The following is a 121,896-nucleotide window of genomic DNA, read 5'->3' as shown; positions in this document are numbered from 1 at the left end:
ACTTTTGCTGTGTACTTTGTGAGTAATCCTCTGAGTCCCCTCCATATAGGCTACATAATGCTTGTCTGCTATCTTTGATGAATGATAACAAATATAATTTTACCATTAGTTCTTAATGAAATTGATACTGTTTGACTTTGTATTAGTTAGCCTACTACTTACAATACATTGAAGTACTTTTACTGTGTATTGTTTGAGGAATAGGCCTACTCTGTCAATGTCCCCTGCTGAGAACAAAATCAACCCACTAAGTTTGATGAGGGAATTCTTTTTTGTTGCCATTAGTTATTCGTGAGATTGATCCTGTTGGACTCAGTACTACTGAAACTACCCCCACAAGTACTATGAAATACTTAATTATTGTGTACTTTTCCAACAATCCTCTGTCAATTGCCCCTTTCACACCAGCGCCTTTTCAGCTCCGGCTCGGAGCTAGAGCCTGAAAAGCGCCGGGTTTTCCTGTTCACACCGCAGCGGCGCCGGCTCTTAGCTCTTAGCTCGTGTGATTCTGTTTATTTGTACCTTACTTTGACCATCCGTTCACTGTTATCGATCATTGTGGAGAGAGGCAGACGTGTTGTTTTGTATTATAGCAGCTATCGGATGCAAGTAGTCAGTTTAGCTTCGGTTGCTATGCTAACATCACCCGTTTTATACCAGAGAAACTTTCATAACAGCGTTGTGATACCAAACAGTGTCAATTCAGACTGACACACATTCATTTAGGCTAAGGGAACTGGGGATATGCATCAGCTGCTTGTGTGAGTCGGACAGTGAATACTTTAGAGCGGCCGCTGCAGTGTGAGCTAACCGGAGAATACACTCCCGTGGAAGAGCAGCCAATACTGCAGCGGTCGGTAAATGCTGCAGAAACACATTAATAAACAATGAACCACGGCACTCTGGAGCATAAGGTTGGAGAAGTCGTTATTCAATTTATTCTGGCTTCGTGTGATTAAAAGCAACACGATCATCGACCCGACGCAGTTGTTGTTGTTGTGAGCTGCCGTTGGGGAGCAAATCAGCGATGTAAACGGTGACGTCATGACGCAGCAGGGGCAGCTCTGGGGCGCCAGTGGGCGGTGTGTACAGAGCGGGAGCTGAAAAGGGAAACCGGAGCTGAACCAGAAAAGCGCCCGCTCGGAGCTAGAAACTGAAAAGCGCTGGTGTGAAAGCCGCAAATGTCCCCTCCTGAGAACAAGAATGCATGTTTCTCTGCTATTTTGAATAAGCGTTAAAAAACCTTTCTTCATGAGACTGATATTGTTAGACAGAGTATTTTAAGAGGATGGTAGACTGCTGACACACTCTGTCACTCTTGTTGGCCTCTTATGATGCTGCTGTCTTTTAATATATGATTATTTCTCAGCCGCAAGTTCGTCAGAGATTCTTCAGTCTCATCAGCCTCATCCTTCCATCAGTCCCAGTCAACGCATCAGCCTCCAGCACACTTCCAGTGTCTGACTCCATATGATATTGTCCTGATGCTGTAAGGGTGATGCCCCATGTTCACAAAATGACCCAAGGAGACACCCATGAGTGCCAAGGACCTCATATTATGTCTGTCATTCATGTTACATCACCCATTATAACAATTTGCTTTTCTTTTTCTCTTGCCAGGGTGCTAGGGCTAGCCCTGTCTTTAAGTATAACAATGTAAGTCCTTTTCCTGCACCATTTGAAGGCTTCAAAACAGGCATTTTTACTGGATGTGTTTGGAGAAATGACACAATCAATGACCCAGAATTGTACTTTATAAACTCTGAATATTGTGGTGCTTGAAGAAATACACACTGGTTAAGCCGGCCAGGTTATATATGTCTTTTTTGGAGCCCTTTTTTGCAATATTTATTAAAATGTCAGTTATTTAAACAAGCCATCAATATTTGTATTAACTTCAACCAAAGTCAATTTAAATAGCGGGCAAAAATGGGTTAACTGCCATGCATGCATGTGGTGTTTGATATAGTTTACGTTCAATTGCAACTACTTTAGGCAGAAAAACGTCGATTCACTAAACCTTTTTTAATGATTTACTATAATTTAGAAAGGTTTTTGTGAGAAATCATTTCAAAAGTAAACTTATTTTTCATTTTATATTTAAATTTCAAATGTTTGCACACAACATTATTAATGTATACATTTGTATCAATTTTTTAATATTATTATTTAATATTATGAATCCTTTTATTGTATTTCCTTGAGGCTGGGGAAGATATCATGTAGTTCAACATGCAAATGTTCTAAGGCAAGTAAGTATAAGTATAACATGGAAAAGGAAATAAAATACGTTTCATAGGAGGATGTGGATTTATTTTCTCTCACCTTGTAATTACACAATCAAACAATCTATAATTTAGCTCTGGCCTTCACTCACAAAAAAACATTTAGTTGAATTGGACAAATTTTTCGAAGCTCTATTGACTGACATGCAATGACTGGGACTGATGGAAGAATCTGCGAGGAATGATGGAGCAGAGAAATAATCATATTTTAAAAGACAGCAGCTTCATAAGAGGCCAACCAGAGTGACAGAGTGTGTCAGTGTGCTGAAGGATATACCAGCTATCCAGGCCAGACTCTAAAGACTTTCCAAGGGGTAAACTGCTGCTGCTGGAGTACTGACTGGAAGTATTGCTGATATCATGTCCACCATATCCTCTTAAAATACTCTGTCCAACAATTTCAGTCTCATGAAGAAAGTTTTTTTTAACGCTTATTCAAAATAGCAGAGAAACATGCATGCTTGTTCTCAGGAGGGGACATTGACAGAGTACTGGAAAAGTACACAGTAAGTACTTCATCGTACTTGTGGGGGTAGTTTCACTAGTACTGAGTCCAACAGGATCAACCTCACAAAGAACTAATGGCAACGAATTCCCTCATCAAACTTAGCAGAAGTGGCTTGATTGTGTTCTCAGCAGGGGACTTTGACAGAGTATTTCTCAAACAATACACAGTAAAAGTACTTCAATGTATTGTAAGTAGTAGGCTCACTAATACAAAGTTAAACAGTATCAATTTCATTAAGAACTAATGGTACAATTATATTTTTATCATTCATCAAAGATAGCAGAAAAACATGCATTATGTACTATGGAGTGGACTGATAGAGGATTACTCACAAAGTAGCCTACACAGTAAAAGTACTTCATTTTATTTCTGGTAGAAGTCAAACTAGAACCGAGTCCAACAGAGTCAGTTTCCTTAAGAACTTGTGGTAAAACATATTTGTATCACTCGTCAAATATAGCAGGAATGAAGATCAGCTGATTTGAAAAAACAAACTCGAGAGACGGCTGAGTGACCGCAGTGCAGAATCGCTGTATAGTTTAAATCTCCTAACAATGTTGTCCATTTTAGACAGAGGGTTATATTTACAGCCCTTAATAACATCCATTTTCTGGGCTCAATGTGTGTCTTGGCCGTTTTCGTTGTGATCGCTAAATTCACCTTGTTTCCTTTGTTTATAATATTATCACCGCTTTTGTTTTGAAATCACTTCCGTGAGTTTCGCCCCGCCCCTCGCTCCAAGGACCATTAGACCATTTAGTAAGGTAAAAAGCAAAAAGGCCTCTCAAACGCTCTTCCGTTTACGTGTTTAATAAAGAAAAACAATTCGACGGTAGATACACGGATTATCTCTGAACGTTAGTCTAGTTATTTGCAATTGTTAGGAGGTGTTAAACATATGATTGGATTAACAGCTTTAGGTTGAAATGGCTTTATTTGAATATTTGAACAAAACAGAATTCATTTCTAAAATAGAGCATAGTTGTTTTTTATTCTTCTCTTTAAATAATTTAAAGGAATTGTCTTTCAGTCTCGCAGTTACACACTCCGGTACAGTAGGTGGCGCCATGCACCTTCACACGTTGGTTTGCAGACCGCCATAAATCAAGAGAAGAAAAAGAGAGGACGTGACGTAGCTGCAGTTGACGTAAAATGGCCACCATCGTGTGTTAGTCAAAACATAACGAAGGATCGCAAACAGACACAGAAAATCCCATTTTACGGGGAAATATCATCCACTTGGTGTTTGTTGTGTCCTAACAAGGTAAGCAAGTTATTGATTAAATTCAATAATTAAATATAAACAATCTCCTTCACTCTCAAGTCACTCATCTGGTAAACTAAGGTTAGCTAACGTGAGAGGGATAGCTTCGGTTTAACTTGTATTATTGTGGACAACATTCAATCACTGCTAGATGGGGCTTCACGACAACAAAGGGAAGTATATTAGTAAGATATTCAAATATGTACACAGATATGTATCTAATAAACCCCTCGCTGTGTCACACGGCTGTACTAAAGCAAGATGTGGAAGAAATACTCCGATATTATTCTTCAGTAGAACTACCAGAGTTCAGTTTAGGAGTAGTCTGTTACATGTAAAAGTCCTGCAATCAAACATGTTAGTCCTGTACAAGTGCAAAAGTATTAGCATCAAAATGTACCAAAAGTAAAGTGCAGATTGACGATTTTTCAGAATAATATGTATGATATTTTTTGATTATAATTATTGATGCATTAAAGTGTTTATCAAAGCTGGTAAAGGTGCAGCTAGTTTGAATGACTTTGTATGATGCACGTTAGCTGGTGAATTTACTCCTGGTGTAACTAAAGTATTTTTTAAGAGTTGATTATATTTCTCACCATAAATGCAAATCTGCAAAGTAACTAAAGGTAATAGATGTAGTGGAATAAAGTACACTATTTACCTCTGAATTGTAGTAGGACAACAAAGCAACACATTTAAATACTTGAATAAAGTCCCTCAACATTTTACTTAAATACAGTACTTGAGTAATGTACTTAGTTACTTACTGAAGCTTTATATGTCTGTTGGCAGGTTCAGCCATGGATGAGGAGGCGACGGTTGGTGTGAACCCGGAGGGGCTCGTGGCCCTGGATGAGCCCAAGAAGATGACCCGCGAGGACTGGAGGAAGAAGAAGGAGCTGGAGGAGCAGAGGAAGCTGGGAAATGCTCCGGCTGAGGTGGACGAGGAGGGAAAGTAAGTTCATGTCTGCCCAGAGAAAGGGTCCTCAGCAGAGGTGGAAGAAGTATTCTGATTATTTACACGAGTAAAAATACTCAAAGTCCTACATTCAAAATATTACTGAAGTAAAAGTACAAATGTATTGGAATCAAAATATACTTTAAGTACCAAAAGCAAAAATACTCATGGCTAGAATGGCCAATTTAAGCCCCCACATATATTATATTAGAATTATGTATTGTGTCCATCACTTCAATGTTGCACTTGATAAAAGTTGGGTTTATTTAAATCGCTTTATACACTACTGGTTAGCTTAACCTATAGTTATATATCATAATGTATTGGTTGATTTATATTTTGTACTGAAAAATCTAAATCTGTAAAATAAATATAGTGAGTAAAGGTCTAATGGGGAATTATCACCATTTCTCTAAAGAGCACTCGGTGATTTAGAACTGAACTTCCATTAAGTTCAGGAACTTGTGACTTAAAAAAACAAACATTGTTCAACAACTGACTTAACTCCCTAAAACCCTGGATACTACTTTTCATGACCTATCTATTTATGTGGTTCAGAAACATGATCACGTGGTATGAAGCACAAACGGAACAGATCACACAAAGTGAAAATTCAATGGCTTAATTATATCAATGTTGCACAAACAGAGCCAGGACATTCTTTAAAAGAGCACCTAGTTTACAGATAACTTTTGTTTATTTCATTTGATTTAAACATAGGTCTGCAGTTTGACTTATTTACGATACTACTGTTGTAATTGGACTAACCTGTGCTGCTTCCTTCTTTTCCAGGGACATCAATCCTCACATCCCGCAGTATATTTCATCGGTGCCATGGTACATCGACCCGTCCAAAAGGCCCACACTCAAGCATCAGAGACCACAGGAAGAAATTGCGGTGCAATTCTCAACCATTGGAGAGTGGTACAAGAGAGGAGTGAACGATGTAAGGGTTAATCAATCAGCTACTTTCATGTAGTCGTTACAAATGAACTTGAAAGGTGAAAGCATCCTTTTCTTTTGTCTTCCAAACAGTTGTCTGTCACCACAAAGTTTCGTAAGGGATCTTGTGAAAACTGTGGTGCCATGACACACAAGAAGAAGGAGTGCTTGGAGGTAAAATGGATAAAGCAATCTTGAATCTTCCACTAATTATAATCCTTCACATTAATATAATTATATCAGTCATAAATAACCTCTGACCTTCATCCTTGTCTCATTAGCGACCCAGAAAAGTTGGGGCAAAGTTTACAGGCACCAGCATAGCTCCAGATGAACACAGTCAGGTAGAGCTGGACTTGGACTATGACGGGAAGCGAGATCGCTGGAACGGGTATAACCCTGAGGACCACCATCGCATCGTGGAAGAGTACGCCAAAGTAGATGTGGTAAGCAGTCTAGTGGTGAATCAAGCTTCAAGTGTTAACCTTTGTGTCACCATAGTCATTCTAGCTGAGTTGTCTGCTTCCTGTTTACCACTGGGATCTCACTTTGTATTTCCTTCTGCTTCACAGGCCAAAAGGACCCTGAAGGCCCAGAAGCTTCAGGATGAGTTGGCCTCTGGAAAACTGGACCAAGGTGTAAGTGAGCGGTCAAGATCGCAGTAGCAATGTTGTTGTCTAATGTAAAGCGATAAAAGGCAATCTCTTGTCTAGAAGACTAACTTTCTTTTTCTTTGAATAATTTCTCTGCAGCAGCGGGAACACGACAGTGAGGATGAGGATGAAGATAAATATGCAGATGACATCGACATGCCTGGTCAGAACTTTGACTCCAAGAGAAGAATCACTGTCAGGAACCTGCGTATCAGAGAAGACACAGCTAAAGTACGGAAAGCATCTGGAGACTCAGGCCAATCTGCTGAACTACTGTGATACCTCCGAGGTCAACTGTTTCAACTGTTTATGTAACTCCGAGACAACTACTAATATCAACTTCTCATGTCTGTTTCTTGCAGTATTTGAGGAATTTGGATCCAGATTCGGCATATTATGATCCAAAGACTCGAGCTATGAGAGAGAACCCATACTCCAACACCGGCATGAACCCCGACGAGTAAGTTGTCGATACTGTATTTCCAAATAGGTAAAACATTTGAATTGTTTTATATTGATGACAATTTTTGAAATGTTTTTTGTCTGACAGGGTTGGGTATGCTGGAGACAACTTTGCTCGTTACAGTGGGGCCACCATCAACATGGCTCAAACACAATGTAGGCCCCCAATTCCACTCTAAGATCTGTGATTTGTCTGACATTGCAAAAACAGAGTTTACTTCTGAGGAGGATTAACCCCCAGCTAGCAGACGGAGCTCAATTAAAACATGATTTGGGGGGGATTTCTTACCCCTCCCCCCTCAAAGCATATCCACTCTTCTGATTTGACATGAGATGGGACACAAACGGTATCGGGGCCTTTTTTTGTAGATAGTTGAAATAGCGTTTTAGGAAGAACTTTAAAATGGCATTATAATTTTGTTATGAAAAAAAAGATACTGGAAATATATATCATAATAATATATTATAACAAGTGCTACTCACAGAAGCATATACATTCAAAATTAGCAAAAACGTTTATATTCTAGCAGCAGATCTGTGCACACTTCAACATTTTGTATTTTTTTTTAAAATCACATATAAGTATAACAATATTCATATAATCCCTTGCCTTATATCATGCAGACCTAATCCCTTAAACCCTAACGATAAGATAGACATACAAATGACATTCCCTCTCCCACTTGTAGCTGTTGTCTGTACTGTACCTCGTAAATAACTGAAATTGCTTCATCTTGTGACAGTGTTTGCCTGGGAGGCCTATGAGAGGGGCTCGGAGGTGCATCTGCAGGCCGACCCCACCAAGCTGGAGCTGCTCCACAAGTCCTTCAAGGTCAAGAAGGAGGACTTCAAGGAGAAACAGAGGGACAGCATTCTAGAGAAGGTAAGAGGTCAACCCTCAGCCAACATTTACGGTAATTGAATTCCTCCAGATTGGAGACTTCACTGCTGATGTTTCTGCGTTTGTGTGCGACTCTCAGTACGGCGGTGAAGAGCACTTGGATGCCCCGCCACGGGAGCTGCTCTTGGCCCAGACGGAAGACTACGTGGAGTACTCTCGGCACGGGGCAGTGCTGAAGGGGCAGGACAAGGCCGTGGCTCGCTCCAAGTATGAGGAGGACGTGGTCATCAACAACCACAATGTAAGGACAGCAGAACACACCGGAGAAACGTCCCGCTGAGTTGTATCACATTTTGTTGTATTCTAAAATCGTTCTCCTGTCTTTAGTGTATTTGGGGCTCCTTCTGGAACGACGGCTACTGGGGATACAAGTGCTGTCACTCCATGGTCAAGATGAGTTACTGCACAGGAGATGCTGGACTTAGAGTGGTAAGGAGATCAAGTGTCCGAAGGCTCTGTGGGATTCACACATCAGTTTTTATAACTTTAGCTCTGTGACTTATTTTGTGTTTTTACTTTTTTCATAACCTGAAGAACCACACAGACTGTGTTCCATTTGAGCAGGGACTGATGGATGACGAGGATGAAGAACCGCCCAAGACTCTGCTGGAAGTAAGTGGCGCTGAGACGCGTTTATGTTCATTTTTCCTCCTTAATTGTGTCATTTGGGGGTTTGTACAAAGGTTTGAAATTTACTTTTTGTTTTCAAAGTTAGGGATGTGCTTGAAATATATATGAAATCCTTTAAAAAAGGCCTTATTCCCAAACGTATCTCGTTTTTTACAGTTATATAGTTGTTTTATTTTGTATACTCACCATTTTGATTGCTTTGACTAGAAATGAATTAAACTCATGATCAAAACATACCGTCAAATGCAAAACGTATATTAACCACTAAGATATCTTTAAAATGTTCAGTATACATTTAATAGCTTCCGATATAGAGAAATCGTGTAAACTATACATTTATTAATTGCTTTAATACTAACAATTAAGATGTGATGGTAAGCGTGTGTGAATCTTATTGTTGTACCTTTTTAAGTTGAATGTATTCTTAAAAAGCTCTACCACCCCTGGATTAGTAAGTTAACCGTGTCCATGTCCCCAGATGCATCGAGATAAGATGATGAAAGAAAAGAAGAAGAAAAAGAAGAGCAAGAAGAACAAGAAGCACAACTCTGACGGCAGCGATTCAGATGACGCAGAGAAGAAAAAGGAGAAGCTGAAGAAGGTGAAATATTTTATGTTTCAGATTGCCAAAATGTTGTTCTGTGTTCGTCTCAGGTTTTGCTGATTTCCCTCCAACTTGTTTCTTCCTCCCAGGCACTAGAAGCAGAGGACAAGCGGGTGAAGCACATCGAGGCGATCATGCAGGTGGAGGAGAGGAAGAGGCCGTACAACAGCTTGCAGGAAGTGAAGGCGCCCACTGAGGAGGAGATGGAGGCCTTCCGCATGAAGCGCTGCCGGGAGGATGATCCCATGGCTTCCTTCCTCAGCTAGTGACCTGCTGACTCACCCAAACTCTCCCAAGGACTCTCACCAGAGCTGCTGCTCGGTCAAAAATAATCAGACTCCAAAAGTTCAGCAAATGTTTGGTTACAAACTCGACAAAACGTGTACAGTAATGTGTTCATTTCTTTTTGGAATACTTTTGTTTTTGAGGCCACAGGTTGACAGACCATAGGACAATACTGATATATGCTTAAGTTCCATGTGAGAGAATGGAAGTGCTGTTTTTAGATGACCGAGCCTCCCTCATGTCTCAATAGTAGCACATCCAACTACTTTTTATTCGGATTATTGCATAATTTTTATAATAAAATGTATGTTTGCCTGAATTCTTGTGTGAATAGTTTTTTTTATTTGTTATGCATATTGGTATCATTGCAATATGAAATGTAGCTCATGTCTTCAGTGGTTCTTAATGATGGACAGTAATTCAATTAAAATGTTTTTCGACCGATTCTAACAACTTCTCTTTGGACATGCAAAGAGTAGAGCTTTGACAGCAGTGGATTCAAGCATTTTACACTACCACATAAATATTGGAATTAGATTGAATGCACAACTTTTGAGATCACTATCTTTTATTATTGATTTGTTCCCAAATGTAATTGTATTCCTTTTATTAGTTAACAACTACATTTAAAACTACTAGATTACAGCATGTGCAGGTTTTCGAGAACTCTTTTTTTTTTTGTGACCACATGTTTTTGTGTGATCATTCTTTTAGTTGTGTTTCCTAAAAACCAGCAGTCATGTTATTTATGTTCCCATGGCTCCAGTTAAAGATCTCTAAACAAGGCACTGCCTCGCCCAGCAGCTGGGATATTGTATTGACCTTTTAGATCTGTACCACATATGTACACACATCTGGTCACATTACGTTTTATACACTTCTATACCGCAGACCATCTTGTTGTTCTGTTGGATTTTGCACTTGAACATCTTGTTAGGGAGTTATATGTAAAACGCACACAGTTGTAACTTTATCAAAATTGTAAACAGTATAACAAACCTTAAATGCTTTGTTCTAAACATGTTATATAACATCCTTTTCCCCAGAGTTTGACTGAACAAGCGATGCGTCACCACTTCAGCTCTGCACCCCTGCTGCACTGACTGGAGTTTAATGACGTCACTGTGAAAGTATGTGTTGGCCATGTACTTGCTAAACAGGGCGGATGTTAAAGACTGATTCACTGGGCTGCACTTTTCTCTGCAGCTCTTCTTGAAGAATGCTATCTCATCCGGTTATTGGAAAACATTGTAGGAAAGTGTGCCCTTGTGCAGAAAAAGGATGTAGAGCTGAAAGATGACTATGGGTCATACATTCTCAACTGGTGAGTTCTTTCTCTGATTAAGAAGCGTTTTATGCACTCCCTTGGCGAAAAACATGCTGTAGGCAGATTTGATTGATCTCATATTCATCAGTAAGACCTGAGTCAGAGCATGACAGTGACTAAAACATTATGATAATAATTGTTTTCCTCAGATTATAGCTGATACTATGCATTTAGTCACCACTTTCCATTCCAGTGTTTTTGACAGAATATTTTTTCGACTTACTCACAAAACTTGAACACATTTATTGGTGTAAACATTTACATTCCTTCATCTTCTTGTGGCTCCACAGTTACCATCATGCTCCAGATGTGTGTGATGTTGTGTTTGCGGTCAGTTGTCTTCTCCAAATCAACATATTCCTGGCCCCCGAGAGGTCGCAACATCACCATCCACTCCTCCCAGCTGCTCTGCAGTCTGCCAGGTCCAGAGGGGCTTGCCGGGCACCCCGGAGCCCCTGGGTCTCCCGAGGCCATGGGCCCTGAGGGGCCTCCAGGGAAGGATGGCCTGGACGGGAAGGATGGAGAGAAAGGTCAAAAGGGAGATGGAGGTAGTTACTGTCTGAATCTCTCCTATCGTAATGTGAATCGTTTGGGGTTGTAGAGACCCTCAACCCTTTACAAAGATGACATAACGCAACATCTTACCGGCTTGAACCTTAATGTTGATTTACGGTTTTCTGATGATTGGGTCGGATAAAAAAGTCTTCTACAGAGACACATTACTTCTGTATGGGGTCTCAGGGATAACAGCTCTAACAGCTGTAGCAGCTAAACATTTTTATTAAAATCTGCCCTACCTATGATTGGTGTTATCAATAGTTTTTTTAATGAGAAATGGAAAGGAATATATGCAGCACATACTTTGCGTTTAACCTATTCTAGTGTTAGGAGCAGTAGGTAGCTACTAGGCAGCAGCCGGGGAGCAGTGTGGGGGTTGGATGCCTTGCTTCAGGGTACCTCGGCAGTGCCCAGGAGCTGGACTGGCATCTCTCAAAGTGCCAGTCTATAATCTGTATTTAGTCCTTTAAATAACCTGAACGTGAAGATAAGTATTAAGTCAGACTTCTGAGTTTTGTTGATACATCATGTAGTCATTGTTGTAAGTTGTAAAAATACAAAAATGTCCTCATTTGTTAGGTGATCCAGGGAGGACAGGGAACCCAGGCAAGCCAGGTGTGAATGGGCGTGAAGGTGTCATCGGCAAGGCTGGACCTCGAGGACTGAAGGGGCTGCGAGGACCACCGGGGGGTTTGGGGAAACGGGGCCCTAAAGGAGAGCTGGGTGACGTGGGCCAGCAGGGAGCTCCAGGAGGATGTAACTGTGGCAGTGCAGCTCGATCAGCCTTCTCTGTGGCGGTGACAAAGAGCTACCCCAAAGAGCGATTGCCCATCCGCTTCAACCGGATTATGCTGAATGAAGGGAATCACTACAATGCCAGCAGTGGGAAGTTTGTCTGTGCTGTCCCCGGGGTCTATTACTTCACATATGATATCACTCTGGCAAACAAGCACCTGGGCATTGGGCTGCTACACAATGGACAGTATAAGATCAGAACATTTGATGCAAACACAGGGAACCATGATGTGGCGTCTGGTTCTACTGTCCTCCAGCTGCAGCAGTCTGACCAGGTGTGGCTGCAGATCTTCTACGCAGAGCAGAACGGACTCTTTGATCCTTTCTGGACAGACAGCACCTTCACTGGCTTTCTCCTCTATGCTGACCAGGAGTATCTTAATGAGGCTGATAGAAAAGCTAATGCTAAGGATGACAGTTAATCCGGAGATATCTTTATTCAGTTTGTAATACTTGCCTTCACTTAATTTCACATGTAATGAGAATGTGAAGGGATTAGTAAGCAATGGCATGCTTCAGTGAATTGCAGTTGTTCTGACACCAGGGGGCACACAAGGGAGGAAAAGTCAGCCACAGTTGGGGAACTCCTTTAAATTATATGGAATTTGAAGCCATGGGTTTTATCAGCAGTATCATTCATCATGATGGTATTAAAACGTTTTATATTTTCCAATACCATGTGTTTCCATTCCTCTGGTACTGTCTTACAGAGGAGCTGTAAGGTTTCCACATGTTTTTTTTTCTTTTTGCACAAAAAGACAAAAAACACTTGGAAGTGAAATCATACCAGAGTTGCTATAGTATTTATGCAGTATAATGTGTTTTAATGAGCAGATGTGATGTTATGATGTCTTACGGAAGAGGATTAAGGCCTCATCATGCAAAAAACGTGGGATGTGACCAAAAGTTAAAAAAATAATTGAATTCTGACTTTAATCTCTTTTCTGAGATAAAAGTCATAATTCGGAGAAAATATTTAAATGATTAATGCATAATATTGATACAAATACTTTGAATATTTATAGGAATTTGAAAAATATAGTAATAGTATTGTATATTTATATTTGGTGTAAATACTTGTTTTTATTCTTTTTAATGTTAAAACGTTTGTAAATTTGTTATAGTCGTTGTCTTTTTGACACTTTCTTACATCTTATTTTCTTATGTTTGTTGTACGTTTGCACTTCCATACCCCAACGCAAATTCCCTTGTATGTGTAAACGTACCTGGCAATAAACTCGATTCTGATGTGTGGGTGTTTGTAGTACTGACACTCAACTCTAAAGGACTACAACTCCCATGCAGGAGGAGGGCCCTTCACGTCGAACGCATGAGCCCACCGCAACAGCAGCAGCTGGTGCAGCCGAGGACGTTACTTTGTTACCACGGAGCTACCGGAGAGAAAACGGCGAAGCAAAACCTCACGGAAAAGTGTAAACAGAGGGGGGAAAACGGCGCTACCTGACGCCTGTTGCTGGAATTGATCGGTGGCAGCTATTTTATGAACTTGCCAGCGGATTCAACCGTTGTCTTGTCGCCGAAAAAGAGAGGTGTTTCTCAAAGTTGAGCCGAAGAGGAGTTCAGGATGTCGGACTGAGACAAAGGGGTCTGGGGGGCATTCCCGTCGTACTGGTAAGTGGCACATGGAATAACCTCCGAGATGTAAAGTTCATTAGGTTGCTGTCGTGTTCGGACAAATTCTCTGTGTTTGAGCCGAGATGTTTATTTTCATCGCAGTGTGATGTGTTTTAAACAATGCGAGTGTTTATGAGCAGTTAACTTGTGTAGCATCACTCGTGGTGCTCGTAGTGTCTGAATGATAACCATAGTGTGAGATGTGGTATTTATTTCTCGCTGGAAGTGTACCACCGTGTGAAAAATGGCATTATGGAAAGGCTGCTTTGATTCCTTTGACCTACAGCGTGGTCGAGCGGGCATTTAACTGAGCCTTTTAAATTCCCGAGCAGAGAAAATGGCCTATGCGGGGAAAGAGCCCACTGCTATCGGCTTAGCAAGGTGTTCACAAACCTCATCAAAACGAATGAATTTCTCAACAATTACTATTTATTTAATCGCCCTGTTTTAGATGTCGACACAATCACCTAGTTGTTTGCATGCGATAGTCAGATGTGGGAGAAGTACTGAGATCTTGTACTTTAGTAAAAGTATCTGTACCAGAGTGTAGGAATACTCTCTTACAAGTAGAAGTCCTGCATTCAAAAATGTTACTCGAGTAAAAGTACAAAAGTATTAGCGTCAACATACAAAGTACCAAGCAGTCATTATGCAGATTGGTCCATTTCAGAATAATTTATTATATATTTGTATTATAATTATTGATGCATTAAAGTGTTTATCAAAGCTGGTAAAGCTGCAGCTAGTTTGAATGACTTGTATGGTAGCTTGTGAATGTTACTCCAGGTGTAACTAAAGTCTTATTTAAGAGTTGATTACATTTTACATTATTAATCCGAATTTGCAAAGTAACTAAAGATATATATTAAATGTTGTGGAATCAAAGTAAACGATTTACCTCTGAATTGTAGTGGAGTAGAAGAAGAAAGTTCAACAATTAAATTACTTAATTTAATGTACTTACTGACTTAACCACTGCCTATAATGAAAACATGTGTAGAATAACTTTGATTAAACTTTCCTCTCATGTGTCTGATGGTTTTCTTAGTATATAGGCTATACAGTTAGAAAGTATTAAATATGTGTATCCCTGCCACTCTCAGCCCAGCACACAACTTTATTTTTTTACACGTTTGTCTCGGCAGGTTAAACTTGATTCTTGAAGTGTCCTCTGGATGGGAAAGATGGAGAGAGAGTTGCAATGGTGGAAAGGACAGCTAGCTGCAGATATCCATCAATCGCTCCGCATCAAGGTGAGTCTATTATCATTGAGCACTACTTTATTGACTTGTTTTGTTGACAGAAGGAGCCAAACGTGTGTTTAACAAAGCTAACCTTTTACAACCAGTAATCCCATTTAGTCTGTCTAGCTTTTTTCATCTCCATAAACCTGAGGATAACAGTGTTTTGTACACCTCTGTTTTTGACAATTTTCGACCTATCTCTAAACTTCCTCTTATGTCCAAAATTCTAGAAAAAGTGGTACTGAAGCAGTTTCTTGGCATTCTTGAGGTATTCCAGTCTGGGTTTAAACCCCTCCACAGCACTGAATCTGCTCTTTTTTTTAAAGTTTGTAATGACCTGTTTTTAGCTACTGACTCTGGGAACAGTGCTGTTCTTATACTTTTAGACCTTACAGCTGCCTCGACACTGTTGATCACAGTATTCTCATTTCTCGCCTGCAGCATTCTGTGGGAATCAGTGGTACTGCTCTAGACTGGTTTAAGTCGTATCTGTCTGAAAGAAGTTTTAATGTAAACCTTGATGAATTTACTTCCTCCTCTGCTCCTCTCCCGTACGGGGTACCCCAAGGCTCCATTCTTGGGCCGATGTTATTTTCCCTGTACCTGCTTCCCCTGGGTGCTATCATTAAAACATAAGGCGTCTCATTTCATTTGTATGCAGATGACTCGCAAATCTACATGCCCCTGAAAATAAATGACCCAAACCCTCTGCAACGTCTGTCTGATTGTCTGCAGGACATCAGAGCCTGGATGGCCTTGAACTTTTTGAAAATAAATGAAAAAAAGACCGAGGTGATAATGTTTGGACCCAGTGGTGGCCCCAATGCCCCGCCTGTGCTAGATTCTCTTGTCCCATATGTGAAACCCATTGTCACAAATCTGGGTGTACGGATTGATCATGATTTCAAACTCGACAAACAGATAAATTCTGTGGTAAAATCCAGCTTTTTTCAGCTAAGAATTTTAGCAAAGGTCAAGCCTTTCCTTTCTTTTAATGACTTTGAGAAAGTAATACATGGTTTTATATCCTCCAGGTTAGACTTGCTCCAACTCTGCCTGTTTTTAAATCTCGTTTAAAAACCCACTTCTTTTCCCTGGCATTTACAAACCAAGTGACACTTGGGCTTTTACATTTGGGCTTTTATCTTACTAGTGTTTTGTGTTGTTTTTACGTCATGTAGGAGAGTTTCTCAGTCTGTGGCTTTTGATCTGGTTTCATTGTCTCGTGTTTTACATTTGTTTCATGTCCTGTCTGTTCTTTATGAATTTATGCTCTGTTTTTATACTGTTGTTGATGTACAGCACTGTTTTGAAATGTGCTATAGAAATGAAGTGGATTGGATTTATATCTTCATTAAAACAACAGACGAATAACTAAAGCTAAACGTTTAGCAACTGAATCGGCATCAGTATTAAAATCAAATGATTTGTTTTAAGTACATTTCTTTTTTCAAAGGGTAAACATGAACTGCTTCACTCAAATGTGAATATTTTTCTGTTTCTCTCTATCCTAACAAATTAAATATTCTGAGTTGAGGTTTTTGACTGTTGGTCAGACAGTGATGACATTTCTTTCAACATTTTTTTGATTAATTAAGAATTGTATCTGTAGATTTATCAGTAATGAAAATTACTACAAGCCTTTTTTAACTAATTGATGAAAAGAACATCAAGAGAGTACTTGTATGTTCACAATTTTCAGAGAGCTTAGGTAATAAATTATCGATTGAAAGAATAAATCTAGCTTCTAGCTCTGTGTGTAGATTATCAGTCTAATTAACTTTTCTTCGATGATGAAAATAATAGTTTTGTAGCCCAACATGTATGAGCCAGCCGGCCTGTTCCGCAGCAGCATCCTAGACTTATAAACCGCACAATATATTGAAAGGTGTGAAGGAAATATACTTACGTGGTCATGTTTTCTATTTAAACCTGATCTAAATTAGATTACATGGAGGAGTTAAGGCTCATTAATTTAAAATGTCTTAATTAACCTCAAGCGTGATCATATTTCTCCCATGTGTCACATTAATGGAGACATCTGTCACTCGACTGGCATCTCTGAGCCGGCACGCTGCTGCCAGCTTCGAGCTAAGGCAGATTACTGCAGATCAGGTTTAGATATCGGGTGCCTGAAAGTACTAGAGATTACATTTATGCGTAGGGCTGTATCAGATTGTGGATAGGATGTTTGTGAGCCATATATATGATTCATTCTTATACACACAGTTTACTCATGCTGGGCACTTCTGACTCAGAGTGAGACGTCAATTAGACTGAAAATCTGCACACAGAGCTGGAAACTAAACAACACACCCACTCTTTTCTCATTCTGTAATGAGAGAGAGAGTGTCAGTCTAATGTTAGGTTTGATTGCCCCATATCAGCATTTTAGTGAAATCCCAAGCGACAGGCTCAGCACAGTATATACTGTATAATGCAATACCCTCGCAAATACTGCTGAATTGAGAAATGCTTGAGACTTAAACTATTAGAGTTGATTGCTTTGCGAAGTCACCTGTAGAAGACAACATGTCTAATTGTGTCTGTGTTTTGACAAACAGTAGGTATGTTTATTTCTGCTTCTTAAGGGCAGATTTGCTGCACTTCTCTCATATACATGATATAAATTGAATGTGTTTGAATGTTTATCTATTGGTGGAACACAAAAGTTAGCCTGGTTTTGTATAGGTCTCACTATCAATATTTTTTTTCTGGCTTAATGAATTCAAGTCAACCTGGACTCTTAATGTTTTTTCATTTGGGTTTATTTGATTATAAAGAAAGTTTGCAGGGTTCCAGTTTTCTTAATACATCGCCTATTTTCCAGCTACAGCCCTAATATTGTCCTGTTTTTAAGATATCCACATTGACAAGATTGCTTGTATGCTTTACAGTGTTCAGTAAGTTGTAAGACTGGATGTGTTCAGACGTTGGTTAGCTGAAAGCTCAGTAAAATGTGCACTGGTAATAAATGGTAGAGAGCTGTGTGTAAAAAGGCCTTCACAGAGTGTTCAGGTTTCCTGCATGGCGCCTGCTCCCCCCCAGCCTCCCCCAGCCTTAATGACGCTTGCTGCAGTGCTAATGCCCTGATGTGGGAGATAGCTGTGGTGTATAGCATGTGGCAAATTATCAGACGGAGGCAGCTGTGGAATCCTTAATTATGGTGCGGGTCCCCCACAAAGGCACCTTCTCCACCCCACACAGACCCCCCTCCCCCCCCGGAGCCCCTTCAGACTCCTGCTGCCCTTGTACCCCCAGACAGACAGATGGACCAGAGGCTGAAGCATTGGGAGGAGAGCAGAGTTTGGGAAGGACTGGGTGTTTGTGGCACATGCCGGGGGTGGAGTGGATTTGGGTGGGGGAACTGTTTATTTATAGATTTGAATTTAATTGTCAGTCTGAGGATCATTGTTGTTTCGGTTACGTTCAAAATAAGTTTACTTTGCACAAACCTGACAGTGTTGGTACATTTTAGGCCTCACAGCAAATTGCATTATTTTAAGTATTGACTGTAACGTGTTTTTCTTTTGAAATATGAAGATTTAAAGCCGCGTTGTGGGCTTTTATGACAGCCTTCAGTCAGGGATGTTCCTAAACAACAGTCCTGATATCGTGTGGATGTTTTCTGCATTTCTCCTCGTGGAAAGACCCCTCACGGTTTGAACCTAAGCAGATTATTCTGGCAATCCTCAATCTCTTATTAAATCAAATCCCTTGTTTTTACACGGTCACAGAACATTTAAAAAAAAAAAAAATAGTTTTTTAATGTAAGCAGCTTAAATCAAAGAAAGTATATGCTCGGAGTTTGTACATCCACTACTTAATGTTTATTGTTTTTAACTGTGAGGCAGATTTAGAAACTGGAGCCTTTTTGCTCTGCGGCTTTCTGTTGCTGATAGTGAAGATACCTGAGGCTGATTCAATGATAATGCCCCCGAGTGTCTTCCTTCCACTTTGAAACACATGCAACTAATTGAACATGAATAGGAGATATGCTAGGGGTGAAATCTAATCCTATCTACTCTTCAACCTCTACTGGAGAAACCATGCCCCCTCCTCCCTCACACACACACTCCCTCAGACCCCTGAACTGACCCAAATTAGCTCCTCTTCTCTTCAGCAATGGTGAATTACATGGAATTTAAATGAGGATGACGCATAATCAAGAATATCTGATGGTTAACAGAGTTTTATTCTTCGCGTATTTTACACACAGCAGTTAAACCCAGTCAGCAGGGAACATGCATGGCTCACTATTATGCATATTCTTTACAACCCCCATGACTCTCCACCGCTTCCTCCTGCCCACCCTGCTCCTCTCACCCCCCATAGTTTGCATCCCCCTTCATCTCTCTTCTTTTTCTTCTACAGGAGCTGAAGCTACCGGTCTACAGAGCTCACTCTCCACAGATTGGTATGCGGCGGTACTTTGCAGACCTGTTGGCCATCCTGAGTAACCGCTACCAGCTATGTCCCACAGCGCGACACCTAGCCGTCTACCTGCTGGACCTGTTCATGGACCACTACGATGTGGCCGTCAAGCAGCTCTATGTCATCGCCCTCTCCTGTCTGCTCCTTGCAAGTAGGTCCATTTTTAAACTTCCACCTTGTCTTTCAAATCCATTTTGAATGGTTTGTTGGTTGCTATTAAATAAATGCTGAATCAAAACTCAGACATGTGTTTGAGTTGATACTGGAAACTGTATGAATCTAAACCTAAGTCTACTTCAGAAGTCACTTAACTAAGGTCATGCTTTGTGTGTGTGATCTTGAGCATTCCATTTGGACTGTTCCTGTAAATGCAGAAGAGTCCCATTTTAAGTTTGCTGCGCTAAGAGAGTTACTGTGACTGTGGTTTATGCACAGATGGCACAAGGTGAAACACTTCCTGCAACAAGGCTAATTTGAGATACGCTCAAGAGACCGCTGCAGCTTTTTTTCCTTCCAGCTACACTTTTCAAACTGATCTGATAGCCTGCGTCGCCAGTTTACTGTAGCTGTTGGTTAAAAACAAACAACAAGGTTTCCATTGCAGTGGGATGAGTGTTTGAGGACAATAACATGCCTGCGGCAGCTGCTGTTACTCAAGCTGCCAGCTAGTCGGTTTGATATGAACTAGTATCACACCTGCCAAGGTCCTCTAATCAAAGGTGTGATTTATTTTTTCCTTTCGTCATTGTAAAATGTGATTTGTTGCAGAGAACCACCTATCCGCAATCCTCATATAAATGCATTTTTTTCCTTAGGCTGATTCTCTAATGAAACTTTAATTTGTATTCAGCCTTTTTTTCATACCTTAAGGATAAGTATTACTTGGTGGCAGTAATGAACAGGTATAGCCGAAGCCTGATGTAGCTATTTCCTCTGTCATACAGCCCTATTGTTGTACAAGAGCTACGATGACTGTGTAGCACAATATTACTGGATAAACGTGGGCTCTGTAGTTTATTTTGACTTATGACACATACACTCTGGCTTCCCCAAAAACCTGAACGCCTCATTTGAATTCATCTGGGACTTGATGTCATAGACAAATTAACAGTTTCTTCCTGTTTGAGTTATGTTTGTTTAAAACTACGGTAAGCTGTTTCAAAAGATGACGGCACCTTAAAGAAAAGGCTAGCAGTCTTCAGTTGTAACTAAATGTATTGAGCTGGAGGATAGGGAAGTATTTTTTAAGAAACCCGCATTATCATTCAAATGTCATACTTGTTGATTACACTGTTTCCGATTTAAAGCAATCCTTCCTTAGACTGTTAACCGGTTGATGTGAGACCTTTGCATGTCTCTTTCATTCTCAAGCGGCCCGTGTTTCTGCAGAAGTGATGCCAACATGCTTCTCTGCTGTGAAATGTAAAACTGTGTCTTTGTGTGTGTTTTGTGTAAAGCAGGCATGGTAATCATTCTCCCCCGCTGATGCGTGGTTCAGGTTGTGTGGTAGTTATTAGTGTCTCTGTGTCTGTCTTGTGATTAACAGACTGTGAGGTTTTCTGTACATTAGTGCAGCCCTTGGCATCATGGGTAATTAGACTAATGATGCCGTCAAAGTGGGAGTCTGGAAAAGGGCCCGCTCACTTGGGAGCGCTCAGTGTATGCGTGTGTGTGAAGTCGCACACAGGCCATCTTTGCAATCAGAGCAGTCTCTTTGGTGCAATACATTTGAATACGACACTTGAAAGAGGTTTTTTATTTAAAAGCTATCATGAGAATCCAAAAATAGCTTTGAGAGATGGCTGTTGAAGTTAAATAAATATTATCACGCCAACCTGGACAGAGGTGCTTCTCCTGTCCTTCAATAGATGAATCTGGTTTTATACGGAGTCTTTTGATTGTGGCTCTCGGGTAGTGAGACTCTCTTCTCTCTGCTCTCCTGCCTCTGACTCCTGCTCGACTTTGGGGAGTCTCAGCCGTGATTGATGATGGCTTGAAAGGGCGTTTGAATCAAAGTTGTCTTGGTTTTCTTTTCTGTCCTGAGGTACTTTGGAATCTGGCCTAGTTATTGAACAGCCTCCCCAGGTCCCACTGCCTGCCGTTGACAGCCACTTACATTGTCTTTCTTTCAAATGTTCCGGCTTCCGCACTCGGTTAATTAATCGCTACTTCTTTTGTCCTTCTCAGCAGTCAATGCTTAATCCTGTTACTCTTTTGTGTCTATATGTTTTGAGGGTGCTTGAGTGTGCATGTGTTTGTTCATGGATGAGCTCTTCATTAGCAGGAGTGAGTTTATGGTCAGTTTTATTAACTGTTGGGATCCTAGTTAGAGACCTTACTTAATTCCAGAAAATCCAATTGCTCCACGAAACCAGAATACTGGGGCATATTAATGTGGATATCAGGGAAGACAATTTGAGTATACTCTGCATATTTCTATTTAAAAAATCGTCCCGCATACCCAAACCTACATTTCTATTGTGTTACATTCCATGAAGTCCTGCCGTGCTCACATCAGTCTTCCTGACAGGACTCGGTCCCTGAAGTCAGAGCTCTGCATACTGCAGCTATTTGTTATGGTAAATGACATCACAGATGGGCCTCTGTTGCCAGCTAGTATACATTGTCCCAAGGTTTAACTCTGTCTATTTATATATTTTGTTTGTTGTTTGGCTCTTTGTTATGATCATTGGATGCTTGGTGTATATCTCATCGCAAGGTTATATTGAAACTGGATTTAATCTACTTTGTTCAAAGGACTTGATTCAGTAAAGGGTCTCTAAAGGAAACGAAAAAAGAGCATCCTGCATGTGGAACGCACAAGAAGCTCAATGATATGGACTACACAGTGCACTCAGACAGGCCTCAGAGCCCGGGGGCGGGGAGGAGCTGAGGGGCACCTGCCATATGCTCTCCGAGTCAGGCCTCAAACAAAAGCCCGTCAATGCAAGCAGGACAGCCAGCCAGACCATTCGCAGAGAGGGGGAGGGGAGCTGAGGTTGTTTGTATGGAGGAGATTTGCTCTAAGCTAACGTTGCTAAATTAGTAGTTGTCGCTGTGGCAACCTTGTGATAATCATTTTGTTGTTTATCTACTTGAGATTCATATTGACGTGTTATTCACTAGAGATTGTCCCACAAAAGGGTACTGCTTTACTGCCACATTCAACCGACAGGGCTCTGGCGTCCTTTTACCTTTGGCTGCTGGCTCCGTTTCCTCTTGGTTCTCTCACCTTGTCAGGGACAGGCAGAGCGAACCAGTCCTGGGACAGGGCGGCCAGTAAAAGCAGCCCCACATCCCTGGGGGGTTGGGAAACGAATGGAGCTGTACTTCAAAGGCAGGTCGGCTGCTGATGTTAAACAGGGTAGAAAGGGAGAGAGAGGTGGTGGCCTGCAAAATGGGACATGTTAGAACTGAACCACCCAGCAGGGGGCCCTGAATTGTAGATGAATGGGGAATCCACCTCCCCTTTACCCCCTCTCAGAGGTTTGACAATAATTCTGATTGAACTCTTGTCATGTGGGGATCTCATAATTAAAGGAATTATGTAAAAATGTACAGATGGACTTAAAAAAGTTAATATTATTCATTGTAATCACACACCAGTTCACCGTGGTGTTCATCTGAGTGATTCTGTGTGATTATAATCCACAATCACAAGTCATATTTCGTAGTTGTGTCATGCCTGAGGGTCTTTTTGCCCATACCCCCAAAACACACCACACATACTCACACACACATCATTGCTGTGGGCTGAGTTAAGATTCTCCTAAATCACCCAGGCATGTGCATCAGGGGTCAAGGGTCGGCCCGGGCCTACATTGTGAGAGGTCCCGGGGCCAGGGGTGGCCACACGGAATTCTGTGACGAAGCTGTGACCAATTTCATTGACCCAATGAAAAATGAACCTGCAATTAAAAGGAGTTTCAGCAGAAGAGGAAATTCCTTGAATTCACTTTCAGGTCGAGGAGAAAAGATGAAATTGGAGAGGAACATTTCAATAAATTATAACAAAAGGAAGCATGGAAAAAATGTTGAAACATAAATTCACATGTTTTTTTATTTATTTTTAAAATATAGGATTAATGTGTAGCTCAGCTGCAATGTCCCCACTATGAGTCTTGTATGATGTCAATTATTCCCATTTTCTTCCGGTTTCGCTGTGTCAGTTTTTCCATTAAGAAATGTTCAACATTTACTAGCCTCCAGCTCTGTGTTGCAGGGAAATGAAAACGACTGTAAAAGCCTAACATTTATTGTAGTGGCCCTAGTTTAACTTTTTGAAAGGGTGACCAAAATGGACGAATGAAGCGCAACAGAAACAGAGTTCTTTGTCTCAGTGTGAGAATACAGCTCTCAGGTTTCCTAGCAGCCTCCATTACTCAAAACCCCTCTGCCCCTCCTCCTCCTCAAACAGCACACCTGGGAGGGACCCTTACCTCTCCCTAACCCCTGACTCCTAACTTCTCCCTGTTCCCTTGACCTTTCTCTTCACCTACATCACCTGCGGGTGCCCGGAGCGAGGATAGGTGTCCTCTAGTCGCAGAGTATTCAAAGGTAGTTTGTGTTGATGAAAAGGAAGGCAGTTTTTTCTCCGTTAGCAGTGTCTCTTTCTTGCTCGCGTACTTAAGATATGATCATTTAGCCCCCTGCATTCCAGGTAGGCTGCACTCAGAGGAGAGGAATGCACCGTGTCTCTCGGGCCACATCCACACTGACTACCAGAACAAAGGGCTGCATTTGGGTTGTTGCTACATAATACCAACGAGAAGATGACGTCCAGTTTAATGACTAAACCGTAAGCACTGAATCAGGGTTTGTTAATGTTTGATGTGCCGTAATCCTACAAACAAAATAAACAGTTTGATGCTCTTTTTTCTCAGCACTTTTATCTAACTTTCTGTTATCTAACTTTCTGTTGTGCTGCAGATAAAGGCGAACCAGAATCAACTTTGGTGCCCTGTGTTGTTTTGCTGGAGCCCACCCATGCTGTGCCAACTCATTGAAAGGAATGAGACCACAGTCTTGTCACACAGGCTGTGATAAACACATGAGTCCGTTTTCTTTTTAACAGTAGTTCAAACCGCTTTGTGGCTCTCATCCTACTGTACTCCTGTAGGTCCCTCTGAAGTGGCTTTGTGTTCTTTTTTCAAAGCTTTCGGGCATCGTGTGTCTCATGTGCCGGGTCACCCTCTGTAGTAAACCAGAGGAGTAATCACAGAGCACAATGAGGAGATTGACTTGCACGGTGTCTCTCTTAAGATCAAAGCGGCTGGGGTTGTGTGGAGATTGGGGAGCATTGATGGCGTTTTATGGCAGCATCTGTGTGGACATAGCAGACTAGCAGCAGACAGGTCCAGAGGATATGAGGGTGAGAGAATGGGGCGAGTGTGGACTGGGCTGTGGAGGGAGCCCTGATGGCCGTAATCAGCGCCGTTTCATTCTGCTTCCTGTTCTGGTGGGGAGATCTCATTATTGCCTCTCTGCTAATTACCCCTCTGGCCGGTTAGGCTGCCCCCCCTTCATGCTCTCTCAACCTTTCCCTGTCTCCATCTCTCCCCTGCTTAATGGTGGGTCGCAACATCAGTGGTAAAACTCGCACTCTATAGGAAGACGACCCTCAGACATGATGAAGTAAATGAGGTCCTTGAAAGACGCTGCACACAGTTGTTGATTGAAGGACTTCTAACTGCAGCTCGGAAAGCCAATACAGCCCTTATTTTTAATGTTTCATTGCCATGGATCCAGATTAGAGGCTAATATTTACCCTAACAGAAGGGTTGTTGTACTGGATGCATATTTTGACAAAGCATAACTTAATAGTCCTACCGAGTGGATATAATTCCTAGAAACTCTGAAACAACAGCTAGCCAGCAACGATAAAGTAAGATAACAACTCAAGAATACCCAACAACAAAAAAAGCAGATATTTAATGTCTCAAAAGGAGTAGAATGAATTTAACACAATCATGTCTCTTTTTGAAGTATTTTATTATTAAACTTAAAGGTGGGGTAGGTAAGTTTGAGAAACCGGCTCGAGATTGCTAGAATTTGAAAATACACAACCGGAGAAAATCTGCCACTTCCTTATAGAGCCCCTCCTCCAACACACACGAACGCGCACATGACCAATGAGGGCACGAGATAAGTTTGTGTCCCGATGGAAGGCTGACAGGCAGGTAGGCCATCCAATCCATTTAGCCGGCCCGGCTAAACGGATTGTACTTTTTACAGTATTACGGCTTCTACAGATACATTTTTTTTATGGATTTTTTGTCAAAGCACTTAAGATATTCTTTGCTATCGGATGTTAAGAGCATTCCATAGAATATAACAAAAAGTGTATCTCGAGCCGGTTTCTGAAACTTACCTACCCCACCTTTAAGGTAAATAATCGAAGTTTGTATGTCATACTCCATACCCGATTACTTGATTACCAGAATAAAACAAAAGAAACCACAAATAAAAAAATAAAACTACATATCCTGCACCGTCTTCAAAAAACAAAAGTTGTTAAACGCTGTAAATGTTTTGATTTCCTCACTTGAGTTGGTCCATAAATGAACCCATTTAAATGTTCTACAATGACACTTTGCTTTAGTCTAAGCTGATTGTTTGTTTTGCATACAAAGTGTCTCTTATTTGAATACCTTTGGCTAGTGATTGTTGTTTAGCTCTCTACATGATTTGAACCGTTTCGTAAACCAAATGTATACATTTTAGCACAATTATGTCACAATGACGGCCTCAAATAACCATCACTGGCTGCAATGAGTCTCCACGTCGTCCTTCTCAAAGCGAGTGTAGCTAAAGCACATGCTTGAGAGGGAAGTCTGTATCAGAGTAACCTGATACCCCCTCGCCCTCATTCTTAAGTTTGAGCAGAGGAGGCCTGTGGGATTAAAGGCAGAGTCACCCCTCTCCATTGGTCACACGGACCCCCTAGGCCTCAGGGCTGTTGCCATGGAGAAGAGGATATCGTGGGGTGGGGTTCACTGTAATGCTACGCTGCAAAGTCTTTGAGGATATGGAGTGGGTGAGAGAGACAGAAATATGGGGGATCTGGCTGAATGTTTGTTTTTCATAGAAAGCATTAGGCTTGTTTAATCCACAGTTGGTGCTCCACACTCTGCAAGCCGGTAGCGATGTTTCCTGAGAGCGTTATAGCTTAGCGCTACAGCCAGATGTTCAGCAATCGTCAGCTTAATTGCTAATGCTAAGCAGGCTCTTGTTATGTTTTGTTGCGCAGCCTGTAGCTACATGATGATTATATTTGATACTGAAAGGAACAAAGAACTATCATCACCTCATATCAAAACATGAAGATATAATGACCGAGAGTCTGGGCAGTTGTCCCTTTTACTTTTTCACATCCTTGTTAGTGTGACTATTTTGGCTATGATTTGCAAAAAGAGGATCTTACCAATTAAATATTCATATAAAACATATAATATGTTATATCTTAATTTTCAGTTAATCTATATGGATTTTTCTTTCATTTTAAAGACCTAATGGAGAAAAAGCTGTTCTTACGTTTGAGGAGCTGAATGTGTTTTCTATTATTAGTTTATGATTCGTTGAAAATGATGAATTGATTATAAATTGTTGCAGACTACTCCTCTGTTCTGTTGCCGTCCATCTTTCATGTGTAGTCTATCTTCGTGTCACTTTGAAACCAATGCTTGTACACAAATTGCACTAAACGGTGTTCAGTGACCTGACTGCATCTCTTTCGTTCTCTGCAGGTAAATTTGAGGAGAAGGAAGACCGGGTTCCCAAACTGGAGCAGCTGAACTCTCTGGGCTTTATGTGCAGCCTGAACCTGGTGCTCAACAAGAAGGATCTCATCAAAATGGAGCTTCTGCTGCTCGAGACCTTTGGCTGGAACCTGTGCATGCCCACACCCGCCCACTTTATTGACTACTACCTCCACGCCTCGGTGCAGGAGGGCGACCTGTACAACGGCTGGCCGCTCTCCTCCCTCTCCAAGACCAAGGCGTTCATGGACAAATACACTCACTACTTTCTGGAGGTCTCGCTGCAAGGTGGGTGTAAAAGGACAAAGGATCAAGCCTTGTTTCTTTCAGAGGTGTTTGATTAATTAGCTTGTAGAACTATTTTCTGATCCTTATTGTCTATTGTCTTTTTTTTTTTTAGACCACGCCTTTCTAAGTTTCCGACCATCCCAGGTTGCTGCTGCATGTGTGGCAGCATCTCGTATTTGCCTTCAGATTTCTCCAAGCTGGACGACTGCTCTGCATCTACTAACAGGCTACACTTGGGAACACCTCACCCAGTGCATCGAGCTCATGCTGCTGTAAGACACACACACACACATACATACATACACACACACATACATACATACATACATACATACATACATACACACACACACACACACACACACACACACACACACACACACACACACACACACACACACACACACACACACACACACACACACACACACACACACACACACACACACACACACACACACACACACACACACACACACACACACACACCCCCAAAAGAAAGCAAAAGGTCTCATAGAAAGCGAGTCTGGCAGTCTTTTCAGGGCCCCTATCCTTGTTCATTTTTAGTTGCCATGGTTTTGGATTACAGGGTGCCTGTGTTTTTTAAACAGTCAAGGCTTATAATGTTTTTGTTCATCAGGTTAAGCCTGTCCACCTTTCTGGTAGCCTTAGTGTCATTTAACAACTGTCATTAAATTGCACACTTCTTGGTTGGCAGCTGTGTGCATTTATTTGTGTGCATATTCTGGGTTAGTGTAATTGTTGGCACATGTTCACACTAAATTGTGGAGGATTACAAATGGTTGGTAGAGACCAATCTCTACCCCATAAATGGATTTGTAGCCATTTGTTCTGGAAAATCTTCTACCCAGGTTGTTCTCTACAACAGCAATGCAAGGATGGTTTAAGTTATAATTAAATTGATTCATCCAAATTCCTGTTTGTCAAGTCACTTGAACCACAGAAATAAGTGTGGATGAAGCGTTAACTATTAGCCAGTGTTTCGCTAGCTTTACCCAAGCTAACTTAAGCTGTGAAAAGATTGTGAAAATGTGGCTTTACTTAGTCATGTTAGCTTCTTAAAGACATTGCATTATAAATAGGCAACAGGAAAGAAGAGAGCTGGTTGAGGTTTGCTCAACTATTATTGGAGCACAGAGCAAAAAGATTCCATTCTTCCATATTTGCTGAGTCATTTCTCATCTGTCTTCTTCCCTTCACACAGTGCTCATGACAATGACGTGAAGGAGGCCAACAAGACCAAATCCACTCCTCCTCACCGGCCCTCCTCCCTGCAGTCTCAGCCTCAGACCTCTCACCTCTCCCCAATGTCAGCCATCCAGAGGCCAGCCTCCTCCTCCACCTCCTCCTCCACCTCCTCCACACCACAGCTGCTCTTTCAGCCGGACAGTTTCGCACACCTTACCCAGCATTCCCCGTCCCTGTCCCAGCTGCAGGCGCTGGCTGACTCCCAGGCTCTGGGGCCCATGGTGAACATGTCTCAGGACTTCCTTCAGAGCCACAGGATGGGCCTCCTCACTGGGGCTTCTTCCATGACTCCTGGGGGGGGGTTCCCCTCATACCCAAGCTTGACCTCAGGCCTTCAGCCAGGGGCCCGCGCTCTGCCGCTCCAGGGCCCCATTTCTGTGCAGATGGCCCTAGCTGGAGAGCCACGCCACTGTCTGAGTATGGCCTACAGCGGGGGCTACCTGGGGTCCCATCACACTTTCACAGCCGGCTGCTTTGACAGGTGACGCCAGGAGACGGAGAGGGAACACAAATCCATGCGGGACTGCACTGCTATGTTTCCGAGCCAGTTCCCCACCCCAAAATATCCTTTTGCAGACCTCCTCTCTCTCTCCGTCAGCTCCGCTACACCTTCAGCTTGTCCAACCCCCTCGTCCCAAACACAGAGACGCCTCAAACGCAAGCAGAGGTCCAAATGCAAGACAGACCCTGTGGAAATCATCACACTGACGTGACAAATGCTCCGCCATCGTGAAATACAGAGGCATTGCAAAGATGCTGTTTCCATTCTCTGAACTGGTTTAAAAAATCAACGTTATTATGAGACTGTCATCACTGTGAATGAGATGAAAGCAGCAGTGTGATCCAACACCCACCTCGTTCAGTGCCTGTTCTCAGTCATGTGATAGCTGAGCCATTTTTAGAGGAACACGGAACACAAAGCATCTGTGATAAGGATATCTTGCTGCTTGAAATTATTGTTTTTAATTTCTAATCCCAAAAATGTAACATGTTGGACAGGGAGAATTAGGCAGGTGTTTAATTTTTTCTTGAGCCACCATTTCAGAGAGAGAAAAACAGTGACCGGGAACATCGATCCGACTCCTGTAGTCTCTGTTAGAGATGAAGGGCCCCTCTGGGTATTCCTCACAGCATTAGCCCTCGGAGGAGTCGAGGAATTCATTGCTTTGAGCACAGCAGGTGAAGTCCGCAGCATCTGCAGTGTTTCCTCTTTACTCCTCTTGCTGTCCTTGGCGTCTCTCCCACCTCCAAAGTCCAGCCTTGTGGCAGAGCGGACACTCATCCAGGTGAAACTGTGTCTCTCTGGAACCTCCAGGCTTTGTCATACTAAAGTTTTAATGTTGGTGTCTCTGCACCGCTCAAAGAATATAACACAAAATGATGTGACTGGACCAGAAGGAGCCGTGGACGTTGTTCGTGTTTTGTAAATAAGAATTGCTGCTGCCTTCTCGTGAACTGTTGGTTCTGTGTCTGTGTTAATGACTCCGATGTTTACATGAACCACTAATTATCAGGGACTTGAACAAGATTACTTGAATATGATGCCATTGAAACATGCCATAGCTTTTATTTATGATCATTATTTCTCTCGATTTCCATTTGTGTTTGATATAGTGTAGCTTTTCTTTTACCATCTTAGAAACACACCATTGATTAATTATAGCTTTCTTTGTACCTGTTCATAGAAACGGTTTATTCCGGCTCAGGTTTCAAGGCCGAAACAAGCAGCCTTCCCATCATCCTGTGCTCTTATGCTTTAAAGTGGATGCTAGTGCAGCATCTGTGGGGGCTGGAATAATCCCCTTCTTCATCACTGGACCATTCTCTGCTGTGTAGTCGGTAACTGAATGCATGAAGCAGTCTGTTTGCTTCGCGGTGGAACAACCTCATGGTCACTGGTTTCACACATCTGTGGGCAGTCCAAGGTAATTGCCTCCAAGACTTCTGAAGCTGCAATCCCCAATCTTCCACTTCCTGTTAACGTATAAACACATCCAGATTGCCAGTTTCGATCACATGGGTTTCCCACTGGTTACCATGGTAATGCCTTAAACGACGGCGGGCCTCGCGCTTTGGGATGTTGTTAAACTAATTTGGGTATGTAAGGAATGATTATTTTCTTGATAACATACAAAACACTTTGAAGAAATTGTAAAAGATAACAGCGTTAAGTTCCCACAGCGCTCATGTTTTTTCTAATTAAATGGCCTGCTTTATTTGACCTGCTGGCAAATAAATGTTCAGCTCCTGATCACTTAGGATGAAGAAAAGCATCACATTTGTGAAGCTGGGGATGCAGAAGAGGTTTTTTGCCTAAACAAAATGACAAAACCGATAGCTTTTCTCTCTTTCGAATGATAAATGAAGCCCGTGATCTCTGCAGCTCGACTGAAGACCCTCAGATGTTGACTGAAAAACGTTGTGGTGGACAGAGGCCATCTTACCGTGTCGTGCCTTGTCCTGAGCAGCTGCTGTGCTTGAGCTGTGAGTCTTAAATCCATACTCAGAGAAGCATTTCTCAGATAACACTACATGAAGCCTTCTGAAACTACAATAATCAACTCATATTTACAGCTTTTTCTTCCCACCCCTGAGTAAACAACCTGTTCATTTGCTTTCCGGTGATATGAGCTAAGATACTATGCCTTTGTTTTAACTTTTTATGTACAGTTTTGTTATATTTTTTACATTCCTTTTTTCAGTGTATTTTAGTTAAAGCTTTTTGTGATCCTCCCGATGAATGCCGCTGGTGTGAACTAGATTTTGTTTTTAGAGTACAACTTGCTCTTTTCCTCATTATTCATGAGCAACTTCTCACTGAGGTGTCAAAGGTGCAATATGATGTTTTTCTGTTTAAACTGACCACAGCCATCACTGTCTCGTGTACACCACTGGTTCATCTTTTGTAACTTATTTTTGATAATTGTGTGATTTGAGCTGCTGCAGCTTCATCTCCTTCACAGGTGCAGTGGGCTCTGAACACAATGAATATGTTGCATATTGCAGCCACTTCCGTTGAGTGATAGATATTACTAAATGCTTTTGTCTTTTAGCTAGAGATGCAGTTGTTCCTCCTGTGAAAGGTGCTGATGTCTCTCACACCAAACAACACTTGTCTAATGTGATAGTAATGAAAACACAAACTTCCAATTTATATTTTTGTATTATTTTGTACCAATATGTAGCTTTGGTGTATGTGACACCGAAGGATAGAAGGATTTATTTTATCATGATGTGCCACGGAAAAATAAACAAAAGTGAACTGAGTGTCTGAAAACTCATCTCTTTCGACTCCACTTCGAGCGATAGAACTATTAACAAAGCACTTATATACTAATAAAGGGCTGGCTTATCTAAAGCCAGTTGAGTAGCACTTGAAATGTGTTTGCTCTATGAAGCCTTATGTAATTATATGATTCGGTTTTCTTCAAGTTTGTATTTTGTTGGTCGAACGCACTTATTGTAAGTCGCTTTGGATAAAAGCGTCAGGTAAATGCAATGCAATGTAATGAAGGGTGTGTATCTTCTTCACTGACGATAGATAGTGGGGGATAGTTTCCCCTGCACTGCTCCGATTGGTTCAGGGGAAAGACAATGCAGCAGCTCCAGTGATAAACCCCGCTTGCTTTACACAACCCTGCAGCTGTGACCACATGCTGTCAATGCAACACATCTGTCGTCCAAACAGCACTACACCAGTACGGCCAGTCGTGAACTGTAACTAATGGCGCGTTTCCACTGCAGGCCTCGCTCGGTTTGGTTAGGCCTTATTAGGCCCGGCTCACTTTAATGCTGCGCTTCCATTACAGTTTAGGAACTGGGGTAGTTACTATAGTAACGCAGTGTAGGCGGAGCCGTGACGTCATCTTCAATGAGAGCCCCAGAAAAACAACACAGCCGTTAGCTCTTAGCACTCAGAGCTCACAGCTCCTCATATCTGTTCAGAAACTAGACAAAAGTTAAACAAGTACAAACCATAGACTGCCTGTGTCATGGCGAATACAGTCGCTGGTTTATTTATGTCTGTATAGGCCGTTGTTGTGAGTGTGGACGGTCGGAGCATATAACATTAGCCTAGCCAAGCTCCATTTAGAAAACACGCATTTTAAAAGGGTTGTTCGCCTGCCGTCTGTCTGCAGACTTGTCAAAGCATTAATTCATGGTTTTTACTAACCTGTATCAGTATGTTGTTACTTCGGCATCATTTTGAAACGTGTATTACAATTTAAATCACGGTCAAATATGTTCATCTTGTTGTAGTTGTAGCCCCCTTGCCAGCGATTCTCTCTCTAGTTTAGCATACTCAGCCCGACTCAGCCTGGTTGTTCCTGGCCCTAGAACCACGATTTTATGGGGCCAGAAAAACTGTGAATTAGGACTCGCTAGCCGGTACTAGGCCAAGTGGAAACGCAACCAAAAACGCGCTCGGCACGCTTAAAGCGAGCTACCCGCTGCAGTGGAAACGCACCATAGTACATTTACCCTGCTTTATACCTTTTAAAAAATGTTAGGTAATTCCACTACTTCTGCTTTACACTTATTATTTGCTACATTTTTCAGATAATATTGTTTGTTTTACTTTTCTACTTTTACCTTACAGCTGTGGTTATTTGTTACTTTGTTAATTTAATCTGGCAAACAAACATAACTATATATATATCAAACTGGCTAGCTGGCAATGTTTAAAGTTTGTAAACTAACTTCAACTGTAATACTAAAACACATGATGGCGTACATAAACGTATAGCTCATGCTGCTGAATGATTACTTTTTTTTATAATCTTCAATATATTTAATCATGCTTTAGTTTACTTTCTGAATGGAGCGTTTCACATTCCCCATGAATATTGTATGCGAGTTATTGCATCTAAATTATGCACATATTCTATCCACATTTGCACCATTTCTATTTGAGGTCAAACCGAAAGCAAATAATCTCTCCCTGTTACAAAGATCGGAATCAACGAGCAGACAAAGTAATAATTCAGTATGAGAGAATGAAGTTCAGTCTCTGCTGCTTCTTAAGTCCTCCTCCACAGCTCAGTCAGAGCTTTCTGTGTTTTAACAACATTTTGATATATAAAAAATCCATTCAGTGTCTCTCTCTCTCACACGACACATTATACCCCAGCACAATGCTTGTAGACTGACCGCCCTCCTCGTGTTGGACGCAGCACAGAGGACCGCGGACATTTGTAGGCCTCCGCTCTGTTCTCTCAAACACAGCAGGATCCTTAATTCATCATGCAACTGAGGCGTTTTCATTGTTTTTCCCCACACATTTGGAACACAAATACTTAATCACATCAGCTCACAGATCTTTAATCATCATTAAGTTAAACATTTGAAGAAAATATAGCAATCCACATGCTCCTCAAAATAAGCCTGAAACGTAATTAACTTGGCAAACAGAACGGAAGAAAAGGGGGGGCAGAGAGAGCTGCTCAATGTTTGGGGGTCTTATTACATTTGCTTAATACCTTTTTACATTTAATCAGCCTTATCAACACCTGGACTGAGTGTGTCAGTGCCATACATTGGTGGCTAATCTCAATGATTAGTAAATCACCGTTTTTAGCCGGTTCATGCCAATGCACATTTGTATTAATTCATTTGTGTTAACTGAAATCAACACACAACTCTTACAGGTTAAAACAGCCACATTTAAAAAAATAATTTACTTATATGTACCATCTACACAAATTACATTTGTCTGTGATGCTTCATTAAACTGTAAAGGTACTCAAGAAAATATATACCAGTCTAATAGACCAATATATAGAGGTAACAATACCTATATAACCCTACTCATTACTTTATTAATGAAAAATCAAATGTTTTCAGGTATTTAAAATGTGTGCAAGAGAAGTCATTATGGAAATCATCATTCAATGAGTTCCAATAATAAACACGAACATTTTACTAAAGAAAAAGCAGTTCACTGAATTTAAGCTTTGAAAATGGTCAGTCTGTAGGCCTAGTAAAAATGTGATGCCTCATAGTACATGTGACCAGAAAGAGCTACCTTCCCAAGTTCTCCTTTTTTGTATTTTTCACAGTGAAATGCAGCATGTCTAATTGTTAGGACAAGGGGGTGAATGCCAACAAGACTATCTGTTATAGAGGGACCAATGTGTTACTGTTTTCACACAACAAAAGGGAATCAATGGAGAACTATATACTCCCTCATGTATCCATTAAAAGAAGCAAACGGCTCACTGCTGAACACATTTGGATTTGGAACTGAAATTCTGGTAGAACCGAAACAAATTATTGTTTTTGAACACCATCAAAACAAATGACATCTTTACAAATGTGAATTTACCCATAAACCCCATGCAATGAAAGTGTGAGAGGCATACTCCCGGTGATGTTTCATTGAGGTATGAGGGCGCCTCGCAGTGGTGACGATGGGAAAGTGCAGCTTTCACTAACAACAGCCCCTTGGAAAGCACTCCTCGGCTACATTTGAGTAATATATAGATCATTAATTTGTTCATGATTTCATTTCAGTATCAGCAGCTTTATATTCATGGCAGCTGAAGGTGTCCTTGTTGAGGTGTTGTAGCTCCATGTGAAATATTATCTCTAATGCAGTTCAGAGAAGACGTTTATTAATGGGATCAGTGTCGACAATTTAGATCCAGTACTGTTAGTTGATTTAAAAGAAAGATTTTAAGAATGTAGGTATTTTGGCCTGGCTTTATGTTAGTGAAACTCAGAGGACCTCTGCACTTTGGCTATTTCAGGAAGAACTGGCCTTGTCAAAAAGCTCAAGGTGATTTTCTTTCATTGTACAACATGGTTGTAGTGGTAGTACAATGATGCTAATGAAAACCATGCAAAACTAAGCAGCTCTATAGTCTGGTGATGGAGAAGGTAGATTGTTCTTGAATACCCTTTGGGCTCTTCTCAAGCATCCCCCTCCTCATCATGGGGGCTACATATAGCTTGCTTATCAATGGTGATTTCAGAGCCCTTCTGTGCTTGACCGTGCAGATCCCAGGCCAGTTCCGAATGTTCCCTGTCGGCAGGCTCTGTAAAAGTTAACAAAACCTTGGCAGGAGGATTTTGCCTCGTCATGTGTTTTTACCAGGATGAAGATGTGTGATGATGACCATTTAAGGTTGTTTGTGATGCTGATTTCCAGGAACTTAAAACTGTTACTTTGTTCCACCTTAACTCCATTGATGAAGACAAGGGGACTAACTTTTAGTAGTAGGTTGTTCTCTGAGCACCATTCTCCAATATTGTCCAGACCACAGCTTTAATTGTGAAAGAAAGGGGAAGTAGAAACAGTTAGCTAGTATTTTAAAAAAAACAAACATTTACATTTTCAATTGAAAGCAGAGCAACAATATTGATATTAATGCAACATCAATCAACATTTTACTTTAGGTATTTTGTTCACATTGACTTGATTGTGGGTTTCTCAGCTGATCAGTCACGTTTGATTATCAGGCTGAACTGCCATTTCACATACATGCACAGTATTCTTAATGAAATGATATAACATTTCTTCATTACAATCGCTGACTCTGAAGACAATTGGAGATGTGATGATTGAGAGGGTATGGAATTGGCTGTGTTTCATTTGAAATCAATACCTTACAATACACCACAATGTTTGCAATTCAGTGCTTCAACTAAAAAAAGATAGAAACAAAGTTAAATGAACACCTGTGTCTCAATAAACTCTGTCGCAGTTGTTTCATCGTATGAGTGTGCACAGGTGTTTGTGATATTGTGTCCCTGAAACCAAACAACTCCTCAGGCACGTTTCACACTAATCAAATATATCTATTCGAATATATCCGACCACCTGAGCCGAGCGGAGGCCTGACGCTCCTGAAACTGCAGCGGTTCATTTGTTTGGTGCAGTAATGCAGACACAGCACTGACATCCCCAGCAGATCATTTCTTCAATTAAAAAAAGATCCAGTTGCAAGCAAAAGATAAATGTGCATTTTAAACAAGGAAACCATACTGGTGGTGAATATACATAAATAGGAATAATGATAGGAATGTTGAAGTTCTTTATAAAACCAGGAATACTGTTTTTTATTTATTTTTAAACTTTTGTGTTTTAAAGTTCAAGCACTGTTTCAACCTGTTGGTACTTGAACCATACTTTAGTAACTCTAATTAGTAAATGAGAACAAATGTCTGGAGGATGACACATGTATTACCAGCACACATAGCTTGGTGTGTCTGCATCACATTTAAATATCGTTTGTTTCCATGGATTCAAACTTCAAATAAAACTAATGCCAACTATAGGCGTATACATATATCCTGATTTATCCATCTTTAAATGGTATTCAGCTTGTGTTTTTATTTACAGTATACTATGTGCACAAGAAAATATCCTGTATGTCAGAGTTCATTACCACAGCATCAATGGTGTAAACCAAGTGAAATACAATAAAAAGATTGCCTGGAAGAGAAATGTTTGATTTGATTTCAGTTTTATTGGATCAAACATGGACCCTGGTAGAAATACAATATATATTTACCAATTTTCTTCATAAATATATGAAACGAGAACAACCAAACAAAGTTCAGTGAAGTCAAAAGATGTCCCACTTGTTCCTCGCTGCAGATGGTTACTTTATTCTTTCTGCTTCAGTAATTCAAGCATTTTCATGATATGTTTTTTGTCGCCGAGGGAGCCTCTTTTCTATTGAAGCATGTTGAGTCTCGCAGCATTACATCCTCTTGCTAATTCTTTTGAAAGCCACGCCCTTCTCTCCTGAAGTTATGCAACTCTGGAGGACATGTGCAAAAGAAAGAGATGATTTGTGATGAAAATATAACAATTTCTTGTCATAAAAAATCTGACAGAATTAGTCTCAATGAGTATTAAGGTGCAGGGTTTGATTGCTTGAACACAAGTGAAGTGTTCACTTCTCTTACCATGACCAGCTTATCCTCAATGATCTCTGCTGTGAATTGGTACTGAGGAAACTGAGCTGAAATCTTTCCGCCCTCCAGAAGGACAGTAGCCTACAGGGCACAGAGGAACATCTCCAATAAACTTGCTCACATGAAAGATCAAGACAAGTAGTGAATATGTGGCACATTTGCAGTTAAAGGATCATGTTCTCTAGTGCCTGAGTTAATAGCTCACCTTGAATTTGTCACCCTTCATTGTCACCAGCTCACATTCCTGACCGATGGTGAACTTATTGGACCAGGCCCAGTTGGGAATGCTTTGTGTCCAGGTGAAGTCGTGCCCATCCTGAAGCACCTCCGTTACCACGTTGTGGTCTGTCATGGCACTGAGAAGACCTGTGAGAGCGCAGGGGAAATTCCAAATGCTGAAGATTACATACATGACCATAAATCTATTTATGAATGATGTATCATTAAAGACAATCTCATACCAAGGGCTTCTAGAAACTCCTCATAGTTTTCTTGATTCTCTGACTCGTATTTCCCAGCGAATGCCATGATGGTGAAAGGATAGAGACGAAGTGAGGAAGGAGTTTATGAGACAAAAAGGAGTGGCCTGTAACGGATACACTGTGTGAAGTGTTGCAATACCCACTTCTTCTCTCATATACTTTACTGCGTCCGCCCCACAAGTGTGTGTGAACAGTTGAGGCAGTTTTCTCTTCTGGCTCCCGGTTTTCCAGAACTTTGCAAGTTTGAGCATGTATGTTGCAATAAAATGCTCTGAACAAAACTGGTTATCAACATCCTTTTTAAATAGAGATATGTTTTGAGCTTTGTTGGTTTCTTTAATTAGGGATCAGCAATTTTTGACAACTATAGGCCTATATGAGAATGAGTCTTTATAAATTGAAGTGAGTTATCTGTCAGCATTACACAGATCTGCATGCAAATAGTGATTATTTTCATTCTTCGCTGATTATTCCTTTTTATTGTTGGTCTCTACAATGTCAAATAAAAAAATAAAAAACGATTTCATAGAGCTGATAACATTTATTTCAATGACTTGTTTTGAAATGCTACTTTCAGGAGAGCCACTGAATTGAACATGTGTAGCCATGTGAAAATGCTGTGCCCTTATTTAACTGTTATTTTTCTAATTATAGCCCGCATTCAGAATACTTATTTTGTTTACGTTCTCTTAAACAAAGTAAGAGAACGTGAAGTGAAGTCAATGCCTGTTTGACTTGAGCAATGGTACTCAGATTACCATATTTTAACAGCTGTATAATCCTACATATAAAAACATTAGAGACAGACAGACAGACAGACAATGATTGTTATATTTCCGACAGCATTTGAACGCACCTAAGTGTCTTCCTGTTTGTACTTCAACAGCCGCCAGCCGTGTGAGAAACTCCCGAAAAGCACTACTTTAGTCTAGGTCGTTTACATTTGTGAAAAATGTCCTCCGATGCTTTGAAATACACGCTGTTGAAACTGAGCCCGAGCCATTTAAGATGGTTCTGCAGACGGCTGGCGTGGTGGTCATCGAGCAGCCGCCCGAATTGGAGCGATGCGACGTTCGACATCTCAGAGATCACCGACTTCATGGTTTCAACTTACACCGAGGATGGTGCTCTGTCAAAGGCTGCAAATATACTGAGGATGATGGACTGCAACGACGAGGCTGACACACTGGAACCAAAAGGTTGCAGAATATTTAATCCATGAATTCAAGATACACAATACTATAATTTTCGAGCAATCACTTTTTTTTCTATGTTGCCTTCCTTTCAGGGTCCGTGTACAATCCGTGTATCTACCGTCCAATTGTTTTTCTTTATTAAACACGTAAACGGAAGAGCGTTTGAGAGGCCTTTTTGCATTTTGCTTTTTACCTTACTAAATGGTCTAATGGTCCTTGGAGCGAGGCGAAACTCACGGAAGTGATTTCAAAACAAAAGCGGTGATAATATTATAAACAAAGGGAAACAAGGTGAATTTAGCGATCACAACGAAAACGGCCAAGACACATGTTGAGCCGAGAAAATGGATGTTATTAAGGGCTGTACATATAATAAGCCTCTGTCTAAAATGGACAACGTTGTTAGGAGATTTAAACTATAGGCTACAGCGATTCTGCACTGTGGTCAAGTCCGCCGCCTCTCGAGTTTTTTTCAAATCAGCTGATCTTCATTCCTGCTATATTTGACGAGTGATACAAATATGTTTTACCACAAGTTCTTAAGGAAACGGACTCTGTTGGACTCGGTACTAGTTTGACTTCTATATAATGTTACAATTAGTTCTTAATGAAATTAATACTGTTTGACTTTGTTTTAGTTAGCCTACTACTTACAATACATTGAAGTACTTTTACTGTGTATTTTTTTAGGAATACTCTGTCAAAGTCCCCTGCTGAGAACAAAATCAAGCCACTTCTGCTAAGTTTGATGAGGGAATTCTTTTTTGTTGCCATTAGTTCTTCGTGAGGTTGATCCTGTTGGACTCAGTACTACTGAAACTACCCCCACAAGTACTATGTATGAAGTACTTACTGTGTACTTTTCCAGTAGGCTACTCCTCTGTCAATGTCCCCTCCTGAGAACAAGAATGCATGTTTCTCTGCTATTTTGAATAAGCGTTGAAAAAACTTTCTTCATGAGACTCATATTGTTGGACAGAGTATTTTAAGAGGATATGGTGGACATGATATCAGCAATACTTCCAGTCAGTACTCCAGCAGCAGCATTTTACCCCTTGGAAAGTCTTTAGAGACTGGCCTGGATAGCTGGTATATCCTTCAGCACACTGACACACTCTGTCACTCTTGTTGGCCTCTTATGAAGCTGCTGTCTTTTAATATATGATTATTTCTCTGCTCCATCATTCCTCGCAGATTCTTCCTTCAGTCCCAGTCATTGCATGTCAGTCAATAGAGCTTCGAAAAATGTGTCCAATTCAACAAAATGTTTTTTTGTGAGTGAAGGCCAGAGCTAAATTATAGATTGTTTGATTGTGTAATTACAAGGTGAGAGAAAAAATAATTACGCATCCTCCGATGAAACGTATTTTATTTACTTTTCCATGTTATATTTATACTTACTTGTTCAACATTTGCATGTTGAACTACATGATATCTTCCCCAGCCTCTGAGCCTCAAGGAAATACATTAAAATAAATGGATTCATCATTTTAAAAAATTGATACAAATGTATAAATGAATAATGTTGTGTGCAAAGCTGCAAACCTTCCATCCATCTTCTCCCGCTTATCCGTGGTCGGGTCGCGGGGGTAGCAGTTCCAGCAGAGAGCCCCAAACTTTCTTTTCCCTGGCGACATCAACCAGCTCTGACTGGGGGATCCCAAGGCGCTCCCAGGCCAGCGAAGAGATATAATCCCTCCACCTGGTCCTAGGTCTACCCCTTGGTCTCTTCCCAGCTGGACGTGCCTGGAACACCTCCCTAGGGAGGCGCCCAGGTGGCATCCTAACTAGGTGCCCGAACCACCTCAACTGGCTTCTTTCGACACGAAGGAGGAGCGGCTCAACTCCGAGTCCCTCCCTGATGACCGAACTTCTCACCTTATCCCTAAGGGAGACACCAGCCACCCGGCGGAGGAAACCCATCTCGGCCGCTTGTATCCGCGATCTCGTTCTTTCGGTCATGACCCATCCTTCATGACCATAGGTGAGGGTAGGAACGAAAATGGCCCGGTAGACAGAGAGCTTTGCCTTCTGGCTCAGCTCCCTTTTCGTCACAACGGTGCGGTAAAGCGACTGCAGTACCGCTCCCGCTGCTCCGATTCTCCGGCCCATCTCACGCTCCATTGTTCCCTCACTCGAGAACAAGACCCCGAGATACTTGAACTCCTTCACTTGGGGTAAGGACTCATTCCCTACTTGGAGTGGACAGTCCATCGGTTTCCTGCTGAGAACCATGGCCTCAGATTTGGAGGTGCTGATCCTCATCCCAGCCGCTTCACACTCGGTTGCGAACCGATCCAGTGAGTGCTGAAGGTCGCAGACCGATGAAGCCATCAGAACCACATCATCTGCAAAAAGCTGCAAACCTTTCAAATTTAAATATAAAATGAAAAATAAGTTTACTTTTGAAATGATTTCTCACAAAAACCTTTCTAAATTATTAAAAAAGGGTTTAGTCAATATACGTTTTTCTGCCTAAAATAGTTGAACGTAAAACTATATCAAACACCACCACATGCATTATTACATTGCATTTAGCTGACGCTTTTATCCAAAGCGACTCACAATAAGTACATTCGACCAGGAAGACACAACCTTGAAGAAAACAGAATCATATAAGTACATCAAGTTTCATAGAGCCAAACATTTCAAGTGCTACTCAACTGGCTATAGGTAAGCCAGTCCTTTATTAGTATATAAGTGCTTTGTTGTTAGTAATTCTATCGCTCGAAGTGGAGTCGAAAGAGATGAGTTTTCAGTCTGTGCCGGAAGATGTGTAAGCTATCTGCTGTCCTGATTTCAATAGACATGCATGGCAATTAAACCATTGTTGCCCACTATTTAAATTGACTTTGGTTAGTTAATACAAATATTGATATTTTATATATATATAGCATATAATTGATGCAGTCTTTGAACACTTTTTTAAAAAAATACTGCAAATGAAGAATATTTTTAGACAGACAGTGCCTTAACTTACAGAAGTTGAAAAGATTTTTGAAAGGATAAATTCTTCATGGGCTTCAATGGCTCTCTAGTAAAGGGTGTTTTATGGTTGCTTGTGTTATCCTCAGATAGTGGTTTGTTTAAATAACTACTGACATTTTATAAATATTGCAAAAAAGTGCTCCAAAAAAGGCATATATAACCTGGCCGGCTTAGCCAGTGTGTATTTTTTCAAGCACCACAACACAAGATTCAGAGTTTATAAAGTACAATTCTGGGCCATTGATTGTGTTATTTCTCCAAACACATACAGTAAAAATGCCTGTTTTGAAGCCTTAAAATGGTGCAGGAAATGGACTTTACATTGTTATACTTAAAGACAGGACTATTCAGTTAAGAGAAGAGAAAAAATGAAAGCAAATTGTTATAATGGGTGATGTAACATGAATGCAGACATAATATGAGGTCCTTGGCACTGTGTGAACATGGGGCATCACCCTTACAGCATCAGGACAATATCATATGGAGTCTGACACTGGAAGTGTGCTGGAGGCGTTGACTGGGACTGATGGAAGGATGAGGCTGATGAGACTGAAGAATCTGCGAGGTACGAACTAGCGGAGGAGGAATATCATATATTAAAAGACAGCAGCATCATAAGAGGCCAACACGAGTGACGGAGTGTGTCATTGTGCAGTCTACCATCCTCTTAAAATACTCTGTCCAACAATATCAGTCTCATGAAGAAAGGTTTTTTAACGCTTATTCAAAATAGCAGAGAAACATGCATTCTTTTTCTCAGGAGGGGACATTGACAGAGGAGTACTGGAAAAGTACACAGTAAGTACTTCATAGTACTTGTGGGGGTAGTTTCACTAGTACTTAGTCCAACAGGATCAATCTCGCGAAGAACTAATGGCAACAAAAAAGAATTCCCTCATCAAACTTAGCAGAAGTGGGTTGATTTTGTTCTCAGCAGGGGACTTTGACAGAGTATTCCTCAAACAATACACAGTAAAAGTACTTCAATGTATTGTAAGTAGTAGGCTAACTAATACAAAGTTAAACGGTATCAATTTCATTAAGAACTAATGGTAAAATTATATTTGTATCATTCATCAAAGATAGCAGAAAAACATGCATTATGTACTATGGAGTGGATTGATAGAGGATTACTCACAAAGTACACAGTAAAAGTACTTCATTTTATTGCTGGTAGAAGTCAAACTAGTACTGAGTAAAACAGTGTCAGTTTTCTTAAGAACTTGTGGTAAAACATATTTGTATCACTCGTCAAATATAGCAGGAATGAAGATCAGCTGATTTGAAAAAACAAACTCGAGAGGCGGCTGAGTGACCGCAGTGCAGAACCGCTAGCCCTTAATAACATCCATTTTCTGGGCTCAATGTGTGTCTTGGCCGTTTTCGTTGTGATCGCTAAATTCCCCTTGTTTATAATAATCACAGGTCCTTCAGCAGGATACTGTAGTGATTCAAATGTGATTTTAGCAAACGAGTGCTTTTGTTTTGAAATCACTTCCGTGAGTTTCGCCCCGCCCCTCGCTCCAAGGACCATTTGACCATTTAGTAAGGTGAAAAGCAAAAACGCCTCTCAGACGCTCTTCCGTTTACGTGTTTAATACAGAATTCGTAGTGTACATTTTGGTCGTTGGATTTTCTTTTCACAAATGGATATATTCAAAAACAAAAAACGACTGGATATTTCATTTTCGTTTTAAAATTGAAATACAAGGCGCTTTTCTTTATCATGGTCAAAAAGGGATTTGCTAAACTTAAAAAACGGGATAATTTTCATTTTATTTGCAAAATTAATAGTGATTCTTTTGTGGTTTGAATGTTGTAAATACCTATCTTTTTTTGAATTGCTCTCGCATGTTTGGTCTGATATGATTGCTTTCGTTGTTGACCCTATCTATGGAGCTAATTTCCAATGGCCGGAAGTGATTAACAAATAAAGGTGGTGTAAACAATAATAACACAAATAATAAAGGCTAGGCTAAATAAAATGTTAGCTCCTACATTACCTATTTCCACAGTTTAGGTCTACTTCTTTCTCAAATATCTTCTTTCCCTACTTATCTTCAGCTCAATGCCCATTATTTTTAATCTAAAATTCAGTCTTTCTTCTCTAACCCCAAAAAACTCTTCTTTGTCCTTGCCACCCTCCTTGAACCCCCAGTCCCCCAACACCTTCCTCCCTGCTACGGAGACATTTTGTCTTTATTATTTTTATTTTTCACCCCTCTCTCCAACAAAGGTTCTTGCCCTCGTTACCTCTGCCTGTCCAACAACATATCCTCAGAAACCTAACATTCCTCCCTTTCTCACCCACTTCCTCAACACCTCGCTATCAACCGGCTGCTTTCCAATTACTTTTAAAAGAGGCATGGGTGAATCCTTTCATAAAGAAACCCAAATCCTGACCCTTCTGATGTAACAAACCACAGACCTGTCTCTCTTCTTTTTATTTCTAAAACACTAACACATTAAAGAGTGTGCTGTCTTTAATTAACTCTCTTCTTACCTTCATCAGAGCAACTTTCCACCGCACCAGTCTAGGCCATTCAACTGACACTGCCCTCCTTGCGGTCACTGAGGAACTGCACACTGCTAAAGCTGCCTCCATCTCCTCTTTCCTCATACTTGTGGACCTTTCTACTTCATTTGAAAAAGGTGAACCACCAGATCCTCCTTCATACTCTCCAAGAACTGGGAGTCTCAGGCTCTGCACTCTCCTTGCTCTCATCCTACCTCAAAGACAACAGCTGATATCATGATATTAGATGAATAGATTTGGGAAATGATTTCGTTACCGAAGCAGCAGTTTGTTCAGACGTTAAAATACAAATACTTAAAAGGTGGAATAGAGATGTAAAAATATCATATCAAATATCATCAATATTGACCTCTGTCCTTTCAAAGGTATCATCAACACTTGTCTCTGCTTTATGTCGTGCATGAGTAACGCATTTCTATTATTTATTTGACCGTAACTTTTCTTTGGATTCATTGTAAAGTGCTTGAATGTGATACACATCAGACAATGAAAATGCAAATCTTAACGTAATATGTGGAAAGTGTTCCTCAAATATACTTTTATTTTAAAAACTTCAAAATGACTGAGTATTTTTTCCTTTGGTTTTCCTTTTTAGAGAAGCACATTATGGATATGCTAAGAAATCAGCTGATCCACGATGTGACCGATGTGGAATCCGTTTTGGATGAGCTAATTACCAAGGGGGTGATTCATCAGGAAAGTTATGATAAAATCTGCGCTCTCCCGACCTCGGAGGAGAAGATGAAAGAGCTCTTGGATGGTCATCTAAAATCTGAAGAAGACAAAGACATCTGCTACAGAATTGTTGAGAAATGGATACCACACTTTCAGAGTGCAAGGTTGGTCTTGTATTGCCATTAAGATATATAAACAAAAATGTTGATAAGAAAATTATAAAACAATAAAATATGAAAGGCTTTTTTTGCAAATTGCTGTCTAAAACATTCCTTTGAACGATCTTTGTTCAAATGTGTTGCACTGCCATATCTGCTTTGATCTGTGAGGCTAATTTATATATAAAAAAATTATGAATTATTTAACAAAATGTATGTTTTCTTAAGCCCAGCAGTTTATTCAGAGAGTGTTGACAAACTCGGCAGCGGAGGACCTCCAAAGGTTGTCAGGAGAAAAGTGAGTAAAGCTGTCTAATGCATCCTCATTGACCAAGAACCTTGAGCAAGGCACAACCCCCCCCCCCCCCCCCACACTCCCATTGCTCCCCGGGCGCTGTCCAATAACTGCCCACTGCTCCTAGTACTAGACTCCTGGTACTAGGATGGGTTAAATGCATACAGTAGAACACATTTCACTGTGTGCTCTGCATGTGTGACCATTTAAAGAGGGTTTCATCCCTCCCAATATATATGGATTGGGTAGTTGTTTTGTCTCGTCAAATCCTCTTTAAGACTTATGAATTGATTATTACATTCAAAATGCAATACTTAAAACATGAATATTTGAAGTTTTTTAAATCAAACTTTAACACCAAGCTGTAAATTACTTGTTACTTGCAGTACATCTACAGTAAATCATACTTTTAATATATTTCAGACAACTAAAATAAAGATGCCGACCGTAGTTCAAGTACCTGAGGTTCACTGGATTACGCTCAAACCTGAAGTGATCTGTGTGGATGACGAGGATACTCCAATTTACAGGTAAAAACGTCTTCAATTACTGTGTCACAGCGAACTAATTTCCCGATGAAAACCTAAGATCTTTTTCTGAGCTCGACCATTAATTCCAATGCTTTATTACGATAATCAACAAGTACATTTTCATGAATAAATAAGTCAGTTTTTCTCTAACAATACTGCAAATGTGCGCCACTCTTACAATATCTTCCCTTCCATAAATTAGCCTACAGTCTGATGCAGGTCCCTTTGAGTGTGGTGTCTCTGGACTGCGCTGGGTTTGTAAGGAAAAGGTCAGCTTGAAGTACCAGTTTGGCTCTTGGGAGGAACACATGGAGAGGATGGAAGCTCTGCACTTCATTCCTGGAGGTCCCCTTCTCGACGTTACTGTCATTGCTGGAAAGTTGGAGGAAGCGTATCTGCCTCACTGGATCTGCACAGGCAAGCAAAACATATCATTTAAACAAATATGTAATAGCTTTGTTTGATAGTATGTCCATAAAAAACTTTGAAGCACTTTTCTTTATGCAGAAGACAACCCTGAAGTCTTAGGCAAGTTCTCAGTCCTGCACATAGATACCTGTGGAGACGTCGTGGAGCCAGTGTCCGAGGTTACACCATCCCATGTCAAGTTGTCTCAGCCACATTTCTCTCCAAGAGGAGTCCTGATGAGAGCTGGCTTTCGGATAAAAATCAACTGTAAAGTGTTAATATTCAAGACCAACCTGGCATTCCTCACACTACATGTGTATCTGATCCCTAGTGATCCTGCTCTGCAACAGGTAATTGCTTTTGATTTATACTTAAAAACTCAGACCTCAGTGTTGGCTGAACGTTTTGTGCTGAAAAAAGTAATTTTCCTCCACAGACAATAAAAAGCAAGGAATTATCCAGTGGATACAAAATGATCAAAAAGCCATACCCACAGAAGTCCCTGAAAATGGGTAAATATTTCACCCTCAAGGCCAACTTGGACAGTGCAGAAATTACTCCTGAGGTACGTTTTGTTTGTGATTGTTGTCCAGAAATATGTTGTATGAATAATGCAAAGCTTCAGCAGGATGGAGTTTTTAACACTGGACAGAGTCTAATCCCCACCTTTTTACTTCATATACATTATTTCACAGAATCTAAAGCTTGTATATGAAGGAAGTGACCCAAACTTTTGTGAAGTGTTCATTGAAAATCCAGACAGTAATTTCAAGCTCACACTCGCCCATAAATCTGCGCCAGTGTGGACCTGTGTCATTCGAAAAGGTCAGTGTTTATAGGATATCATTGGTTGCATAAATATTGCACATTAGTTCCAGTCTTATTTATGTAAAATATCCTGTCTTATGTTACAAAAATCAAAAAACATAACCCACCTAATCAAAGACATTTATATACTGATTTTCTGTATTTCATTCCAGATGACTATACAAACACTGATGATAGTCAGGGGATGTATGGTAAGAAACTGTTGATTACCACAAACTACAAATTAATACAGTGTCTTCACAGGACCTGAGATTTTGAATTAACAGTATTATATTAAAGGAATATTTCACCCACAAAATGACAACTTTATCCATTAATCACCCTGTTATGTTGATTTGTTGAGAAATTACTTTTTCTCGAATGGCTCAACGGTAAACAACGTGTATATACAATTATAACATTCTTAATGAATAAAAGAAATTAGGTTTGTGTTTAAAAACAGCAAAACCATATATCAAAACTTTAGCAGTATAATCCAGGCATTTTTTATCCAGTCATTTAATCTCTATCGCCCCAAAAAACTAAAATGTTTGCTCAAATGTATTTAAAACAATAACCCACATTAACAGGCCAGCTACACCGTCCGTGCCAGTACTGTTGCAGAAGTGTTTTAAACAGTAATGGCCGAACAAATCTTCATATCAACGATTGATTTGACTTTTGTTTTACGGTCATAATAATGAATAATTAATTACATTTATTAGGGCTTTTCGAAATGCTCAAAGCGCTTTCCATTACATAAATTACATGTATCACACGTAACAATGAATACTGTGGACAATACCCACAGGAGCAAATTAGGGTGAAGTGTCTTGCCCAAGGACAAGGCGGAATTCCAACTGGTGTTCCCCAGCTCCCCTGATCTGAGGATCAATGCACTCGCCCACTGCGCCATAGCCGCCCCCCGTCATGATTTTAAATTACTTTTGATTACATTTAAACATTTGTTTATCATTAACTGATCGCTATTCCATTTTTCAAGTCTGGATTTGTAAAGACTGGTTTTATGAACTGACAACCGTCATTTACATAAACATAGATAGGCTCTTCAGGGTATTAAGCTAATATATTCACCATGTTTGTTTGCAATGTGTAACATCAAGGCATTATGTTCAATTTTAAACAATGACAATGGAATCACAAAACTGAACCACAAACTGTAAGAATCACTCAAACTAAGCCCACACACAGTAGAAGGGTAAAAGGCTGCTTCAGGGATGCCGAAATATTGTTCAGTTTGGAAAGGGAAGCTACAGGCTGAAGGTGAGCTTTGTTGATTTTGGATTTTTGATGGAAATTGTGACACCCTTTTATTGAAGATAGGACTCATTAAATGAAATTTAGAATTCTATTGCACAAGTTATGTGACAGTCTGTAAGATGATGTTTTGATATAGTTTTGCTGTTGTTAAACACGTCTCCAATTTATTTAAATTCAACCAGATATTTCTCTGTTTTTGGGTCTTCATTGACCAAAGTTTTGCTCATAAATTATAGCCAACCCAGGGTGAGTAAAAGATTTACAAATGAGTATTGCTCTAATAAATGACATTTCTTGGTGTGGTTTTAGACTACAAAATCAGCTGGAAACCTCATATCACTCATGTAAAAGCAAAACTAGCTAAAACTATCGCAATATTGGGAAAAGCCAGACACATTCTGGGCTACAACTCATTGTATACTCTATATAACACTTTAATATTGCCATATCTGATTTACTGTGTGGAGATTTGGGGAAACACGTACAAAACCAACCTACAGCCGTTATGCACATTACAAAAAAGGGCTATAAGAGTTATCAATAATGTTGGATATCTTGAACACACTAATGTATTATTTTTGATGTCACACATATTGAAGTTCATTGATCTGGTTACATTTAAAACGGCACAAATCATGTACAGAGCAAGACATAATCTACTTCCTAGGATATTAAAAACATTGTTCGTAGACAGAGAGGGTGGGTATAATTTGAGAGGAAATCTACATTTTAAACAACTCAAGGTCAGAACAACTCTGAGAAGTATGAGTTTAACAATCTGTGGGGGGATTTTATGGAATGGTTTGGAGCAGGAGTTAAAACAAAGCACAAGCATAATTCAGTTTAAAAGGATGTACAGAAACACTTTTTTGGAAAACTATGAGAATGAAGAGAGGTGATTGAAGATGAGAAATTATTGTATATGTATGTATAAATGTAAATGTATGTAGGAATAACTTGCATAATGATTTAAAGGACAATCATTGATCAAGTAAGGGGTGGGAATTAATAAGCATTTGCTTCCTCCTACTCCCTTTCGGACACATATGATTTATTATTATGATTAATATGAAGACTTTTTTTTGTTGTTTTTTTCTTTTTAATATACAAATATTACCATGAATGTGGATAAATACTGTATTGTAACAATACGGTATTCTGTTTTTCACATTTGTTATTTGTTATTTTTTAATCTGTTCGAAATAAAGACTGAGAAGAGAAGAAGAATATTCACCTTGGCCATACTATTACAGTTTAGCAATATGTTTTTAATATCTGTGCCCCAAATTTGTCTTTTTTTGTTTCTTTTTTCTTTCAGAAGAGGAGCTTGCCAGAATGAGGCCTGAACTTGTGCGGAACATGTCCAGAGAACTGATCAATCAGCTGCTGGATGACCTTTTAATGGATGGAGTGTTGAATGACGGAGAGAAAGACTCTGTTCTTCAGGAGAACGACACCACGGCAGACAGGGCCCGCTGCCTCATTGACATGGTGAAGAGGAAAGGACGTGCAGCGAGCAGGAAGATCATTTGTCACATTCAAAGCAGAGATCCTACACTTTCTGCTGATCTGGGTCTGCATGTTTAAGCATGTTTGTGCTGCGAAATGTAATTCTGAACAATAATCTGATAACAGGGATTCTTATTTTAGTGTTCCTGCAGTGTTTAAGAAGAGGCGCAGAATTTGAAAGTGTCCTTATTAATTCAGCATTGAAAGCCATATCAAGGGAATGACACTCATTATGCTTTTATTGTTTGTACGTCTTAACACAAAGCACTTAATCAAAGCCGTACTCATAATATTCTTTCATATTAACAATGGATAAAATCATGTAAATACCCCCAATTTCCAGTTAATACTGCTTTCAAATGTGCTGTTTATACACTTTATAACAACCCAAATATTTTCAGATCAAGGTCCCTGAAACCAAATCTTAACATGAGGGTCAGAATTATTTTTGGTTTAGGGCTGCACGAAGGATATCCAAGGCCATGTTTTATTGAGTGTAGGTAAACCTGTCATTGATGCTTAAAGTATTATCAGTTAAAAAAGCTGGTCATCTATAGTGAGCTTGCTACCAGCTACTACTATTCACCATATGAAGCAGTTGAATATCTGTGATTCTGAGCTTTCCAAACCTGGATAAATGTACCCTGGTAATCTCCTCAGGGTATTCTCAGGCATGCACATTCATAACATAGTTTATAAATGTATATGTTTTTACTAGTTTGCTTTCAAAACTTGGAGTGTGTAGTCTGGAACATTTATCACGATGGGAAAGTACAATGACAGATGCTATCAAATTGTATTGTGGGAAATGTAGTTTGAAGTGATTTTGAAGTTAGGCCTACAGTCTGGATTGAGTAAAGTTTCTTGCTCTAACCTGAATAACAGAGAAGTAACTCGCTACTGATTGGTTATGACAAAACTGAACAAACAAAAACTCCCAACCATAAATTGTCTCACCTTATTGTTGAAAAAACACAATGATCATCTTGAAATGGTTTCCAAGGTTACAATAGTATGTGCCTACCTTTCAAATACTGAGGAATGCAAAGCTGACCTTAACTGCCTCCCCCAAATACCCCTGTCCAACATGGCTACAATACTTTAAAAATATATAGCCTTTTAAATCTAAATTTTAGATTCTTTGTGGTCCTGGGTAATTGATCAAGTAACAGGTGTTTAGCTTCTGAATCAGAACACCTTTATTTGTAAGTAGTCTTTTAAATTTAAAAGGTTAATGAGTAAGATTTGAATTTACTACATTGATAAATACGTGATAAAGTTTGTTAGGATTAAATGATTTGTGTTATGTATCTGTGATTTTCATGTATGTTCATTATTATGCTTTTGACAAAAGATGCTCCAAACACTAATGAGAGATACTTTTTATGATTGTGATTGACTGTTTCAATCTGAAATGTTTTATTAATGTGATTATTTGCAACATTGTGTAGAATGCCTACACCCTTCCTGAAGAATCGAATTGATTAGGGTATTGAACAAATTATTATGAGAATAGGTTTTTTAAGTTATCAAAATTGATAAACTTATATGATTCTGTTTTCTTCAAGGTTGTATCTTCCTGGTCGAATGTACTTATTGTGAGTCGCTTTGGATAAAAGCGTCAGCTAAATGTAATGTAATAAAAAGAGAGAAACTGTTAGGGAATCATTTGCTTAGGTATTCGACCTTCGACACAGTTCATCGTTTTCTCCTCTCACTGTCTCTTTTCCCACGGCATAGGTCTACGCCGGCCTTGGGTATTGCTGCTATCTCTCTTAAGGAGGGGCAGCCTGGGCGCATTGTTGTTGCCAGTCTATGACCGAGCACAAGCCGCCATGAGGTAGTTTACTGTTCAGGGACGAAGGTTCCCTGGCGCACATTCTTTCCTATGGACGAGAGCTCTAGTTCAGATTCAGGGTCCATAATGTTTAGTCTCGCTGATGAAGAATGTTGATTATTACACTCCGATCTAGTTAAAACCTCGAGCTGCAGAAGAGATCTTCAGAATTGGTTTGGCAACCGCTGTGTCAACTCGTGACACACAACCTGTCTTTTCAATTCTCCGGCCGTAACTCCAAATAAACCATCAGCGTTTGCCATCAAAGCTCCTGCTCTCCTCGTATCTCTGAGTCCTGTTTCCAATTGCTTCAGAAGTTTCCATCACAATAAGTGTTGATAGTGTTTGTTGAAAAAGCAGGAAAGGGTTTAGAGAAGAGTTGGCATATCCGAGCCACGAGCAGGCCTCCAGGATCAGGGGGCTGTCGCTGAAGCCCTTCAGAGGATGGACCACGTTCACACAGAAGAAAGGAAGCCGACAGAACAGGAAGACCCCAATGATCAGACCTAGGGTCTTAGCAGCCTTTCTTTCCTTCTTCAGAGAATATCTTTCTATGTCATGACGAACACGTCAGGTGGAGTCAGTCCTCATAAGGAGCTGCTATGTTCGATTGCATGGATCCAACTCGCTTGTATCTGGGCAGCCTCAACATGCCATCAAAGGCAAAAGGGCAAAGGCGCAGGTGAGGTGAAACGTGGCCAGACAGGTTAGAGTAGGCCTACTGAGAGTTCATGTCAAGGTTGACGCAAAGGGCGGAGATGACCAGAGGCAGGATCCAGCAGGGCAACAGCAATATGCCACACAACGGCTGACATCCGGGCAGGGTAGTGCAGCGGGTCACACACTGCTATGTATCGGTCCAGTACCATGAGGCTGAGATTGAAAAATGGAGCACAAGAAGACGACATCTAGAAAGAAGTTAGCTCGGCAGAAGCAGCACCCGAAGTGCCCGCTGTCGATGGAGCGCACCAGACTCAAAGGCATCATCAGTTTGCCAACCAGGAAGTCCACAACAACCAGGCACACCACCAAACCATTGGTGGGCGTCTGGAGGCTTTGGAAACGTGCCACATGATGACAAGACTCCTCATGATGGCAAGGATAGGGATTGGTAGGAGCAGGCACAGACTTGAACCGAGCTGACATAAAGCAGAATCACTGCCGTCATGAGTCAGGCTGTGGTTGTCTGAGGTGTTGGTCCCTGGCTTGGAAATCACGATAAACAAAGCCACTCAATTTAAATCCATCGGTTATGTTTCACGGATTAATCTCAATCTGTTCACAAAAAAAAGCCTGAGATTTACCAGATTCTTTGGCTGTTAGTATGTGTGTCTGCGTTTGTCCGGTATTGCTTCTTTTTAAAACTAAAGCCCATCAGGAATAAATGATTAACTGGCATGTACAGGACCAGGAGTCAATGGGCTGTGAGGTCAGTGAACAAGTTGGTATATATCGTTACATGTCTTATAGTGGAGTTGTGATCTAAGGTCTTTTAAGCAATAAAGCTTAGTATTTACCTCTGCTCACTGGACGTGTTCCTAAATAACAGCCTCATGATTGCCTTTTACTGAAGAACCTGGCCTTGTTTTAGGATACAGGACACTTCCTTGCTTTAATAAACCATAACCATTGCGACATCAACATGAACATAGAGTATGATCATTCACATTATGAGGGTACACATTCTATTTACATAAAAAAAGGAAGTGTTACAGACCGCAATTAGAGTAACGTTCTATGTTTATTCATATCAACAATCACATTTCTAATCACAATATTCAGTACTTTTTCAAACAACAAACAAAACAACAAGATGATATCTGATAATTGTGCAGCAGATAAACCGGGTTATACTTTATTTTCACAACATACCAACAAGTGACTGCAGCATAAAGGTGATCAATTGTCTTATCACATTTTTCACATGAGAAAGGTTCTGTCAGTCTTTTTAGGGCAGACAGGCATTTTATTTTACAGGGAAGGCAGTGTAGGGTTCTCTGAAAACGTGTCCTTTTTCCTTCAAATGTCTTTCCTGTTCTCCTCCCAAATGAATGCACTGGTGTCTTTCCTGTACCAAAGAGCGTGGAGAACAGTGATTTTGATTAACAGTTTGAACCCCTTACTGTCCGTTGAGCGAAAAGATAAATAGGACAAAATACCTCTGATACAGCAGCATAGTCAATACTCAGTTACCTTCACCTCACATTGACAACAACAATCCATTGACTGATGAATGAACATTTACAGTGAATAGCGCACACCTGGGAAATCCTACGCTCCTGCACTGTTATTGACTTTAATCCCTGTGAGGAATGAGTGAGCCAGACGTCAGCGACACTCAGCAGCAGTCACACCTTGTCATCAGGCAACATGTCGTCCTTGTGGATCCCTCCCTTGTCTCTGTTTCTACCAAAGGAGAAAGAGAAGATACCCCCAGTAGTCTCTTCAGATGGTTTCCTTCCTCTGACCTCCCCTCTCAGATCTTCCAGCTGGCAGTTTGCGGGGCTGCCGGGCAGCAGGTTGGGTGTGGAGGGAGTTGGGGTGGAGCCCCCCCAGATGTATAACGTTTCCCCCTCAGGGCAAGGAGGGAGACCCTTGCTCAGGTAACTGGGGCTCGGGCTGGCTGAGGACGGCAGAGTACGCTGGCTGCCGTTTAAGCAGCTGGAGTTGTGATCCGTTGATCCTTTGCGAGAGTTTCCGGAGGAGCTGATGTTCGAGGAGCGGTAATTGTAGGCCTTCCAGCCGGGGCGTTTACGCTGGTGACACTGGCATTGAAGGATGCGGATGAAGGCCAGCTTGAACTCGCGGTTGTAGCAGGGGTATATGATGGGGTTCAGGCAGCTGTTGAAGTATCCCAGCCAAAAGATCACTTTGAAGACCACTTCAGGTGCTCGCAAATTCTTATTAAAAGCACCTGGAGACATGGAGAAAGAAAAAGGAAATAATGTCATGCCAATAGCATTGGGCTCATCTATAGTATTTCCTAAAATGTAAAACTTGACATTGATCAAACTTGGACCTAATGCTTGTCATTGCAAAAAAGTTGTAGTGGAAGTCCCACACATCCCATATATCATGCTAAATCTCCTGATACCAATGCCTGAGTGATGCTGATGCAATATCAGTGCTCTTCCTCCATGAATTTAAAATGTGTACCTCTTACTATGTGGAAGTCATCAGAATAACCTTCATGTATGGTGACATGAAAAGACACTGATGAAGAAAATGTGTTACATTTGCAAATTGCATGTCACATCATAGCCATGGTCTGTTTAATCAGGGCCGTTCAGGATCAGTAGATAATTACACTGTGAGACTTGCAGGTTGTTTTTTTACCCAGTAGGGGGCAGCATTGATCGGGAACAACATCAGACTGCATGCTGATAGTATGTGGCTCACAGAAGTCCCAAGGGGAAAGCCTGTTTCACACAATTATAGAAAGACCTTGAATATAGGAAGGCCTTCAGAAGCCAATAAAGTGCTCCCTTTTCAAAAACCGATGCCAACACTTACAGTTCATGTTGGGAAATGTAATGAGAATACAGAAAAAGTGGGACGTCCCTGAATTCTTTTTTGGGATAAACTTTGCTTTGAGCAAAGGGTACAAGGTTGAGATTAAATCGCACCTTCTCTGTCTGAGGAGCTCTCACAGGCAGAATAGTACACAGAGGTATGTGACACTCAACAAGATTTTTTTCTCCAAAATTAGAGGCAATTGTTTTGATATAAACACCAACATACTGAACGTTTTTCAGGCATGCTAATGAGTTGAGTTGTGCCGGTGTTAAAATGCATTAAAGTGGTGCATTTTCTCCTCTTGTGGGCAAGATTAACAGAGGAAAAATACCTTACACTTTAATGAGGTGAGAGGGGGAAGCCTGAAGATAATAACACAGCAAGTGAGACATTAGTGTGAAAGCAAGACAGACTTTGTGTGTTTGTGTGTGTGGGCAGATCTGAGCAAAACTGTGCTTCTTTACACCAGCCCACATTCTTAAATGGATTTCACATTCCTGAAAATAAAAGAGGATGCACGATAATCTCAGGCTTTCAAGTGTGAAATGACCTCTGGATAGATATTATATAGGCACACCTCAGCTTACTGCCTCATGAATCACATCAACACCTTTCACAATTATTTCAAGCGGCACAACGTACATTATGCAATACATAGCAAAAGTTCTGTTACCTGAATCGTGTCTAACTTTTTTAGGTTGAACTTCTTTTATAATTTCACATTTTTAGTTAGATGCAACTAAAACTGAACTAGCAACACCATTCAATATCCAAAGAGAACACACACACACACACACACACACACACACACACACACACACACACACACACACACACACACACACACACACACACACACACACACGCACGCACGCACGCACGCACGCACGCACGCACGCACGCACGCACGCACGCACGCACGCACGCACGCACACACACACACACACACACACACACACACACACACACACACACACACACACACACACACACACACATTCACAGACGCTTGTGAATTTGTTAACCTGGAGGAAAGTAATCGTGCAACAACATGAGGACATGTCCTTTTCAACTTCCATTTAACCTAATGACAGCACAAATGTGTGTGTGTGTGTGTGTGTGCGCGCGTGTGTGTGTGTGTGTGTGTGTGTGTGTTTGTGTGTGTGTGTGTGTGTGTTTGAGTGAGACCAAACTTGAGACGTCTAAATGTGCCTGGGCCTCCTGCACTTTAGATGAATGGTTCTTCTTAGTGGCTAGTATTTTCACATGCTATTTTAGCTTCTGGACATCCACTTAGATGTGATTATATAACCGTGTGAGTTATGCTTGTGATTGGGATACATAGTAGGGCGCAGTGGAATTAATAATGTATCTTATCTTTCTCTTTTGTATGTGCTTCCATCTGTCTTTGATAATAGTCGTTGCAAGTAATGATTAATGGTCTTTTATTTTGGTCTATTAGATCACAAATGTAGAAAACCTAATGAATTACGGATGAAGCTGAGTTTAGCATTTGTAACATAGGCCTAGGCGATATGTCTCAAATTGTCTTTCCCGATATAGGTCATTTCATATTTAGATAGCGATATAAAAAATGTTGTAAGAGAAACTATAGAGAAAATGAAGATATAAATACTTCCAGCTTTGACTATGTTTATTATTTTTGTACCAATTAAGGCGACCACTATTAAAACAATAGTTTGATTTAAGTTGAATTTCATCAGCTTTCTGAAGAAATTGAGGTAGTTCTGCTTATTATCATCAATTTAGACAATTTAAACATCATATTAAATGTACGCGCCGCTCCACTGAAACAATGCAATGTTTTCTTATCAATGATCAACTATTTATTTCAACAATACATAATTGTGTTACTTGTAAATAGTCCATTTTAAATGTAATGGTTATGCTTTTGAATAAAAGCTGTGTGAGCATACTATGATCCCAAATGTGCCAGTTTGTTTTTCTATCTAATTTAGGAATACAAATGTCTGTGCCCAGTGCCAGGAGTTTTCTTCCTCTTAATCTTACATCTATTTCTCAATGTATCCTTTGAAAATAGGGTACAAAATAAGACCAGCCCTAAGGTCACATTGTCTGTGTTGTCCAACCAACAGTTGAAACAACACCATAATCAATCTACTCACTTCAACAGACACATCTTTACAATGGAAAGGCAGAGAAGGTTTTAGCATTGTTAACCACCTAACACTACTACATCTAAACATCTACAGGCCCCAACAGAGACCAGAAGGTGGACAATATGTTCCTGTGCCTCCTTTCTACTCAGGCACAGAATAAAGGAGAAGGAAACACATAAATAAATCTGGTTGTCAACAGACCTTCCTATAGTCAGATGTACATGTTTGTATGTTTACGTTTTGTGTGAGCACGGTCCGTTTTTGTCCCCTGAAGAGCGTTTATGTTATGAGGTTATAGTATAAGCTGCAGAGGATGCGAGACAATGGTATGGTGATAACTGTGGGAGGGTTGTTGTTTGTGGTCTCTGTCCTTCTGTTAAGAGAAACGTTTGCACCTCCTTCCTGAGGACATGCACACGCAAAAACATCTCACCATGAAACACAGGAACAACTTAACAAAACAAGGCATCCTGTTATTCTAACTAATTGAAGAACCATTGCCTATTCGCTGCCACGTAGTGCTCACAACCCCACAATCTGCTCTCCAAAACCTCACGCATCCAGTTTCATAACACACCTATAAATGTGATTAATTTGTCTTGATCTAAAAGGACAGAAGTTATTGCCCTAGCAAATTGCTTTCAATGAAACCATAGCGTGGAGCTATTTATGGAAAATTGGGTTGACATCCAAAGGTAGCTCACTTTCCCCCCCACTGGTCTGCTCAGATCAGACCCCTCCTTTCTTCTTCAATGCTTTGACACTTAGCACTCTCATTATTTTTCACCTTCAAAAATCCATTTCGATTACCCCCTAGTGCAGGGGCAAGCCAGCTCATGTGACAAGCAATACAAAACACATACACACTTGTGTGAGCTGCACACATGCACACTATCGTGTCCAAAAACACCTCGACATGGAAACAATTGGGTAACACCTCAAAGTGTTGGTTTCTCTCACACATGGGCACACTGCTTGTGCCAGTTGCTAAATGTGAGGCCTTCACAAGACATTAGTGCCTGTGCGGGTGTTAAAGAGCCGTGGGACAATGTGTGCAATTAATTAAGACGCACAAATCACTAAGGACTGGTGATAATATTCCCAGCAGAGTTGGGAGATTGGACAGAAAGAGACAGCTCATTGAAACATGAAAATGCAGAGTACCTCAAAGTACCTCAAAGGACCCCTCATATTTTAGAAGTTAAAACAAAACCTTTTCTATACTTTATAAAAAACACTTGAATTAATAATTATTTGTTTATGTTCCCTTATCTTGGTTTAGTTATGTTGATTTATTTTACCCATACGAAGTTCATTTAACGATAAGTCCATGGACAGAAACATTTATTCAAAATAGTGTTGATAGTTATCTAATAGCAATTGAGCGTAATTTTAAAGTAGCATTGTTTACATTTTTCACAGAGTTAAAAATGTGAGGAATTGCTGCTTTTCCTCGTTTTACTTTGATTCTATTTACTGGTTTTGTACATTTTCTGATGTGTCTTTGATGAAATATGGTGCTTAATAATACAAGCGCTACTAATGACTTTTAGACTGCTCTTCGATAAATAATTAAACATCTTGTGAATCATAGAAATGGTCAGAATGACTTTGCCATCTGGACTAGATTTTAGAATATTGTTCTCGGTTTCAAAACAATGTTTGGCCGCTGAACCAACTGTATTGTAATAGAGATCAGCTGGTGGGACATGTGCAGCCTGAAAGGCCCTAAAGAGTGTCAATGAAAATACATGTTATTATTATACCGCTGCATTAATAGTAAGGTCTAAAAGCATTTTGTAGGACTTTGTGTGCCCTATTTCTTTCCGTCTGGCCCCTGTGATCAAATAATACGTCTTCTTTAATATCAAATAAAGTTAAGTTAAGTCTGTTTGGGAAATTCTACTGCTGCTTTTTGTCCAAGGAAGCTTGCATGGAGTGACGCTAACTTTAATGTAATGTTTACAATCCTGAAGTCTGCATACCTTTCTTTGCTACTAAAGGCGTAAAAGGAGAAACGATCATTCAGAACCTGAAAAAGAAATGACTCAAACTCTGGGACTGGTTAGCTCAGGCTTGGGCAAAAACAAAAAACATGGCATTTATAGAATTTGAATCAAATTGTTCAGATAATATTCTGAAGGAGAGATTTCAAATATTTCTTTAAACTGCACGTGTTCTTGGGTTGAGACAGTCTATGGTGGACACTTCAAGGGTCAGAGGTCACAGTGGCTCTTTCTGACAGCATGCAGTCTAAGTTACACCTTTCCTGGCTTTAGAAAGAGTTGTACAAACTGCCGCCACATTGATACAATCACTCTATCTTTCATTCATCTACATAAACACACATTTTTGTATCACTTTTCCTCACACACATAAACAAAACACACGTGCCATTCGCTGCTACCAACACACTCCTAAACCCCCAGATAGGTTTTCAGTGACAGTGGGCAGAGGAGGGAGCAGGCTAGTGTGAGACAGGAAATCCCCCTCCACAGAGCAACATGGGGAGGGCCCTATCTCACTTTGAGTATTAATGTTCACACAAAAGTCACACACAAGAACAGTGACACAAACTTACATTGAAAAACAACGATGTTTCCTACAAATAGAAACAGAGAGTTTCAGTGTCCTGCTTTATAGGTCCACCATGCAATGAACTTCAGAAGATGAACCATGTGCTCCCCACTAACAGACTGGTGGACTTGCTTGTAGGCTTTTCCTTCATGCATCTCGGAGGCCCATTTCTAATGAGCATGAAACTAAATTGTATAGTGCTTTGTCCCAATGAATCAGTGTTGATACATTGAAACACGCTCTGGGGGTTTCTCAGCAGTTTGTTGATTACATAAATAGGCCCCTCCTGAACCTCACGTCCCCCTGCTCTCTGGAGCCTCTCAGATCTGATAATCAGAACTTTGGAAAATTACATTTGTAACATGCTCTTTGGTATCGCACTAAGAACGCTTGAGGCAAAATGTCCCCACCACCCCCATTTTGTGAACTTGCCCCAGGTAGTAATGTGCGTGTGTCCATGTGAGGATGGCGTGAGCCTGGAGCATCAACACATTCATATTTTACATCATTAAAAGTGTACACATGCAGACACATGACAACACACACACTAATATACTATAACCTACAGGGGCATATGGGGAACAATTATCTAAATACAGCAGCCATGTTTGTAGTTTACTCTTTGTTGATTGCGTCCTTTTGACCAGATTCCAACAAATAATGACTTAATGTTACCTTAACCTCTTTGCTACAAGACAGCCTGCAGCACAAGCATTCCACCACAGAATATATTGTTTAATATCCTCTGCAGGTTTTTAAACAACCATGACAACAGGGTGTTAAATGCTTGCCAGTCTCAGGGAGCCCCGGTTGGCCCCACAGGCCTCTGAATAAACCGACCGGAACAAAGGGAGGCCACCTACTCTCTTCTTGGCACACTTGAGGAGTGTATTTGTTGCACCAGCAGATTAACTGACACTCAGGGAAAAATGCAAAGATAACACTAATAATGTTCGATAGGCTTGTGAAGAATTCCTTTACAGGAAAAACACAGTGTCCCATATTAAGAGCCCTGAGTTTAGAGACCAAAACATCAGTGTTAGCTTTGGCTTTGTGTCGGAAAAATGTTAAAGTTGGCCCAAATAAAAAGTTGTGTCATAATAAAATATGATGCAATCTAACTTTATTATCTTAACAGAGGCCATGAAGTAAGAGAACTGTTATGTAGATCCACCCCTTCGCACTATTTATAATGAAAGCGGCAATACCGGTGATGTTATTTTCTTATTCCGGCAGTATAAAATAAGCACTACAGTATATCAAAGCCCACTCATAGGTTTGGTATCAATTCAAAGCAGTAATGCTGCCCAGGATATTTCCCCTGTGCCAGCTATATGTATGATTTACAATGCCTGCAGCATCCTATATTTAGATGGTTGTAACATATTGTCTACGGGTTTCATTAGCTAATTGAATATCATGAAGTTTATAAATTGGAGAGGAGGGGGAGGTGTGGGTTTTATTTTGTGTAAAAGCTCATTTTGTGACAGTGTAACAGAGCACAGTATAAAGGACCTATTGAACCTACCTATGGGTAAGGCGAGGAAGAAGGGCAGCCAACAAAGCGTAAACATGCCGACCACAACTCCCAAAGTTTTTGCTGCTTTCTTCTCCCGAGAGAACTTAAGAAGTTTCACCGTGAGGGAACTTCTCGCTTGATTTGCTCGGCCTTTACCGGCGCCTGCACCACAGTTCTCCTCTTGCACCTGAGAGCCCTTGTGGATCCTGAGGGTCAGCTCACCGGAGTTCATCCTCTCGCGCAACACACCGGCCTCAAGGTTCTTAGTGGTCCGTTTGGCAACTATGTACACGTGGCAGTACATGACCAGAATAACGATGAGAGGGATGTAGAAGGACCCGAGGGAGGAAAAGAGCGCGTAATACGGCTCCTCGGTGATGAAGCACACCGTCTCGTCTGGCGACGGCGGCTGCTTCCAGCCCAACAAAGGTCCGATGGAAATGACTACTGACAGCACCCACACCCCGAGCATGGCCAGCAGAGCTCGCTTCTCGGTCACGATGCCAGGGTACTGCAGTGGATGGCTCACTCCGATGAAGCGATCGATGGATATTACGCATAGGCTCATGATGGACGCGGTGCAGCACAGCACGTCCACCGCCGCCCAAATGTCACAGAAGATCCGGCCAAACACCCAGTAGTTTAAGATCTCTAGAGTCGCGGACACTGGCAGCACAGTGGTGCTCAGCAGCAGGTCGGCCATGGCCAGGTTGATGATGAAGTAGTTCGTCGGTGTCCGCAGGTGCCTGTTGCACACCACCGCGAGGATGACGAGGATGTTGCCCGCGATAGCGAACACGATGAAAGCCCCCAGCACCATGCCGAGCGGGATGGCTCGGGTGAGGTCCACTTCCGTGTAGTTCCCACTGGAGCTGTTGGTAAAGTTGACCGGGGAGGACGCGCCCGCAGTCCAGCCGAGTTCCGAAGAACCCTTTTTCCACAAGTTTGTGACATTGTCAGTGCTCAGACTCATTTTGACTCAAGAGGTCCTCCATAGCAGGCTTCAGATCACTTGTAACTCCAACTCATGAAAGAGCTCTACTAAACAAAATGAGAACTACATATCCAAAGTCTCCATGGTTGAACTGCGGGTCTGCAATTTAATTTCCAAATCACTGATGAGATGTTTTGTCAGAAAGAAGCGATCAGTACGCAGCAGTCCCCATGCAGTCCTCACTCCACTCTCCTGGGGGCTCAGTGGAGAAGTGAGGGGGGCAGCAGTCATCTCCTGCCTCCTCAGCACCACACACAGCTCTCCCATGTCGCCTACTGACCAAACATACCTAAACACGAGTCTTTAAGTATACGCATGACGCATAAATGAAAACCCGCTACTTTAGAGAAAACAGGCTAACATTGCATAATTTTACGCAGCTGTGCGCAATGGAACTGTTTGCTGTCTTTGTCTTTCCTCGCTGTGGGAGGGCACTTAACTGGTGCACATATGAGCGAAAGACGTTTGTGCCAACACCACCTGATCAAAATGATAAGGGTTCAAATAGATACCAACATCCCCTCTTCTATAACAGGCATTTATTTCTAAATAGTTTCCTATTTTGGTCATATGCAGGAGTTCATCAAAGTAACATCACTTTGTATCTGAGTTCTGTTCGTGAGGACCGACTGATTTAAGGGGCTGAGTTTAGACACAAGCACATTCCTAAAACTGAGGGTCCGTCTGTTTAAGAGCTTTTGCCCTTCATCGTGATGTTACACTGGAGGGGGATAGAGCACAGTTTTTTCTTTAAGATAAACTGTCTGAAATGCAATGATTAAATACATTCTTACAACATATTTAAGGCACAGGTGAATGTGTGATGTCTTGCAATTTATAGTCTTTATCTGCATTTACTTTATTGGCTTTTCCCTATGAATGTTTATAGCTGTAGGTTCATTTTGAACTTAGTTGTGACAAAAGTATGGGATGTTGTAAACATTTAAAAATCAATTTATTATAAATCAGCACGTTATGGGTGATTATATATATATATATATATATATAAAATAATTCTTTAGAAAACCTTTCTAAAGAATTATTTTGAATGAGAGGTGTTTTTTTTAATCCAATACAGATGTTTTTGTATTCACTTCATTGCTTATTGTTTTCATTTACTTTGCATTCTTTCAAGAAAACACAATCACTCAGTGTGACCTGGTGCTGCTCATACAGTTCAGTTTGTATCTCATATGTCATTTGAGATAGGCCTAGGCTACTATTGGCTGATAACTGAGATCTGCTATATTTAAATCGACACACAATAAATTATGAATGAAAGGTAATGCAACAATCATAAAATAATGTAATAGTAGGCTTATCTGGTACTTAAAGTGGCCATTCTGCACAATGAGTACTTTTACTTTTGGTACTTTAAGTATTTTTTGGTTCAAATACTTTCCCCCCTAACTTAAATAGCCTATAATTTGGAATTCTGGACTTCGATTTAGGTACATAATCAGGGTACTTCTTCCACCTCTGCCGGTGACAGGTGCATGCTGGGTGCAGCTAACCCACTAGCTACTAGCAGCTAGCTAAACATCCTCATGGGTGATCGTCCAGCGGGTGACTTCTTCATGAGCAGCAAACATTTACCTTCAGAGAGGCCTTTCTGCTGCCTGTGACAATATTCTGCAGAGGAAGAGAGGCTCGGCTGGTTTATTCTAGAGTTAGCATGAACGAACTCAGAAGAAGATGGATCTGGAGCAGATGGAGGGAGACTTCGCAGACGCGCAAATTGATATCCCAACAGGTGTGTGCAAAAACAAACTCTCATGAACAGCGGGGGAAACACTACTTAGAATTGTACTTTTAAAGTAAAAGTACCCGAGGGTAGAAATACTCTGTTACAAGTAAAAGTCCTGCATTCAAAATGTTACTCAAGTAAGAGTAGAAAAGTATTAGCATTAAAATATACTAAAAGAACCAAAAGTAAAAGTAGGCTACCATGCAGATTGGCCCATTTCAGTTTAATATACATTATTGTTTTGATTATAATTATTGATGCATTAATGGGTTTATCAAAGCTGGTAAGGTTACTTACTTTATATGCTGCAGGTTAGCTTGTGAAGTTTGCGCCACTTGTGTAACTCAAGTCTTGTGTTGATCATATTTCACATCATTAAACTAAATCTGCAAAGTAACTAAAGGCACTAAATAAATGTATTGGAGTAAAATAGACGATTTACCTATGCAGTGTAGTTGGGTAGTAGTACAAAGTAGTAAACAATAATTGAATTGTACAAGTTAGTACTTGAGTAAATCTACTTAGTTACTTTACACTACTGCTCACGAATGTAATACCTGTACAGACGAACACTGAACAACCACTGTGTAATAGAGACATATCATCAGTGTGTTGTAGCCCAGGTTACTAAACATTGTCCATAAACTTGGCAGCCCTGTGTGTGTCAAATATTTTAATTTCTGTGTCCTAATGCATATTGTTGCATCCGCCATGGTTTCCAAGGCTGTTTTTGTTTATTGTTGGTCATTAAAGGCAAATTAGTTGAGTTTTGCCTCTTTTTTCTTGTTATAAGGCTGCACCAAGGTGTCTATGAATTGATAAGGGATCTCTGGCTGTGAGGTATTTGTCTACTGCAGTCAACTTGTTGATGTGTCCTTGGGCAAGATACTTGACCCCAAGTTGCTCCAGATGGCGTAGCCAGTGGTGGGAAAGTTAGTTTCCCTAAGCATTGCAGCCTCTGTATGAATGTGTGTGCATGTGTGAATGCTGACTTCTAAAAGCACGTAGGTGATAGGTGGATAGACTGAATGCAGTCTTATTACCATTTCCATTTTCACTAGTAGGCCAATACATTGATGTGTATATTATTTAAGGAAGCAGTATTTTAAGTTGTGGATCTCTTGTGGATTAGTCGTTCTAATTAAAGACACTCACAGCAAGTGAAATTGTTTTTATTATCAATTGTAATTTCAATGTTGGTTCATGATGCATTAAAAGTGTAAGAGCACTTTCAGGACCCCTGATTTGCACAATTAAATTACAAGTAAAATATCTTGTTCTTCTTTGTGTTATGGTAAAGCTATTGGTTCTTAGGATTTTGTACAGTAGGCTATAACAAATGTGAGTAAATCCTTAATTAAGAAATCCCTAAATGTATTGCATTCCTTTCAACGCGTATCAGTCAGTAGACACACACTCTGTCTTTCAACCCTTCAACAGATGCCAGAGTATGAGGGTATTATGAGATATTTCTTAAAAGATAATCGGCAATTATATCATGTCATTTCTTAGATGGATTTTTAGTGCGGGATGAAGTACATTTCATTGCTCATTTCACTTGATTGAATACACTGAGCTTCACATGACATGAAGCTCTCTTCTTCTATGCAGCCAAGCACTCTGAGCCAGTTTCATATCTTTCGGCGGGCTGAAACCGGATCGCCTCTGTGCTTCAGTGGTGAGACTTTTCCTTAAATTCAAAAGGATTAACTTCTTGTTTGCAGGAATATAAATCTTGAATTACATAAAATATGAGACAATTGATTTATACTTGGAAATATGGCCCCCAGTTATGCACAGTAATTTGTTATGATATTTATCTATTTAACATTAATCAAATGAGATTAAATTAGGAGTTGGTTTGTTTAGACTGCAGATAAAGACTTCACATTTAGAAAAGTTTGTTTTGTCAGATACGTATTTATTCGGTTTAAATATGTATATATATTATGCTTTAAACTCAGGAGTGGAGTGCACCAGCTGGGCGTAAAAAAGTAGGGCTTAACTCTAACGTCGGGCTTAGCTACGTCCGACGTAGTGATTCGAATTTATACCGAGTGCACCAAGCCTGACTAGTCTCGGGCATAGCTGCGCCTGGTCTTAAGATGCGCGTCCACGTGAATACACGCAAAACAGTAATTGTTGCCAAGCAACGCCATTTTACCATTTTACAGACTCAGAGGACCGCAGAGAAGAGGCCACACCCCGAAAGAGAAAGAGGGATTTGTCAGAGCTACAGCGGGAACTGACGGAGAAAGGAATCGTTCGTGTGGAGGTGGAGACCGTCAAATTGAGAGCGGAACACGAAAAAATTGAGTTGGAGAAGGAGAAATTGAGACTCCAAATAATCATTCTTAAGAATCAGCTACTAATCACTGAAGAAGACAATGTTTCACCATTCTGTAATCATGTTGTAGGCCTACTTGTTTTTTTATCTCAATTTCATGTTAATAGTTCTCCAAAATGTTGTTATTTAATGTTCTTGTGTGTGTTCTTTGAATAAAATAGGCCTAATGAAAATATGTGGTCACAAAGGGAGCTTATTGAAATGCAATTGCAAAAAAACAGCGTTCATATTACAAATATATAGGTCTATTATAGGTTGTTTATTATATGATTGCGGGTAAGTCGTCCACCGATATCTTCACGGATGCCAGCAGGAGCCACAGGGTTCTCATCCGCCTCCAGTACCAATTCTCCTTGCATCGGAAGGGGGATTCTCTTTTTCACACAGATGTTGTGCAGCACCGCAGTGGCAGCAATGATCACACAGACGCGCTCAGGGTGCATTCGCATTTCACTGTGGAGGCAGTGAAACCTACAAAAAAAAGCAAAAAACAATTTAGCCTATATCTAGGCTACCTTAAAAGGCTGGCCTTTTATATATTATAAAAATTACTTACTAACCTACTTTTGAGCACTCCAATGCAGCGCTCTACAATGTTCCTCGTTTGTGTATGCTTCTCGTTATAGCGGCGTTCTTGTGCAGTTCTCTCTGGGAGGACAGGTGTCATTAGCCAGCGCTTCAGAGGGTATCCACTGTCTCCGAGAAGAAGACCATTCACTCTCCCTGCCTCAAATTCCCGTTGAAGGGCGCTCTCTCTCAGGATGCGAGCATCATGGGTCGACCCAGGCCATCTTGCAACGAGGTCGACAATGCCCATGTCCGAGTTGCACACAATTTGAACATTTATAGAATGGTAACCCTTTCTATTAACATACAAATACTCATGTTCAGAGGGGGCCTGAATGCGAACATGAGTACCGTCGATGCATCCGACAATACCAGGTATACCTGATTTTAACAAAAAATCTTGCCTGGATTTCGCTGCTTCTTCTTGTGTGGGTAGGTGAATATAGTTCCTAAGGCGGTGCTGGAGGGCCAATGAAACGTTGGGTTACGTATTGTAACCCTTGTCAAATTAGCACAGGCGGAGCCCTCTACTGGACTCTATGGGTACTACCTTACCCTGCGAGCATTCTCCCACTGAGACTTCTATAGACGTAGCCGGCCTTGGGCGGGCCTACCTGAATGCGCGCGCATCACACCGTATAAAAGGAGGCCTCGCCTCCTGACTATCATCCTACACCTCTCTTCAGCGAGCGGAATAGGACAGACAGTGCCCTGAGTAGAACGTTATATCTCTCACAGGATCCACCCTCTACTGGACTCTATGGGTACAGTGGGTGGAGCCGCGATGTATACGCGCACTGTCGTCCAACAACAACATTCCACCCTACTGCCCCTGACCGGCTTTTATGGTCAGCAGCTGCTGCCCCACATTCTCCTTTAACCCGGTTATAACCGAGGAGGAATCTGGGCTGTGGCTGACAGAGCACACCCTGCTGCGGTTACCTCGCAGAAAGTATGCTCAAAAAACAGTGCCCGGGGGCCCCCTCGGCCCCGAATGGGCTTACTACACGCCTGCCTCCCTGAATCCCTAAGGATAACAGGGAGAGTGTCAGAGCCCATGCCCCACACTCAAACACTGACCCCGTGCAGAGTGTGTGGACTAAAGTGTGCCTCTCGGCAAGAGGAGAGCAGCCCTCCAGCCCTGTAAGGGCCCAGCGCGCCCCTCACCCATCCCGGGACCCTCAGAGGGCCCGAGAACAGCGAAGGCGCATTACGTCCGGGGAGGGAGTCAGATGCCAACTGACCCACAACCCCCCTCCCCCCACCAGTCCTGTGTTGCCCCCGCCAACACAGACGAGGAGAAAGAGCCCGACATGTCCAAGCGATAAAACCTTATGAAGGGGCCTGGCGTCGACCAAGACGCCGCTGTGCATATATCCTCCACACTCACACCGTTGAATAAGGCTGTCGCAGCCACAGCCCGTGTGGAGTGCGCACGAACCCCCGTGGGGCAGGCTCTCCCTGCCTGTCCGTAGGCATGTGCAATGCATTCGCAGAGCCAGCCTGCCAGGCGTTTCTTGGACAGAGCTTTCCCGATCACACCGCCCCCCACACACACGAACAGCTGTTCGGTGCGTCTAAGAGCAGCCGTGCGCTCCACATAACATGCTAGCGCACGCACCGGGCAGAGGAGGTGCAGTTTAGCTTCCCTGGCCCCACCATGGGGGGGAAGACTAAAACCCCCTAACTGAATAGCCCTCGACCTGAACGCATTCCTTAGGTTTTTGGGCACAAAGGAGGGGTTCGGTCTGAGTGTCGCGCCGCTCCGGTCACCCCAAATCAGTAAACAACTCGGGTGCACCGACAGAGCAGTTAACTCGGACACCCTTTTGGCTGACGTTAACCCCCTGATCCCACCAGAAGTGTCTGCGCTGCGCTGCGCCGCGCTGCGCCGCGCTGCGCCGCGCCGCGACCTCTTCCTGCATCATAATCCACCAGGCGCGTTTCAAAACGTTGCGGAAGCGGAGCGTCGTGTGTGCAGCCTCGCAGTTGTTGTTGATTTTGGAATATTTCCTGGACATTTGTACTTCTACAAGTAGTAGGCTAGGTAGTTAAATGGTTTGTTTGTGTCTGTTTAAATCGTGTTTATTGTTGTTATTTTCTATTTTGTTGTGTTGTAGACTACAGACACAGTTAATAATAATTGTAATATTCCAGTTATAAACGACATGAATCAAAGATGTGTTGCTGTAGTGGTAGTGGTAAAAAAATATGCATTCATCATCATAATTATTCTATATGTATATATATAATTTACAGTGCCTGTAAACCGGAGGAGAATGCTGGCATGTATTCTCCTACTTGAAAGACGGTGGTGGGGGGGAGGAGAAGGAGCCGGTTTTGGGTGCACCCGGTGCACCCCCTCAACCAGCAAAGCAGACAACAAGGTGATTTTCATCACTTCCTGCCTGCGCTGCGCCGCGTCAAAAATATGATTTATCCTATATTTTATAAATTCCTTGCGGCGAGGAGCTTCTGGGACGCTTCGAGCCGCGGCGCAGCGGGTCTGGTGGAATAGCACCCATTGACTAGAGTGGCCGCGATCGCTAAAAACGCCGCAGCCGCAGAGCTGCGCAGACGCTCCTGGTGGGATTAGGGGGTAAGGCAAGAAGCAAAGCTGTTTTCCACAACAATGCTTTCAGAGAGGAGAGCTCCAGAGGCTCAAACGGCCCGAGGCCAGAGCCTCGAGCACTAGGGGCAGGTCCCACTGCGGGGCGGAGGCGTGCACTACTGGGCGCAGCCTCCTGACCCCCTGTAAAAACCGCGACATCAGTGGTTGACTAAAGGCTGACCTGCCGCCAAATCCCTCATGGCAGGACGAGATGGCTGCTGCATACACTTTCACCTGTTGAATGCGCAAGCCCTCTGTCCACCAATAACTGTAAGAAGGATACAATTGATTATCGCCGTAGCGAATCACCCGGTAGTATATGACCAGACCCTCTTCACCTACCGGGATACAAACCGGAGGAACCAGTCATGGAGGGAGGTGGCAGAGACAGTGGGTGAAACTGGTAGGTTTTCGCCTGTTTGGGGAGTTTATATCCAGTTTACGTAGTGTTAACATAGCAAGCATAGCCATTAGCGACTATATTTAGCATAAAATAGCACCATAGACATTAATCACATAAATGTTCATCATCCGCTGACACTTTACCTCTGCCACATCATAGACTATATTGCATTACATTAATGCACACACTGTCATACTCTGCTTTCACATTTCTTAGTTATATATATATATATGCAAAAATGCATTCTATTTCCATGTAAATTACTGCTTTATTTAATTTTTATCTTTTTGCACTTTAACTGTATTTTATTACGGTGTAAAACATTTTGTGTTTTATATTAGATTTCTTGTTTTTTATATATGCACCATGACATCAAGTCAAATTCCTAGTATGTGCAAAGCTACCTGGCAATAAACCTGTTTCTGATAAAGTGTGACATGTAAAACCTTTTATGCAATTGACAGTGATAAAGGGATTTGGTTTTCATTAATGGAGGAATCATTTTCTTAAATTCAAGAAATTAACTGTATTCTTTCATTTAATTTTATTAGAGGAAGTGTGCAAAAAGAGGTGGAAGGAGAGGCTATTGGAGAAGGAAGGGAAAAGGAGCGGGGCAGGGTCTTCCGGGGGATCTAAGCCCTGGCGTCTCGCGGCAATCATGAGCTTTTTAAAGCCATTCATGCTTGACCGCGAGACGTCCAGCAATTTCCCCCGGCAAGCCCTGCCTCCATCCACATCCATAGAAGAGGAAGAGGAAGACAGCCTGGAAGAGAGCCTGGATGACAGCATGGAAAGCCAGCCAGCCAGCCAGCCAGCCAGCCAGCCAGCCAGCCAGCCAGCCAGCCAGCCAGCCAGCCAGCCAGCACAGGCGAGAGTCCGGGGGAAAAAGAGAAGGGGAAGGGAGATGTCTCCCTTTTAGGAGAATCTGCTTTTGACTGTAGGTCCAATGCTGGAAATGCCACCACCACCACCACCACCACCACCAGTGGTGGAGGAGGAGGACGAAGACCTGCTCTTCTTCCGGAGTCTCTTGCCCACCATGAGGCTGATCAGCAGGATAAATAGGCTGAGGCTCAGACTGACCATACACAAGGCGGTCCTGGAGGCAGCAGAGCTGGAGAATTAATGAATTACATACTGATACTGATACTGATCCACATGACATGTTTTTACACTCATCACACACTTCACTCACAACATTACATAAATAAAAGTTATTTAAAGTATGTTATGGCTATACTGTGTCTTGACTTGTTCATGTGGTTTGTCAGTTGCAACATACCAGAAGCTTCATGTATGTCGATATATAATGTGCTGTCTTCTGTAATTGTTCAGGTGAAAATCTGTTGTAATTTTTATCACTAAAAACAGGACTGAAGGAAAAAGGTTGTTAGTCATATCATAATATCAATTCAGGAAACATGTTTATTAGGAATGGTTGATTTTAAAATGGCTCATTTGGAATATTTGCTTTTTAAAGAAAATGGGTAGCTCTTAAAAGAGCTTTTGGTTTGGAGACAATGGTGACCCTACACCACGTTATGCTGCCATGACACTACACCCTCCTCATTGAAATAGGAGCTGAAGGTCTCCCGCAGTTGGATGGATCTGTGTGTGGCATTGTTGGAGCCCATCCTCGGTGCATCACACAGGGTTGGAGTAGCTTCACCCGTGGACTCTGCGATAGGTGTGCGTGATGGTCTTCCTATCGTCTTCCTGCGGAGGAAGTTGTGCAACACACAGGTGGCCTTCACACACAACTCTGTTACCTCCGGGCTGGTGGTGATGACACGCCTGAGCATTCTCCACTGAGATGAGAGGATGCCAAACGCACATTCAACAACCAACCTGGCCCGGCTGAGTCGGTAATTGAACATCCTCCTTTCACGGGTGAGGTGACGTCCAGGGAATGGACGCAGCAGGTTGTCCAGCAGCGGAAAAGCCTCATCTCCAACGAAGACATGGGGGAGAAGGCCGAGCCGCTCTGCTCCTGGGATGACGGTGTCAGGTGGTAGCTGCAGACTGCCATCTCGGAGGCTCTCTCCAAAAGCGGAATTCGAACATTAAATGAACATTAATCATGTCTCCCACAGTATTTTGAAAGGCCCTGTTCGCGTAGAATCTGAGCGCAATCAGCACCTGCAAGGTTGGGGAGAGCGCAGCGTTTCGATCTGATCCGTGCTGGAGTTGAGGGGAGATCTCCTCGATTAAATCAAAAAGGGCTTGTCTGCCGAAACGAAACCTCTCTTTCAGTTCACTGTCTGAATCGATGTCCAGTGGGTTTGTTAGATCACGGACGACTCTTTCTCTTCTTAATGCCCTTTCATTGTTAAACATGTAAACAAGATGCCCTGCCATCGTTAATATCCTTCTTGCCTGTTTTACGTTACTATGAATACTAGTCTGTCTTTCCGATTTACGCCTGCTCCATACTAGGCGTAAAAGTTACTCCCGGGCGCAACGCATACAGGGCTTAAGTCTAAGTGGTGCACTAGTCATAACTTTAGTTTGGTTTTAGCCTTCGGTTCTACGTCGGACGTAGAGTTACGCCCAGCTTACGCCCAGCTGGTGCACTCCACTCCAGGTGACTGAAGGAGAACTGTGGTTCGACAAATGGCTCATTGTGGTGGAAAGCAAAAGTTTATTTTATTTCACTGTCCTTGAATTAAACTGTTTGGGTTCAGCCATCTAGGTTAAATGGTTCTCCTGATGTTAAGAGGTCGGAGGTCATAGTTTCCCTTTTGACCTTGTGCTCCTGTTCAAACTGCCAGGTCACTGCAGTGCTGGGCCCACTGACTCCACATGTTCAGCGTTACCCATCCATTATCCATTATCTGTGATTGACTTTGCAGCAGAAGTGATTCACCAGTATCCCAGGTCTGAAGCAGATGATGACGAACCCGATGTGGTATAAGTTAAATTGCAAGCTGAACTCAAAGGTTGGCAGCCCTGGAATATGTGTAACGTAATGTCCTTGTGGTAAACCCTGCGAGAGAGAAAGGTTTGAGCTCCATACTGTTTCAGAAATAATGCTTGAAGTGGTTTGGAACATAATATGGGATTTAATCACGGCAGCGTTTAGCTGAGTTTCTCCCGGTAGAAAACTCTCTTAGCAGGGGAAAGCTGCGTGACGCTACAAAGGGGCGTGGCTAGCAGCAGCCGTTCAATTTAAAGCAGAATCAGCCTTTTTGGAACAGGGCTGGAATAGAGGGGTATGAGCAGTATGAGGCATGGCTACAATGGGTGATCTGTTTGGTATTTTAAGCAAAAAACTTCACAGACATGTTTTGTATAGGTACTGTATGGCCCTACAATATATTTTTCAAATATAGCATAATAGGTCCACTTTAAGTAAAGGTTTTAATACATGTATACACTGAACAAAAATATAAATGCAACACTTTTGTTTTTGCTCTCATTTTTCATGAGATGAACTCAAAGATCTAAAACATTTTCTAAACACAAAATAACCATTTCTCTCAAATATTGTTCACAAATCTGAAAAAATCTGTGATAGTGACGGTACGTCCACACAGCAGCTTTAGACGAATCTTCCACCGCTTCCAACGCTTCTCTGCCCATTGACTTTGAATGGGGATGACGTCACTTTGCCTCGCTTTTCGCCGAACTGCATTGTGGGCAGTGTTGGGTGTAACGCGTTACAAAAGTAACGGAGTTACAGTAATATATTACTTTTTGCTGTAACGAAGTAATGTAACGCATTACTAATGAAATGTGGGTAATATATTACCCGTTACAATGCTCAGTAACGCAGTTACAACACATTTTAACCCGAAATTAAATGGTGTTTTGTTTTTTAACAATGTACTAACATAGCGAGACATTCCGACACCAGACACATTGTGCGGGTAGATTAGTAAACCTGGTGTTTACTCTTCAGGCTTCGCGCCGGGATCTTCGGGGCAGTTGAATGTTATGCACCCTCTATTCAAAAAAGAGAACGGAGCGAAAAATACTAACAACAAATTGTGTCAGGTGCGCATGACCTGCTCCACTGCGCGTGCATCATTTCCAAAGTGCTTCCACAGCAGTGACACACATCTGTGGATAATCATTTATACGAAAATGGTTAAAGCAACCATCACTAAACGCCAGCAACACTGCATCTACTGCAGACAGTAGCAACGGGTCAGATGGGGACATCACGTGACCCTCCGCTGTGGACACTAGCTTACTCCCGCCTGACTCGCCGCCCTCAACCCCGGAGCAGCACTCTTCGTTGCCCGAAACTACGCCGCCCCTCTGCGGCCCGCAGGTGCGAGCCAGGATACCACGGCAAAACAGAGCCTGCCCAGGTAGATCTAAACAAGTACCCGCCTGTACAGTGGGGTTAGGTGGTCATTTTGCAGCTCGTGGTATACAAATAGACAAGGGCTAGAATATGTGAAAATAGTGCCATATTCTGCCATGCCTGTAGAAATGTTGGGTAAAAAAATAATGCATACAATAGCACAGATGCCTTCACCACGAATGTCTACAAAAAGATCTCATATCCCAAGCTTCTCACCGAGCTAATGTTGCAGCTGAAATGATCTCCAGGTCACAAAGTCAACCTCACATGATGATGTGATACCAGTTTTCAAGGACAGTAAATGTTCTCTTCCCAGAGTATATGATGGGACCAAAGTGATGATTTAGTAGGCTACATGGTTTTAATAATACTTTTGCTTTTCAATGTTTGCCATTTCAAACCATGAGCTGGTTCAAATAATATTTGCCTTGATTTACAATATGTTCTCATTTGTTTTATCAGTACAGTTTTGAAGCTTTTGTGCTTTTCTTTGCCACAGTCCACTTTGGAGTATATGAGATATTTCAGGATTGCACTTTTAACTCACTTGAAATGTTCTCACTTGGTTTCAAAACATAACAAAGGCCATAATCTGATCATTGGGGACCATCAATGCTATTTTTCATTGCTGTTGCCGGCCACTATTGCTCATGGAAACCTACTACTGCTGCGCCCCCTGTGATCTCAGATTCAACCCGAGTCATTTTGTTCTGGAACCGGGCCTGCACACGGCCATATACTAAACAAACTACAGAGCCCATTCCGTGTCCTGTTAGTGTTTACTTCCTCTCCGCCTTCTTCTGGTGATTTATCTGACGTCCAGCGCTCCGTCTTTTAACCTCTTTTCCTTTCTCTTTCTTGATCCTCCTTAGCAACCTTCGTTATAGTCCTTGACAGTGGTCTGTACTACTGTATTAACAACGTGTCACATGTTAAGAATTTACAATCAGAATTGAGTATTCAACTAACCCGTGTAATACAAGTTGTTAGTAGCCTTAATGGCCTACACAGTTGTTATGCTATACCACATTGCCCTTCACTGGATGTATAATGAGCTGCACTAAACTACATTTTAGCATTTCAAATACCTAGCCATTCTTTTGCGGTTATTTTGGTGAAAGTAACTAGAAAAGTAACTAAAGTAGTGTAACTCATTACATTTCAGAGACAGTAATTTTGTAATGTAACTTATTACTTTCAAAAGAGAGTAATAAGTAATATGTAATATATTACATTTTGGAAGTAACTTGCCCAACACTGATTGTGGGGAGCGAAGCGAAGATTTCCAGGATTCAAAAGTTGAGCAATGTTCAACTTTTGAAGCTGAGCTGGAAGCGTCAGCCAATCAAACACGTTTATGCAAATCTGACAGTAGAAGCGCCAGCCCTATTACTTGTAAAGCGACCTTGGGTCCCTTGAAAGGCGCAATATAAATCCAAGCTATTATTATTATTACTTAAAGTATCAAAAGAAAAAATACTCTTGCTTAAAATTGGTGGTGCTTTTTATACTCATCTGTGCTTTACTGTGAAATATAGATAATACTCTCTTTGGTGTTAAACTGTTATTTAAGATGAAACATCTGTTTGAAAGTAATGTCGTCTTGTTGGAACGGTTCATACATACTCGTACATCTGAAATGTTAAAAGAGGCTTCAACAAGCTACTACTTTTTTCAATTGGGTATAATTCTTTTTGAAACTGCCGTGACACATTTAAAGACCAAGATTTAGAAGTAATTACCTCAGAAATTGTATTCATGTAATAATTTGTCTTTACCAATTCACAACAAATCTGGCACCTATGATGCAAAAGTGTGGAAGATGTTCACCATGAGCATTTATATAACCCAATGTTTCTCGTTTTAGGGCAAACTCCTCTTAAGTTGATGTTTTTGTCTCATCGATAGGCATACAGATGCCAGCTGGCAGTGAAGCCCACACAGACCCAATAATCTATAGCGGCCCACCTGAATGCGTGGGCCCGAGCTGCCTGGTGGTGTAGTCTCTCCAACACCATATATGGAGGATGTTGTGTAATGTGCTCAGATGCAGAAAATACTTTTGGTTGTATAACTGTTTTTTAGGATTAGTAATATGATTTTGTAAGGACCATACATAGACTCAAGGAGCCAAACTACAAAGATAGAGAACACGATTGGCTCTTTCACTTTTTTTAGACATTTATCTCAAAATGATATTTTGGCCCTTCAAAACCATGAATAACATGATACACTGTGTCATGCTGTCTAATGAAAGGATTGGAGCGTGCACATTCTCTAAGTTTTATTTTTAGCATCTTCAGTGTTCAGTCGATGAAAATATCATGTAGCAATATCTTTAAGATAAATTAAATTATCTTAAAAAAGAGGCGTGTGGTGTTCGGATCAGGGGGTCACAGGTTCAAACCCCACTGCAGTCAGCATGTCGTTGTGTCCCTGGGCAAGACACTTAACCCCAAATGAGTCCTGTGGGGATTGCAAAGAGCTGAGCTAATATACATTGGTTAAAGGAAGATCCCATTAGCACAGTTGAACACTAAGAGAGCATCTCACACACACACACACACACACACACACACACACACACACACACACACACACACACACACACACACACACACACACACACACACACACACACACACACACACACACACACACACACACACACACACACACACACACACACACACACACACACACACACACACACACACACACACACACACAGTCTGTCTCCTTAACCGACCCAGGCCAAAGTGAGCCATGATGAGACCAAACCCCACCTCGGTGACCCTGGTTCAAAAACAGTTTTCATCTTCCCGGGTTTCTGCTCACCCCTCTGGAGAGGGGTCAAACAAAAAGGGGGATAATATCTTTTAAGCATGGCTTAATGTATTTGTATGTGTTGCTGACAGCTGTGATGGTGCTAATAAATAGCTCTGTTGTGGCTAGGATGTACTACTAATGATCCTAGGATCATAATAAAAATAGAAGACAAGCACAACACAAAACGTCAGACCGACACAGGCGACTGAATTTAGTTGGTCAACTTATTCTATCATCAAGATAAAAAAAGAAATCGGCAGTAAAAGTGGCAAAATAATTCTCATAATGCTCTTTTAAGTAATTGTTACAAATTGAGTATTTTTTTGTTTGTTTCTGTCTTAAAATGAAAGCGTATTAATACCAAGCCACTTTTATTCCATAACGCCTTCCATTCGAGTAATACTTTGGCTGAACACAGTAATATTCTGTCTTTCAACATCTTACTCATCCTCAGAAAAACAAGGCAGATCCCATCTGGTTTCCATCAAGGCAGCAGAGGATTCACACCTCAGCCTATATGGATGTGACAGTCATCGCCACCTGGTAGCACATTTTCCACAAACCACAACACAGACACCAGATCAGCAGAAGCTGAGGTCAGAACTCCGTTTCCCTGACAACAGACATCTAAAGCTGTTGCTGAACGTTTCTTATTTCGAAAAACACGAAAAATGTTGGCCAAGGAATACACATATCAGGCCGTGTCTGCAAAATGTGTCATGAAATGGGAAGTGAAGTTAAAGTGTCTTTTGGGAATTGGCTTGGAAAGATTTGAACAGACAGTCAAGCTAAATATCTTCAGAAAACATGACAATGTGAGAAAAACTCGTCAGTAACTGAATTCACTTTATTTTTTGCTGATGTCTTCTGAATTATACCAAGACCAGAGCGACATTTAAATACTTATATTTTCAGACACATTTGTCTTCATCTAGCAGCTGCAAAATAGATCCTTCCTGACAGTTGCCAGCAATGTAGCATTAGCCTGATTATTGCTTTTTCTTCTCAGATGTAGAAGAGATGACTAGAGCACATGTTCCTCTTTCTCCCCACAAGTCAGACTTCTGATTTTAGCGGCTTGCTAATGTTTTATGAATGCAGATGTGCTTATGTTGCTTTGCAGGTGCTCTCTGAACCAAATACCTGCTTTGGGTATTATGTACACAGCTGTGACTAGCTCTCATTTAATGTGCTTTACAATGCGTGCTAACACATTACCTTCCCAGCTCTACTTGGCCCGTGTAATACTGGAATTTGTGTGTGAGCACAATATTCTTAAATTTCACACTCCTTATCCAGGTTGTGGGCTTCATCAGAGTGGAGTTGAAGGCTATGAGAATTGTTTTTGATTTTAAACACAAAAGTGAGATCAACATCAGTTTTGTTGTCATAATGAGTTGAACAGTGTCATGTTTCTTTTAGTGAATAAACCACGCTTACCTTAGACCCAAGTTGTATTTATATGAACTGCTCTAAAATGTTTTTGTTATTGTCATTATTATAACCCAGAGTATGTTTGTCTAACAAGGAAGTGTGTCCTATTATTTCTGGCTGTTGCTAGTTATTGTTGTGTGTTGGTTACATTGTAATGTGAACTTCCTCTGCAAATGCCTGAGCTTGGCTTTAAACTGGAACCATCAAATCCACATCAGCAGTGTTGTTGACACAATGAGCGTTATCTGTCTAATCAGTTCCTTCATTTTTTTCTGTCTGATGTTAATCAGAGTAATTTAAACTATTTGAATAGTGCACTTGTGGATCTTGGACCAGAGCAGAACAATAATTTAAGATCCTGGTGGATAGATCACAGCTTCAGGGCGGCTCAGCAGCAGGTATCAGCCAGTAGAGACTAATAAAAAGAGAAGAAAATGGATTTCATCAATGCTGCTCCGCAGCCAGTGTGCCAGATGAGACAAAACTGTTGGCTGCACAAAAGAGCAGATGAATAGGCTTTCTCTTGTTTGTAAAGAGCTTGGGGCATGATTGAGCTTATCTGCTAGAAGAAACCTTTAAACCACATCTTTTATCTCAGCTTCTCTCTGGCTTTCACGTTGTCTGCTCCCACCTCTCTGCCTCCCTGTTTCTTTAGATATCACTGGCCATCCACGATAAGTTATCATACCTCTGTAACAATAACTGCTCATACAGTTATATAGGCTACACCATGCAATGGGACACTTACCACACATCCTTGTACCTGTCCTGCTGGCAATGCACAGCTGACAGAGCTGCAATTTCCTTCCTCAGTGGAAAAACTGCAGGTCCAGCACTTTGTTAATCACTATTTATATTTGACAAAAGGGAATCGAAGCTGAAGCTGCATCACTTAAATTTGATAAAGCTCTTGTCGGGTTCTTGGTTGACCCCATCAGAAATGCCCATGTCTGCACAAATCTGTGTTACTGCAGATTGTCTGACAACAAACAGGGCCGGGGCAGGGATATGTGGGCGAGACTGATGGGCCGTATGGTACTATGGAGTATGAGGTGCGTTCATCAGAGGGGAATCTTGGCTGATGATCCTTGAGACAGGAAAGGGCCTGGCAGGAGCCCAGGCTTTACATACAGATGAGTGCTGAGTGGACACTCCAGCAGTGCAGTGAGCCCCAACCATTAGAAGATTGCCTCTGAGGTTTTGTGAGCAGAGTGAAGCTGGATAAGTTCACTGTTTTCCCTGCAGGGACATAATGACGAGGCCTTTGATCCCCCACTACATACTTTGAACTTCTCTGCATGTTTTCTGAATAATGCAGACACAATTCCTATAGACATTCCACTGTGGTCTCAGAAGACATAAGCCTTCTGGTGATTGTTTGGTATATGGCATGTGAATGAAATTGCAGCATTATTTTCCTATAAAATCAGAGAAATCATTTCCAGTCCAGAAACGTGCAATTTCACCTCCAGTGACAGGTCGTTAGCTCTGCAAAGATGTTAGTAGCTGCCTCCGGCTTTCATTCAACTAAACAAAATTCTATATCAAAGTAATTTTTATCAACTCTGAGTTGCACATCCTCATTTCATTTGAATACTAGCAATCTATTTGAACGCAATCCTATTCCACTCGCAAGCAACTAGCAATTTGTTCTTGGGGAATTGTTTTTCACTTATTGATAGGAACATGTTTGTCTATTTGTGTGTGCCTCTTCATGCTTTTATAACTTAAAATTGATTGTCACTTTGGCACAGGCTGTTATTAAGGAGTGTATAGCGTGGTGACTGTTAGTGCGCATGTGTTGCACGTTTCTTGTTCTTGGGGAATTAACAAACAAACCAATCTTGACTACAAGAACAGCTCAGATAAATTATAGTGTTCCAGGTTTCTTTGTTCATCTTTCTTTGACACTAAACCTTTAGTGGACGCAATTAACAGTAACAACATCACAATTTAGAACTTCGCCATGACAAACTTATATTTGACTTTCAGAATGTCTCTCAGCCCATGAATAAAAATAAAAGGGTACACTGGGGATGAAGGCCTTTGCGAATTGATTGGTAGAGGAGTAATTCTATGTATGGTAATCAATGTAGCACCACCAGCTCATTTTAAACTTGGCGCTGGTCCTTCAGAGTTGAATGGATGGCCTCAGTAAAAGCCACTCATTCAAATAGATGCACTCACAATACATCAAGGAGATGTTAATGTTCTCCTGCTTATCTCCTTTGTAGCATGGAAACACTTGAGCTTGAGGAAGCAAGACAAGAGAAAGTAAAACATTACACAAGACATAATGGTTTATTCATCATAAAAAGTTTAATTATGTACTTAAGCATTTTTAACCACACCAGCAACATGGCTACAGGAATTACGGTGTTAGTCGGTTTGTCGGTCTCTCCTCCACTGACTTAAATATCTCAATTATTAGTTTGGTTGCCATTATAGTTTGTTTTGACATTTATAGTTTCCTGAGAGTGAATCCTACAATGACTTTGGTGATCCCTTGATTTTTCCTCTAGTGCCACTTGGAGAGTGCCATTTGTGGTTTTGAGTGAAATGTCCCAACTATTAGATGTAAAGCAGGAAACATAGTAAACAATGTTCTCCATATTAAGGATTTTAGTAAGATAGGTGATACCTCGTATGGTAAATTGTTTTGGTTGGTTTATGACATTCCCATCAGTCCCTGCTGTGCTTCATGTGTCTGCTAAATAGCAAAGTTAGCATATTATGATGTTAACATTGTTTAATGTCATATACAAATTTAATAATTAAATAGTATATAAAATATTGGGTTTATTAATCCTTTGATTAAATTGACTTTAAAAGAAATTCATCATTGCATTTTGCCCGTAGATTCTCTTATGAACTTTCAGGATATTGGTTGAGGTTTTGAATATGGTTGAGGTACTCTTGGCTGAGATAGCCTTCAGTCATCTGTGTGCCATGAATCTTCGTAGAAATTGGCCGACTTTGTTGGATTCTGTGACATTTTGCAACAGTCCTCTGTCATACATCCCAATAATTTACATTTCATATCTGTTTAAAATGATCCATGATGAATGGTAATGGGCTTTTTTGTAAAAAAAGTAGTTGGTAATTAAGCATTCAGAGTCAAGAAATGTATAAAAACAAAGTTGAGATTGTGCAAATCATTAGTTTTACCCAGTGGGAGTGACGCAGGTTAGACTATTCCCAAGTCTCTTTAGAAAGGCTTTTTTTACTTTTATTTATTTATTTAACTCAAAAAGTAGGAAACAACATATTGTTTGTCAGTATAGACAATGTGTCCACAGCACATCAGTGTTTGTGAGGATTTGCTTGTTGAGCCGAGTATAGTGAGCGGTTCCATTTCAGATCATTGATCAAAAAGAAAACGGAGCCAGGATAGGTCAGACAAGCCTTAATTACAATCTCCCTTAAGTTTGGGTGAAGTGATGGTGAGTCTGCCTGCGTCAATGGCTCTCATTTTCTCAGAACATTCTGTCAAAACTAGTTAATGCATCCCTGGGCCTGGGGTGTTACACCAAGCCAAACAAACAAAGCAAGCAAGCAAGGTTCAAGGTTCAAGGTTCTTTATTGTCAAACTAACATAGCTACAGAGTAATAATGTCGTTGAAAATCTTAGGTCACAGGCTTCTCCAACAATGCAACACAATAATACAGATAAGCAGACAATATTAACCAATATTAAAATATACTATATACAAAAAGAAAAATGTTTTTTTTTAAAAGTGAGAGAAAAAAAAGTGGATTAGTGCCATTCAAATCAAATCAAATTTTATTTGTAGAGCACATTTAAAAACGATACAAGTTTATATACAAGTTATTGGAATGATATAATAGATAGATAATTACTAAGTAGCAGATAAATGTTGTGAAATTGTTTCAGCAGTTCAGTTGTTTAACAGTCGTATTGCCTGCGGGATGAAGCTGTCCCTGAATCTGGTTGTTCTTGTCCGGATGCTGCGGTAACGCCTGCCAGACGGCAGCAGACTGAACAGTATGTGGCTGGGGTGATGGGGGTCTTTTATAATCCTGAGGGATTTCTTCCTGAGCCGCTGGGAGTAAAGGTCCTCCGTGGATGGCAGCTCCGTCCTGGTGATGTTCTCTGCAGTTTTCACCACCCTCTGTAAAGCCTTCCGATTGAGGGCGGTGCAGCTGCCGTCAGGATGCTCTCTATGGTGCACCTGTAGAAGTTGCAGAGTATCCTGGAGTCCATGTTGAATCTCCTCAGCCTGCGGAGGAAGAAGAGCCGCTGTCGAACTTTTTTGGCGATGGTGGTGGTGTGAAGAGTCCATGTCAGGTCCTCAGTGATGTGGACTCCAAAGAACCTGAAGCTGCTGAATCTCTCCACCGTAGTCCCATTGATGGTGTCAAGATGTCAGTTTCTCAACCTCCTCTCTGTACGCCGTCTCGTCGCCGTCTGTGATCTGGCCGATGACGGTCGTGTCGTACTCAGTTGTTACAAAGTCTCCTCCACAAGCAAGCAGACAGGTTAAGACAGATGAGCAATGACCTGCTGAAGCTGCCTATACTCACATCCATTTTCTTCTATGAAAAGGAGGAACATGTTGTCCCTCTCTGGGTCGAGGTACAATGTGCTCATCTTACACTCTTTTTTTCTATTCTCACTTGGGTTCATCTTGAGCTCTAAAACCCATCAAAGGCTTCCTGATGTGAAAAGTCTTGACATGATATTTAAATCTAAGGGTGGAATGAAATATATGTATAGGGGATAATAAGACATTTTCTATGGGAAGAGATTCTGTTTCTCATAGTAAGGCTTGTTTGGTTTGCCCGAACATCTGTCACTAGAAGATTTCTTTGAAAGCAGCAAGAGGTTTTTTGATGATATGACCGTAGCCCTGTGCTCACTGAGGTCACACCAGACCCCCTGTGTGGAAACAAAAGCTGTCAGTATATAAAACACACTTTTCCTCATCAAACATATTTCTCTTCAAAGCCCCTGCTGCCTTTAGTGTATATATAAAAGAATCTACAACACAGCTGTGGTTTGGCTTGAGTTGAAGGTCGCTGCCCCTGCCGGAGTTTTCCATCACATCGAAAGATCAATCAAAATACTGTCTGACTTTACTTCGTGTTGTTAAATTAGAAAAACAGCATGCTTTTAAAAAAGGAAGATTCTAATATGATTTGTTACCCAAAGCATTTCTGGATACTCTTTAATGTATTTTTACTCCTCGAATTACATATTTAACAAATGCTAACTATGCTAGATAAACAGTTAGCTTTATTTCCCTCTTTAAAAAGATCTCCATGTAGTCAGTAAAATACATGTGCTAACTTTTAAAATGATTTATGAAAAATTTATAAGCGCAAAACTTATATCTGCATATGAACATTTTAAGCAGACTGTGGCCTATTTACACATCTAACATACACAGTAGCATAAGCATTCATGTATTGACGTGTGTTTGGCCACCCGATTCATTATTATTTAATGTACTTGGAGCGCTGTTTTGCTCTCCGCAACTCCTGAGGGAAATATCTGGCTCTTTAGCTGCTAAATGCTCTATGGTCACCAGGTAGTTGAGAGTAAAGTCATTGTCATGATCGCATCCTTTGAAGTGCTCCAACTGTGAGTACAATTGCAGGAAATAGCTCCTCCTACTTTAACAATCTAAAATGTTCCTTGCATTTGTCTCATTATTAAACTAATTGTTATCATAATACATATTGATTATATCTGCTTTAATAGTTTGGAAAATTGTACGGGGCTGACAATGATTACACGCTCTTTATTCAACGTTTTTTTTCTGGAGTTGCGTCTCCCTAATCTCCAGACGGTAGAGAGAATGAGGAGATGGAGAGTGCAAAGTCAACATCACCCTAAAAGAGCCAAAATTATAGAAAACAGACCGGGGTAGTTTAATAACAGAATTATTGTTGATATGGAGTTCGTAAAGTATGATTGGATGTTGAGTTAACCCCCCTCTGTTCTATCGGTCTGATACCTTAATGTTACAGAGTTGTTTCAGACGAAGTCACCCATGGTTCACTTTTTGTAAGCTTTATTTATGGCTCAGATAGTTGCTAAAAGGGTGCGCTCTGTTGTGACGTTCCCTAACTGCCAGCTGGAGGACCTCATCACATCAAGTCTGAGAAGAGAGATGCTTTCCTCGCTGGAAAGAGTTATCATTCCCAAAGGTAGATGCTATATTTATAGGGGCATAAGTTTTGCTGCTTTTATAAATCCCAGCTCTCAGGATCGAGTCCATCTTCACAGCGGAGTCGATCACTGGCAATAGATCATGTGGATTTGCCGAGTAATCATGAGCCGAGATTATTATTATTTGAGTGATTTTTAGCAGTTCCAACAAACAGGAATAATTCCTGTGTTGCAGGTGTTTACATACTATGCAAAGAAACATGTGGACACACAACATGAGCAGCATAAAAGTGTGTGTGAGGCATCGTTATAATCTCAGAATCTTTTTCGTTCAACTTGCCAAAAGGGGAAAAAGGCACACGAATCAAAAATAAACCTTGCATGGAAGTTTGTAAATAAGTCCCAAAATAATGCCAAACAGATAGCTCTCTTGACATTGACCATTGCCAATCCTCTGTGAGGAGTGGGATATTTTCATCTTGAGAATTGTTGTAGACCATGAGATCCCCTGGCAGTAGGGTTGCACGATTTAGGGAAATGGCAGGTGACTGGATCAATCTGTCTATCACCTTCTATCATGATATGGACCTTGAGTCTGAAATAAAGATTGGATTTTATCATGGGCCACTTCTGATTGGTTAACAATGGCTGGTACATGTGGAGCACAGCACTTCTGATTGGTGTGGATGACTGACACACAAGAAGAAAACAATTATCAAATCGATTAATCATTCAGCCCTACCTGGCGGTGAGGAGTATTTCTGTCGATGATCGAAAAATAGGTCTGCTCTCATTCAAAGCCGCTGAGCGATGGATGAGCAGCATGTATGTATGTAGATATCTAAACCATTTCTGTTCAGTTCCATTTTATCACTTGATTAATGGCTTATCCCGGGAGTGAGGGGTGAGGAAAAGGCCTGAGGCCATGATGAATGTATTCTTCATCCACAATTCAGGAGAAGCTTAGACATTAATATTTGCTCAGAGAGATCTATGCATTTTCCTTCAGAAGTGCATCCTAATAACTATCAGCTGGGTTTTTCGATGTGAAACTGAGTGATCGCAGCAAAAGGAAAAGCTCAGATTCTTCCATGTTGGGAACACATGGTTGCAGTTCTATATCGTATAAGGCTTCGCCCTCTAAGGCTATCGCTATTGGGTAATCCCCAATGCACGTGTGCAGCACTGACATACTTATTCCACGCCCACCTACGACGTGGGCCCCACCTCCAGGCTCACTTCCGTATAAATAGGAAGTAGGCCCTACAATCCACTCCTACTTTTCTTCAGCACTCAGTTGCAGAAGCATTGACAGGCAAAACCAGTTCTTTTAAGAGCTACTTACTGAAAAACAAACATTCCAAACTCCGGGGACAAAGCCCTTGATTTCCTGGATCCGAATGGCGGGCACGAGTCGGACGACTACGTCCCCTCCATTCAGGGATCACCGGGTGAGGAGTCCCCCATTATCTCTCCCCTCCGGACGGAGGAGACAGGTAGGGGACCCGGTGTAGGTCCGGTGTATGATCCCGTGATCCCTATCTCCGCCAACACGGCATTGCCGTCGATTGGCGGGATTCTCCTGGAACTTCTGGAGATTATATCCAAGGCGGCCGCCTGGAGAAATCTCCCCGTTCCCCTGGCTCAGGAGAGCTCGCCTCCGGATGACATGTCCGGGGTGTTCTCCCGGGTACACAGGGTAAGGAGTGACCAGGAGGGGGCGGCAGAGGACCCTGGAGCAATGAAAGCTCCGATAGGGACATACGTGCCCCTCACGAGAGTGGTGGGATTCACGGATGTGGGTTTCTCAACCGTGCCTCCTCTAGAGCCGAACCTCACAGCGTTCTTTGGGGCTAGGCAGGGCAGCGCAGTTACCGGACGTCAACCCATGCTGGCTGCCACCAAAGATCGGTTTGTCGCTCGACAGACGGACAGAATGCACCAGTGTGCGTTTCAGGTGTCGGCGGCGGCGAACAACATAGCGTTGCTGTCAAACTCCATGGTGGAAATGTCGGAGCGGTCAAAAACGATGTCCTCAGTGGAGGCTGAGGAGATAGGGAAGGCGGCCAGTATTACACTTACACTGTGTGCAGCAGTCGCAGTCTCGCAGGCGCGTATTGCGGCATGGGCGACACAGGTCCACCGGTATCTCTGGCTACAGCAGGGGAATATACTGGAGGGTGCAGGAAAGGATCTGCTGGAGGCTCCAATCAGTCCGGACGGACTATTTGGACCACAGTTCCACACCATGGTGGAGACCATGAAATCTGCGACAGAGCAGGCAGATGACATAAGGCGTCACGCTAGCTGGCTTAGAGACAAACGGCCTCAGCAGCGACAGCAACGACAGCCTCCGCAGCCCCCGCAACAGTCTCAACGGGGGCAGCGCGGACAGCGGCGAGAACAGCAGCGGCGTCAGAATCTCCCTTCGGCAGCTGCAGGGGCTCCGTCCCAGGTCTCCGCTCCTCCGCCGCAGAGACAGGATCTGCAGGCGACGAGCCGGAGGGGAAGGAAGAACCCCCGCTCCTGGTCTGCTCCTCCGAGAGAACCTCCGAGGAAGCAGAACAGAAGATGACTCTTTGGGGGGGTTATGTGGGAAGAGAGATTTATCAATAAAAAGAATGATTCAAATCTCAACAGTGTGTCTGTAGCAACTGTGTCTCATGTATCCCCCACACTAGTCAGGCCGGCTGCCATTAATCCATTGATTAAAAGGCAGCAGGATTTGTTGGTTAATCCCTCTGCTTTTAACCTATCAGTCAAAAGACAGAGGGACTCGCCGTTTGGGCCAGCGGTTTCTAATCTGTCGGTTAGCAAACAGCTAGGCTCGCTGTATAAGCCTGCGGTATTTAACCAGTCGGTTATAAGACAGCAGGGCTTGACATATAAATCGGCCGCTTCTATCCTTTCGGGTAACAAGCAACGCGGTTTTTCCTCTGTCTCAGTTGTGCCTACACACAGTCGTATTAAGCCTAGCACGGCTATTACGCAAGAGGTGAAAAGCACTGCACACACCTCCGTGAGTGGGAGCATAAATCCGCCTCAGGGTCCTGTTTATGAGCTTTTTTCTAAACAGAGACAGGATGAGAGTCGGTGTGTGATGCAGCGTGTGGAGACCCCTGCACAGCCCTTTAGGGCGGGGCCCCCCTTGGGTTGCTTCACAAGCAACGGCGGCGAGGGCTCTGGCATGGCTTGTCACCATGACTACCACAGCACAACAAAAATAGGTACGCCCGCTCTCAGAGCGATGCTCAGAGTGGAGGCGGCTATGTTTAATGGACAGATGGATGAGCAGGCTGATCAGCAGAGGTTACTCTCGGCAATTTGCCTTACCCCCCCGCAGTTCAAGGGGATTCAGGAAACACTTCTGTCATCCCAAGAACAGTGTCTTGGGCTCCAGTCAGAGCTACGGAAACTCCTGTTAAAAAGAGCAATCTCCAGGGTTTCGCAAGGGAAGAAAATCAGGGGTTTTACTCCCGTTATTTTCTTATCCCGAAAAAGACCGGGGGGATGAGACCCATCCTAGATCTGTCAGCATTCAACAAAGTGATACAGAAAAGACCGTTTCACATGCTGACAATCAAACAGGTAATGGAGTGTGTGCACCGGGGAGATTGGTGCACTTCCATAGACCTCAAGGATGCTTACTTCCACATAACAATCATCAGCAGGGTGGTGACAGCCCTTTCCGTGATGCAGCTGTTGGGCATGATGTCAGCTGGTCACGTGGTGATTCCCCTGGGTCTCCTTCACATGAGGAGACTTCAGAGGTGGTTTATCCGCCTGCGCATCGACCCCGTGCGTCAGAGGAGACGCAGGGTGTGCATTCCTCTATCCATAGGTTTGGATCTGACCTACTGGAAAAATCCCCACGTCCTGTCCGTGGGGGTTCCCCTCGGCAGAGTGACGTCACACACCTCGGTGTTTACGGACGCATCGCTCTCGGGGTGGGGGGGAACATGCAGGTCGCAGGCAGTGGGGGGACAGTGGCCGCCTCACATGTCCCTTCATATAAACACGCTGGAATTACTCGCCGTATGGAGAGTAATCCAGCACTTCGCCCCGTTGCTGTGGAATCATCATGTGTTGATTCGAACAGACAACAAGACGGCGGCAGCCTACATAAATCGTCAGGGAGGTGTACGATCAGAGCAGCTGCTGAACACAGCCAGACGGCTGTTGTGCTGGGCGCGCACACACATACTCTCGATCAGAGCAGTATATATTCCCGGCGAGCTAAACAGAGGGGCAGATCTCATGTCCAGAGGAGGTCCTCGACAAGGGGACTGGAGCCTCCACCCCGAGCTGGTCTCCCAAGTGTGGAGCAGGTTCGGGAGAGCGGAGGTAGATCTGTTCGCTGCACGCGGGAACGCGCAATGTGCTCTCTGGTTCTCCCTGAGAAGGCAGGATCACCCCCCTCTAGGGGTGGACACGTTCACACACAGACCTTGGCCCAGGGTGTTACTATACGTTTTCCCACCAGTCCCTCTGATCCCTCGGTTCCTGGACCGAGTGCAGGAGGAGCGACTGGTAGCGGTTTTAATAGCCCCGGAACGCATGGGAGCGTCCTGGTTTCCCTGCATACAGAGGATACTGTCAGGGAGACCGTGGGAAATTCCGTGGCGGGAGGATGCTCTCTACCAGGCGGAGGGAGCAATCAGCGGTCACCCAGTGTTAGGCCAACGTTTGTGGGCATGGCCCCTGAACGGGAACACTTAGAGGGGCTCGGCCTCTCTCAAGATGTTGTGAGTACTATTCAGGGATCTAGAGCCGCGTCCACCAGGGCGTCTTACACAGCCAAATGGACAGCGTTCCAGCGTTGGTGTGTAGGGAAAGGCGTGGACCCCGTTGCGTGTCCCCTGCCTCAGGTGCTATCATTCCTCCAGCTGTTGCTGGACAGGAATTTGGCCTATAGCGCAATAAAAACATATGCGGCTGCCATTTCTTCATGCCATGGAGGTTTTGGGATCAGCACGGTGTTTCGTCACCCTCTGACAAAACGATTCCTACGAGGAGTACAGAGACTCAGACCGGTATCACGCGCTTTAGCGCCTCAATGGGATTTGGCTGTAGTGCTGCGCGCACTAAGTAAAGCTCCTTTTGAACCTTTAGATCAGGTTCCCCTGAAGTTATTGTCAGCCAAAGTAGCCCTGCTCCTGGCTCTGACATCAGCTAAAAGGGTGAGTGAATTGTCTGCTCTCTCTGTGGCTCAGTCATGTCTCCAGATCCAAGGAGATGGCAGCTCAGCGGTGTTGCGCCCGAACCCGGCTTTTATGCCAAAAGTGATCACAAGCTCGTTTAGATCGAGAGTGATAACCTTGGAGGGTTTCTTTCCTCCTCCGCACACATCAGAGGAGGAAGCCACATCTCATCTCCTTTGTCCCGTGCGCGCGCTGGCATGCTATGTTACACGCACGGCTGCGTTACGCAAATCCCAGCGTCTGTTTGTGCATTTCAGAGAGCGCTCAATAGGGCAGCCTCTATCTGCACAGCGCCTGTCACACTGGCTGGGTGAGGCGGTGTCACAGGCGTGTGTTTCCTTTGGGTTGGATCCCCCGGAAAACATTAAAACGCACAGCACCAGGAGAATATCAACTTCTGCGGCGTTGCACCTCCGTGCAACGCCGCAGAAGTTGATATTCTCCTGGTGCTGTGCGTTTTAATGAATGACAGTAGAAGACATTTGCACTGCTGCATCTTGGTCTTCCCCCTGTTCTTTTATTCGTTTTTATTTGAGGGATGTCTCCCATTCCTCTCTGACACATTCAGTACTGAATAGCCTGCCAGAATGAGTAATGTCGGGGGTTTTTCAATTGCATGCCCTCTCTCCTGCCTGTCGGCACTTAGAGAGCGGCCTTTTGTTCCCCTCTCTTGATCGTTTTTTAACAAGTGAGACTCGATCTCTTCTTTTATAAACGACAGGTCGCCTGAGTAAGCCTACCTGCGTCCCTGATGGAGAAATATTCATTTTTTAAAATGCTATATTCCTCGGGAATGGGATGCTCCATTTACACACGCGAAATGGACATGGGTTATTAACTGAGTAGGTGTGTTTTGTGCTTCTGGTAACGGACGGAACCAGTGGGGCGTGTACTACATCCTGCTTCGCCCTTAACCCAATAGCGATAGCCTTAGAGGGCGAAGCCTTATACGATATAGCGCTGGGGTTATGTAATGTAACCCAGCTTCTATGAGTATAGGCGCAGCCCTCTAAGGTTCGGGCCCCACTGGCTCCGCGAATAGCTGAAGAAAAGCTGTTGGGGTGGATTGTAGGGCCTACTTCCTATTTATACGGAAGTGAGCCTGGAGGTGGGGCCCACGTCGTAGGTGGGCGTGGAATAAGTCTGTCAGTGCTGCACACGTGCAGTGGGGATTACCCAATAGCGATAGCCTTAGAGGGCTGCGCCTATACTCATAGAAGCTGGGTTACATTACGTAACCCCAGTTACTGCTGGGAGAGGTAGTAGACAATGACAAATGTGTTTGCATCTGGTATGTTTTATTTATTCAAGCCTAAGTGCATGTGTATGGTGTGTTCATGGGTATAGTATGTATGTACTAGTGGTCATGAGACTCAAAATAGTCCGATACATAACATTTTGTTACACAGAAACTTGTTGTTCTCACACTTAGATTTTTGGACAAATTAGACAAAAAAAGACAATGTGTTGATTAGTGAGCCTTAGAGATGATGGTGGGCGTTTTTTCTTAGCTTTAGACACAGCCAGGCGAGCTATTTCCACTATTTCCATTGTTGGTACTGAGCTAGCTGGCTGCTTGTAGCTTGATATGTATGTATGTATGTATTTATGTATGTATGTTTAGATGTGCATGAGTGTTATTCTTTTGACAAGTGAATCATTTGTTTAACATTTTTTCAAACTACTCCTTTCTAATAAATAAATAAGGAAATAAGTGTGTTATGCTTTCCAACGTCAACTTTAATTACTCTCGATTGGTTAATCTGCTGTTTTGATTGTAGCAAAACAATTTATTTGATTTGATGACAATTTCTTAACTAGTCGTGCCTTTACCAGTTTTAATTTAATTTTCTAAACGTCTGATGTAATTTGAGAGCTCTGTGTTCATTCCTTACAAGCCTCTTATATTGGAAACACTGATTGAAAACATGTTGCCTTTAACTTTTTCAAATTCACTTTGGGCAATTGTGCAGAAAAAAAAGACCATAATTTGCTTGACCGGTGCCTAATGAGGAGTACAACTCGGCTTTCCAACATTTTAATTTCCATTTCTCTCTCTTTGTCGTGCTGTTCCCTCTGTTACTCACACTCCACCTTCTTATCTTTTCTATTCACTGTTTCCACCAGATGTGTGCTTATGAAGCTATTTTCTTAATTGGAGGGAAAAAGTGCCGTTCAATTTGAGCTCAGGTAATGGATAAATGCCCTGGATGATAGCGTAGAGAAACAGCTAATTTCAAGGAACATTGGGTTTTTGTTTAGCTTGAATAACTGGAAATTCATTTTCATTAACAGCATGTTAGTGTTGAATTTCTGAGTGAAAAATAAATAATCACTTATTGCTTCCTTTTAAACTTTGTTGAATAGTCTTGAAATATTGCATGATGTTGAATGGCAAAACTGCCCGATTGATTTATACCGCAGAAAATAAAATTCTCAGCCTGCAATTTGACCTGCCAGATAAAAAATAAATAGGTTTGTATTGATGTCTTTTATTTTCTCAACAACCGTTCATCCAATGGACTTGAATCCACTTTTTTCATTTGCTTTACATTTCCACAGAACAAGCAAAAAGCCACTTTTAAACAGGCATGTTTTGAACTGGCACTTGTATAATTAATTAATGAATTACAGAAGGACATAATTAGTCCAACGCTACTGTTTTACAGCTGATGAGCTGATGCCGACCTCTGACTTACCAACTCCAATTGGAGGTAAGACATAAAAGATCCCTCCCTGAAAAGATAGTTTCTCACAATGACTGTGTCACAATGACAAGTTCTTAACAGATGAGATCTCGTTCATCCCAGAACTCGCTGTTCACTCTGTTCCCAGCAGTGTTCCCCTTTGTGCTTGCACCTTTCACCTCACCAATGACTTGCTTACCCGCTTCAATTCCCTTGCTTACCTCTTTGTACTCAGTTACCTGTTCTGATAGCCTGCCTGTTGCCAAACAACAACAACAATGTAAACGTTAGTACATTCTCTGAAAACCCAGTGAATTTAGTCACAGTATCACCTTTTTCATCAATAAGAAAAGCACTTTGTTTACATGATTAAATGAATGATTTCCATTTATCTGATTCTGTTTTAGAGTTCTGGTTTTCCGTCATTGTCACACTTATTGGGAATACACTAACACCAACTTAACACTGGATTAATGTGAACATTTGTGCAGACAAGGAGACCGGCTGCTCTCAAGGACTAGTACAGACTGCTGCTGCTGTTGTTGGAGACCATTAATAAGATGCAACTGAAGACAAGTGAACAATTTGAATCAAAATATAAGGGCGGATGCCTCCATACAGGATACAAGGGGTTAATGAATGGTTTAAAAATCATGTAAATCACTATAGCTTTCACAAATTCTCAACCTAACTGAACACCTATGTGAGCTTTGGTGTTCAAGGTTAGATTTCAAACAACCAACAAAACACCAAATGAGAGAATATATTTTTGGTAAAATGGTGTTGATCAAATGTTGCAAAAACATTGACACTGTTTGCTTTTCACTGTAATTTTTCACTCCTCTGAACTTTGTATGAACTGGTCCTGAATTACACAAAGTAGGACCATAATTGCTTCCAGATTGTAGAATATCATTGAGTAATCTCTTATTCACAAAGTCTTGATAACTTATTTGAAACAAATATAAGTAACAAGAACTGCACGTTCGAATAACTGTCCATAATATTGTGTTTCTGAAATTGGTCAAAATGAAATGAAGCCAGCAAACTTAATTGCCACGTTTAACATCTAGTAGAAACTCCTATTCTAGATCTAAGTGTAGTAATAGTTGTAATTTCTGTGGCACTGGGGAGCCAGCAGTAATTGCTTCCAGACCTCAGCCACTGTGGTTGACTGAACTCACCAGACATGGCAGCTGCTGCTCTTTGGTTCATGTTTGGGTTTTCCCTCTCCCTCTTGTCTTAGTGAAGTTTTCTAACTGTTAGCCAACTCGATCGTAATCTCAGCCCATTTCTCTGGCCTTGTTCCTTCAGGAGGTTCCTTCAACTGTTTTCACAAACATTTTCTGGTAGGTATTGCGCTGTTTTATCTAACGATGTCCACACCAAGAAGTACATTTTTACAGAAACACCCTTTTATCCTCCCTAACTGCCGCTAAGATAAAATAACACAACCCAAGGGATAAATCAGTTTGGTTTCCCGTAGGAATGAGAGATACTGAAATAGCATCCGGCCCCGAAGTACGGAAATTCTTATGCTTGTTAAGCATCTGTGTTCATGTTTATGAAACTGATTTTTTAACAACTGGAGGAGGCTGCAACATCAGACATGTATCCTTCTGCCTCAAACTGCAGCAAGCACAACAAGCACTATGTCCCTCTATGTCTGCTACGTGCACGGCTTCACGTCACAGAGGAAGAATAAGTAAAGCTGTTAAAGATGGTCTTTGGCTTTCGAATGATCTGTCTCACAGAATCACGTCCTTGTAGTAAACGTTGCTTTAGGGAACGGGAAGATTACTCTCTACCCCTGTGCATGGCCGTATCCACCATTGAGGTCACCGAGGCCCGGACCTCGGTAATTTTTTCCGAGCTGTGTATATAACTAAACTTGTGAAATAATTGCACTAAACGGGGTTATTTGTAGTACTTCCATTTACTGACGATGGGGGCGCTGCATAACTACGTAGCCTCGATTAAAGCAAACAGAAGAAGACGACATGGTATCAACCGGTATCAACAAACCACCGCAGCTCGGACTTGTACCGGATCAGCGGAGGAGTGATGATGTATCGAGAGATCTGAGTCCAGTGGGCTGCTTGTGTTTCTGTTCATCAGGACATCTTATGACCAGCAGATCCTGTGTGAACGCTCTACGTTAGTCAGTGGACGTCCGACAAAATGCACACTAACTTATATTGCAGCTATAGGCTATACTTTGGTTTAAATAGCGTGAATAAACTAGCTAGAGAGCTAAAGTTAATTACATTCATCCAATGTCAGAAGGATTACCTTTTAACAAACGTTGTAATGCTTTTCTTTCATTTCAATTTGAGTAAAACATTGGAGATATAACATTGTGTTGTTTTATTTTTACACCGACTCAGATATAATGAAAAGACTACGTCAGTTGAAGCTCAGCTTTGGTACGGAAGAGACAGGACAGGCAGAGAGAGAGAGAGAAAGGGATGGAAGTCAGGGAGGAACTGATAAAACCGCTTCTTAAAAAGCACAACCTCGATCCAGAGGTTTTAGCCAACTATAGACCTATTTCTAATCTTCCGTTCCTCTCAAAGATTCTTGAGAAAGCGGTCGCAAAACAGTTGTGTGATTACTTAAAAAACAATGATTTATTTGAAGATTTTCAGTCTGGCTTTAGAACACATCATAGCACAGAGACAGCTCTGGTTAAAGTCACAAATGACATTCTAATAGCCTCAGACAAGGGACTTGTCTCTATTCTTGTTTTGCTCTATCTCAGTGCTGCATTTGATACTATCGACCATGACATCCTATTGCAAAGACTAGAGCACTTAGTTGGCATACAGGGAACTGCTTAAGGCTGGTTTAGGTCCTATCTATCTGAACGCTCTCAGTTTGTACGTGTCAACGATGAATCTTCCACGCAAACCAAAGTTAGCCATGGAGTGCCACAGGGCTCAGTGCTCGGACCTATTTTGTTCACATTATATATGCTTCCGTTAGGCAATATTATAAGGAATCATTCTGTAAACTTTCATAGTTATGCGGATGATACTCAACTATATTTATCAATCAAGCCTGATGAAATTAATCATCTAAATAAAATTCAAGACTACCTTAAGGACTTAAAAACGTGGATGACCTTAAACTTTTTGATGTTAAACACGACCAAAACTGAAGTTATTGTACTTGGCCCGAAGAATCTACGAAACAAATTATCTAAAGATATACTAACTATGGATGGCATCAATTTGGCCTCCAGTGAGACTGTAAGGAATCTTGGTGTTATATTTGATCAGGATTTATCCTTTAACGCCCACATAAAATCAATTTCAAGGACCGCCTACTTCCATCTCCGTAACATTGCAAAAATCAGGCATATCTTGCGTCAAAACGATGCAGAGAAACTAGTCCATGCATTTGTTACTTCTAGACTGGATTATTGTAACTCTTTATTATCAGGGAGTACCAAGAAGTCAGTTAAGTCGCTTCAGCTGATTCAAAATGCTGCAGCTCGTGTACTAACCAGAGTTAGGAAAAGGGACCACATTACTCCTGTTCTGGCTGCCTTACACTGGCTCCCTATAGAACACAGGATAGAATTTAAAATTCTTCTTCTTGCCTACAAAGCCCTTAATGGGCAGGCGCCATCTTACCTTAAAGAACTCATTATACCCTACTGTCCTACTAGGGCATTGCGTTCCAAGAATGCAGGGTTGTTGGTTGTTCCTAGAATCTCTAAAAGTACAATGGGAGCCAGAGCCTTTTCTTATCAAGCTCCACATTTGTGGAATCAGCTTCCAGTTTGTGTTCGGACGGCAGACACCCTATCCGTTTTTAAGAGTGCGCTTAAGACCTTCCTTTTTGATAAAGCTTATAGTTAGGGCTGATTAGATTCAGCCCCTAGTTTTGCTGATATAGGCTTAGTTTGTCGGGGGACATCTTACTTCTTCCTTCTCTCTGTCTGTACCTGTGTACTCTCATGTTCCGATTAACCCAACTTCCCCACATTTCTCTCTTTTTGGTGTCTATATACGCCGGGATCCGGAGTCATGGATGATCCTGCGGTCCTGTGTCCTGGATCGCGAGCGCTGGATCTTGAGTTGTGGCTGTGGTCCTGGATGGATATCCTCGTGGATTCATCTTCCTATTATACACACATGCATTTCCAAACATTTGGACTACCTATGTTGCAAATGTATTATCTTTTCAATTTACACACAGCATCTATTGCACGTCTGTCCGTCCTGGGAGAGGGATCCCTCCTCTGTTGCTCTCCCTGAGGTTTCTCCCATTTTTCCCTTTAAACTGTGGGTTTTCTTCGGAAGTTTTTCCTTCTACGATGTGAGGGTCTAAGGACAGAGGGTGTCGTATTGGCATACTGATATTCTGTACAAACTGTGAAGACCACTGAGACAAATGTAACATTTGTGATATTGGGCTATATAAATAAACATTGATTGATTGATTGATTGAACTGCAGGTACAGTCACACAAAAGAATGTATGCTTAATAACCCCATCTATCCATCTATAACTTAGTCTTCATTTACAATATAGACAATAGGCATAATTGTAAAACAACATACATCTATTGCAGTTATGATGTCATAATAACATACAATTGTATAAAACACAATTTGCTTACATCTTTGTTCTCTTTTGAGAATCAAACAAAACAGATTTAAAGTAAAAAAAAGAATGCAAACAAACAAGTGAATTGAACTAAATTGCTGAATTGCTTTTAATTCACTGGCAGGAGCGACAAGTGAGGAGGAGCAAACAGTGAACAACGAGGGAGAGATTGAACAAAGAGAAAGAGTAGAGGACAGAGAGAGTAATGAACAGGAAGAAGACAGAGAGACTAAAGAAGATGGAAGAGAGGGTGCAGGTTATGGAAAGGAGAGAGACATGGAAAATGAATGTTGACAATGTTTTGTGATCATTTTACCCCCCTAACATATTTGGACCTTGGTATTTAGGAAATCCTGGATATGGCCCTGCCCCTGTGGATAACAGTGTGACCTCAGAAGCTCTTTGACTCACTATACTGTTTCCTCAGCATGATGCTTGAGGAGATAAGCTCTCTGCCGCACAAGCCTGTTCAACCCTTAACCCAAAAACCTTTTATGTAAGTCACTCAGGAGCAATTTGTTCTTCACACCTACACAGGCAAATTAATCTTCAAAGTGCCACAGGGAAAAACAAGAAATGGGATGCCTCTTGAGTTTGATTTCACCTGCAGAGAGTGATCATGCACAGAAGCACTGATATTACATTATTTGGAAATGTGTTTACATGCACAGCATTGGTCCATGGCTCTGGGGCATCTAACCGCTCGCCCTGAGGGTAAGCCAAGCATGTACATGGACAGTCTGGTATGCTGAGGCCATATAAACAGCTTCTGTTCTCATTTGCTGCTTCCTGTCTCTCCCTGTCTTCCTCATAAGTCCCAACAACATGCTGCTGTGAAAAGCCTGTCGGTTTTCCCATGTGAAAACTGACTAGGCCTGCCAAGAAGGCCAAGGCTCTACTCAGTGGGGATTTTAGGTGGGAAAATATGTAATCCATTTTGCAATTTGATATAATTAGCTTCTTCATATTTTCCACACAATTTAACACTGGGTTGATTCAGGTAAACTTAGTTTCCCCGTTGTATTTGGAATGTCAATTTGGGTGGCTATGTTTGCTCTGCTGAGCAAGCCCAATTTGACCTCATTTTCCTGCTGCTTATATGTCTCCGAAAGATGCTTGAGATCCTGAAAGCCTGATTTGAGCATCCCCTTTAGCAGCGTCTTCTTTGATGAGCTAGAAGTGTGCCATTTTGTTATTGTGCACCCTTTGTTATTTTTTACAAGTGTCCCTCAACATTTTTTCTTAAAAAGGCACATTCACACTTTCCTAAGCAAAAAACGAAATGCCTACTCGTATATTAAAGATTTTTATCCAGCGCTGTCAACTTTTACATTTAGCTAAAGTGAGTTTCGGTTTCCGTGACCTTGTGTTTTTTGTATATGTATATTTCTGTCCCTTTACCCACTGCAAGAGTTGTCATCCTTCCTCAACCCAGAGCAATTTAAAAGAAAAGTACAGCATCATATAAGACAACCTATGTCCATATTCATGGTGTTGAATAAGTATGGTTATTCAGCATATTTGCCACCTATCAGGCATCATTGTCTAAATAAATACTAGTTAATCGCTTAAAAAGTCATTTAATTTCAAACCTTTATTTATACAGATAAAATCCCATTGAGATCATTGATCTCTTTTCCAAGGGAGACCTGCTCAAGTAGTTCCACATGAAACATAAAAACATAAATAGAACAACAAAAGGACATCATACAGCATCATTTACAAAATTATCCACATAAACAGGTACCAATAGCTTCCGATTGAGTAGCATCCAACCGAGCTTTAAAAACATTTAGTGGCACCAGATTGTTAAGTTTCCATTTAATTTGGAGACTATTCCAAGACAGAGGAGCTGCGCATCTAAAAGCTGTCTTCCCTAAGACAGTCCTAGCAGTTGGCACATTTAATAAAACCACAGCATTCGATCTCAGGCAGTAGCCACTTACAATTCTCCGTGAGATCAGGGAGCAGATATAAGATGGAAGTTTCCCTAACATGGCTTTGTATATAAAAATGTACCAGTGACTGAGCCTCCGTACAGTTAGTGAAAGCAAACCAGCCCTTGCATACAGGGTACAGTGATGGGTTAATGCTTTACAGTTTGTCACAAATCTCAGTGCACTGTGATACGCAGCATTTAACTTGACCAGGCAATGGGCAGGTGCATTCATATAGATCAGATCCCCATAGTCCAGCACAGGTAAAAAGGTCACAGTGACTATAAAGGTACAGGGCAAGGAAGCCATAATTTCAACTCAAACATCTTTCACCCTGCTTAATGGGCATCTAGAGAAAAGCTAATCAAAGTAAATCAGCAAAGCTGTTAAGTTTGAATGGTAACTCGCTGAATAACTCATGTTAAGCATATCTATTTGATGAAATGGAATCCATATATGGCTCATGCTTAATTGAGCAAAAATGCAGTAAAGGTATAATTTAGTTGTTATGAGAGCAACATTAACTTTATTCGACATGGTTATGCTGATTTTGCAACAAGATGTTAAGGCATTAATACCAGCTTGGCAGAACTGAAGGCAAGTTTTTTTTATGACAGTCCTTAGTAATATGCTGAAGGCCTTTCTTTCACACTGGTGACTCTCTTTATAGCCATTTAAGAGCAGCAGCTCGCTTTAAGCATGCCGAGCCGTGCGGGGCCCGTTTTTGATTGCGTTTCCACTTAGCGTAGTACCCGCTAGCCGGTACTATTTCACAGTTTTCTGGCCCCATAAAATCGAGTTTCTTTCCGGGCCAACAACCAGGCTGAGTCGGGCTGAGTATGCTAAACTAGAGAGAGAATCACTGGCAAGGGGGCTACAACTACAACAAGATGAACATATTTGACCGTGATTTAATTGTAATACACGTTTCTAAATGATGCCGAAGTAACAACATACTGATACCGGTTAGTAAAAACTCACCGACTGTGTGAACGTGAACATTAATAGAATATCATCTCCCATCTTCAGAGCAATCTGACTATTATAACATTAGCGTTAAGAAAGCTTACTTAAATATCTGCCACAACATAAGTAACCGGATCAGAGTAACATTAAGTACAGTCACTTCATAATGTATCATATATTTTCTTATCTGAGTCAGCTGAGCCGTATCTGGCCGTGCAACACTCACAGTGTCACATACTGTATGCAGAAGTATTATTTTAAGCAACACATTAAGTTGACGAAACACTCGAGACAAATGTAATTAAAGTCAGATCGTGTCTTAGACAGTAATATCATAAACCTGTTAATGTACGCATTCAAACACTTTTACCAGCTGTATTCACCTTGCAGGTGCAACTATGTGGCTTTTATCCTGGATAAAGTGTTTAAGTCATGGATGTTTAAAGTTTAACTTCTGAAAAGAAATCTTGCATTATTCTTATTCTCATCTATTAATGAAGAGTAGTAGGCTGCTCTCGCTTTACGCAGTGCTTTCTTATATTCATTGAGAGTAATATGCCAAATTAAACGAGATTCTTCAAGTTTAGTGGAACGCCATATCCTTTCAAGTTGTCTCGACTTTTGCTTTATTTTGCGGGTTTCGGCATTATGCCATGGAGCTAATCTATGTTTTATTTTCTACTTTTTCAAAGGAGCAACAGAGTCTAATTTTATTCGCAGCGCATCTATAGCACTATCAACAACATGATCAATTTGGGGTGTTGTACATTTTGTATAAGTTTCCTCCCTTACATGCAGACATGCTATCGAGTTAAGTATTGGTGGAATCTCTTCCTTAAATTTGGCTATAGCACTAACCGATAGGTTTCTGCTGCAAGAGCTTTTGACTAATGCTTTGTATTCTCGTAATAGTACTTCAAAAGTTACTAAGAAATGGTCGGATAAAGCAGGATTATGCGGTTCGACTAATAGTTGCTCAATTTCAATACCATAAGTCAGAACAAGATCGAGAGTGTGATTATAGCAGTGGGTTGGTTTATTTACACTCTGACAGAAACCAACATAATCTAATATAGAGTTAAATGCAACAGTAAGGCTATTTTTATCATCGTCAACATGAATATTAAAGTCACCTACGATAATTACTTTGTCTGTTTTAAGAACCAACGTTGATAAAAACTCAGAGAATTCTGATAAGAATTCTGAATAAGGACCTGGTGCACGGTACACTGTAACAAATAAGATTGGTATAGTGTGAAAGAAAAAAACTGTGAAAGATATTTCACAGTTTTCCAGGTCGGAACCTTTTCACCCCCTTTTCCGTCCCTGCTAGAGAGCAGGGACTTTCGTGGGAGAAAAAGGTTCCTATGTCTGATTCGCTGGGCGGATTGCAAACCACGCCCCATAAAACTCCCAAAAAGTTTTGTGAAGCCGCCATTTTATTATCCTCGCATTAGCATTACTAGCATTAGCATTAGCCCAGCGCAGAAACGCAGAGAGACTAACTTATGGCAACACAAAATAAAACATGGGAGCGGTGGAGATGAGGAGGTGTCGGCGTTCTGGCGATTTACTCGGAAGGCTTCAGTAGAAGCTGCTTGGAGTCCCAGCAGCTTCTACTGAAGCCAGTCCCTAACTCCGGGGACTTCCGGACGGGGACTTTGGGCGGCAGTATATGCCGTGAAGTGGTTTGCGGCCTGCCAGTAAACCCAAAGCAGAAGAAGAAGAAGTGACGTCAGCGGCTTCATTTGCCTAATCCTCCCGCAGGGACTTATTCCGGTTTGAACACGATCTGTACTCAGTTCATGAGAACTAAAGAGTTCTCATGAACTAAGTTCTCATGAACCTTTGTGGGAAAAGTACTGCAGTGTGAATGCGCCTAATGTAACACCCTTTTCACCCCGGTTACACTTTTCATTGGCCCTGTACGATGGGCGCTGTAAGTGATGAAAGTGGGGGATGTTGACTTATCAGGCGCCCGCGGCTCGGTACCGCAGATTGTTGTTGGATTGAGACTGATAACTACAGCTCAGTGAGGTAAAGGACTCTTGAGACTCTTGGAGAGGGTCTGAGTCCGACCCTTGTCAATTAACTACAGGGGTCCCTCAGGGCTCTGTTCTTGGTCCCCTCCTCTTCTCCCTGTACACAAACTCGCTCGGATCTGTCATTAGCCCGCATGGTTTTTCATACCACTGCTACGCTGACGACACCCAATTAATTCTGTCCTTTCCCCGCTCAGAGACCCAGGTCGTCGCACGCATCTCTGCTTGTTTAGCTGAAATCTCTCAGTGGATGTCCGCTCATCATCTCAAGCTCAACCTTGACAAGACTGAACTGCTTTTCCTTCCGGGAAAAGATTGTCCCACTCTTGACCTGACTATCAACATCGGCACCTCTGTTGTTTCCCCGACCCAGACTGCAAGGAATCTGGGTGTGATCCTAGATAACAACCTGTCCTTCACTGCAAACATCGCTGCTACAACCCGTTGTTGCAGATACACGCTTTACCACATCAGGAAGATATGTCCCCAGCTGACCCAGAAAGCGACGCAGGTTCTGGTTCTGGCTCTCGTCACCTCACGCCTAGACTACTCCAACTCCCTCCTGGCTGGTCTACCTGCATGTGCCATCCGACCTCTGCAGCTCATTCAGAATGCAGCGGCTCGTCTGGTCTTCAACCTTCCTACATTTTCCCACACCACGCCACTCCTCCGCTCCCTTCATTGGCTTCCGGTAACTGCTAGAATTCACTTCAAGACACTGGTACTTGCGTACCATGCTGCGAATGGATCTGGCCCTTCCTACATCCAGGACATGGTTAAACTGTACACCCCAGCGCGTGCTCTACGCTCTGCATCAGCCAAACGACTCGCTGCACCCTCGCTGCGAGGGGGACCCAAGTTCCCATCAGCAAAAACACGTGGGTTTGCTATCCTGGCTCCAAAATGGTGGAATGAGCTCCCCATTGACATCAGGACGGCAGAAAGCTTACACACCTTCCGGCGCAAACTGAAAACTCATCTCTTTCGACTCCACTTCGAGCGATAGAATTACTAACAAATAACTGCTAACAGAGCACTTATATACTAATAAAGGACTGGCTTATCTATAGCCAGTTGAGTAGCACTTGAAATACTTGGCTCTATGAAACCTGATGTACTTTTATGATTCTGTTTTCTTCAAGGTTGTGTCCTCCTGGTCGAATGTACTTATTGTAAGTCGCTTTGGATAAAAGCGTCAGCTAAATGCAATGTAATGTAATGTAATGAGTGTTTAGATAGTTAACTTTAGTCAAGTTATCTCAGTGGGTCTCAAACGGTTTGGTCATAATTTATGTAAACAAATATTTTCAAGGCTCTCCTTTATAATTATTAGGATAAATAAAAACAGGTTTGAAATCATTCCAATGTATACTATAGGACAGTAAACTAAAAATATAATTTAAAACTGGAGAGATTAAAAAAAATGCATGAATAAATAAATGTTAACTGGGTAAAATAAGATACGTTACATTAATTTGTTATTGGCTATGGTAGGTTATTGGTTATGTTCACATACTTATTTGATTATTAAAATATAAACCGATCTTTTTCATATGGGTGTTTAAAGTTGTACCCCTTAGATCTAGTCTCAAAGTGCACCAGATTGAAGCATTTTACTTTAAAATGTTAAAACAAATCTTTCTGGGGGGGCATACCCCCAGAACCCCCTAGAGGATGTGACGTCCATTAAAACATGTTCATACAATAATGAATACATTTGAAACCTTCTTAATGTATATAACCAACATGTCAATACGTTTCAGTTTTTGTAGTGTATTGGTCTTTTGTAGAGATGTTTAATTTATTCTTTATATATTCTATTGTGTATTCCTTGGAGGGGGGGGGGGGGCACCAAATCATAATCTCGCCTAGGGCACCAAAATGTCTAGAACCGTGCCTGGATGTTAATGTCAGGTGTGTACAGGGTCTAACATGCCTGTGTAAGCGATCGGTATCGGCCGATACTGATTCCGGCGATCGGCCCCAAAATTGGTGATCGGAGCATCCCTACTTCCTAACATGGAACTGAAGGGTCATGCTGCATGCTCTATAGAGAACCGCAGTGACGCGTCCTAAAACCCGGAAGTAAGTTAGCATTTTTAGCACTTCCGGTTCCTTCGTCAAAAAGCAATGCATTTTCTCCATAGGGTCTTGGAAAATAGCTCGAAATAAGGTCTGTGGTTGACACAAATTTAAGAGATAAATCACGTTTTGTTCTACGACATTAAATACATCAGCAGTGACCCCACTGGTGATTTTTGAAGAGTTTACGTGTCTGAAAATCGATGGTTGTTACCGAGTGGCTGAATAGGACTACAGAAATAGTCGAGGCCGTTGTACGTTATTCTGCCCTTGCGTATGCATCGCACTGCATAGCTTAACAGATAGCTAACAAAGACTCAGAAGACAGTTGTTGAGTTGACCATTTACTGAGGCTTGAAATTGTAAAACTGCAAGAATAAACAGAAGAATACAACACAAGTTACACAATTGAAATAATACATGTGCAACATAATGCAAATAGAGTGCAGTATAATCAACAGCCTATGCTAAGAATCTCAATCTCAATCTTTATTTATTTATATAGCACATTTAAAACAACCTTCGGCTGACCAAAGTGCTGTACAGGGCAGGCAGTAACTACAATAGTGAATAGCCCAATGGGAGTACGATAATAAAAACAATAATTAAAAACATAATAAAAAGCACAATAAATAGAAACATATAAAAAATAAAAATAAGTAAATAAATAAAAAAACACATACAAATATAAAAATGTAATGCTCAACTAGTATTAAAAGCCATTGCAAAGAGGTGAGTTTTTAGCTGGGATTTAAAAAGTTCAATAGACTCAACAGTCCGGATATGTGCTGGGAGGCTGTTCCACAGTCTGGGAGCTGCAACACTGAAGGTCCTGTCACCTCTGGTTTTTTTCCTGCTCTGAGGAACCACCAACATATTCTGCTGAGCTGAGCGCAATGCTCTAGCAGGAGCATGGCGGTGCAACAACTCAGACAGGTAATGTGGTGCCAGTCCATGCAATGATTTAAAAACAACAAGTAAGTACTTGAACTGGATCCTGTAACTGACAGGAAGCCAATGAAGGTCTGCCAGAACGGGTGTGATGTGGTCATAACGTCTCTTCCCAGTAAGAAGGCGGGCAGCCGCATTTTGGACCAGCTGCAGAAGACGGATCAAGCACTTGTCAACACCAATATAGAGGGAGTTACAGTAGTCTAAACGAGACGTGATAAATAAGTGGATAAGAATGAGCTATGTCCGTTAGCTTAGCAGCTTTGTTAGCTTAGCAGCTAGTTAGCTTAGCTTATCTTAAACATTGAAACCACACAATCAATTAAACCACATTACTTGGCACACAGGTAAGTTTGTACTTACAGACAGATCTACTCCAAGGATTAAAACAAAATGATCTGTGGTATAGAACTGAGCTACGATGTGCTCTGCATGGCATTGCTGTGTAAACTAAAACACAAGAAGGAGAGTCGCGCTATTTGGTGCCTTAAAGCTACAGTACCGACTTTTGCCACTAGGGGGTGCCAATACCCTATGGTGTCAGAACATACGTCATTACGCCAAACACGTACACACTCCCGCTAAGTTTGTTTTCCTCCGTGTTCTGCTTGAAAGCAAGTACCTGCCTATCTTTAGTATCTGTATATCTATATCTGACCATTAGAATCTGTATTTTTGAAATTGTCGTTTTTAACACTGTAGTTTTACAAATTATATAACAATTAGCGCTACTAGTTAGCTACGCAATGGTTTGTTGCTTTGCTCCGGGTTGCAGCCACAGGTCTTCGCATGAAACGTGCTCGTTCTATCGTTTCCCGGCGAATGTTTTCCAAAGGAGAGTCTGGATTAGTGCCATGACGTAAGCTGACGTTACATTTTTGTCCATGTCACGGTGACATTTAAATGATGGGTAGTGACTGTATCGCCGTTTTAGAGATGGCGCTGTTGAAAAGACCGCAACATAAGTAAATATAATGAATACATCCTATTAAAACCTGTGTGGCTTATCTGATAAGTCTAATTACTGTAGTACAAGCAGCATAACGTTTCACCATGTAACAAAAAATTGTAGTCAGTAGGGGTGTAACGGTACACGTACCCGTACAGAAATTATTCGGTACGGGCCCTTCGGTTCGGTATACGTGTGTACCGAAGTGTACCGAACGAATATAACGTTAAACGTAAAAAATTGAGAACGTGAACAACTTCTTGGAAGTAATCTCAGGTGCTGCGTCGCAGCATTCAGAGTAATTTGCTCCCATTGTGTTCAACGCGTCATAGCGAGCAAGTCATTTCATTGGACGAGCTGGTCAGAGGGATGCGTTCAAATGTAGTCAGTAATTTGAGGAACTGTCGAAATGGCGAACGCAGATAAAGTTGAGCTCGAAAATCCTCCAGCATCATTGAAGTCTCCGGTTTGGGAACATTTTGGGTTCGCAGTTACGTACAAGGATGACGGACAAAGACAGGTGGACCGAACCAAAGCTGTTTGTCGGCATTGTTCAACTAAAATTGGTTACGCGGCTGGCAATACATCAAACTTGCACACTCATTTGAAAAGGCATCACCCGAACGTGAATATCACCGGTACCAAAAGACTGAAGTGCAAACCCAACTCCCACTAGCATTTAAGCCTCCACCACTCGCAAAAACTTCAGACCGAGCCAAAGCTATTACAAACGGCAAATATCCTTATGTTGCCATGTTAGCAAAGCACTACCTGGCTGTATCTGCTACCTCTGTCCCTAGCGAGAGGGTGTTCTCCACAGCAGGAGACATTGCTAGTGCCAGCATGTCTGCCCTTTCGGCAAGCAATGTGGACAAGTTCATCTTTCTTTAAAAAAACATGAAATGACAAGCAAGTCCTAATGTCAAACTGGCTGCTTAGGTACTAGTACAGTACAGTACAAATACAGATTATTTCAGTTAATCGAAAAGCTGCACCTTAATGTTTATTTTATTATATTTTATATTTATTTGAGTGAATATTCATAGTTTAATAATAATTAAAAACCCAAAACTAATATTTTATGTTTTGTGAGTACTAGTACAGTAAAGTTCAAATACAGATTATTTCAGTTCATCGAAATGCTGCACCTTAATGTTTATTTTATTATATTTTGTATTTATTTGAGTGAATACATTATTCACAGTTTAATAATAATTAAAAAAAAAAATGTTTTGTGATAATTTTTTCTGCTGTACCGAAAACGTACCGAACCGAACCGTGACCTAAAAACCGAGGTACGTACCGAACCGAAATGTTTGTGAACCGTTACACCCCTAGTAGTCAGGGAAATCAGTTTGACATATTGAACTAATAACAAATCACCTCTGGCTGGCAGAGAACTCTCTGCTCCATAGCTTCTCTTGGATGTAAAATCACATGTACATTTTACATTTATATTCAATTTAATATTCCATCCCTCACATACTTTTGTATATATTGTGAAAGAAACTTCTGATCAGCAATGTGATGAAAGAAATGGAAGCTGGAATCCGCCTTATCAAACACCAGAGTTTATTGAGAGTCACGGCCGGAGCGTTCACAAGATATCCACACAACTTGCATCATATAGATACCTAGTCAACACTAAGGATTACACAGCAGCACAGCGCAAATCTACACAGAGAATATAGGAGTGGCCTATATTCGCGCGCTTTCCATCTTAATCGATACCAGACATATTAGAGACAAAGGACGGGTCTGTTAAAGCCATCTGCGCATTGGTCACACTCCCCCACAGGAAGGCAGGGCCTTTTGGCCTTTGCCCTGTTTAAATTACAAACAGGACACATAGGAAAACACTAAAATTCTCCCCTGCACAGATCTCATTAAAATATTTCGTTCACAGATCCTCCCTTTTATCAATTTATTGATAACCAATTAACATTAGTCTAAGAATATTTCAGTCACTACTTAAATCAAATAAAACGTCCTCAGAGTTGTGTGGATTCTCATTACATTAATTACATCAAAAGCAGAATAAGATTGAAACAGTCAATCACAATGGTTGATACAGACAACCACAATAGAAAAATAATCTCTCTTCAGTGTTTGATTTCTTTTGTCAAAAGCACAATAATAACACACATGCAATACAAAAATATAATAGTAAAATATATGTTTCAAAAACAAGATCTTTTATCATTTATCACTCAGTTAATCTCATTCATCAAACACAAATTCAAAATCAGTTTACATCTTAAAGATTTACTTCAAGGCAATTACTTATTAAAACACAATTAGAATGTAGGATTATAAGAAATCCAATTGAGGTATAAAATCAGAATCATAAGGGATCCAGTTAAGATTCACAGTTAAGGTATAAATTCACAGTGATGAATCGATCAATCTGTAATCTGTAAAGGTACAGTGTCCTCAATCTTTAACATTACTTTACGTTTACTTCAATACACTTATTCAAGAGTAAGGCACTTACTACATACATTTTATTCAAATATATTTGTTCAAAATCTGAAAAGGAAAAGTCAGACATTTTATTGTATAAACCTGAGGAAGGAAAAATCAAAAACATCTGTTCTTTATTCAAGGAAAAATCAAAACATCTATTCTGTATTCTGAGTGTCAACTTTAATCAATGTATCAATCGCTGAAAGGAGGTACCCATGGTACAGGAACTGCCATGGAGACCCATGGGTCTGGGAGGTCGGCGTCGTACATCAACATTGTGTCATTTACAGTAGAATACCCCAGTAGCCTCTGTGGGGCCTGGAGGGCAGTCTTGGCAACCCTGCGTATGGCTAATTTAACTACAGAGATCAAACAAATCACTAGGATTAGCACAACCAAGATAAACACTGCAACAGTAACAACACATTTAACCAACCCCGCTCCCCAGGATCCAAGGGTTCTACTTAAATCCCCAAATGTAAACCCATGAGTTTCATGCAATTCTTTTATCCCGTTAGCTGTATCATGAATCATATCCATAACTTCCGGTGTGGCATCAGAGACAAAGGAACAGCACTCCGCACCAATTACTTTACATGTGCCCCCCTGGGCAGCTAAGAGGAGGACCAGCGCCATGCGATTCTGTAGTGCTACTGTCCTAACTTCTTGCAATTCTTTATGTTCAGCTAATATTGCTGTGTTAGATACATTTAGATGATTTTCCACTACTTTGGATAATGCCATGATTTCCTGCTGACTAACATAAATGCCGTACCAAGGCAAAAATAGGCTCGCTATCTGTTGTCCTTTTGTAATGGACCTGCTGTTCCTGTGTAGAGAGGGAAGTATCGCTGCAATCTCATTTGCCTCTACTTCACGGATTAAAGGAATTAGGTAGGCTAGATAGCAGGTGCCATAAAAAACGTCATACGGCACGCAGCCATAGGCCCGGTCGCCACAAACTAAGTAAACTCTCTGTGGGAGGGGAATTCTGGCTAATTTTACCCTCACTATGGTATTACAGTCGCTGTGTCCCACATCTGGAGAGGTGTGAGATCCTACTTCATTCTGGAAACAGATGGACACATTCTTCCATTCATGTACTTGGGGGAACATATATTGAACAGTCACGTGTAGGGGGATTGCCTAGGGGTATTGGTTGCGTACAATCATGTATTTTAACCTCAACGGAGTCCACTGTTCTGGAGCCCAACCAGGGTACCACTGTCACTAAAGCTTCAGCTAATAAAGATGCCATGTGTGGTTGTTTTGTGCATGTTGGACTTCTGGAATTAACCGAACAATTTGTTTGTACCAGAGCTAACTGGAATCTGTATTCAAAAGCTAGGTTAATGTATTTCCTCACATATATTAGTTTTAAAAACATCAATCGTTTGAAACCGTCAGGCAGGTAATTTTTATTTACTGTCTCAACAATGAGAGAGACCTGAATCTCGTACTGTAACGGTTTATCAGAGTCTGTTGGGTATGACGGAGTGTAGCAGTCCTCAGCCTCATTGCTAATTCTGGAGTCAATATCGTTCCAGCTGACTAATTTATAGTCCGCTTTTGTGAAAGGAATTGGGCTACACATGGGAGAATGCATGGATTCTGGCATATTTTGGCACAGCCAACAGTTGCTAATATTACGTTCATGTGCGTAGTCTAACATTAAACTTACTGCAGAATTAGTTTTAGTTTGTTTAAAAGGAGTAATTAAGGCCTTTTTTGAAAAATCTACATCACCTACAGTGTTTAAGTGGAGTGGATAGAACATTTGTTTTTCTATCTGGTCCAGACATTTTGCATGCAGTAGCACTTAGATTGGGAACCTGGTAATCTGGTTTCCTCACTCTACATGTTGCTTTATCCTTTATCAGTGTCTTAACCTGTTCTCTAGTGCTACACCACAGTTCTGGGGGCATGTCTTCAATGATGTCGAGTGCTATTCTCACCCCCTCCGATGCGACACCATCCGCACGGTACTGGTCCATTGGATATATCTCCCACGTTGAGTGAACTAAGGACACATAAAATATAATAATACAGTTAGATGGATCACATATTAAAGCTGGACAGTTAAAAGAAACAGTCTCTGATTTATGATCAGGGAGGGAGACAATCCTCCTGATTCTTCCTCCTTTTCTCTCTCTTTGTGTCTCTCGCACCATACTGAATGTCCGTGTGGTGATTGGATACAACCTGTCCTTGTCGCTAGGCACTGATTTGCCCGTTGGTGTCGTTTTGCCCTCAGGGTCTGGGCCCTGAGTGGTCAAGTCGTCTGCGCTCGTAGATAAGAGCACCTTATTTTCTTCCTCAGACGAGCGAGATCCCTCGCCACCTGTCGTTGGGATTTCCACAGCTCCATCTAGCAGGGCGTCCTTGGCCAGGTACAGAAGACCCAGCATGACGATGATGATGATGACTGCACTGTTAAAAATGATTTGTTGACTCAACGTGACTAAGTCAAGTCATCTTGTTGCTGTGACTGAGTTAAGTTGTGTCAAGTTGATTCCACATTTACTGTCAAGTCTATTACACTTCAATACATTAGTTGTTACAACTTGTAGTCTGTTGACTCAACTTCATGTGTCAAGTTATTTGGACTAGAAAATATTAGTTAAGATAACTTAAGAAGATTTTGGTTAAACATATTTGATTGAGTTCTTAAAAAGGTGTTAATCAAGTTGGTTCAACATGTACAACTTTGTTTTTTCAACTTATAGTACCAAGTTAAACACTGTTAAAAATGATTTGTTGACTCAACTTGACTAAGTCAAGTCATCTTGTTGCTTTGACTGAGTTAAGTTGTGTCAAGTTGATTCAACATTTATTGTCAAGTCTATTACACTTCAATAAATTAGTTGATACAACTTGTAGTATGTCAAGTTATTTGAACTAGAAGATATTAGTTAAGATAACTTAAGAAGATGTTGGTTAAACGTATTTGATTGAGTTCTTAAAAATGTGTTAATCAAGTTAGCTCAACATGTACAACTGTGTTTGTTCAACTTCTAGTACCAAGTTAACTTACCAGGACAAGCAAACTAATAGCTACAAAGTTATACGATACATTAACATGAGAACTAGCTTAGTCTAAACTATACACCCTCTAACACACCATTGTTTTTGCTCTGGGCTGCTCAAAAACTGAAATTACACTATAGATACAACTGTAATTGAGTGACTTGTTAAACAGAGTCCATTCTGAGGAGTAAGTGTTCAGGGTTGCTGCAGTAAAATGCATAGAAAATGGTATCTCTCTTAACTTAACTGTCAGTCAGAACATTAAAACATTCTAACAGTACTGAAATATCCACTCTGTTCATGGTTGCTGAACAACATAAAATACACACTAGTGTCTCTCAGACACTTCCTCAAAATAGAGCAATAGAAAATGAAAACCAAATAAACTGGTGTGACCCACAGAGGGGCTATACATTTGTCTTCCTCTTGGAACAGTGGACAAATGAAACAGTGGACAAAAAATGAAAATGCATCATTTGGGACGGATGCAGAGACATCTTCCTAGGCCATCTCTCTAACTGAGCAATATATTCTTCAGAGAGTGGACCCAGGGAGTGCACGAGTCCAACCCAATTCCCATGAACAGGCGCTGAATCACCTCAAAGGTGTATTTCAAGTCTTTTGGATAGTCAAGGTTCAACATGTACTGCAATCCCATCAGGTTCACAAAAGCATTGGGTACATCACCAAGGTGACGTATGACTATCCTTTTCTCGATCACGAGGGCGACATCGTTGTAGGAAGCTGGAAGAGGTTCCTTCTCATCTTCAACGACTAAAAGGACTCCAATCACCATTCCCTTGATGACGTCCTCTTCAGGATCCGTTGGCTTCATGCAAAAAGAAACAAAAAACAACAACGAAAGTGCTTTAGAGATGCTTTGGCATATGTGCATACACAGACGACGCCTGAAACGACTAATGTAACCCTGTGAACTCGTTTTTTGTATCATCTTGAACGACATTTCAGCGCTTACCTCACACATCTTCATGATAGTTGAAGGATTCTCCCTCATGTACCATGGTAGGCCCTGCAACACTACTGCCCTTTTCCTTTGGTTCGATGCCTGCCAAAACACATGATAAATTAATATTGCCCGTTGCTATCATAATTATATGACCCCCTCACTCCACAAGGCATTCTGGTTATTTGCACTACGTTCACAGCTAACTTAATAGATTCCTTCATATTCCGTGTGTCCGTGTCCATGTGTGGCCTGCCTTCTCTGACCCTTGCCTGCCTCACTATCCCTTAAGCCTTTGTACCACCATGTTGCTTATTAAATCATTGAACTGCATCAGGCGCCTGCTTTTGGGTCCTTCCCCTGTATCCCGTCGTAACAATTACATTGAGTTTACACGAGAACACATGAATGAATGTGGAAAGGCAGCTCTATTGCCTCAAAGTACTTTAAAGTAAAGAACTGTACTTACATCCTTGTCGAGGCTCTCCATTAAGGATGTAATTTCTTTGATCCCCTCAAAGCGCTTTGACCTGAACAACTGAAGGAATTTCTGCAGGTGGCTGTCCAGACCCTCATAGAGCGAATTGAGGTCCATCGACATCAGCCTGGTGAATTCCTTGACGATCTATATGAAGAAGTGACATTACATCATTTTAGTCCAAGTTAAAAGTGACCTACGTTTTCACATTTCACAAGCTGCCCAGATGCAATATTTGGTATTGCACAAGCATATATATGTCAAACCATATACAAATGTTGAACATGCAATACATGAAATAGAAGAACATTATTACGATTTAACAGCTCTGTCAAGACTTTCAGAATTGGAATATAAACAAATGTACGTCTGGAAGATGCATCTAAAACATATTCAATCGGCTCAATCACTTTAAAATTATTCTTGTAAAAAGTTTCTCTTTTGTATTCAGAGCCAAAAGGTCCGCCCTTTGACAGGAAACTTAGGGGGTTTGCTTTTTTAACTATCTCTGTTATAGCAGTGGTGACTGCACTATTTACTGCACAATTGTGGTTGATCAGTACACTTCCAATTATTTGTGGTGTGCACTCTTCCACAGCTGAGCTAATACTACATAGCTCGTTTATAATTTCCTGGGTTTTTGTCTTAGACACATGCAAAATCGTTTGCATACGCAGTAAGAAAGATGGAACTTTCTGTTGAAACAAATCATGCAGGTCTTGATCCTCTATGTCAGGGGTCTTCAACTAAAATGCAACAAGGTCCAGTTAGAGAAAATCTCCCCATGCAAAGGTCCGGAACATCAAAATGTCTAAGTTGCTTCATGAATTAGTGTGATATATATTGAAGTGACCTGTAGCTTTATCAACGTCTGCATGTAATCAACAACTGACTGCCAATCAAATAAAGAAAGTACAATTCAAAAACAACAATATTTATTGTCAATTAACATTACTTAAATACTGTGGATATGTGTAATGTTTAAATATTGAAGTTAAAAGCATCAATGTGGTGCACTTTGAGAGCAACATTAAGAGATCTATGGATACTTCTCTCAACACCCATATGAAACAGAACTGTAGCATATTTTCCTTTTAGGATATTTTACAAATCACTCCCATTTTAAACTCTATTCTTGTTATTTTTAACAACTTTTTTGTTGCTGTCATATAGTATTTTATACCTGTTTTTCATTTAGTCTCATTAATAACTATAATGATCATATCAAGGTGTGCCTTAACCTCAATGAGCTGAGGTTATTTGAGCCTCTCAGGAGAGAGCTCTCTTCCACCTGGTTGTAGAAAATCTCTTTAAATTCGTTAGCATAGCTAGCTAACCAGATGCTAATAACAACAGATCGCCACTGTGCTTACAACTAAAGACACAGCCACGCAAACACTGCGGCATGTGTACGGCTCCTTATGGGTATTGCAATATTTTAAGGGCTGGAGCGGCGTTCCGGTGCTCTCTGTCAGCACTCCTTTCAGACGAGACATATACCACGTGAAGACACGTTACGCTCGTGTTGTGTTCATGAACCTGTCCTTGGTCAGGAAAAACAGGTACTCGCTTGTTTAATTATTTTTGCGGTCTAGATTTCTTCTTCTTTTTTGAAGTGAGAAGTTGTCCGTCTGTCGGACTGACTCCCTCCCCCCCACCCCCAAAACGAAAACTCTTCGGTTATCCACGAATTACACAAGTCAACCAAATCAGCGTTAAAAAAGTGGGAGGCGCCGAAAAATCCCCTATTAATGTATTGATTATAGCTCCAGGTCCGTATAGGTCGGCGTCTGGGTCCGGATCCGGACCGCGGTCTGCCTGTTGCCGACCCCTGCTCTATGTAATCATCTGTTGTTAAATCTAGATGGTCCGAATTTGTCTCATCAACATTCAACTCATTCAACCCTCCTTTGCTTTACACTATATACTCGCTATTTCACTCGGGCAGCTCTTAATTTCCAACCTACTGCTAGCTAGCTAGCTCGCTAACATGCTAACGTTTTTCCTAAAACTAACTAACGTTAAATATGAAATATGCGTCAAAAGGTGTGGCGACAGTCAGTCTGAGACAGAGACTAACGTTAGAGGATTAATTTGCATTGTCTGCTGATGAACTAGATTACATTTGAATGTAATTACTTGATAACTCCAGTCCGGGCTCTGAGCGAGGAAGAAAGATGGCAGCCAACTCGGATTTCAAATTCATTTCAGTTTTGGGACACTGCGCGTGACGTCATATTGCGGGCGCATGCGTGTTACATACAATGCCGAGGCTGACTCATGTTATCAATTTAATGCAACGGATTATTCTGAGTTTACAAATATTTTTCAAGTTGAAGTTTTTGTAACTCGTCTTAATGAGTTGTAATGGGCAGTGGGTTCACTCAGCATGATAACATTTGCCCATCTGACTAAAAACCAATATCCTTTTTAACAGTGTGCCTTCACACGCCAGCATCCGGTAGAGGGAAGAGACGACATCTTGTAGCGTGAATCCACTCCGGTCTCCCTTGTACTCTCAGTGCTGTTCTGGTCACTATTAACACCTGGAAAGGACCTTTCCACCTGGGAGACAGAGCATCTTTTCAAGAGATTTGATTAGTACATTATCACCAATCTGAAAGGGGTGGGTGGGCTCCTCTCCCGGCTGGGGGAGCCTGTCAGCCACCTGCCTGTGAAACTTTCTCAACATGTCAGTTAGATATTTGACATAGTTAGTCATGTAATCATCTGTCCACAAAAGAGTGAGTTTGTGGGGTGTTACTGGGGGGCTAGACCCTGTGAACATTACCCTTCCCATCAATACCTCGTGTGGACTAAGCCCTGTCGTTGCATTTGGTGAACTTCTGATGGAGCACAGAACTAGCGGCAGCGGGTCTACCCATTTTAGTCCTGTGGTCAACATTGTTTTAGTGAGTTTCTCCTTTATAGTCAAGTTCATTCTCTCAACCTGGCCTGAGCTCTGTGGGTGATAGGGAACATGCAATTGCCATTTGAACCCTAACACTGTAGCTAGACTCTGGGTTATCTATGCTGGACCTCTGTCACTGTTAAGTTATCTAGGAATAACATCTTTGAGAAGACACTTTACAACTGTTCTAGCGTCTTCTTTTCTGGTAGGGTAGGCCTCTACCCATTTGGAGAACTGGAACACTATTACCAAAAGATATTTGAATCCTTGGCATGGTGGCATATGTAAAAAGTCAATTTGCATATTTACAAAGGGCCCCGAGGGGGGCGGTAAGTGTTCATGCTGAATTTGACCACTTCTTCTTCTTGTCTGCTGGCATATCATGCATCTATCTACCAGGGTCTGTGTAGCTAGTGTGATGCCTGGAGCAAACCATTGGGACTTTATAATCCCATTCATCCCTCCTTTTCCTACATGTGATTTGCCATGTGCAACATGTGCCAAAACATGGAGGAACGAACGTGGACAGACCATCCGTCCGTCTGGGTGGAGCCACAAGCTGGACTCAGCGTCAAGTGTACAACCTCGTCTTAGCCATAAATCTTTCTCCCTAACATCAGCGCGGGCTTGCATGTCCGCGACATCATTAAAGGAAGGCAAACAAATGGGCTCTGCGGATTGTGTCAAGGGGCATTGGAGCACCATAGAAGAGCAGGAAACTGCTGCTTGTTTAGCCGCGGTGTCGGCTAACGCATTTCCACGCGAAATAGGATCATCAGAATTTGTGTGAGCAGCACATGTAACTACTGCTAGCTGTGTAGGGAGCATGATAGCGTCTAATAGCTGAGCTACTAACGCATGATGTTGAATAGGCTTACCGGCCGATGTTAAGAAATTTCCACAAGACACCAAAATCATGGCACACACCAAATGCATACCTGGAGTCTGTGAAAATGGTTGCAACTCTATCTTTAGCCAAAATACACGCCCTCAGCAGAGCATACAACTCTGCGGCCTGAGCCGACGTGCCATTTGGCAAGGCCCGGCTTTCTAAAACTTCCCAGTCATTTACAACAGCATAGCCTGCTAAGTGTACTGTGTCAGACGGCCTGCTCGCAGACCCGTCTGTGTATAGAATCATATCTGAATTAGGGATAGGAGTTTGCAACATATCAGTTCTGGGGGAAGAAGACATGTCAATCGTTGTGACACAGTCATGTGTTATCTCAAAATCTGGAATTGGCACCAGCGTAGCTGGGTTTAGAGGGGGAGAGCGTTTAAGTGTGATGTGTGGGCTTGAAATAATTATTGCTTCATAACCAGATCGCCTTGCTGCTGTCATATGCTGAGTAGCAGAGGTGTTCAGAATATGCAAAACTGCATGTGGGACATGTACTACACAGTCACTGGCCAGTACAATAGGAGAGGATTGTTTGATAACAATTGCAACTGCGGCCACTGCCCGCAGGCATGAAGGCATACCAAGTACCACAGGGGAGAGTCGAGATGAGTAGTATGCAACAGGCCGGAAATTAGAGCCATGCTTCTGTACCAAGATGCCTGTTGCAAAGCCCCCCTTCTCATGGACGTGCAGGTGAAACGGCTGATGGTAATCAGGGAGCCCCAGGGCAGGAGCTGATGTCAGGGCTCGCTTTAAGTCCTGAAAAGCTGTGTGCATGTCCTCAGACCATTGAACAATGTTAGGAGCAGCCTGCAGAGTGGCAGCACGCAGGACAGAGTCCATAGCAGCGTACTCGTATATCCAGTGTCTGCAATAGTTAGCCATGCCCAAAAAAGACAGCATGTCTTTCTTTGTGCGGGGTGGTGCCACTTTGTTCAAAAGGCAAATCCTTGCTGGCGAGAGGAGTCGGTGTCCATCCCTCAGAATGTGACCCAGGTATGTGACCTCAGTCTGGCAGTACTGCAACTTAGCCAGGGATGCTCTGTGTCCGCATTCAGAAAGTCTTTTCATGAGCAGAATGGAGTCGATGCGACATGCGTCCATGTTGAGAGAAGCTAACAACAGGTCATCTGCGTACTGAAGCAAGGTACTACCTCCTGTAAGGACCAAAGTGTCCAGATCTCTCTTAACCGCTGCTGCGTACACAGTAGGCGATTCAACATACCCCTGTAGGAGGCGCGTGTATGTGATTTGTTTACCTTTAAAAGTAAATGCAAACAGATACTGGCTGTCTGGATGCAGAGGAACAGAGAAAAATGCTGAACACAAATCAATTACTGTGTAACATTTCGAATCTGACGGTAGTGATGCAAGAATTGAATTAGTGTCAGGCACTATAGGAGCTGTCGGAATGACAATAACGTTAATAGCTTGCAAATCTTGGACAAAACGCCACTCATCAGGGCGATTGTGTTTAGGTATGGGCAGAATCGGAGTATTACACGGGCTGGACGTATAGATTAATACGCCTTGATCGAGCAGAGATTGGATGACTCCTTCAATTCCCAAAATGGCTCTATGGGGTAAATTGTACTGTCTGATAGCTGGCAATCTGGCATTGGCTTTAAGTGTGACTCTGTGTGGAGGGGCTGAACAAACAAACCCCACATGGTTCTTGTGTTTAGCCCATAATGTGGCCGGAACCTCAGAAAAATCTGAAGGGGGGCCATATTGTGTGAGTGCAGGTGGCTGTAACTGAAGAAATGTGCTTTGAGGGAGAGAAAGTTGCTCAGAGAGATACAGCATGTAATGTTCTTCTCCGAGGTTAATTAGATTATGTGTGTGTGAGGGAGAGAAGCTTTTGCAGCCCTCAGCAGAGCATGGCAGTGGGCTGCCATGGCCCCCACTTCCTCAGGTTCACTTCCTGAAGTGACCGCTAGTGTGAGGTGAGGGATCGTGTCTGCAGCATAAACAGCCTGCTGTGAGGGTGTGAGCCTAACAGGCAATGCGCACCCCTGGGGTCCTAAAAATAGAAACTGCTCACATTCCAACTGATCTGAGCTGTTGCAAAAACCTCTTACTGATAGCGCATAGTCATCTGATGGGTTAAAAGCAGCTGTGCAGTGACAATTCAATACAGGCCGCATAAGGGATATTAAGGAAGCACACACAGGGGAAATGCTAGCAATTTTCTGAATTCCTGTTGTTGAGAAAACAGAAATCATGTTGAAATCTGGAAATGACCAACAATAAAGGTTATCTTGAGATGATTGAATGAATTGGACAGCTTGATAGACTTTGCTGTCAGGAATAGTCAAAAACAATCCGTCTGGAGTGCAATGTATTGTTGCTTGTAATTTACAAAGAAAATCTCTGCCCATTAGATTAATAGGACTTCCATCTGAAATAATGAAAGAGTGTTGGACATGTGATCCTTCGATTGAAATATTAGTTTTCTCTGAAACGGGCTCAGACATAGGAATGCCAGAAACTCCCATTGTTGTAACAAAATTATCAATCAATCAATGTTTATTTATATAGCCCAATATCACAAATGTTACATTTGTCTCAGTGGTCTTCACAGTGTGTACAGAATATCAGTATGACAATACGACACCCTCTGTCCTTAGACCCTCACATCGTACAAGGAAAAACTTCCGAAGAAAACCCAGTTTAAAGGGAAAAATGGGAGAAACCTCAGGGAGAGCAACAGAGGACGTGCAATAGATGCCGTGTGTAAATTGAAAAGATAATACATTTGCAACATAGGTAGTCCAAATGTTTGGAAATGCATGTGTGTATAATAGGAAGATGAATCCACGAGGATATCCATCCAGGACCGATGATCCAGGACCACAGCCACGACTCGCGATCCAGGACTCACGATCCAGGACACAGGACCGCAGGATCATCCATGACTCCGGATCCCAGCGTATATAGACACCAAAAAGAAAGACATTTGGGGAAGCTGGGTTAATCGGAACATGAGAGTACACAGGTATAGACAGAGAGAAGGAAGAAGTAAGATGTCCCCCGACAAACTAAGCCTATATCAGCAAAACTAGGGGCTGAATCTAATCAGCCCTAACTATAAGCTTTATCAAAAAGGAAGGTCTTAAGCGCACTCTTAAAAACGGATAGGGTGTCTGCCGCCCGAACACAAACTGGAAGCTGATTCCACAAATGTGGAGCTTGATAAGAAAAGGCTCTGGCTCCCATTGTACTTTTAGAGATTCTAGGAACAACCAACAACCCTGCATTCTTGGAACGCAATGCCCTAGTAGGACAGTAGGGTACAGATGTAGCGCTTCGTTTCAGACGCCTACCCGGGCGGGTCCGTGATCGGCACGGGGTGAGCCCCTGCTGAAAAGGAAAACCCCCCCGCAGGACTTGAAACGCCCCCTTGATAAATACATTTAATTATAATGAAACCAGCAGCAATGGATCATGGATCCACCAGGGGGAGCCGTGAAAAGCTGCCACACTGGAACTCATGTGAAATAAACAGCTGATCTACAGGGATCTGATATAGCGGATATTTGTTAAGATCCATATATGTCACGGATAGGATCACATTCTGTGCTTAAGTAAGAGACATGTAATCATTTACTAAACATCACCATGTTTTTATTTAACAAAATAATGTTTAATTCACGTTGGCGTAATTTACGCCGCGTAAGTACAAAACCATCGCTATGTTTTTAGATCAGGAAATGCATCCAGGGTCAAACAAACGATGTTCGATCGTGATCCTCGCGATCATTTAATGTATCATATTTCGCGAGTTGAAATGAATGCACTACATTTAATCCACGTGAGTTTACAACAACGACAATAATCGCTTTGTTTTTATATCACATCCGACGCAGCGGCTCTCTACCGATCATCCTAATCCCACGAGCAAACAATACTATGTACAGTGTTCATAGTTTACTGTATTATTAGTGTATAATATTACTGCTATAATAATCACACATTGAGTTGTTGAAATCAGACCGTCGTTTTTTTTAAACGCTCTGAATGAAACGGCAGCTCTCAGGTGATCAGCTGTGTGTTTACACAATAAAATATGCATAGTAATTTAATACCTTCCAACACACATTGTAAGAACAGTTCTGTTTCATATGAGTGTTGAGAGCCGTATCCACAAATCTAC

At 41.6% G+C, this 121,896-nt stretch overlaps 6 protein-coding genes and 1 long non-coding RNA gene across 9 annotated transcripts; 4 read left to right on the top strand and 3 right to left on the bottom strand.

The window, feature by feature from the left end:
• The first annotated feature begins 3,903 nt into the window (after positions 1-3,903).
• Positions 3,904-9,814, top strand: slu7 (SLU7 homolog, splicing factor). The gene is made up of 15 exons (XM_034092680.2): positions 3,904-4,057; positions 4,853-5,015; positions 5,811-5,964; positions 6,054-6,134; positions 6,242-6,406; positions 6,533-6,598; positions 6,713-6,844; positions 6,976-7,073; positions 7,164-7,231; positions 7,819-7,958; positions 8,056-8,217; positions 8,304-8,405; positions 8,511-8,588; positions 9,085-9,207; positions 9,300-9,814. The coding sequence occupies exons 2-15, from the start codon at positions 4,861-4,863 to the stop codon at positions 9,474-9,476; spliced, it is 1,701 nt and encodes a 566-aa protein (XP_033948571.1). The 5' UTR covers positions 3,904-4,057; positions 4,853-4,860; the 3' UTR covers positions 9,477-9,814.
• Positions 9,815-10,727: 913 nt separating this feature from the next.
• Positions 10,728-13,154, top strand: c1qtnf2 (C1q and TNF related 2). The gene is made up of 3 exons (XM_034093474.2): positions 10,728-10,819; positions 11,113-11,370; positions 11,960-13,154. The coding sequence occupies exons 1-3, from the start codon at positions 10,792-10,794 to the stop codon at positions 12,595-12,597; spliced, it is 924 nt and encodes a 307-aa protein (XP_033949365.1). The 5' UTR covers positions 10,728-10,791; the 3' UTR covers positions 12,598-13,154.
• A 318-nt stretch (positions 13,155-13,472) lies between these two features.
• ccnjl (cyclin J-like) lies at positions 13,473-32,069 on the top strand. The gene is made up of 6 exons (XM_034093567.1): positions 13,473-13,807; positions 14,956-15,063; positions 19,429-19,639; positions 27,234-27,533; positions 27,646-27,805; positions 28,759-32,069. The coding sequence occupies exons 2-6, from the start codon at positions 14,986-14,988 to the stop codon at positions 29,285-29,287; spliced, it is 1,278 nt and encodes a 425-aa protein (XP_033949458.1). The 5' UTR covers positions 13,473-13,807; positions 14,956-14,985; the 3' UTR covers positions 29,288-32,069.
• A 5,184-nt stretch (positions 32,070-37,253) lies between these two features.
• LOC117453819 (gastrotropin-like) lies at positions 37,254-39,146 on the bottom strand. Its single transcript, XM_034092819.2, has 5 exons — positions 39,066-39,146; positions 38,189-38,313; positions 37,933-38,093; positions 37,719-37,808; positions 37,254-37,570 (listed from the first exon to the last, which is right to left on the bottom strand). Exons 2-5 carry the CDS (start codon positions 38,253-38,255, stop codon positions 37,511-37,513), a joined length of 378 nt encoding a protein of 125 aa, XP_033948710.1. The 5' UTR covers positions 38,256-38,313; positions 39,066-39,146; the 3' UTR covers positions 37,254-37,510.
• LOC117453818 (NACHT, LRR and PYD domains-containing protein 1 homolog) lies at positions 38,257-52,696 on the top strand. Of its 3 annotated transcripts, none has more exons than XM_034092816.2 (10): positions 38,257-39,408; positions 45,525-45,768; positions 45,991-46,060; positions 46,481-46,587; positions 46,790-47,004; positions 47,095-47,345; positions 47,432-47,560; positions 47,691-47,820; positions 47,976-48,014; positions 50,402-52,696. In XM_034092816.2, exons 1-10 carry the CDS (start codon positions 39,162-39,164, stop codon positions 50,668-50,670), a joined length of 1,701 nt encoding a protein of 566 aa, XP_033948707.1. In that variant the 5' UTR covers positions 38,257-39,161; the 3' UTR covers positions 50,671-52,696. The 3 variants fall into 3 exon arrangements, with proteins under 3 accessions (XP_033948707.1, XP_033948708.1, XP_071060746.1); XM_071204645.1 differs by lacking the exon at positions 38,257-39,408 and adding an exon at positions 44,961-45,045; XM_034092817.2 differs by lacking the exon at positions 47,976-48,014.
• Positions 52,697-54,151: 1,455 nt separating this feature from the next.
• Positions 54,152-64,139, bottom strand: LOC117454472 (alpha-1A adrenergic receptor-like). The gene is made up of 2 exons (XM_034093728.2): positions 62,192-64,139; positions 54,152-55,343 (listed from the first exon to the last, which is right to left on the bottom strand). The coding sequence occupies exons 1-2, from the start codon at positions 63,153-63,155 to the stop codon at positions 54,778-54,780; spliced, it is 1,530 nt and encodes a 509-aa protein (XP_033949619.1). The 5' UTR covers positions 63,156-64,139; the 3' UTR covers positions 54,152-54,777.
• A 49,388-nt stretch (positions 64,140-113,527) lies between these two features.
• Positions 113,528-116,121, bottom strand: LOC117453347 (uncharacterized). The gene is made up of 3 exons (XR_004552894.2): positions 116,068-116,121; positions 113,920-114,075; positions 113,528-113,552 (listed from the first exon to the last, which is right to left on the bottom strand). It is a non-coding gene; the product is annotated as an uncharacterized lncRNA (long non-coding RNA).
• Between the last annotated feature and the right edge of the window lie 5,775 nt (positions 116,122-121,896).

The sequence above is a fragment of the Pseudochaenichthys georgianus genome, chromosome 10, assembly GCF_902827115.2.
Source record: "Pseudochaenichthys georgianus chromosome 10, fPseGeo1.2, whole genome shotgun sequence".
Taxonomy (NCBI): Eukaryota; Metazoa; Chordata; class Actinopteri; order Perciformes; family Channichthyidae; genus Pseudochaenichthys; species Pseudochaenichthys georgianus.
Note: the sequence above shows the minus strand (reverse complement) of the source record. Positions and strands in the feature narration are given on the sequence as shown.

Excerpts from the sequence above, each read along its gene's own strand:
- slu7 (XM_034092680.2), top strand. The coding sequence starts at position 4,861 with ATGGATGAGGAGGCGACGGTTGGTGTGAACCCGGAGGGGCTCGTGGCC. Across the intron at positions 6,599-6,712 it reads CTGGAAAACTGGACCAAGGT|CAGCGGGAACACGACAGTGA; the intron begins GTAAGTGAGCGG and ends ATTTCTCTGCAG. Across the intron at positions 7,232-7,818 it reads CAACATGGCTCAAACACAAT|TGTTTGCCTGGGAGGCCTAT; the intron begins GTAGGCCCCCAA and ends ATCTTGTGACAG.
- LOC117453819 (XM_034092819.2), bottom strand. The coding sequence starts at position 38,255 with ATGGCATTCGCTGGGAAATACGAGTCAGAGAATCAAGAAAACTATGAG. Across the intron at positions 37,809-37,932 it reads TGAAGGGTGACAAATTCAAG|GCTACTGTCCTTCTGGAGGG; the intron begins GTGAGCTATTAA and ends TGTGCCCTGTAG. Across the intron at positions 37,571-37,718 it reads TTGAGGATAAGCTGGTCATG|AGTTGCATAACTTCAGGAGA; the intron begins GTAAGAGAAGTG and ends CATGTCCTCCAG.
- c1qtnf2 (XM_034093474.2), top strand. The coding sequence starts at position 10,792 with ATGACTATGGGTCATACATTCTCAACTG. Across the intron at positions 10,820-11,112 it reads GGGTCATACATTCTCAACTG|TTACCATCATGCTCCAGATG; the intron begins GTGAGTTCTTTC and ends GTGGCTCCACAG. Across the intron at positions 11,371-11,959 it reads AGGTCAAAAGGGAGATGGAG|GTGATCCAGGGAGGACAGGG; the intron begins GTAGTTACTGTC and ends CTCATTTGTTAG.
- ccnjl (XM_034093567.1), top strand. The coding sequence starts at position 14,986 with ATGGGAAAGATGGAGAGAGAGTTGCAATGGTGGAAAGGACAGCTAGCT. Across the intron at positions 15,064-19,428 it reads ATCAATCGCTCCGCATCAAG|GAGCTGAAGCTACCGGTCTA; the intron begins GTGAGTCTATTA and ends TTTCTTCTACAG. Across the intron at positions 19,640-27,233 it reads CTCCTGTCTGCTCCTTGCAA|GTAAATTTGAGGAGAAGGAA; the intron begins GTAGGTCCATTT and ends CGTTCTCTGCAG.
- LOC117454472 (XM_034093728.2), bottom strand. The coding sequence starts at position 63,155 with ATGAGTCTGAGCACTGACAATGTCACAAACTTGTGGAAAAAGGGTTCT. Across the intron at positions 55,344-62,191 it reads CTTCCTCGCCTTACCCATAG|GTGCTTTTAATAAGAATTTG; the intron begins GTAGGTTCAATA and ends CCATGTCTCCAG.
- LOC117453818 (XM_034092816.2), top strand. The coding sequence starts at position 39,162 with ATGTCCTCCGATGCTTTGAAATACACGCTGTTGAAACTGAGCCCGAGC. Across the intron at positions 47,005-47,094 it reads GCCTCACTGGATCTGCACAG|AAGACAACCCTGAAGTCTTA; the intron begins GCAAGCAAAACA and ends TTCTTTATGCAG. Across the intron at positions 47,561-47,690 it reads GTGCAGAAATTACTCCTGAG|AATCTAAAGCTTGTATATGA; the intron begins GTACGTTTTGTT and ends ATTATTTCACAG.